The following is a 144179-nucleotide window of genomic DNA, read 5'->3' on the forward strand; positions in this document are numbered from 1 at the left end:
TATTTAAAGTCATTCTCCTATTCTGGGATTTTTCTTTCTGTTTGCTTGATTGTTTGGTTTGGGGAACAAACCAACCACACGGAGTGGTGGAGGTTTGTGGGCTGAGTCACCCCATCCTTCCTTTAAAGAGCAACACAAGCACACAATAGAAAGGGGAAAATACCGGAGGAGGTAAATGTATGACAGTATGTCTATATTAACAGTGTGAAAACATGCTGTTTATGCAAAGTAATATTCTGTACAGGCAATGAAAAAGTCTGCAATACTTAATGTCGAGTTATGCAAATGTGCTACTGAATACAGCATGTAGTTGCCACAGAGGAGAGAAACACAGATAGTTTTACTGGAAATACTGTTCAGAAAGGAAGGTGATCGTCCAAAAATAATGATCACTTTAAGCTGAACTTCCAGTGAAGTCTGACATAGTGAGTTATTAAAATAATAAAGATTACAAATCCTGTCAGTTCTGCTATTTGTCAGCGTAACATCTGAGGCTCCTGATCAAAGAGAAAAACTACACATTTAAAATTTCTACATACATGTTGTCAGCAACACGCTGTGCACTGCAACATGATGTGTATATATATATATATATATGTGTGTGTGTGTGTGTGTGTGTGTGTGTATGTATATATATACATATATATAATAAGTTATAAATATTAATAATATATTATATAATATATAATATTCCTTCTCAATTCAGTATAGCCACAGCCATTTCCACCTCTGACAAGGATTTCGTGTTGTTTTAAACATGATGCTAAGACATTGTTCTTGTGTTTTCTAGTTGTGTGCTTCGTTGGTGCTGAATTCTGAGGATTGTGCGCCCCCTGGTAGCAAAGCTCAGAACTGCTCGTGCTGTTGCTCACTAGAAACCTCAACACATACGAGCACAGCAAATGAAATAAGGGAAGTGTTTCATCTTTGTCTTATGTGTACCTATAAATATAAGAACAATTTGCAATTATTTTAAGACGTTGTGCTTTAATGTTCATGTTCATTGCCATTTCGCCAATCGGCCCCAAGTTTCAGAGCAGACAAAAGTGGTTAATCTCCACAAGATCAGCAGTAATTTCAAAGTCTACAGACCATCAACACCTGTGTTGTAAAACACTGAGCAAGACAAAAACACCCTCATCTTCAAGGACCCAACAGTCTTTATCCAGAAATCTGAAAAGGCATAACATTGTTTTGTTTTCACAACCGCTTGGCCTCCAGTCACCGGAGCAGCCTCAAGTTAACCCCTGAGTGAGCTCCGAGTTTAGACCATTTGCAGTAGGACAAATGAGGAACAAAAAAAAAAAAAACATTGAATCTTAAGATGTTTTTTTTATATATTTATTTATATTTTTTATACTTTTGTCAAAGGACACTTGGAATGTTTGTGTCTTAGTTATCTTTTTCCAAAACTCAAAGTCTCACCTCAGAGACACTATGAGTAGAGAGCCAAGAAGATCCTCATCCGCATTTTACAGGTAAATCTCTCGTCCTTGCTGCTCGTATCCAAATCCAAGTCCAAGAAATGACTCCACACAAAATCGGAACTAAACTTCCTGAAACCCTGGTCGAACCCTGCTTTAACTCTTTTATTTAGCTGTTTTGCTTCTTTTTGTGTCATCTGTTTAAATTTGATATATCATGTGATATTGACTTTGCTTTGCTTTTTGTCATAAGACTTTAGCTTTGAAACTAAATTGGAAATCTCGACCCAGTGCCAGTTGGAATGTGCACGGCTGAAATAAACAGCTGCATACGTCTAGAGAAAATTACATGTTGGTTGAACAATAACAATGAAACAATATATGGCAGCCTTTTATTCAAAGCACATTCATATGAACCCGATTGACAAATTCCCTCACAATGTCTTATCATATTGTATTGTTTTGTAGTATAGTCTTTTGTCTTATGTTTTTCCTTTTGTTTACTGTTGATCATTTGTACCTGTGCCTGTGTACTTGTTGCTTTGTACGTACATGTTTAAGTTTCAAAAAGTAAAATAAAAAAGAAATGTTAATCTATTTCCCTTTTCCTTTTGTGCCTTTGTGTTGTTTGTCACCATAATTATACACCAATTAGCCACAACCTTAATACCAGTGGTCTTAATAATGCTGTGGAGGACAGGGATCAGCATTACCACAGCAGTGTTACAGCAAAATACATGATAAACACTGAGGTAGTTAGAGGTACACAAACGTGTTAGCTTAGTATTAGCTGAAAACAATTCTCCACCCCAAACACTGCTTTGAACCTTTCATTCAAGTAACAGTGCTCCACTAAGAAAACAATATATTTTAAATAATAGAAATTACAGTATTGTAATCATATCGCTGATATCACTTTTAACATCTTTATTTGCTGACAGGTGGTTAAATCCATAATGATACATCAGCGTTTATTGGTTCATATTTTTTTTCTAAAATAGTATTTTTACATTAAAACCACGAGATGTTATGAATGCTGTGGCTGATAACTGTATGTGCATCTATCATGAAGTTGCTTGCATCTCAGTTACTTAACCTGAAAAGAGTCTAGCCTACCGAACAATACCTAAGAGTGTCAAAGTCGTTTCCCTCTAAAATCAGAAATAAAATGAATGCTAATTATTAATGCTAATGGCAACAAAGAATTTAATCGCTAACAGAATAGTTTGGGGAGTTTATAAAAACGAATGACATTAAATTTGCCTCTGCAATTATTCAATTAAAGAGTAACTACACTCTAAATTATTCTTTTGTACTGTAGACATAATAAAATAAAGTGTTGTCAATATATGATATCCATGTAGATTATTTTACCAATAAAATAAAAATTGTTTTTTTGTCAATTTGGAATTTAAACTTCAGTTCAATCAAATCCTCTGCCCTGTCTCTGATGCTGGGGTCTATCAAATATGTGATGACAACAGTCATCAGGGGACATAAAAGCTCACTCTTTCAACCCTTTCTCTCCTATTCTGGCAAAGTGTGTGTAGCTGTGTTTCAATCCAGGGACCGTATCCCATTCAAAGGCTGCATCTGAAGAGCAATTACATCATAGCATTGCAACAATGCATCCCAGTTCAAAAATTGCCTTCAAATGTGGCTTTGCTTTGGAAACAAAAGTACCAATGGGTGAGTCCTTCCCGACCAACACAAATCAAAAGATATTTTGCTCACCAGTGAGAATATGCCAGAAAGAGGGCCCAAAGACTACAATGATAAAATGGTTCAAATAAACCAGACCCTAGACCTTATTATGTTGGTTTGGCATTCCACAGGTATTTAGGACCCCCCTGAATTGAGACACAGCTTGTATCTGGTTGTGACATAATCACCCCTTCCCCTGAGCAAAGCATCGGAGGCAGTTTCAAAATCTCATTGGAACAAATCAGAAAGAAACCTTGTGTGCAGATACCTTTTCAATGATCTCTGCCGTCATATGACGAAGCTTTTCAGATGACAATGTGGGGGAGATCTGGGCTGTAACACCTGTGCTTTATATCACATGAGTGTATTTGAGTTACATATCAGTGTGGAACGAGACTACAACCTTCATAGTTTTAAAAAAACATCATTGGCAGGAGACAAAAATGTTTTCATGTTAGGAAAAAATAGCTACTTTTCCTATATAGGAAGCAAGTTTGAGTCACTTAAGTTGCTCTTTGAATACACTAACGTCTACTGTACCAAATTGGCCTTGTTTCTTCCTGAAGCACTGTTGTATGACTTGAGCGTAGAAGCAAAGCATATAGCAAAATAGCTGACATGTAAATACTAACTAGAAGGATTTGAAACTGCCTTCTAACCTGCAACTTCATAATGTGTAGATGTGATGCTGAAAGTGTCACCAAACTGGACTGAGGACCTTTGTTTGGCTCTGGTGAAAGTTTAACTGGGATCCAGCTCAGTCCGTTCATCAGTGACAGAACTTCCTTCTGTGCATGGCTAAGACAGAAAGGTTTTGTACTCCAATGGACTTTATGTGCATTAATAATGTCAGGAAGTGACTGATTATTTTTGTAATGCCTGAGACAAAATGACTAAAAGCAAAGCAGCAAAAGATGTCAGCATACAACAGTAGCTTAACAGAGATTATGAACTACACCCTTTGATGGAAATAACTTTCCATCTCCATTTTACAGTAAATACATTTTATTTCAGACTTACAAGATCTGTGTAACCTTTAGGCCTAAGTCATTGTGGTGGAATTAACCTAAATGTACTTAAAAGTCACTTCAAATAGCACATTCGGTGCAGTGTGACGCACTGTGTACTTTATGAGTATACTTTACTTACTGTAGCTTTGTTTGACAGTCATAGTCAGAGAAAGTAAAAGCTCTTCAATGTAAATATATTACCATCATTAATTTAGGTCGGTAAAATGACTCAATACAAATATTTGTAACATCCAGTATTGCTGTTCAGTTTAATGATAGAATGGTATGAAGCTTTACTTGTGTGACACATTTTCATCATACCATGCAGCCAATAATACTTTATAACTTCTTATATATATATATATAAAACTTTAGAAATAAATCAAAAAGTGACAAATGATGAACAAAATAAACAACAAGAAAGCTGTGTGGAATAACACAATTAGATGTCAAATATAAAAAAAGGACGAAATTTACAACCGTTGCATACTGGATATTTCTTACAGCATTTCTTCTCTATGTGTGGCCCTTTAAAATTGGGTTGGTTATAACAAAAGGCTGCACCGCCTGTAACACTATTTGTCCAAAAAGCAAAACCAAACACAAAACAAAACAAAAAAAACTGGAAGCCAGCACAGAAGTGTTCAAACATGTTTGTTGGTGAGTGGGTTCTCTGGGCTTGGGCAGGTTTCCTCCCACAATTCAAAAACATGCAGTTAATAGTGAGTCTAAATTGCTCCTAGGTGTTAATGGTTATCTCTAAGTGTGGCCCTGCGAAAGACGTATGTGTCCCCTGCCTCTGGTCCAGTGACAGACCTGCTAAAACACAGTACAGCTGAAAGGTGTTTGTTTCATAAATAACTAGCTAAACCTTCATTCTTGACTGACCCAGATTCTTATATCTTTGTACTCTGAGATGAAAAACAAAAAAAAAAAGATCTATTCTTTTGACCGGAGGGCAAAATAAAAATATCACTGGCTTCGATAGGTTTCCATGTGTTGTCATCTTTATTTTTTAGCTGGATTCCCAATGTTTAAATTGGAATTTATAAAGAAAATGCAAAGACCACCTTAACATTTATTTGTAAAATACATTTAATCCCTTTATACTTGGGCAAACCAAAGTGTACAGAGGGATTGAGATTTAAGAGGCAGTGGGTCCTAATAGGCAGTTATCAAATTCAAAAGTCAGCATTATGGACAGTACTCTCTGAGAAACAAAGTATGTACCTTCAGGTATACTGGGTGGACTTATGTGTGTTTTCCAATACTTTTTTTTTTATTATTTCTTGTGAGAAAGTACCTGATGTTTTGAACATTTGACTTCCTCTCAGTCTGCACTGCCAAAAAAACTTCCACCCCTTCTGTCCAGACTTGTCGGACGATGTACCAGACAAAGACAACAACAATACACAGAGAAGAAGGCAAACATTGTCTTTCTACAGTCTTAAACGTTATCATTAGTACAATACATAAGAAGACACTTTTATTGTTACTGCTCAGTTTAAGTATGAGACGTTAACATGACAATGTTTTTGTTGGTTGACAATTGCTGATAATATGGAAGGTTACACAAGATGATACAGCATTTCTAATACATGAAACTTAAGAGCGATGCATTGCTGTGATGTGTTAGTGAGAACAAATCTCAGGACAAAAATATTTTTAAGCCTGTTTAGTGGAATAAAAAAAAACTCACTGCACTAAATCAGGTGGGAGCTTCAGCAGTGGTTAACACAGAGTTGCCCTCTAGTTCATACATTACTACCACAGGCTATTAGACATAAAGGGAGGACACACAAAATCATGAGCATGTGCGAAGTCTCATCTAATGCAACAGTCCCGAAAACATCAGCATGAAGATGTTGATTGGTTTGATGGGGAATTACAGCCTGGGACTATTTTGTTGCAAGCTATTGAGCGGCAAACACAGGGACGCGACTCCAGATGTACCTTTCCCTTCAAGTCTTTATGCTAAGCTATGCTAATGGCTTGTGGGCGCTATCTTTATATTTAGGCTGAAATCTGATTTAGAATGCTATGCAAATTGCCTTGTTTTCCAAAAATATCCTTAAATTTTTTATTTTTTTGGAACCTTGACAATCTGCTTGGATGCTGTCAATTTCCAAAACAGCTTCATTCAGCCACACAAGTGTTCACGGTACCATGTCCATCTCCTTTCCGTACGTGCACACAAACATAAGCAGGAGAGCAAAACGCCTAAAAGTAAAGGCCCTGCAATGAGAACAGTTACTACATAAATGGTGACAATGAGGAAGGTTAGTTGGATCTGAAGCTGAAGTACAGTACAATGACAAACTGTTACTCAGGCTACAGGCTGGAGTTTCACCATGCACTTCTTCTATGAGCAAGCAAAAGTCAATTCATTCCTATAGAGCTGAGCAAACAGCGACAGTTGTTGGATGTGTGAACTGTTAACGCGTCAGATGGACAAACAAAGCACATGACAGCAGGTCACTTAGATTTTGGTTCCAGCTTCCAAGATTAATTCAGGTGGGCAACAGGGTAAGGCTAACACTAGTGTTTTACTAGTGCTCATATACTCTTATCATATGATTCAGTCTAGAGGAAGACAAACAAGCAGAGTGCAGGAAGAATAAATGAGAATCTCCTGTGATACAATATCCATGCTCCAGCATTCATAAAGCACTGTTAACATATATATTTATATACAGTTTATACATAAAACAGTGAAAAACATCCATAAAACAAAAAAAAATATAAGAGCAGTATACAACGAATAAAAACCCTAAAGAATAAGCGCACCAGGACTGAACAGTGTAATTCCTGTGTGACAGTGTGATAGTATATCTACATATCAGGTTAGGATACCACTGATCAAATATGCATAACAGCATCTTTGATTAACAAAACGTTCTTGACAGTGTAATTTAAATGCTCAATGGAGGATGGTTTACCTTGTCTTCACAAAGAGCTGACTAAGTCCAGCAAGCTAATATATGTGATGTTTCCTGCTTAGGAAAAAAATAACAAATGTAAAGAATGAGACAGCGACTGCAAGCTTTTCCTTTCTTCATTGGTGAGCACGACCGCAACACATCGCTTTAGTACACCGGGCTGTTGCGGATGCCACAGCACAACACCATGCTGAAGATCATCTCGAAGATCTGAGAAGATAAACCAAAAGTGATTGTGTGATTAGCCGGGCTTAGTACAAAGACAATACACCTACAGAGTTTACTAATCTGTTACATTTATACGTCTCTACTAAATTCCGGGGTTTTTTCCCCTCTGATGATCACTGCCCACACAGTGAACAGGGGCATGCATCATGCCAAGTGCCAGAGCCATAAACAACCATAACAGAACAACAACAATATAAATGAATTTACATTTGTCATTTCTATTTAGTTCTGTTTTTAGGACTGAATCTCTTTGGACTGAATTTAGTTTTAATTAATAAATTATGTTATATTTAAAATTTAAATAAAAATCGATGATTTTAATTTAATTTCAATTTCAAGTAACTCTAATATCTTTGGTGCCACTACACACAAAGGCTGCAAACATAGACACCAAGTACCATGACCAGTATGGACAGGTGAGAATCCAATGTTGTCGTGTCTCTGTAGGCACATTTACACAACATCTAGGCTGCAGTTTTATAATGTAATGTGGACATTCTCTGTGATTTTATATATCTTCCTAAAGGGTTATCACCTAAAAGGTTTACCTAAACCTTAAATGAAATAAAATAAAACTAAATTACCTAAAAGGTTGAATATCTGTGATTTACTGAATCCTGTTCTTACCATAATAACTGCAACCACCAAAGCGGCGATGCCAATCAGGTAAATCTTATCCGAGAACAAAATGTTGATCCTCTCGTGGCAATTCTGCAAAGGAAACCACACACACACACACACACTCACCTTGTAATATATGATGAAACTTTGTAAATCTCTCAGTGCAATTAACATTGAAACAATGTCCATAACTAAATTTTTTTCCAAAGTTTCGAAACTCAACACAAGATCCCAGAGGCTGACTAATGTACTGTAGTACTAAATAGAAGTAGAACTCAGCTTATAATGAGTGTGTATTGTAGTAGAAATTGGGAAACATTAGTCTGTGATGACCTGGTATTGTACAACCTTTTGAATAATGATGTTACTGATCTAATGTATCGAAGTTAAAATTAATTTCAGCTAAAAATTGTAGCTCATATTCAGATACAATATGAACACATGTACAACAGTTTGGCCAAGTTGCCATTAGACCAAAGTGGATAGAAAAGTGTTGAGCGGGATGATGGCCACTTACAGTTGTGGTTCCAGAGCTGGGGCAGAGGTCGGTGATGCTGAGTGTATCCATGATAAAGGTGAAAACAGCAGTCCCATGGCCTTTACCACAGCAGTTCAGCTGAAACACAAAAACAGCCCAGTTCCTAATGTGTTCCTCTTACAGGGAGAAGCCTGCTAATTTCAATGTGAAGTTTTATACTTATAGACAGTATAGTATGGTTACTGATAGTCTTCTTATCAGTCACACACCTGGCATATTTATAAATTGTTCTTATTTCAGATTCTTCACATGGATACATGGTGTTATTTGTCTTTAGAGTCTAAGTGGAGAAAGGTAGTTTCACTATTCTGAATGTCCCATTTAAATATGTGTTTTAAAGACAGAACAAACACAAAAACACAGACAAGACAACAGAGACAACATCCATGCAACCTGACTGATGGCGCAAAGTACAACGTCAAAATACTCTGTTATGTGTCGGTTCTGTTGCTATGAAAACCATAGCTGCAGCTGGGAACAAAGTATGAAGTGGGATCCCAAAGTGAACTCTAAGAGCGACACACTTTGAACTAAAGTATGACTTTGATAGCATGGGTGCCTATATATTTTTATACTGATACTGAAACGGCACCAGTAAAATATAGCAATTTGAGATGACAGAACATGGAATTCATCCAAAAAAATTTACATTTTTTTTTAAAGAAATCTTTTTGTCTGCAATAGATTGCAGACAAAAGGATAAAAGATGCTGGCCAGTTGAAGATGTTGGATATGTTGGTTTGCTCTGAATCTAAGCAAAATGTGGCTGCATTTCACTTTGTGTGTCTGCTTCTCATACAAGCTGTTTATGATCAGGAAATCTCTTCTACTTGCAGCCATGTCTCTCATTCACCATGAGAGCTGCCTACTTGCTGTGAGTGTCAACGTATACTATTTTACTGCCTACTACCCTTTGCAGACAGGCAGTGGAAGCAGACCACAAACCAATGTATACATTTATCTACAAGCCTTTTATCTATTCTGTTTCTAAGTCTAAAGTCATGAATATAATTTAGCTGTGAACATGAGTCAGGCAAGTGTTCCTGTTGACGCACCCTGGGAGCTGCATGGTACATGCTTCGTACAACATTTGAGTCAACCCGAGGACCTAAAATGCCTGGGAAAAATATCAGAACTAACAGCTGAAGAACAAAGCATCCCTGTTGTTGTTGTATGCTACAAAATTATTACGGTTTAATAATTTAAAAAAATGCACTTGTTCTCCAGAGTTGGCACAGCTCATCCTTGTGGTGTGTTCATGTATTACAGCTCATGTATCTGGGTCACTGGCCGCTCAATTGAAGGCTCCCCGCTCTCACATGATTCTGTGCTATTATTTTCCACAACAGATTACTGCAACAACAACCTTAGAGTTTACCCTCTAACCCTCTTTCAAAGGCAGAGGGGAGGGTTTTTTTGTATATTAAATAAAGTTTTTGATTTCACGTCACTTACACCAATATTAAGGAAATATATAGTGTGTTCATACCGTCTCATGGAAAACTTTGAGCACGGTGGCAGCAGCTTTTGTCTTTTCCCTGTCAGTTAAGCTTTGTCCGACGGCTTTGTCATACACAGAGTCATAGTACTTGACCATCTCACTTGACACCTAAAACAGGAACACAAAGGTTAAAATGGGCTCAGCCTCAAACTGGTATTTGTACCAGTTTGTTTTAAGGTTATTATAAAATACATTCCTTTTTCCTTGATTTCATGCTGTGTGGATGAAAAAATTTGTGGATCTGAGCTTTCTTTTTGTTAATGCCTAAAACCAACTTTTTAGATTTGTGAAACCTTTAATCTATTTATGACAAGGTCTTTGACCTAAACTCAGTCTTTCATAGACAAACTAAAGGCTTCAAAAATGTAAAAGTGGTTATGAAACAAAGGGGGATTTTAACTATTAAATCTTACAATCTTTCACAACTATACATCACATTTACTTCTCTCTTAACTACTAAACCGGATGGATAATGATCTTTAGCATCATCAAAAAGACAAAAAAAAAACCCTAGTAAAGTTTAGCCCTACAACTCATTAGTGTATAAACACTGACAGCAACAGATACTCTTCAATAACCTGTAAATAATAGAATTTTATCCACAAAAAATAGCGACATTACTCAAACCCCCACAGCTTCTATTCATATAACAAATTATCAAATTGTGCACACACAATGTTCCTTATACAAACCTGCTACAACTGCATGTAAAAAAACATACTGTTGATCAGACTTTAAACATTAGTTGTGAAAATGAAACTCCTACATGGTACAGAGCATTAAATTTTAAAATCTCGCCTAAAATTTCCAGGTTATCGAGGATTCATAAGAAGACTCCTTACAGTGTCTTTGTGCATGAATCCCCATATTCCAGCTGCAACTTCACAGGCGAACAAGATCACCAGGCAGGCAAAGAACTGCAGGACAGAACACAAATGTCACATGACTGCTCCACTTAAAAGATTTTTCTTTACTCAACTGCTCCATAGGGCAAAATAAGTTAAAGATCCCTTGTGATGTTTCCTTGGAAAAAGCAAAAGTTTTTTCAGTTCCCCAAAAACACACTGTGTGTAACCTTAAAATATAACAATAATGTCAAGTGTATTTCACACTTTTTATCTGCAAAGACAATTTTTAAGTATCAAGGACTTAAAGTCCAGATGTGTTAACATCATTGTTTTTATTAAATGTCCTTTCACAATCTTAACAAAATTGATACCGACTCATAAATATATATTTCCATAGTGCTATGACTATAATTCTACGGGGTCCTTTTAAATGTCATTATGACTTACAGTTCCCAATAGACACTGGGACTCCTGGATGGCACCATAGCAACCAAGGAAACCGACCACCATCATCACAGCTCCGACAGCAATGAGGATGTGCACACCTGATGGGCAGGACAGATTGACTGATTAGAAAGACACATACAAGTACTGCAGGGATATGGAGCACATTAGACAGCGTACTTATCTGTCTCTCAAAATCAGCTTGTGAGAGACAAGTCAGCTTGTGTAAATACCTATTACACAAATGTAAACCATTAAAACCACTTAAAAACCACTGTGGTTTTTAAGTACTTCATTCCTGTATCTACGCAGTAGCTTCGGATGGACAGCAGGGGGTGCAATCTTGTGTGTATGCCAGTAGAAGAAAGTGAGTCATGTTACAGTTATGTTCACACAGGAAGTTGTTTTCTCACACAAGCGCCTGCTTCATAACCAAATACATCATTTTTCATTCATGACATGAAGCAGGTTCTGCGCTTGCTTTTTTTTTTAGTCGTCTCACAAACCCATAACATCCATGTGTTTCAGGTTTAAGGTGTGGTCACATGCTTGCAGGTTAAGGTTTGACTTGATGCAAGAAACATTTACATCTTGCTGAAGTCGTGTGGTTGGACTGAAAACAGTCCAAACCACAAAAATTATTTCCTAAAAATAAGTTTTTTATAATACAATTTTTTTCCTGTAGTAATGTATTGGTAAGTCTGTGAGGAAAAATGTTTCTGTTGGGAAAGAATTATCTGTAAATATACAACTTGGCAGTAAACCATTAACTGTGTTGTCTGTAGAGTAGTTTAGTTTCTATTTAAGTGCAAAGAAATCTTTCAACACATTTGTGAGAAGTCATTTGTAAGTAGTCAAACACACTACCAATTATGTGCATACAGAAGGCCATTATATGTGAGATATAAGTATTAGCTTATAATAAGTGTTGATTTTCTAAATAAAATAAGCAACTGTGCAAAAAGCGTGGTTTAAATTACAATTATACTATTAAACACCCAATTTTTGTTACAGTAACAGATGATCCTTGAATAATATCCCAACATACAAAAACAATGGCCAAAAAAAAAAAACACATTGTAAAATTAAAACCAATAGAAAACAGAAATAAACCAACCTTCCATTCACATTTTAGTTTGAAAAATCTCTCTGTCTTAAAAATTAAATTAATATTGAATATTTTGGAGCTGCATAAGCAACAAAACCCCCACATCAATTTTATTAAACTAAACGATTTTGTTGGCATACAAATATTGATGAATACATAAAAATTGAAGTGCACATTTTGGTATAAGCGAGCACTGAGGCGTTGTCCCACTCTCTTAATGTGCTTGTACAAGGCTGGGAATGCAGCTCTGAGGGAAATGATCAGCACCACCATCATTACTCCTCCTTGTCAGCTTAGAAATAATTCAATTCTGGACCACTAACTGGTCCTCTGCCTTACATATCACATCCCCCACCTCTTTTCTACCCATAGAGAAGTGGGTGTGTGTGTGTGTGTGTGCACGCACACAAGCACACACACACTCACAAAGGCTAATTTCTAAATTGATATCTTAGTGGCTGACCAAGTGCTCCCTCCATCTCTTTTATTGTGGCTCTCCAGTCTGACAGTCGTCCAGTGATGCTGTTTAGCGATCTCAGCCTCTCCCTCTCTTGCCACACCCATCTGTCCTCTATGTAATACATTTTCTAACTTAAAATTCTTCTCCTGCCTCTCTGCCAACAGCTGATATTTTTCATTAATTCTCCCACTGTATTCGGGAGGTTGACGTGACTCAACATTGCAGCATTGGCATGAGATTTTAAATTTCTAAGAGAAAAGCAGAGCCACCCCACAGCCAAAACAAAAACAAAATTGTTTTGTTTTTGTTTTTTTCAGTTTTTATCTCTTCATCCGCTTCACATCATTATTTTTGTCTGGTTTCAGTTTTGGAGACTGAGTTTGTTAGTGTCATTTATTCAAACAGGTCTAGTTTTGCTTTTATATAATTATTTTATATTATTTATTATTTGATTAGTTTATGTTTGATTTAGTTTATGTCTTAGTTTTTATTATATCTATTTTTAAATCTGTATGTTCATTCTACCAAGCTTTGTAATAAGATAACACACCAGTGCCACAGTCTAAAACTGTTTTCATTTTCAGTAAACTAGAATAACCTTGCTTTCAACCACCACTCTTGTGACAGGTTCTCTTTTCTTACCAAAGTAGACTCGATTATGAAGTATGGGAAAAAAATGACCCTTTAACAAATTTTTCTACAGAGAACACTTGAAAACAACATGACTTAAGACATCAATTTAAAGATTTTTTTTTTTTCAAACTTAATGCCAAGTGCATTAACTTAAGAACACATGACCACACTTTCAGTTTATTCATTAGTTAAAGCTCGTCCTGTTTGTTTGGGTAAAAAAAAAGTATGTTTAATCCAGTAGAAAGGCTAGAGGCAACTGCCTTTGGGTAATTGCATCTGTGAGTTGGTAGCAACAAGACAAAAAGAAAGGAAGATGTAGGGCTCCATATTGAAAAGTTCCTGGCAGCAGTGGACAGAAACAGAAGGGGAGGGGGAAAAGGCAGACGGATATAGAGGGAGGGAAGGACTAGCGGAAAAATAAGGAGCGCAACACTAAATACAACCAGATGGGGAAGTAATGGTGATCCACAGTGGAAAGAAAGTGAGCAAAGGGGAGGGAGAGGAGAACTTTCATAGAGAGAAAAAAAAGGGGTGGAGCCAAGGAGGAGGATGGGAAGAGGGGCTCAGTGAAGAATATTTTCCTATAACAACTAGCTCTTTTTCCTCCTTGAAGGTCAGAGGGAGGCTTTATGTAGTGGATTGTTAATCACAGTGGCTAGGATGCATCACCATTTTCTTCTCTTTTATACTGCAAAACCAAAGCTGTGACTTATTTATTCCCTTGAGAGCACAGAGGTGTGTTCATTTTAGAATTTGTGCAGCTCTCTCAGGCAGCCAGTAAACAAACTGATTTCACACATGCCAATTTAAAAAGCTGGGCCAGTGACAGCTGCTATTCATTGTGAATGAGACCCAGCTTTGCACCCCCCAGTTAGCAGAACACTTTCAAAATAGCACCCAGATACACACCTCTTTTGCAAATATCCTCTAATGCAGTGTGAGCAGCAGCCTGGCGAGAGCCAAACAGATCATTTTGATTCCAGTAGAAATGAAAACACAGAGTTGTTTACTGCCCCGCTCCACTACTTGAAGCAGTTGAGAACAAAATGGAGGAAAAGTTGACCATCACAGCCTCGAGTTTCACACTTCTTTACACGTCTTTAACGGGACATAAAAGAGAGGAATGACAAACGGAAACAATCTGCTACCATTGTTGATGTGTCTTTCAGTTATTCATTTTGCAAACATACAGATTCTACATAACATTAAAATAATATTTTCCATTTTATTTCTGTGGTCCCTTTTCTTCATCACCCAGCCAAGTGACTCAGCTTCTTGACGCAGACAGGAAAAACTGAGTAATGACTGGCTAATGTAAAGGTTAATGCTGAATGACAGATTGACAAGTAACTAAAAGAATATAAATGCCCATTCTTTAGGTATAAGAGGTTTATAGCTATTTATTAAGTCTTACAAAAGCAATATTTTATATTTCATTTTATAATTAATAACCTAGTAATGAATAGCACATTTATCTAGATCAATAGGGACTCTTAGATTAAGAGATCCACTTTTTCTGCTCATTAATATTTAATGTAGATCAATCATAACATACATCACTGTCACAAAAGTACATCAAAGAAAGATTATTTATACTGAATTTAATACCAATAGAATAAAGTGGTAATGGCTGTACTCTACTTTTATTATAACTTTAAGGTAGCTTTCATTGATTAGGTAGAGGAATATACTGATGGCTAAACCTATTTTAACAAACAAAGAAACAAACACAAATATCCTGTGTTTTTTTTTCTGCTGCAACATATTGTAGTTGCACTTTTACCGTCCAAATCACCACAATAATCAATTCTAATTGATTCTTGAACTGAACAACTGCATGTCTGTGCAGGAGAATGAAAATGGGAAGCATTGAACAAAACTGAAAACCAAGATTGCAGGTTTTCCCAAAGTTTCCCCATGCAGGTAAATATGCAAGCAAATGTATACTCTCTCTCGTTCAATCAAAAAAGCTTTTCTCTGTCCATCATCCAAGGATATAGCTGAGTAAGTGCTTCTCAGATCGAGGACAAGATACATTAAGAAAAAAGGATAAGTCTGCAAAATGACCTGCAAAGCCTAGTGAAGTATTTGTTCGGTGGAGACGCAGCATGTCAGTGGTAATGTTAGCATTCCCAAACAAACTGAGCAATGTAAACACTTAGAGGAATTGTCCTGATGTGGGTGGGACGTACACTGCTGTCCACAATGTTTGGGATCCTTCATTTATCGACCTACCTCTGTACTCTACAGTTTGAGATTAGTAATAACAAAATCCCATGTGGTTAAAATCCAAATTCTAAGGTTTTATTTAATGTTATTATTAATAGATGTTTGGTTCTCTCCCTCTCACTCTCTAGATAGATAGCTAGATGTCCACAAAGCTGCCCACACCTTTCCAGCAACTTTCCTCCAACTGTACTTTTGTGTTGCTGTTTATCAACAAGATCGATGAGATAGCTAGAAATATTGGCCAAACTTTAGGTTTACCAGAATCTACTGTCAAATGGTGACTATACTAATCCCAAAGGGAAATTAATGCCAAGGAAAACCTCTTTAGCTGGTAGCAGAAGAACTCCTTCCATACCAGGAGCCTCTTCAGGAGGTGTTGTTACTGACAACAGTCAACAGAACACTTCGTGAACAGACAATATCTTTAATTAGAAACACAACAAAATAACGTGATCACAGTTTGTAATGAAGAGTTTGGCAAACATTGTTGAAACTGTGTCAGTTCTGACTTCATGTTCACACATGAAATTGAATATGCGAGGTTAAACCCACCCCTGTCAGAGCTGCTACATTGAGGGTATATATAACATCTGAAACCAGATTTTAATTTTTTTATTGTAGCTGAGTGAGAGCAGAGCAAAATGTTCTAAGTAGGAATGTGACGTCACATAAATTAACGTGAAGAAATTGTCGCATTTGTTGCCTGCATTTGAAGAAGCCGTTGACATGAGACAGCCTTGTCGCTGCTTATCCCTCACCACTGCACTGAAGAATGCAGCCCTCGAACAAGAGGTTGGTGGTAAATGTTGAGGCCACAGTTCAGCCAATTTGAGTAACTGGATGATGAATAATGCACATTTTATATGGAAAGCTTCTGAACTGGGTATATGTAAAATATACTTAATGTTTACGGAAAATTAAATCAAAAGGACCATAATACATGCTATTTGAAAAATCAAAAAATGTGACATGCAGCACCAAATTAAGCATCTTTAAGCATGCAAATGAACACACAGGGTCTGCCACAAGGTCTGTCTACAGGTTTGAGCAAGAGATCGTCAGAAAAAAGACAGACACATGCAGCTAATTAGCAATGAAGTTAATGAACTAGAAATAGTTAATGAAGATAGATCAGTTGAGATACATACTTATGTAGAAGGTGCTGGGGGCTTGGGCTCCATCAAATTCCAGCTCCAGCAAGTTGCTTGTCTGGGGATCATGTCTTAGCCACAGGGCGACACCCAGGATTACACACCCTGCAAGCTGCAACATACAAGACAACACATGTAATTCTTTTGTGTCTTTTTTTCCCCCTCTTGTTTAATCTGAGTTCATTCAGTACACTGCACTATATCAAATAGGTCATGTTTTTCATGTTTGCTGTCATTTTTACATTGTCATAGCACATGTTGAGCACAGTGAGTGGTTTTGAAGCAGGTTTTGAAGCAGATCCCCACAGGATGTCAAAGGTCACCTCGCTGCCTGTGGTCAAACTTAAAGCTTTTTCTAACATAACCGCTGCTTCCAGCTTCTAACAGGAATATGTATCATGTTCATTTGTTTTTAACAAGCTGCTTTATTTTTAAATAGTTAAAATATCCATATACTGTATAAGCTAATAAAACAGAGTAATAAGAGGACTCCCCCATTGCGTCATACTTAGGGTTACACAGAAGACCAGAAGAATCTTGTATCTGTGCAATTTAATTTGTTTAAACATAATTCAATAATTGGAAATAAACATGAGAGAACAAGCAGGACGGGAGGGAACGTCAGTGAAATTCTTCCTAAGCCAGAAACACTTAAAGTTTTAGAGCTTTATATACTGTCATCTAAAGGTCTGATGTTAGATTTTTACAAATCCTTTTTGCAAGTCATCATAGTTTGTTGTTTTCAGAGTAAACAAACAACTTATTTTTTAGATATTTTATCAACCACATATATTGATCACGTCTATTTAAAGTTAATCAATGTGTTTCCATGCATGTAAGTAAACAGGTTAAAATTGGTTTTCTCCCATAAGTTTATTTCAAAGCTGTCATGTAAATGGAAAACCTGGTTTCTGTGTTGTGGGCAGGGGATTAGAAAATCCGGATTTCCCTTAAATACCAATCTGACTAAAGCTGTGATTGACAAGTCTGACCAAATCTGAACAGAGGTCCCCTAAAAGTCCAAACTATTCCTTGCTCTTTTGATTGTTTTAAAATCCAGACAGTGTGAACAGTAAAGAGGAGGAACATTGTATCTATCTGCACTTTCGGTGTGCTCTGTTACAGACAAACATCAAATAGAGAACAATATATACACATACAATAAATACATACTATATAAGTACATCTATAGAAAAGTCTTAAAGCACCTTTTTCTTCTACTACTCAGGTAAAACTCTGTAAGCCATAGTTAAAAAATAAGTCAGACATAGAAATCAAGTTACTTACCTACTTGACAAATATAGTGATTTACAGTAACTGGGTTGGTAACTTGCAAGGGCATTAAAACACAGTCAGTCCGATGATGGATCCAGTTGGTTTTTTAGCATAGTGGCTATCTAGCTAGCTTGCCACTAATGTCACATAAATTAAATATGGATGTAATAAAAAAAAGTTAGATATGGCCACAGCAGCTCTCAGCCATTTGTTTTACTGTTTCTGGATGGATTTTTAATTTATGGAGGTTTTATAAAACTTGTGAAACTTTCCCACAGCGCAGAAAAGTAACTTTTATCTAGATTATTGTGAAATGCGACTCCAGACAGTCTGGGACAGATGTCTTCTGACACTGTCCAGAGTTTATACGGTGTGTAAAACAGGCTTCAGTTACAGGGAAGCAATATATGAGTGTGTATTTGTAAAAACACATGTAACAGATTAAGCAGATAGGGTGTGAAAGTCTCTTTGTTCAGCCTGTTTTTTCCTAAGGGAAACCCCACATAGTAATGTGTAACCTTGTGACTCAAGAAAATCTGTGCTTCCTGTTTGGCCCAAGACAAAGAAATCCTAAATATAACTCAAATCTGCGTATATCTCAGCATGAAAACAATGACAAGTAAAGGGGCACCTAAGAAAGGAGAAACGACCCACTGGTGCCCACTGGGCACAAACTTCCAACCCTATGGTCGTTAGGCGGCCCCTCGAAACATGACTGGGGATAGCTCAAACATTATAAATAGATAATTTACTCAAAGAGTGTCTAAATTAAACCAGCTAACTGCGGTATCTGAGAAACACTTTAAACCAAAACAATCTGAGCCACCCCCACTTGCTCACCACACTCCTCACCCTTTAAGTGAGGGTGATTCCAAAGCTGAGGCCAGCTGCTGCCTAGCAACCAGATCAACACCATATCTGGGAAGGGTGCAATTCAACCCACGCACACAGAGTCACTTACTGACTTTAGGCAAACTTCTGATCAGCCACTGAGATGAGTCACTTGGATGATGGTTAGAGGAGACTGAAATAGATTTCTGGCAGACTTTGTGAGTTATAGAATTTGCATCTGTATGTAGAAGAGTGAGACAAAACACAGTTGAAATCTAGGACGTCATGCAGTCAGATACAACCACCAGTCACCACACTAGAGGTCACACGCCAGCTACAGATTCAAATGGTGTAAATGGGTTACTCCATATAAATCCATTTGATGATTTTTATGAGACTGACAACTTGGAGTTGAAGAACAACTAATCTTAAAAGTGAATCATTGACACTTGACAAAATTCGGGGGAAGTAGTTGCAAGAATTACATTAGTAAGCAAGAGGGGGCCAATCATTCAACGATTGGTCATGTCTGTTGAGCTGTCTGGGGGAAATGACACGCAGAAGACTCACTGAAGCATTTTGATAATAAATGTCCTAATTAATCTAACATGCACTGGTAACAACCTTTTAACATGAACACCAGTGATTCTCTATGATGGTAAACTGAATTCCATTAGGTTTTCAAGGTCAGAGGTCAAGGTCAGACTATACAACCGTTACACCTTTATGGTCCTATTAAGTATATTGTTTGGTAGCTTCAGAAAACTAAGACTGAGACTAATCAGCCTGATTTACAGACCATACCTGTGTAACAAACTGCTAAGTAGCTTATTTGAATAGGATTATTTTGTTGTGGTAACGGGACATTGGACATCCTAATTCCCACCACTCAGAATGTGCTCTTCAACCCAAGTAAATTTTTTTATGCACCTGACACCCTGAGTGATGCCTTCTTCACTTCTTCTAATTTATAAACGCCTAACTGACCCACACACACCACACACAGAAGTTTATGTTTAACTCAATTCAACAGACACCATGCTGCCACCATTAGTGCACCACAGCGCTATTGGTGGCACCTAATGTAGCTACATGCGTCTTACAGTGTAGGCAAATCAGGCTTCCCCTAAAATCTAATACTCAAATGTTAAGAAAACTGTCGGGTGTTCTAAGGCACGAAATGTCACACAGTAAATAATGATGAATCACAGGAAACAGGGTAAAACTCTATTGCTTAAAATATTATCTAGTGCGACATAGGCCCGCGTTCTCTTCACAGCTATCTCTTCACTCCTCCTGTGTCTATTTTTGCACACAGAGGGTTGTAGAATGCCGGACATTCTAAAGGAGAGGGAGTGGGGGGTTGTCGGCTCAAAACTCATTTACCACCCCACAGACCCCCACCCAACTTCTGGTGCCTCTAAACCCACCGTTTCCAGTATGATTGATTAAACAGGGGTTCTCCTTTTTGAAGAGCCAGCCTTCACGACTCAAACTCAACTGCTTATTGCAGTCAAAGGGTGTGTTCAGATGGAATTGGCTTGTCTGCTCTAACACATCCTTTCACAAAGCTCTTTAGAGCTAAACTAAAATGGCTGATGTGTTAAAAAGAAAAGAGAAATAAGAGGGATGTTGTAGTTTAATAAACTTGTGATGAACATTTTGAGATTGAGTCACACACCCCATAAGACACTTTTTGAAAATATTTTTATCATTATAATTGAGTACATTTCTACTCCTTGTGAAACTAACATGTTTTTTGTTTATTGTGTTTGAGCCACTGCCGGCTATGCCTCAGTTGGTAGACTGGCTGCCTACCGACTAGGTTTGCAAATGAGTCATCACCAACCCAGCTCATTTCTTACTTAGTCTGGACTAAAATTTTAGGATGTTTTGATCCTAATATGTACAGTAATAAATTGGTTAGTAACAAAAATAAATACTGCTTTACCACACATATTGAACAGCCACACCCACAAAACGACATATGAAATACTTACATAAAAAACACACACACAAAAACAATAAAACTGACCAATTACCATGACTTGTTAATCCAAGGTTTCCATTGAAGAACTGAACTAATAAGTGATGCTACAGAGACAGAAGCTGATTTTTGTCAGGCTGCTGTATAATAGTCTCATGTTCACAGAGTTCTGTAGTAGGGCTGGGTGACTTGGCCTTATGTGTGATCACGATCGGTGACTGTATACATTTACAAAGATGAACAAGGAAGGGAAGACATCCAACGTGTTTGTTAGATCTAAAACATAAAGAATATGTGTTATGTTAAATATCACGAAATCTAATGCTTACAAGGAAACTCCACAAGATGCCTTTCCATTTGAAAAGATTTAGTTTTGGTTTAATTGAAATCCTACATAATGGTGTAGTCATGCAGATGTGTACAGCTGCTCTTCCACTTATCGTTTGCCTTCTGCGTGAATCTAAAAAATGTTTCCACCCTGACCACTTTCATTAGCTTTTAAAACTCAATTTTTCCATTCTAAAATGGCATCATATCTTTAACTATAAAAATTGCACTCCTTGTGTCCCAGCTTTGTTTAAACTTCCTTTACTGAGTAAAGGCCAACTTTGCATCTGTAGTTTGAATCGACGTGACACTGTTGCACCGCTACAGGTTACAGCATGATGGGTCATACAATATGGTGTAATACTGGTGGGAGGCACTTCTTCTTAAAGTAACTAATTTTACATAATGAACATGACAGATACATTTAAAAAAAAAGGTTTTTTAGTTCCTCATAGGGCTGCTGTCAGGGTCATACAATGAGGTGACTTTGGGCAAGATGCTGAAACCAACCAGGGTTTCCTCTATTTTGTGTTTGTGAAATTAGTCTGTTATCGGCTAAGTTGAGAAAGTTTGCCTGGACAATGATCTCTGGAGTGAATAATTGTTGGACCAACAGATACGAGTAAGATCGCCTCTACACCCAAGTAGTAGTGTTTTGAATATAGTAGCTGTAAACAACAATTTATTTTATTGGGGTTAATATATTTGGGGCGACTGTGGTGCAGGAAAGTAGAGCGGTTGTCCAACAATTTTCCAGTTGTTGGTTCATTCCCCGGCTCCTCTTGTCACATGTCGAGTGTCCTTGAGGAAGATACTGAACCGCAACTTAGTTGCTCCTAGTGAGCTTTAGCCAGCTGCATAGCAGCTCCCCCATCAGTGTGTGTGGGTTTATAAGTGTGAATGGGTGAATAAGAAGCAGTGTAAAGTGCTATGAAAGTGATCAATTGGTAAAGTGATTTGCCAATAGGTAGAAAAATGCTATATAAGTGTAGACCATTTACCATGAAGTACAGCAAAGTCAAATCATTTGACAGCTGTGCCTTCCCATAAATGTACATTTCTAGAGATGTTTCATTGACTTCAGCATCACTGGAAACATTCAAATACATTCTCATTGTATTTCCTTTTTGCTGTTATATGTATTACAGTTAAGCCAACAAGACTAAACAGACAGACAAGGTGAATTAAATATTTGATTAAGGAAGTTAATTGGCTGTGGAGCTCAACAAATCTAGATATTTTCCCTACTTGGAAATAGATTCAATGGAAACACATCCCTTGTATGGGGTAAGGTTTACTTTTCCAAGGCTAGAAAATTGTGTCGGTACAGGTCTTGTGTATATTTTACAACAAATATCTATGCTGCTTTTCCATGTTTAGAAATCCAAATCCTTTACAAATCACTGGCGTTTAGTGTTTCCTTGCCTAGTGCAGAATCTACTCCCATTTGCTCTTTTCACCATCATCACCTTCCCAACAATGCCAACTTAATAAGTCTGAATAGAGCCAGTTCTTCGAGCTAACAGCTATGCCAATACAAAGCAAGGTGGGGTCATCTGGAAAAATAGTTTAGCTTTTGCAATTGGCACATAATGCAAAATCCTCCTCTAAGATGCTGTTTTGGTATGTGGAACACTGCGATTCTACCATTTACCTTAGAATTATCAAAGTGACAAGTGTCCCTGTGAAAACTCATTGTAGACTTGTAAACTCGTATGTAAGATCATTACAGATCATTACAGATCATTACAGACTGCTGTGCAGTGGTTGACATCTGTAATATCTTGTTTTCTCCAAACTAACAAAGTTTGTTGCACTTTTATTCACTTGGCTTTAACTGAGCTACATTTCTACTCGGTTTCGAACCAGTCTACAAGCCAGCTCGGTTGTTGATGTGCGTGGTCTAAAGACCACCCTGTTTGCTGTGTATTTGAGTTGTTGAATAATTAAAACATATATCAACTTTACAACTATGATTTTTTTATGAGGAGACAAAAAATTAAATTAGAACAGTAAACAGATCAGAGAGGGAGTTCTTTGTTCTTACACAGCTTACATTGGTAAGTAAAAGCTAGATACCAATAAATGTTTCCGTAATCCGTCACCCAACACAGGGCCTTGGCTACCGAAAGGAAAACGACACACACACACACACACACACACACACACTTGGGCGAAGGGCGTTATCCAAACAAAGCCATTCCCCAAAACTAATTCAGTGTCCTTTACCACCCAGACTTTAACGTTAGACCTGTTCACTTACAGTTCTGCCACATTATCAGGTCAGTGGCCTAATGTGTGATTCTGAACAGTTGAACCACATGATTTACGTCCCAACAAATTGAAACTATTGGTTGGATGTGTCGTTATGGAACTAAAAGGCACCACGTCTGGTTTTCTTCTGATTTCAACCTGAAGCATCCCCAGTTCCGATCGTGGTTTTGATCAGCCACCCTGCGAACTGTAGTTACGTAAATTAATGTTAAGTGTGTTGGTTTTTGCAGCACTTTGTTTTCCCCAATTACGCCACATTCTCCACTAGAAACCGACGCGCTAATGCAGCGGGACTAATGTTAAAAAAATAAAGCTGCGAGATAAAAAATAAAAAATAAAAAATCATCGTTTCTAGAAACCTTCATTCATAACGGTCTGCCAGTCAAAACAACCGCAAAGAAGACAGGCGTCGCTGCAAAACGACGTCAACACAATAAATTAATTTGGAAAAAAGGCTGCTTACCCAGAAGATGAAGTTGAAGAAAAAGAGCATGTACTTGATACATTTGGTGCAGCCTTCGACTCCCATGGTGGTCAGCTGTACGGGTATTTTCGGCGCAGACTTCAGAAGACGTTAGCAGCGACAGGGCCGGATAACACGACGTGTAACGGGTCCGTGGCTCAATTGGGAATCCTTCAGCTCGGAGAATGAGGCAACACCCAACTCCTCCCGCACTGTCTCTCTCCGGGATCGTCCAGTCAGTGTTTCCCCATTTGATTGACACAAAGTAGCCCAATCACAGCGCAGAACCCGCCCAAATCCCCGCCCGTCATAAAATTACCATGGTGACCATTGAGTACCTAAGAAATAGAAACACTAGAACAACAGCAAGGCTGCGGCAAAAGTAAAAACGAAACAAGTACATACATATTATATGTCAGTATATTTTACGTTACATCCTTTTCGCCTTAAAAGGCGAAAAGGATGTAACCTATAAAAAGGTTATTAATAGCAAACCATTTTAGAACCTTGAGGGAACGTTTTTTTCTAGCACAGACCAACAAAACCATATCCCCTCAGTGATGTTGTACAACTGAGTTCATTTTTTACCACTTATATAAGGACATTTTGACAACATGAGGACAGTTCTCACTTACTGTACTTGCAGCCCTTCAAACAGCTGATTCAGGGTTAAGACTTGGTTTTAGGGGTAAAATAGAGTTTAGGTTAGGGGTAGGGTTAGGGTGACCGCAAAGGAATGCATTATGTCAATGAATGTCCTAACACTGATGTTTGTGTGTGTGTGTGTGTGTGTGTGTGTGTGTGCGCGCACTGTTGTGTGGCCAGTAGAGTGAGGACCACTTGAGCAAAATGACACATACAGTATAACGGTTCTCACCCCTTCAAATAGTTGGTTCAGGGTTAAGACGTGCTTTTAGGGTTGGGGTTATGGCAGAATCAGAAAAAGATGACAAGATTTTTATTGAAGGTGTGAAAGTGCTTTTTACAAGCTTGCTAATAGCCTCATTAACCTGCCAACATTGTAAACATTTGAGGGTTTACAAAAAATGTATGATGACACGCAGCAAATGTATTAAGTGTTAAAAACAGACTTAAGGACTAGGAAAAGTGGAGCATAATAAACATTTTATGATGTCCTATGTACATTTTTCTGTTTGCAGCTTTCACATTAAAACAGTTTTAATGCCGTTCTACGTGGTGAACTACATTGACTGTTGTGACATTACAAATAGTGAAACATTATCATCTGAGTCACCCCTGAACTGAATCATTTCATGTATTGCAAGTTTTTATTATGTGTTTGTGGTTTTGACATGACTCACGGGACAAGTATACTAAACAGTATTGTTATTTTTTTTATAATATATTTATGCAAAGCTTACAGCAGAGAGTTGAGATGCAGATGCTGAGAGCAGTATGACAAATGTATAATAACAACAGACTAAATTTGTCCTTTAGGTTCACTTTGGAAAAAAATTGCCCCAATACTTAGAAAAAGAAAACTATGTAAACCATGTCAGACTCCATTTTTTGAAAAAAAAAAAGAAAGTCTTGCTGTTTTAAAGTGTAAAAAAATCACTAGGCAGCAAAGTGATGGAGAGATTAGTGCTGCTGCATCACAGCTAAAAGGTCCCTGGTTTGATTCCACTGGCTGCGTGGAGTTTGCATGTTCTCACCGGATTTCCTCCCACAGTCCAAAGACATGCAAGCGTTTTTTGCCTCTGGAGAAGAGTCTGGAACTTGACTGGAATTCACCTGAAGCAAATCCAATTGATTGGAAATAGTTTAGAATTGTACAGAAGGTCCTAAAATTCACACTGCATGTCTGGACAAAGACCAAGTAGGTCCAAGTAGGTCTCTATAGACCTCAACAATAACATTTTGTAATATATTACAGATAAGAAAAATAAAAGCATTTCTAAAGCATTGAATGTTTACAGTGACCTCAATAATTGTGAGTTGGAAGAAGTCTGACACCACCAGGACTTTTCCTGAGCTGCGTGTAAGACTAAACTAAGACAAGACAAACCTTGGTCAGGGAGGTGACTAGGAAACCATTGGTCATTAACAGAGCTTTAGAGGTTCTCTGCAGAGATGGTGTTATCATGGTAAGGTTTTTCATATTGATCAAAATAATAATTATCTTTATACTTTAAACAATAATTATAAGGAAAGAAACATATCCAGTTTATTTTTTAGAAATAAATGATGCATACCACAGAATGTGTTATGGTAGGTCTCCATTCAATAGGAATCTCCTAATCAAGTTTTTGGGCCCAGATTCAAGTCTTTTATTGTTATTAGCAGTATATAAAAACTCTCATCTAATACTTACTGTAGTTAACTACAACACATGTTCATTAAACATGTGTCTGCTATGTTGAAACAGCTGTACTTAATCGGAAACACTATTCAAAGCTACATGACCCAATTATTGAATGTCCCAGTTAAAGAATATAAAGTGTATAAGCTTAAAAAGTTCATATAAATGAAAACTAACTGTGAGAACATTACTTCTAAACTTGATACGAAGGGATCCCTGAAAGTCCAGGTGTAGAGTGTCAATCTGCTGGATTTTCTGGACATATGTGAGTATTCAGTCTTATTGTAGTTGTACAGCAGAGTTACAGTGGTTGGCTTAGTAATGACAACAGCTACAGAGGCGGTTTACCTAACCAACAACTTTGTCACTTTGGAGTTAATGATCAGTGGTAACATCTGATAAAATCTTCATCCACATTTGTTATCTTAACCAAACCAGGAGTCAGTGCCTGCTAAAAATGAAGCTGGTTGCTGGATGTAGTAAACAGATGTCTGCTAAACAAATAAAATCTAATCAGTGTTTTACTTAGTCTGTGTGGGAGGAGTTGTGTAATATTTTGCCAACAGCAGGGTCTGCACTCGTTGACTTTCACATTCAGAAACTCAAATTTTGTTTCAGCTATGCAGCAGAAAGCTGTAGAGTCTGACTGTAAACAGTGGCAGGTCAAGACAATTATTTACATTTTCCGACAGGCCTGACCTGACTAGGGGCGAGTATTGAGTTTGTGGGACCCCCCTCAGCACTCGGTCACCACAAAAACAGTTGCTGCTCCTTTTCAAGGCCCAAAAAAGATCAACTGTGATTAAAAGGTTCATATTTCAAATCTTAAATTGATTTAATGGCTGTGTAAATACATTACAGTTGAATAAAATGTCAAGTGAAAACTGCAACGAAGAGTGAAGATTTTACTTTAGATTTCTTGTGAATGATGTATTGCAGACATGCTTGGTTACTGTGATGAATCATAATACTGTTAGAGTAGAGAAGGTTAAAAGCATTAAAGAAAAACTAGGGATCTAATATTCATGGTCATTGCTTTTTACAAAAAAAAGACAATATGTGACATCTTGTGGTCGATTTGGTGTGTTACATGTTACCTTTTAGAATAGGTTACCTCCATATTTCATGTATTGTTTAAATTTGATGGAAATGGGAAAAGACGAGGAGTAACAAAAAAAAATTAACGCACACTATGAAGCAATTACAATTGGAGGAATTAAAACAATAACTACACTTTTCCGGTGGCTTTGTAGAAAATCAAAACTCAAATAGAAAAAAAATGTAAGGCAGCACTGACCTATTGTGGTGATACTTTTCAGAATCATGGCAAAAAACAACCTCCTTAATTCCCAAACAGAAAAGGCCCAGGCCCCCTTTCCCCCTGCTTTAACATTATGCCACATTCTGCACAGCCTTTCAGGTATTAGTCATTTTTAAACTGCAATAAATTAGAATGCAACAAAAATTATTGCACTGCACAGCACCGCTCAACAATAAGATACCTTTGCAACATATTTCAATATTTTATACTGTAGCTTTAACAATGTTCATTCGTGCATCACTGTAACAAAATAGTGATGGATGGATGTTTGTGAACGTGTATTTGGTAAAATGGAATCATCATTCCTAATTCTGTATTGTTCTATTTATTTGACATGCTCTTGTATTATATCTATAATGTACTTCTTGACATCCCAACTAAAGACTTTGTTTGACACCAAAGAAAAAAAACCTGCAGCTGGACATAGTCTGCCTTTCACCTTATTGATGTATTAGGGTTATTTGGCTCTGTAGCTCCTTCATCACCATCAGAACAATTTAGATAGAGGCCACTTACTACAGCAGTTAGGACCCATCAACACATTACTCTACACACACACACACTTGCATTAAAGGTAGGATTTTCCAATAAATTATTCAAGACTGGAAAAGTGGGTGATGATACTGAGAGCAGATTTATTGTTCAACTAGCATCACAAGCTGAAGAATTTTGAGTTTGCAATTAATTGCTTTAACACATCTCAGTAACAATGCGGTTTACTTACATTGTCTAGTTCTTGGAAGCAAAAATAAAATCTTTGTGGCAATTAATGAATTTCTTCAAAAAGTTGGCACACTGCACCTGCTGTGTTCTCAGTGTCTGTTTTAATTTTGTTTTGGACAGCAGTAGAAAGTAAAACTACTTTTAGTATATGAAAACAGAAAGGAAACTGCTGCACCCATAAAATTTAGGGAACAATAATCAGAGCGCTGACTTAATTCACTCTGAGTCACTGGCATTGTTTTTTTTTTTTTTTTGCTGTTGTTGTTGTTTTTTACTAATGATATCCAAAAGATATCTCTTGGAAGGAGCATCTATTCACAGGAGTTTTCACAATTAAAAGCTTTTCTTAAGCTTTGTCACAACACAATGTGTAGAATGAGGTATGAAACACAAAAGAAATGAGATATTTACGAACGGAAAAAGTAAATACTATTTACTATTCATTAATAAAGCTGCTTCGTTTCTCAATTTTTTTTCTTTCTTAAAATAATAAGAAAAAATGTTACCAGCTTTTAGGGGTCTGTGATTTTTCTATATTTTTGCCTTTTCCATTAAGGGACCAAAACCAAAAATGATTGGATGTGTGAATCTAAAAGAGCCCAGCTAATTAATCTGTATTTCCAAAAAATATGGCCATTGTATTTTATCTCTCTCTTATACACACACACACACACACACACACACACACACACACACACACACACACACACACACACACACACACACACACACATACAATACAATACGACATTTTGCCTGCCATGACTTAGGCCCAACTATAGTTTGTTTTTTAGGATCACAAAGCTACTTGGCTACTGAGTGAGCCAAATGTCGAACAGTTATTTCTTATTAATAACCTACTTATATTTGAAATAGATAAAATTTTGTGTTAACTTAACTAATGACCATAACTTCCACCATTAATCATTCAACTCCAAGTTATCACTTGCTGCTCACAATATTAATCATATAGATTACTACAAATAGATATGAAATCTATGCATGATTGAACCCTATAAAACTTTATATTTTAAATAATGATCCTATCCATCACAAAAGTTAGGTAATGCAGTGTAGGCCTAATACAGAAAGGTGTTCTCTAATGCAGAATAGAGTCAGTTCAACATAGATTTATTGAGTTAAACAAATGTGCAGTGACCTAAAGCTCTTAAAGAAACTGAAGAAAAGTAGAGCTAAATAAGGAAACAGGAGAAGTAGCAGGATAATAGAACACATTTTTATGTGCAAAGTGTTGCTGACACAAACTTACAGAGTAACAATCTGAATCTACAACCTCAAGTTTTGTGGGCCTATTTACTGTAACTGCTTCCAATAAATTTAATTTAAAAAATCACTCAACAAGGAGGACAAGAATTTTCAGACAGAGTAAGTTAACAAAGTAACTAAATAAAATAAATCCAAATGTAAACTTAAATACCAAAAGGGGAGGACAAATTAGATTGCGACTGTGCCAGGGGAGCAAGGAAAGACTACGTCAGACAAAATAGCAACTAAACAAAAGGGGTTCACACATACTAAACAGACAGGATTCAGACTAGACAGAAATATATGTAGTGTACGTCCAGGGACCAGATAGAAGCGTAACCAACGTTGAAGCATACAAGTAAACAAAGATAAATTAACAAGGACTAATAAACAGAACTCAAAACCAGGCTGGGGAATAAGCAAGAACAACCAAATCAGAGTGCAAGTTAGAAAGTAACAGGTGAGGATAAACTAAGGCAAACACAGTAACAAAAAAGTAACCAAACCACATAACAAAACCAGACAGAGTCCAAAAACAGGGATCAGGCAGAGCAGGGAAACACAAGTCCAAACAGGGGAGACCAAGGAACATGGATCATGACAACACGTGACAAAGCAACAGGGAACAAAGTCAAACTGGCAGAGGACTGAGGGGGAAAGCCGGGTTTAAAAGGATAGAGGAGCAGGTGAAAAGGTAAGTAAAGAAACCAACAGACTATGAACAGGAAGTGGAACAGGAGGGACAACGAAATAAAAGCCAAGGGCAGGAAATAAACGCGGACAAACTAAACACAGGATCATGACAGTGCTCACAAGTATCAGACAAAACTCACTTAAATATTTAATGCTGCCATCTCATTTATTTGAGGTCGAACAGCCCCAAGATCTTTGCTTCTGAGATCCTTTTAACAACTGTTGTAGGTCATTTCAGTTTTATAAAGTGTGCAGAGCACTGTTTTCTTAGGTCTCTAAGATTAGACCAGCTACTGGGGGATTGTTGGATGATGGCTCTACCTCCTGTGTGACAGGTGCCCAGAACAGACCAAAAAAACCAAAGACACATCTAGCAGGTTCTTCCTGTTGCCTGTTCTGCAGGACCTGGAAAAAACAAACAAACAGAGACACTATTGTAAAAGAAAGTTAAAGTAAAAATAAAGAAAGTTAAAGTAAAAATAATCTGCAGGACATATGTGAAACAGATAACTCTATTCTACAACAATCTGTCATCAAATTAATAAAGGTGATCAGTAAATCATGCAGCACAGCAAACATAAAAAAGCTGATTTATCTGGTAAAACAACAACTTTAGCGGTAAAGTTGTAAAGTAGGTTGATGAATTGAAAAATAAAATTGAATGGGGGTTACCTGAAATGCCAACTTTATACACAAAGGCCTCCATTTGAGATAAAACCTCTTTTTAAAAAATGAGTGCAGTACTGGAGTACTGCAGGGAAACACCCTGCAGTACTCCAGTACTGAATAAAGTATAACCACATGAAGTGATAAAACACATGGCCAACAGTACATATTAAGAAACCAAAGCTATGTGTGACAGTGTGTGCCAACATAACAGCTGCCACACTTCACAGCCACAGGCAACATTTGCAACTGAAGCATTTTTATCCACTGAGGACAGAATGGCTAATGTGTGAACTAACTGTGTGGAGGTAACACCAAGCAAGGTTGGACCAAGAGCATAATAACATTATGACACATTATAGCACAGCGCCTTCCCTCCACTGATCAATACTGTGAATTTACAATCACTCGAAAAAGCATGTACAATATACATATTGCATTAGATTAATACATAATACAATGTCCTAAATCATTTAAATAAATTAAGACCCAAACAAACAACAAATCAAACTGTCAGAGGGGATGTCAGGAACCTGTCAAGGATCATGTAAAAACTCCAAAGCTCTTTCTTGATCTGTGCTGCCATAAGGTTTGTCTGATCCTGTTTGTGAACATAGCTTATTGTACAACAGTGACAGTTGTACCAATGATCAAAAAGTTTGAAAAACACATCTAAATCAAGTGGCTTTGCACTCTGACTCTCAACCAAACACATACATCTAACAACTACATACATCTTATTGGTCATCTGCCACGATTGGGCATGGTGGATTTTACAGCCTTCAGAGTTGAAAAGCTGCACTAAAACCCTCCTATGCTCACTGAAAATCAGTATTGCAATCAGTACTGCAACATAGCAAGCAAAATTGTTCAAATCCCTGATAACATAAGCCGGGAAATTGACCAATTCCGACTGAAGGGGAATTTACTTTCTTTTTATTAAGGTGACTTAGCACAAGTCCAACGCACATCCTTCAAATACTGATAAAATTAATTTAACAAAACTATTTCTGATAGTAGCCTGTTAATGTGTGCTTGGTTATTTCTGGTTTGACAGTTGTGGAGATTTTGCAATTGTTATGTTTTTAAGTATTGTATTTGATGTTTTATTGAAACGGCTCCCTTCATGATACTCTTCAGAAGTTTGTTAGAGAGTTTCAGTTTGTCATGCATAGGCAACTGGGGCATTTCAGACAGAAACCTGAGATGAACAGATGACACTGGGATGATGGTTTAAATGTTCTATGATGATGATGATAGATATTCTCACACACAGAGCCTGGTTAAATTACTGGATGATAGCACAGAAGTAAAAACTTAGTGTGATGACAAGACTAACCTTACACTATCCACTGCTGGTCACTTGTATTCAGTCAATCAGAAGCTGAAAAATACCACCGCAGATGAGGGTTGAGTGGGATAAAGACAATGTGAATTGGTATCTTTCAACTTATGATTGACCAAACACACTTGATCCAGGTACTCAGCATTGGGCAGTAGTCATTAACTTACTAAACAATTTATTAATGGGGTCAGATCTGCCCTAATAACTATTCTTATGGCTCATTTTTGTTAAAACAATTTGATTTTGTGTTTGATTTATATGCATTTCTCCAAACCTCGGGACATAATGTAATGTATAGAAATACCAGTAAACTAAACAAGGTATGACCAGTAAGCATGGTCCAACAAACTCTTAACTTTATAGAACATTAGTGATTTTGACACTTTTGACTTGATGTGAGTTATATTATATTTCAATTTATAGTCAATAATTACTCCCGAAAATGTATTTCAAGAAGCCCTTTAATTTCAGTGTTATCAGTGTAATTTATTATCCACCAAGTCCACCAATCCAAGTTAGGGGCCCATGTTTACAAAAATAAATCATAGCATTTTTCTGCAATATCATTTATATAATTTACAAGTGGCTCCTTCCTCAGTTGTAAAAAGGGATTTTACATATTTTTCTTTTTTACAAGATTTCTTGTACATTCCCAATGTAATACCAGTTTTTACTCTTTTATCTTAAATTACTTAGCAGTTTTTATCATATAAAAACTAGTATATTTGAGAGTATATCATAGCCTTGTCTACATCATTCACATAAATATATTCCAGTTTTGTTGCATTAAATCCTGCTTAAGGGCCATAGTTTTCAGTCATTAACCTAAATATTGGTCTTGGTTTGCATCAGGAATGGCATCCGGTGTAAAAACTGTGCCAAATCAACATCTGTGGCGACCCTGAAATTACAGGATAAACTGAAAGGACAATAATAATAATAATAATGATAATAAAAGTATATATATTTTCAATTAATGAGGCAGTATTAATTGCAAACCTACCTGGGTGAGTTACTAATGGGTACAACATAATCCATCCTGACCCTTAAAAAAAATACAAGAGGGAAAACATTTATTACAAATCTTTTTCCTCCAATAATTCTTAGATTTATCCCAGACCCAGCACAACCCTTTACTATAAAATCTAATCTTCAAGCAGCTGCTGCATCAATATATTGTATATATCTGTTCATTACACTTAAAAAGTAAAGACGTGTGTTCGTATTTGTGACCCATTTCAGTAAAACAAAGGAGCAACTGAAGGGGTCAAAGCTTCCCTTTCATCTCAACTGAAACTGGTGGGCAGTTAGTGTAAATGTAGGAAGACATTACAAGTGCTTTCATATCTGTCAATGGCTCAATGGAAAGACTAAAATGGCAGCTTAAACTACCTACTGATGTTGGGCTTGTAAATAGTTTCATAGAGAGGTTCTATTACTGACAGATAGCATTGTTATGTCAAATAAATATATTATGTCCACTCTGCTCTCTCAGTGTGTGTCTGTGTGCAACCCTCCCTTCCTCTCTCCTTTGATGCATACAGATAACAGGAAATAGAGTAGTAGTCAGCTTTAAGCTCCAGACCACCAGAAATGAATCCCACCCTTATCCACCCACCTACCTAGTGGCTTAGCCCAAATGAAGGGTTTTGGAATCCAGCGTCTAGTTTCTCAGTTTATCACATCCAATAAACAGCCTTCAGTTTTCAGTATTGTTTTTACTATACATGATGTACATATTCATATCTCACAGTCCATAATTATTCATACATACATCTATTTTCTGATAAGCCTGTTTGAAACTTCTTGTATCATAATACATTTAAAATATGAGGTGAAGTAACATGTACATGTAGGTAATAAAAACTGAAAATGACTTTATTGGACTACAGCAAGGGCTCTAATCGATATATCACAAACTAACACCATATCTTGTTGCCATATTCAAATTATAATCTGTGGCCCAAAAGTGGCCCATATCTCTTTTGATTCCTCTAGGTGAACTCTTTTTCACCTGGACAAAGAAGGCTGCACTATAAAAATGTGTTTTTTGATTTCTTGAACGACCCAGTCCATACTGTCCCGCTGAGAGAGCAGCTCCAAAAGATGCAGGTAGATAATTTTATCACAATCTGTTGGATCAGTAATCACTTGACAGACAGGCCAAAGTGGATGTGTGTGCACCTGAGACATTTCACACAACTATGACTTTCGTCATCTGCAGAAGCTTTCACATGACTGCGGTTGGGTGGGGTATGTCAGCAGTGGTGAGGAGGCAGAGTGAAGAGGCCTACTGGGTTGTTAAAAACTGTTAGATATTACCAGGTTCTTGACTTTATAGGAAGTCAGGTTTAACACTTTTTTCATTCTTTTAGAGGAGGTGGTGGAAGGCAAATATCTTATCTATTTTTCTATTTATCTAACTATTGTATCTATCTATCTATGGTGTAAACGCTATCTCTGGACCAGTATGCACTACTTCAGTTCATTCGCAAGTAGAACTTAATCTTAAAGAAACATACACAATATAGTCTATATTAAAGGTATCTGAAAGACATAACTGTGGAATTGATCAGTGATTTGACCTAAATTTGCTTTAAAGACGTTTTTCATATTCAGTAATCAACTGACACAGCAAGGACATGATGACAGAAATCACAATCAGACATCCTGCCTACATATATATGTATATTTCTATCCATCCATCCATTATCTGCAACTGTTTTTCCTCTTTAGGGTTGTGGAGGGACTGGTTGGTCCCCAATTGGAGCCGTGTTTACAATGGAATGGTTCCTTCATATGTAGTTTAAATATGTTTTCTTAGGTTGGAATTTTAGAATTACTGTCTTGTCAGTGGTGTTTTCAGTAAATTTTTTTTTAGAGTTTTTTTACATGGAATCCATCAGCCTCTATTCTGATTGCAGTTAGACTGTTTACATTTACATTTACATTTCGTTATTTAGCAGACGCTTTTATCCAAAGCAACTTACAAGTGAGGTACAAGGCAATCAAGACTCTAAGTCAGCTGTCAGACTGTTAGTACTAAAAGTGTTAATAACTATAGCAGAAGATATATAGTTCATATTTAAATGCGTGACTGAGGAAACAGAGAAACGAAGGTCTAATGTGGTCAGATAGTATCATCCACTTGCCACTTCAATGAATAAGTGGGAAAATGAAAATAAATTAATAGATAGCAGAACTTCTAATAACAGTTGTCATTTAGCCAGATATGTGTAATTACTATTCAGTATGAAAAGAAAGACCTTTGTTCACAATGTGTTTTGTTGCATTGATATTAATGTATAGGTTTAATAGTGTTTAATTTGCTAAACCTACAGCTATAGTCGGGTGTTGTACTTAATAAATGTTCACTTTAAAAAATCCAACAGCTGCTAATTTTATACCAACAACTTAACGTCTGAATGTAGTTGGTATGTCCACTTGAAGGAAATGAGGCCCTAGTGTAGTTGGTAACGCGAAATGTATGGAACGCAGCCCTGTTAGCTTGTAGGAGTAGCGCGGTATTGAACGCAGCCAGAGCTTGTCTGGTTCCTGTCTCACTCTCATATCGGGGATCCAGTACGATAGAGCGCAACGTCCTGGCTGCTTAGCTAAACAACTCTCAAACAAAGTTACTCTGTGTAGTTGCGTTACTTTCAACATAGAAGAGAAAAAGTCACAGGCGAGCGAACAAAATGCCTGCGGTCTCTAAAGGAGATGGGATGCGTGGCCTGGCTGTGTTCATCTCTGACATCAGGAACTGTAAGTTTTTTCATAACATTCATAGACAGTTATTGTATTGCAAGTAACACGTTAGCTGGTGTAACGTTAGTCAGCATGAGTGACCTGGCAGGTATAATGTCAGGACACGTCAAATAATCCATCTGCTGCCCTTCCTGACGTTACGGAAATGTTTATTAACTTTAACGTACGCCGTGGGTTTAGAAACCCACCTAGCTAGTTAGTTAGCTGCTAGCTTCCAGCTGCTAACGTCATGTCAAAGGGCGTGGACCGCACCGCTAACTGGAGATAACACCGAACTATTTTAATGTTAGTCTGTAGAGTTTTGAGTTTGTACACTTACTTTACAGTTTCCAAACAGTCTGCAGTCTGAAATGTAGCGAATTGTCACCATTCATAATTTACTCTCAACTGACGGTCTCAACGAGACAAGAGGGGTATTTCAGGTAACGGTGTTCAAAAACAATTCAATGTCATGGCAGATAAAATAAAATTAAGTGGGCTTAACTGACTAGGCAACTACTTAAGTTAAACATTTATTTTAATCGTCCGGCTGGACACTATTATAGGACCTGGTTATGATTTTTAGAGTTATACATACAACCCATTCACAAACATAAATATCACATATTCACTGTGTTTTTGTACGAGTGGGACTGTTTCGTAACTGCGTTACAAATTGTCCGATACTTCCACTTTGTAACTTACTCTAACTTCAGCCGTATCATAGAATGTACATGTAAATGAAATAATAATACTACTTCAAGTGTTGTCAGTCATTTCATCTGAAAGAGAACTTGACAGCAGCCATGTAATTTCACTGAAATGTCTACAATATATAGTCACCTGAAACGATAATTCTCAACTAATGCAGATGTAACATCAAGATAGAGTAGGGTTGTTGCAGGTAGACTTAACTCTACAAAGAGACGGGAACGGAGGGACACATTTCTCAGCACCAAAACATTGTTGTTATCGTTGGAAAAAAGTGACCTTTCCTAAAATACCTTCTACTTTAGTGCCTATGGATTATTGGTGATTATATTTTGCAATTATAAGATGAGTTATGTCTTTTCTTCTAAAAAGTGACATTATTATTGTTATAACATTATTATTATTTTTTTTTTTGGTGAATTAAGTTCTTTGGTGCAAATGAAATATACATTATGGCTCTAAAGTAATTTAATGTGAGACAGAGCCTACATGCAGTTGCTGCTTTATAGGTATTGATGTACACCTGCTTGTTATTGCAAACATACAATGCTGTTTCATTTTCAGCAACTCATCACAGAAGCATGTGGAAGAGTCAAAAGGTTCAGTTGCAATAGTGCATTGTTTAACAACCCTACATTTAACCTTTAAAACAACATTAAGATGTGAGGAATGTTCGACAGATCAGTTCACTTTCCCTCATCCGTGCATCTTGGCAGTAGGTGAAGTTGTACCAGAAATTCCTGCTTAGCTTTAGCAGCACAGAACCAAAGGGGGTTCCAGTTTTTATTGCTAAGAATGGAAGCGTGAGGCTACAGTGGGCATTGGCTTACTTTAACGAATAACAAGTCAATCTAAGAAGAAGTGGGCAGCTGAAAAATGTGCACCATGCACATCTATTTTGTCATCATTGGCCAGATTTGCTAACCAGTGTATTGAGCAACTTAATACAGAAAAACATAGGCTCCACTGGGGAAGTAGGGCATCCCACTCAGCACTAGAAATGTATGCCTAATAAAGGTAGCAAGTTTGTGTCCGTTGGAGATCCGTTGTCTGTCTATAATGGATCTCCAGTGTCCTTTGTAACATCATATATGAGGTATAAGTTTCTGTTGACATATCCTTTCATTCAGATGAACACAGAAAGTGTAGTTTTATTTCTTTGAGCTTTTCCAAAAGAAGCAAAGCAGAGCAAACAAGGAAGGGAAATTGTTTATTCAAAGACTAACACGAGAAATCTCTTGATCTATTTGCAGGTAAAAGTAAAGAGGCAGAAATTAAGAGGATAAACAAAGAACTGGCCAATATCCGTTCTAAATTTAAAGGTAGGTGAAAATTTATTTGAAATCATTGATATTCAGGGATACTGAAAAATATGATACATAAGTTGTGATATGCTATTTCATCCAAAGACTGATTCAGTTTTTACTGAAATTAAAACCTTTATCTTTAATGTAGCAAGTTTTCCTTTCATTGTTAATCCACTACACAATTATACCTGACCAATCACAGCTTGCTATATTTCGTACATAGAAGGTCCCAGTGACTGACTTAATATACAGATGTGACAGAAATGGTTGGTACCCTTTCGCTTAAAAATAGGAACCTTCAGTTTTCTCCGTAATAACTGAACTTTCACAAAATAAAGATAATAGAATATTTTATATAATAGGCCTACAACAAAGGCCAAACCATTTCAATTCAAATATTAATTTGAATTGAAAATCAAAAGCAAATTCAGTTTCCATGATTGTTATTTTTTTCATGGAACTTGGTATCTTTGTGGATACCCATGAATGTGAAATCCAAAATGTTGTTTTTGTCAGTGACACAACCCAATCATTATTGAGTTAAAAAATCAAAACAATGCAATCAGAGAATTAACAAAAACGCATTACTAACTGGCCAAGAAGGCCATGTGGCCTTGAATAGAAACAATGTAGTGGTGAGCTCAGGAACACCAAAACAATGGGAGAGCACAGAAACAACAACAAAAGAATGTGTTTCTCTGATTGGGGGGGAAAAACCTTTACAACCGAAAGTAGGCACATTTTCTGTGCTAAAGACAGTACTTGATAAGGGTAAATGCCGATAAACCACTGGTAAACCTCACATGAAGCCACATTAGAGTTTGGCAAAAAAAATGTGACAGAATCTCATCAACAACATCACTTTGTTCGTTCCATGCACAGACTATTTTTAAACATCATACTAAAAAGGCAATTTCAAATGATTGAAATCCCTGCATTTTTAATTTCACTGAGACATTCAGACATTTTTTGTGTGGTTGTGGATGTTTATATACATTTGCACATGTGTGGATAGGAGACAAGGCTCTGGATGGCTACAGTAAAAAAAAGTATGTCTGCAAGCTGCTGTTCATCTTTCTTCTGGGCCATGATATTGACTTCGGACACATGGAGGCTGTCAACCTCCTCAGCTCCAATAAGTACACAGAGAAACAAATTGTAAGTTTATTTTTGTTTTTCTAAGTCTAAAGTTGCAAGCTTCACATAGATGTTTGTGTGAAATTCTCATCAGAGTATTACTGAGGGATGTGCAAATAACCACATATCTTGTGCCTTTTAGGGTTACCTGTTCATCTCGGTGCTGGTGAACTCTAACAGTGACTTGATCCGTCTAATCAATAACGCCATTAAGAATGACCTAGCCAGCCGCAATCCGACCTTCATGAACCTGGCCCTACACTGCATTGCTAATGTGGGGAGCAGAGAAATGGCTGAGGCATTTGCTTCTGAAATTCCCAGGATCTTGGTGGCAGGGTCTGTACATAGAAATTTTAAATGCCTCTAATGGTCGTGAAACAACAGGCCGATGGTCAGTGGTTGGCTAATGTCTGGCTTTCGGAAATGGGTGTCCATCATTATGCTGCATCATCTGCACTTGTTAGACCCCCCCATTGGCCACTTTTTGGTCAATTCAACACGATAAATCGGAATTAGTCTGTTGGTGAGTGAGACCACTCTTATTAGGTGTTCAGCTTTACAAATCTGTGCGCAAGAAGAGGCAGTGATAAAAACATTACAAAGGTCTTCCACTGGCTCCTCTTGTCACGCAAGTGCAGATTGTGGAGCATTTCAAACTTGTCGGCTCTCACCTTTGCAATGTTTTGTAGTGCCGCCTGTTGACCAAGACAAAGCCGACGTGAGCCAACACACTTGGTTTTTGACTCCAATTGTACTTTAAAATTTGGCTTGTTGTGTCATAGCCCTATGTCACAAACAACTCCTTGCTGATAGTAATTAAAAGGGTTTCCGATAAATGAGAAATTGCCTTAATCAATTTTGTTCTTTAGCAAAAGCCATTACTACATTACATTATTTGGCTTTTGTTTTTTTTGAGAATAATAATACTTTGAAAACAGATCTCAAAGTCAAATCTAAATTAATAAAAAGTAGAAAACCAAAGATAAGTGATTAAATAGGTATTCACCCTTTTAAAATAACTCACCTAAATCATCATTGGTGAAGCCAAATGTTGTCAAAAGTCACACAATTTGTTAATCACCAGAAGGTAGTAAATGTGTATGTCTGCAAGGTCGAGTTACTAAAGAAGTAGTATAATAGCCAAAATCTACAGCATGATAAGTAAATATGACTCAAAACAGACGTCAGGTGATGAATACAAGAACATTTCTTCACTGAATTTCTTCCTTAGAGTCCAGTTAAACCCATTATTAACAAATCAAAAAACAAGAGAATTGTTGAGCATGCATATATTTGCCTACAGTAGGCCTTCCTCAAAATCTAGTGATTGTGCAAGATGGAGAGTAGTGGTAGTGGTGGAGTCCACCAAGACGCCTATCACTCCTTTGAACAGTTGAATCCAACCATTGCTATGAGAGTAACAACAACAACTTTACACTATTAAACCTAACAAAAAAAAAAAAGCTCATTTAGGATACATGCAAAAACCCATGATGCATGTGTCCGATTTGCAAAAGAGAAACAATTCAATAATTTCAATATAATGTTTTTGTCTATGTTTGTAACGTATAATGTTTAAAACGAATTATGTTACTTGGTTTGATTAGATGCAGAACGGGGGCAAATTAATAGATTTTTGAGTGTAAGAATACAAATATGTTCTTGTAACCTTTTAACCTATATAGATAATCATGGTTTTGTACAAACTGTCTAACTGATGCAACTAGTTACCATTGGCATAGCCAAAGTGACCAGGACTAAAATATACTTCCTTAGCTAATGCAGTTGTTAATTGAAGCATTGGTGAAAAAAGAATACCAAAAGTGTGTGTTTATATGCTAACTGACAACTGTGAGCTCCCGCCCCTCAGTGTGACCCTCTCTTGTTGTGTAAGCCTTGCTCAAAAAAACATTGACAGGGAATATCTCTGCTGTGCTGTTAGGCCTTCCAGTGAGTCAGTAGCATTTGATAGCATGTTATTACATTAATAAACATTATGAAGCATGTTTTTCCTAAAACACGAAAAAGGGGCAACCTGCAGATTTATTCAGAATAACTTGAGGTGCAGAATTGAAAGAGACCATTTGAATTGTGTAATGTGTTTCTGATTATGAGGAAGTTGTGCTTGTCTCTTGCAGGGACACCATGGACAGCGTGAAGCAGAGTGCAGCACTTTGTCTCCTACGACTCTACAGGTCATCACCGGAGCTGGTGCCCCTGGGTGAATGGACAGCACGAGTAGTCCATCTGCTTAATGATCAGCACCTGGTAAGACTGTGAAGTACACCTAAAGCAGTCACTATACACACTACAAATGATTTTTGAGTGTTTAGATGCACACTATTCCACAAGTCAATGCAGAACGGAAAAGATACACAAGTATTGAAAGGATAATCAAATTTGCAGTTTGATGCCTAATATTAAAATGTATTGCATATTTTATTGTTTGAATAAATGTTTTTGATTTTTTTGATGTTTTTATCCTGCTACAATAGTACATTCTGCAACTATAAGTTTGTAGTACATATAGCATATAAATAGTATATAGGTTTGTTAGACTGTCTGATTTTTTTTTTTTTTTACTGTACTTGCACTACTGTCCATAGGCCTACAGTGTCTAACCTCAGGGTGATGATATATTGACAATCACTTGTATTTTCCATATAATACATGATCATGTCTTTTCAGGGAGTGGTAACAGCAGCCACCAGCCTTATTACCACTCTAGCCCAGAAGAATCCTGATGACTTCAAAACATCCATCTCACTAGCTGTGGCAAGACTCAGTAGGGTGGGGCTCTTTCTGTCACTTCACACGCACTTCTAATGGGACCGAGTTTAAGATAAACTCCGACTTTCAGAGCAACTAATGTGTTTTTTCATTTTTGTTTTCCAGATTGTGACCTCGGCCTCCATTGACCTACAGGACTACACATACTACTTTGTTGCTGCACCATGGTTGTCTGTCAAATTGCTGCGCCTGCTACAGTGTTACCCTCCACCTGGTACGGTACAGTGCTATCCGGTGTCTCTAGTGGACAAATTATGATCCAGTGTAGAAACATACAGTCCTGTCACCATTCAAGTGATCGAATTTTCTGTGGCATGGTTAATGGAGAAAACTGCTGTCATTTAAAAATTAGCTTTAAGTAGTTTCTACATTTTAATTGCTTTAGTCCTCAGCCACAAGTCAAATCTTCAATGTGTGTTTAACATGCTCTGTAAATTAAATAGTCACTTATGGTAAATAGTCAATTATATAGCACTTTTATCCAAAGCGCTTACAATGTTGCTTCCCATTCACCCATTCACACACACACACACTCACACTCGATAGCGGTGGCTGCCATGCAAGGTGCTCACCTGACCCACCAGAAGCAACTTGGGGTTCAGTGTCTTGCCCAAGGACACTTCGACTTGTAGCCAGGAGCGGGGATTGAACCTCTGACCCTGTAGTCCATGGTCAACTGCCTTACCAACTGAGCTACCGGCTATTAGTAGGACTGAATAAACCAAGAAAGACTAAAAACCATTGTTGGTAATTAGCAGAAATCAGCTGCCCCATCAGTGAAGTACAAACTGAATAACTTGTTCAGCACAACACACCCCTTGAAGAAGAAAAAGAAGAAGACAGTCACTGTTGGAATGTTGCAACTCCTTTGGTCTCTGGTTTTTCCTAGTCTACATGTTCTAGTTTTCCTCTACCTGTCTGTCTTTGGACCTTACCTGCATCTTAGCAATTCCCTGCTTTGTCTTCAAGTCTTCCAGCCAGGGCAAGTCTTAGGGCAAGTCTTTGGGCTTTCCTTCCGGTATTCGACCGCCACTAATTCACACAACTTGATTCACACAACAGGAATCAAAGGCCTTTCTGATCCCTCCAGTTGATGTTGCACATGCAGCATTACCAGCATAGTCCATAGCATCTGCCCCCACAGGCCCTACAATGAGAAGACATTTAGCATGATCACATTTTTTTTTTAAGGACCTGAGGGTGTTTATGTATATATTTCTGTATTCTGACTTTTGTGGCATTACAAGAACATGAGCTTCTAAATGAACAATGGCTGCTGCCACTTTTGACAACAACCTGCTACTCCAGATAGTAAACAAAAACATTGCTGAGATCATCGTGGGCATCGTCTGCACATCATAAGATCCTCAGGGAGACTGTGCTTAGGCGCTCTGGAGGTGTCTCTAGCTCTGAGTCAGCTGGGATTCCTAGGCCTGGGGAAATTGCCCCGACGGTTCTGGTCATCTTGGCCCGGGATCGGCATTCCCCCCGGGGCGGCCTGTGACACTTTGGGAGGTAGGCACGGCCTCTGTGGCCACTCTCCTCAGCCTCTTCTCTCTCGAGCCACATTAATAGTGGGAGACTCCATTGTCAGGAACATTTGATTATTTTATTGCAGCCAATCACAGTTTCCACGGAGCCACAGTCCTGGTCATTCTTGATAATCTCCTTGAACACTATCTCCCATCCTCCATCATTTAGGTGATTGTCCATTTGGGATCATGTGACACATCCCATCAACAATCTGAGCTGACAAAAAGGGATTTTAATGGTCACCTTTTTCAGTACCTGTGGCAAGTCTGTTTTTATTTCGGGCATTTCAGCAGAATCCTCAGCCTCCATACTTGGCTCCAATCTGTTTGCAGGTCTCATGATTTTGGTTTTATCGAGAATTTTAATCTCTTCTGGGGCAAATCCCCCTTTTTCAGGAATGATGGGGTTCACCCCAGCACTCTGGGCAGCCGAACACTTGCTGCCAATATTCAGCATCCTTCTCAACTACATGTCCATCTTACAAAACTTGTCCCCCTACCTTTTACCGATCTCAGACCACTTTGAACTGCTACCACTCATGCTCATTCCAGATTACCACTGGGAAGCAAACCTGTTATGAATCTGGCTCCCCGTGTTAGCAGCTCCTCCTGTTGGTCACCTCCAGTATTAGGCTGCTCACCAGGGAATTTCTTCTTCTCCTTCACCTCTCACCTTCCTGGCCCCACTAGTTCTGTTTCACATAATCTTGACACAAGTTTACATAGCTCAAGTATCCCTGTTAGAATCACTAATAGAATTGTGAAACATATAAGGAAGAATTCACAAAAGTGCTATAATAACCTTACAAAGATTGTGACCAAAGCTCCAGGATCAGCACCTACATTAACATGCCTTTGATTAATGTGAGATCTCTCTCCAAGAGTTTCATTCTAAATGATTTCATCACCTCGATGGACCTAGATTTTTTGTTTATCGTGGAGGCCTGGCTACAACCGGGTGAGCACAGTCAGCTCGCTGACCTATACCCACCAGATCAGGACTGCTTAGTTACCCAGGGCCAGTGGACCTGGTATTGGACTTGTTGCTACTTACAGGAAATTCCTTAAATGTAAACAGTCTTCTAGTCATATAGTGACTTCTCTTCCTTTAAAGTGCTCCTGTTTAAACTTAGTGGCCCCTCCCCATTTTTATTTGCTCTCTTTTATCACCCACCTGGAACTGCTAGTTCCTTCTTTTTGGAAATTTCCGATTTTTTTTATCGGATCTCATTTTAAAGTAGGATAGGGTTGTTCTTTGTGGTGACTTCAATATTCACATTGACAATTTTTATAATAGAATTTTTAAATGTAATGAAGTCTTTTAATTTTCAGCAATATGTAGCTGGAAAAACTAATTCTGGTGGTCAAACTCTTGATTTTGTTTTAAATCTGGGTCTCTGGGTTTTGATTCTCTATCAGAACTGAAATTTGGATTGAATTTGTCTATAGTCGACCATAAGCCTATTGTTTTAAGCTTTGAATTACAGAGGGACAGTCCGCATCACGTGTTCACGTGTGTTTAATGTGCATTGTGCCATTAAGTTTTGTTCTGCACTAATGAAATGGCTGATTCTCTCCCTTTTGCATATCAACCTTAGACCTTATAGCTCCTTTAAAAAACAGACCTGATCTATTGACCAGGAAACAACCACTGATGAATGAGAACATATGAAATTTTAATCAAGTATGTAGAAGGGCTGAGCGTAAATGGAAGAAATCTGGTCTTATGGTAATGAAAGAAAACATATTACTTTTCTATAGGATGGTGAAAGGTTGCAGAGCCTCTTATTTCTCACAACTCATCTATTACAATTATCAAAATCCCAGATTTCTATTTCATACTTTCGATAGACTAGTTAACCCTCTCCCTCCTCATCCCTCTGCCAATTGTATGGCTAATGGCAAGTTTTTGTCACACTTTGTTTCCAAAGTGGAGATAATTAGGGGTGGGTTCACTCAAAATCCTTCATTTCTGGGTGTGGACTGTCCTTATCAGAACTCCCTGAATAATTTTTCTTCCATTACACTATTTATGCTACTTGATACCATATTGCATATGAAAGCATCAACTAGTTTTACTGGAAGTGTTAGACGTCATAGCACCACACTTGCTTATTTAACAAATCACTGAGTACTGGTTGTGTTCCTGATTACTTCAAAGTTGTTTGCGTACAGCCCATTTTAAAGAAACCTGGTCTTGATCCTTCTCTCCTGGACAGCTACCACCCTATTTCCAAATTGCCATTTGTCTCTAAAATTGTAGAAAAATTGGTCATGCAGCAGTTTCTGACAATTTTGGAAACAAATAACTTTTTAGAAAAGTTCTAATCAGGTTTTTTCAAAAACCACAGCAGAGAGACAGCTCTTCTATGTATCACAAATGACCTTTTATTTAATGCTGACTGTGGCTTACGCTCTGTTCTAGTGCTGTTGGACTGCTGCATTTGACAGAGTTGATCATAATACTCTGTAGGAGAGACTGAGGCACTGGGTGGGTATATCAGACACAGCCGTAAACTGGTTTGCTTCGTATTTGTCAAATAGGAAATCTTGTGTTTCCATTGTCATCCCTTTCCCCCTCTTAGTGTGGTTTTCCCCAAGGATCAATACTTGGTCCAATTCTTTTCTCACTGGACCTTTTCTCTAATTGGACCTCAAAATATTTCCAATAAAATACTGCCATCATTAAGGCCTTTTTATTAAAATTTGTTAAGCTAGTTTAGAAATCTCAGTGTTTTATTTGACTGCAACTTGAGGTCTGAGCTTCACATCACTGAACTAGTTTTATCATCTTAGGAACATTGCAAAAATCAGACCTACGTTAAATTTTAATGATGCTGACACTTATTATTCATGTTTTTATCTCCTTAACTCTTCTTTCTCTTTTGCATAACTCCTGATTATTGCAATAACCTGTTTTCCTGACTTTATCCAAATGACTTGAAATGCCTACAAATTGTTTAGAACTCAGCAGCTAGGCTCCTGACTAGAACTGTGAAGTTTAACCACATTACTCTTTGTCTTGCATCTCTACATAGGCTGTTCAGGATACAGTTTAAGATTTTAAGATTAGTTTTGCTTGGTTTTCCATCATGGCTCCAAAACTCTGGAATGACCTGCCTGAGGAAATCAGGCTGTCTGACTCAGTCATTTCTTTAAAACTCGTCTTAAAATGCATTTTTATCGAATTGCCTTTCCTGAGAGTGAGACTCTTATTTTAGTATAAATAGTATTTTCTATCCATGTCATTTGATGTATTTTTACTATTGTATTAGAACTGCAGCTTTACCAGAAACCAGCTACAACTATATACAGCAGAGCCAAATGTGTGAATGCCCAGTTAGGTTTTGTAAATTTATAGCTTGCTGGTATCAATGTAAGGCAGGCATCACCAACCTTTTTGAAACTGAGAGCTACTTCTTTGGTACTGATTAATGTGAATGGCTACCAGTTTAATACGCACTTTTGAAATAACAAATTTGCTCAATTTACAGTTAATTATATGTTATTATTAATATTTAATTAAATTAATGATATTCATCTATGTGAAGACACAGATCATGTTAATGAATTCTCACAATAACTATCAAAACATTTTTTCCAATGCTTATAGTTAAAGGTAGATTCAACATATTGGGGAAATTGTTTTATTTTTTCTTTCTGGCAGTGAGATGAGAAAAATATCTTTAGCATACATATGCACAGAGAAGAAATTTAAAATGTGCTTAAATTAATTTAGTGTTAAACTTGGAGGCAGGGGGTTCTGTTCTGTCCAAAACAAAACACACATCTACAGTATCTACACTTTAAAGGGAAACACACACCAGCAGCAACAACCATTCTTTGATTTACACAACAGTTTTATCCTATTTCCTTACTGAAACTACAGTTTCCAGCTGCTTGCTTCTTTGGATAAAGTATGTGTGTAAGCAGATGTGATATATTTAAATCTGTTGATATGTAGTGATAGTTACAGGTAGTTTGGTTTATTGGTTGGCAGTGGATAAAACACAACACTCTTTTAACTCTTATTTTCTAAAACATATATTTCAGATATTATAGTAACTATACCTCTACTGTTTACCTCACTCTCAATATATTCTCCTTTGTTTTCAGGGCTTTAGATGCTTTTCGCCAAAGTACACAGAGCATTGTTTGACAAAGCTGATCATAGTGTTTCTTACCATATTGAAACTGGAAAAATAGAACACAACTGTTGTTTCCATTTACATATTTGCACCTGTCTTTAAGTTTTTTAGACCAGATGGTGCCAGAATGCAAAAGTAAAATTTGTATGGATTGAAGATACAAATAAAAACAATACTTTTTGAATATTTTGACCATTTAGTCGCCCTCCTTCTTACAGAAGGGGGATAAGTTTCATGGCAGTGAGTGTCGTTTTAATATATCTTTATTTTTGGTATTGAGGTGACAGAGACTTTGCATATAAGACTATAATCAATCAAAAAGAAATTCTACTTCTAAACCCGCTGATGTGAAAGTAAGTTGGAAGATGTTGAGAACCAAGTGTGTTTTTTTTGCAGAAGATGCAGCACTGCGAGGTCGTCTGACTGAGTGCCTGGAGACTATCCTTAATAAAGCCCAGGAGCCACCAAAGTCCAAGAAAGTTCAGCACTCTAATGCAAAGAATGCTGTCCTGTTTGAAGCTATTTCCCTCATTATCCACCACGACAGGTTTGTCATACTCATTATTATGCTGTGGAATTCCTTGAACATCAGTGAGATACAGAGGTTTCTTCTCAAAAAGAAACAAATTAACCACTGAGTCACTGGATAGGCTTTTTGTTTTTATATCTCTTCTTTTAGTGAGCCCACCCTGTTGGTTCGTGCCTGCAACCAACTGGGTCAGTTTCTGCAGCACAGGGAAACCAACCTTCGTTATTTGGCTTTGGAGAGCATGTGCACACTGGCCAGCTCTGAGTTTTCTCATGAGGCAGTAAAGACACATATGGAAACGGTGATCAATGCTCTAAAGGTGAGTCCTTCAAAAAAGTTTTATGCCTTTAATAATATTTTGCATGTGCGCTAAGATAATTTTCTCCTAGTTTGTTTTTTTATTTTCAGTGTTTAAAGGGTAATTATATCCTAATTATTACTTTTTGCCACACACTGGGTTTATTATACTAAAACACGTGAGTTCAGGTTTTCAAGGTTTTCATAAACTTAAAAAAAAATAGCCACAGAACGTGTAATACTAGAACAAGAAACTGTAAGAGCTTTCTAATAAAAACTGCTTGCTTTTTCTGTTCCTCAAAGGGAAATAGATTTGGAGTATCATATTTTAACAACTTCCAAAAAGAGAGGTTATACAGATACATGCATTAAGGGATCAAATAAAGAATTTAAGGGGGATGATTTGTTTAAAAAGAAACAACAGAGTGAGACTGAATCAACTGAAACCAACAGGTAAGGTAATACTTGCAAGGACATACTGGTATATTCTGAATATGTTCTACAAAATCAAGAAAATATAATACACTGATCTGTGATGGAAAGTACAGATGTAGGAACTGTGTCAGTCAACTGTAGGAACTTATTCCTCGCAAAACACTTTTTTTTTTCTTTACTCCAATATCAGAATGATCTTTTCTCTGCTAAGATGAAAAGAACATACCGCTCTTTGTGTTAGTGCATTTCTTTTATTTTGTAGTTTGGATAGACATACTAGAGTGTAGATAGCTGTAATTTCATATCTAATGTTTATGTGTGCTTTCTGTACAGACGGAAAGAGATGTCAGTGTTCGCCAGCGGGCTGTAGATCTGCTCTATGCCATGTGCGACCGCAGCAACGCCAAACAGATTGTAGCTGAGATGCTGAGATATTTGGAGACTGCTGATTACTCAATCAGAGAAGAAATAGTGAGTGATGGTTACAGTCCTGTACACAAATTATTAAATTATTTCCACTGTGTACGGCTCTCACCCACACCCTGTTTCTCTTCCTCAGGTGCTCAAAGTGGCTATCCTGGCGGAAAAATATGCTGTAGACTACACCTGGTACGTGGATACAATCCTCAACCTTATCCGCATTGCCGGTGACTATGTCAGTGAAGAGGTGTGGTATCGTGTCATCCAAATTGTCATAAACCGAGATGATGTCCAAGGGTACGCTGCCAAGACTGTATTTGAGGTGGGCATGGAGAGTTATGATAAATAAGATGATTTCCAGTTCTTTGTTTTCTCTAGATGCCAGTGGTGGTTGTATTCTTGGCTCTTGTCTATGTGAGGTTCAAGTGTACTGTACATGTTAGCTGGGTGATTATCACTCCTTCCATTCCAAATCATACCTACAGTAGATAGTTTATGGTGCTTTCCATGTTTTTCTAACCCCGTCCCAATGTTTTGTGAACACTTGTAGGCACTACAAGCTCCCGCCTGCCATGAGAACCTGGTTAAAGTGGGGGGCTACATCCTGGGAGAGTTTGGTAACCTTATTGCTGGTGATTCACGCTCCAGGTACAAACAATCCATATATTGCAATACACAGTTTTGATTATTGGCTAATGTGTCAGCTCAGTTTTACTTCAAAATCATTTTTAGAGGATTGGTTGGCTTAATTATAATTTTAAAAATCTAATTTTCCTCACGTGGTATCAAGCCTTTCAGATTTTTTTAAAGATATTTGAATGGGTCAGAAATTGGTACAGGTACTTGATTGGTCAGCACCAAAATATCAATATTATCTTTGTAGCAACCAACACTGTTACCAGTGTGTGTCATTCACTTTCACAGTAAGGGGAAGAGATCACAGGGCGTAGTCCAGCTTGTCCAGACCTACTGGCTGATTAGGTCTAGAGTTGTTTATTTATTCATTGACCATTTATTCATGGTCCGGCACTCACATTAGTGTTTCATGGAGAATGATGCTCTTATCAAAGCTGGAAACACTACTCAATAAATTTCAGGGCTTAACATTAGCCTTTTTAACCATTCAATAATCATTATATTCTATTATAGAACATTGAAAGCATAAATTTGAGAACTAAATATAATATATAATCTCTACTTTGTTTCTATTATTTAAAAGTAAGTGTTAAAATTAGAGCAGCTGTGGCCCAGCTGGTAGAAAGAGCCATTTACTAATATCAGTCATAAAAAAGTATTAATTGTTATTTCTATGACTATGGGATTTTAGTTTTGAATCAATTGCTGAAATTGTCTTTTATAAACATTTGCATTAAAAGTTTAAAAATATTCTTAATAATATTATCTGTATTTTTTTATTGAGAAGGCGGAGAAACTATAGAGTTACATTAAGGAATAAATACTATTTATAGGTCATGAATAAAAATAATGAGAAAGTTAAAAAAAAAAAAAACCCATCCCCAGTGCGGGCTAGTTGGCTTATTGCTATTATAAAAAATAATTTTAATATACTACACTGTTTTATTGATGGCGAGAAAAAAAAGGCTTCTTTACTTCTTAGTACATTTAAAAGTGGCACAGTTCTGTTGTGGCAGTATAAAATAACCTTCAATAAAAAGTTCAGGCAGCTTCTTTCACTTGGTCTTTTAAAGAGGACAGGGTTAAAGACCGTGTCTGTGTGTTTCTTGAAGCACCTTTTGAGTTTTGTTTGAACTAAAAATGTTATCATTCAGCATGAAATCATCAGAAAATTATGAACTTTAACAACACAGGTAATTTGTCACATTCACAGAGTATACATTTGACTGGCAGCTGCAGTTAGTGTTTGAGAACATGCTGAAGAATTTTTAGTGTGGATCCATGGTCTTAATGCTTTATGAAGTTATTGTGCAGTTTGTTAAAAGGGATAGGGCACCATCAAATGAAAAATCGAACAGACTGCACACAGCTGCAAATAGTTATGAAAGTAGAAATATTAATAAGTGACAGTTAATGCTGATATTTTGATGGAGTGAAACAAATAAATCGATTGGAGATGAAAATGTGATAACATTTCTATTATTTTTCCGTGAACTTCCTTCACTATGTGGTACTTTTAGTTCAATTGACATTTATCAAACGTTTTAAGATTTTTGATTTAGTTTAGCTAGAAGAGATGGTGGTCATTCTGCTTATCAGTAATCAAACTATTCCAGCCAGTAAAGCAATTACAGGTATTTAAGAGAAATTAGGATCAAAGCCCTAAGAATAACACAAAAAAATTAAACAGGAAAGGCTCTTTCAGAAGTGCCCATAGTTAAATGTCACTGTCAACATCTGGAAGCATTTCATCTATTGAAAGTAAAATTAATGAAAGCAACTCTATCTGCATGGCTAGCTACGGCCAGACATCTTTTTTTATTGCAATACGTGACAAAACTTTTAAATATATTTTAATGTACATTGAAATAATTTTGTCTTGAGATTATTTAAATGACTGTATGTTTCATCTACTGTTTTGTCTTCTCCTTCAGTCCTCTGGTCCAGTTCAACCTTCTCCACTCCAAGTTCCACTTGTGCTCTGTCCCTACTCGGGCTCTGCTTCTGTCGGCCTACATCAAGTTCATTAACTTGTTTCCAGAAGTAAAGGCCACGATCCAAGACGTCCTGCGGTCAGACAGCCAGCTGCGCAATGCTGATGTAGAGCTGCAGCAGAGAGCTGTTGAGTACCTTAGGCTCAGCTGCGTCGCCAGCACTGACATACTGGTTAGTGAGTCATGCAGTCACAACTTTAAGCCTTGTTATTTTGGCTTTCTATGTTTTGCTACATGTACATTTGGCACAACATTTTTCACATTGTATTTGTGAGTAATGTGCTTCACCATTATAATGGCAGTTTTACAAACATCTAAAGGAGCATATATGCTCCAGCTCCAAAGTTTGTGAAATGATCGAACATTGTCTTTTCCCTCTCTGAAAAACATTCTAGTTAATTTTGAACATAAACAAGTGTTAACACTAATAATATTACTATAGGGTCTCAAAAGTCACATCTGTGAGAAAAGCTCTTTGTACTGTAGATACAAGTTCAGTGGTGTCATCACTTAAGATTTAACGCAGTGGTTATAGATGTGTGAAGTGACCAAAAGGCTGCTGTAGCAGTGTGTCTTGCCCAGGCCCATCATTTTACTACGGTCTTGCTCTCTGTCTCTCCAAAGGCCACAGTCTTAGAAGAAATGCCCCCCTTCCCAGAGAGAGAATCTTCAATCTTGGCCAAGCTGAAAAAGAAGAAGGGTCCAGGTAATCTGCCTGACATTAATAATGCCCGACGAAATGTCAATGGCAGCAGTGAGCACACTGAAACCAATGAAGTCACAAACCAGGTAATACCATTTTGGTGCTATAACAGAGCAATGTAATGTAGTTGGGACAGATTGAGTTTTTTCTGTGGACATATCATTGTATATTGTTAATTTGTCTTTATTTCTGATTTCGTTTTGTTTTATTAGTATTTCCTTTGTCATCTTCACTTCTCTTTTTTCTTTCCTTCCCTTTGTGCAACCCTCTGTCTTGTTCTTCTCTTTTTATTTTTTATTTCTCGATCAGTGTTTTCCTTCACTGTTGGCAGACCTTCTCTCTACCAACAGACCTCGCCCTGTCCCCTCTAGCTCCATCATGTTCTCTGCTGGGACTATGGTATATTACTAGAAACAACATATATTGTGTTTTTCTATCACATGGTGCAAGCTCAACTCCACTGAATTTTACTCGTGTGTCATTACCTCTGCATCACCTTTAAGCAAACACAGTCATCTTGCCATCGGTGTTTCCCAAACTTCAAGAACATTATTCCTTACATATGCTCCATTGTCAATATGTGGGTTTGCTGCAGGGTTGCAATGATGACCACTTAGACTGATAAGGTACTTATATCTGCAGTGGAAAACAAATCACTTGGTGCCAAAAGTTGAGTAGAGTCTGTACCATGTGGTGAAAAAATAACTATAGAGAATTGCATTACATAATTATTTAATTATTATTATTAGTTACAGCTACTCTGGTCTTACATATAACATGTGGTTTGTTCTCTTGAAAATGTCTCTGCAAATTTGTTTGAAATATCCTCAGTATACAGTGCATTCAGAAAGTATTCAAAACCTCTTCACATCAATTGTGTTATGTTGCAGCCTGATACTACATTTGTTTAAATAAATTGTTTTCCTATTAAGCTACACTCAACGCAAAGTGAGAACAGAATTTTAGAACGTTTTCAGACCTTGTGCAATAACATTTCCTCCCATTTCTCTTAATCATTGGTGAAATTTTTCAACACCATGACTGAGTGTGACCTTGTGGTAAATGAAATTGATTGGACATCATTTGGAAAGGCACATACAGAAGGCCTCACAGCTGACTCTGCATACTGTATCAGAGTAAGAGCAATAAGGTCAGAGAACTGCCTGCAGTGCTCAGAGACAGGATTATAACAAGGCATAGGTCTGGGGAAGGCCACAAAAAAACTACTTCTACACACACTATAAAGTTGGCACAACCAGGGTACTTCTGATATCTGGTCACCTGGGCAAACTGAGCAGTCGGGGGAGAAAGAAAGGTGACCAAGAACCTGATGGTCACTCTCACTGAGCTCCAGAGATCCTGTGTGTGGATGGGACAAAGTTATAGAAGGACAACCACCATTGCAGTGAATGTCCTAGAATGGCACAGCCAGAGCCCCGACTTGCTTGAAAGGATTTACAAAGTCGAATGGGAAAAAATCAGGTGTGCAAAGCTTGTAGCATCATACCCAAAAAGACTCGAGTGTGTAATTGCTGCCAAAGGTGCTTCAACAAAGTACTGAGCAAAGGGTCTAAATACTTATGCAAATTTGATATTTCAGTTTTTTTTTCTTTTTTAATAAATGAACAGACATTTCTAAAACTCTGTTGTAATTTTGTCATTATGGGGTATTTAGTGTAGAATAAAGTTTAAAAAAATGTAAACGGCTTTAGTATTAGACTGAAATACAATGGAATTAAAAAAAGGGAAGGGGCTCTAAATCCTTTCGGAATGCACTGTAAATAGTAGAAATACATATACTGCTCTATAGGCCTGTATATAGTGGAGGAAGATTAGTTTTGATTGCAGAGAGAGAGTGATAGTTTTTTGATCCCAGGAGAAATGGCATTTGCTATGGTATGTGAGTGTACACATTGACAGTCTGTTGGTTTTAGTGTACCTAAATCTCCAACTTGCATTAAACATTGAAGATCCTAAATTATAAATAACAGTTGAGCTTCATTCATTGACAGAATATTTTAACTGGGTAGCCAAAAATACGTGGGTGGCCCACCAAAATATAATCTATGTGTGGGAAACACTGTATTTAGCACGGCTTCATAATTAGTATTTTTATATACAAAACTGTACACTTTTGTTCAGATTTTGTGTGCTTATATTTTGGTTCTGTATGTTAACAATTATTTACTTATGTTTCTCTCCCAGGGTTCCACTCCCTCGTTCACAGACCTGCTAAATCTAAACTCAAGCCCTTCCACAGGAGCCAGTCTGCTAGTCGATGCCTTCTCCGACAGCGCCACACCAGCATCGATAGATGTGAATGAGGAAAACTTTCCCAGGTGGAACAATACTGTGAGCTTGGTTTTAGCAAACAAATGGAGTTTGAAGCTTGTATCAATAAATGTAGTTTGTATAAACTCAGACACACTGTAGAATCCACGTTCTATTAAATATTAAAGGGGCACTACACCAATTTAGTATTGTACTTTCGCAAAGATGAGTGAGTGATACATGACCTAGATTTATGAAAAGGCCATATCCAAGCTCCGATTTCTCAAACAAATATCTTTAGTCTTTAACCACTTGCAGTATCTTAAGAAGCTTCATGCGTTTGTCACATGAATTTCAAATGTTTATGTGCAAAACACAGAAATAAAATTCCAACTTAAGAGTTTTTGTCCAAGACACTTAGACACTTAATCTTACAGCTGTTACGAAAAAATTCCAAGCATTTTGTCATCAAAGATAAAGGAGTCATATTTTAAAGAATCTAACATTTTATTTGCTTAACATGTAATTTCATATGTGTTATTGCATAGTTAAGATTTCTTCAGTAGACAATAACAAATGTTAGGAGGGCCCTAACATTTATCTGGTACCTTCTGTGCCTAGGTCACTCTTCTTCTGTTGTCACGGTTTGTAAATAAAAGCTTTAGTTTCATAAGCCTTTATTCTAAGTCAGTAAATGTCTTTGTAACTTCCAGGTTTGTTTGTAAGAACAACGGTGTCCTCTATGAGAATCTCCTTTTGCAGGTTGGACTGAGGTCTGAGTACAGACAGAACCTGGGTAAGCAGCTTTTTAATCCTCAGTCCTCAGTAAGAGATCACTGACTTTTGGAAAATCTAATAAGACTTGACAATTTTAAAGGATGTGAAATATGCCTTTTGTATGTATAAATGTGAAGGTGATGTCATTACTAAAAACTTGTGAACACAAAGATGGTTTTACCTCTTTTGTTGACCAGGTCGCATATATGTGTTCTATGGCAACAAGACTTCTGCCCAGTTCCTCAACTTCTCCTCATCAGTGACCAGTCCCGACACACTCAAGACTCATATCCTTTCTAGTGGTTGTTAGCTTCGTGTGACTGACTTCTGGGTACCATTGTAGCCCACAGCAAGTGCTAGAGTTTAGTTATTGCAAGTAACTAAATAATCAGAGTGGGTACTACTAATCCTACTTTGCATTTGCACTACAGTTAATTTGCAAAATGAATAATGTGAATGGGTAGGTAAACAAGTACGTTAGCCTCATAAACTTTGGTTTTTTGTCAAATCCTTGACAACTGTCTCCACAGCTGAATGTCCACAATAAGGCAGTAGACCCTATAGTAGATGGTGGGGCTCAAGTTCAGCAGATCCTCAACATTGAGTGTGTGTCAGATTTTACCGATGCTCCTGTACTCAACATCCAGTTCAGGTTGGTTTTGAAACCACATTTTACGTTCGAGTATTTAGACTACATTTACATTAAGCCAGGTAGATCTGTAACTTTACCTACCTTTATGCATTTTGGCTATCCGTCCAGACTGATTCAGCAATTTCCTATCTCTACACCAAAGCTTTTCCAAACTGACCTCCATAGTGTGTAAATCTGAAAGCATGTTGATGTTGTGGTTTGTACATGGAATACAGAGCTCTGGTTGAAAGCTGTTACATCACTACCATAGAGGTGGTGACACTACCGTTAATGTTTGTCTTAAAAACAGACTGTATGGAGAAAGAAGTCTGCTCGGTATGAAATATGCACAAAGAAGGACAGAAAATATTCATCTTCTGCTTGTTTTCTGCGGCTGGCTTGGTTGTCAGTCCTCCAAGCATTCGCAGTAGAACAAGAATGCTCCATGTCCCCTTTTTAGTGGTATTTTAGTATGGAAAGCTGTAAATGCAGAAACAACGTGAAACACCTGGAGCATTTTAGAGCACACCTGGCCTAATGTAGTTGTGGTCTTAGTTCCTTTCACACAGTCTATGCTAATTTCTGTCAATGCATGTGAACAGATACGGTGGAACTCTTCAGAACATAGCAGTGAAACTCCCGGTGATGCTGAACAAGTTTTTTCAGCCCACAGAAATGACATCCCAAGACTTCTTCCAACGTTGGAAACAGCTGGGAGCGTAAGGCTCATTTTACATTATCATTTAGAAATTTTTGTCATATGCTTTTATTTAAGCAACTTACATGTTGGATCCAAAGCAAGTAATAAGCTTTGTCAGAAAGAAAAACCTGATAGGCAAGCAATTTATTGTTGTTGTTGTTGTTATTAAATAAGAAGTATAATAATTCTGTATTTAGCAGCTTTTTTAAATATTCTGAGTGATGCTGCTGAGTATTCTTAATGCCTAACTTGTCACCCAATTGTCACTTGGTTCCATCGTTCCTATCGACATAACTGACCCCAATTTTTCTTCTCTGTATCTAAGAGGTCACATTGAGTTGGTTTTAAGTCTAGTCTCAAGTCTTCTTTTCTTTTCGGCTGCTCCATTTCAGGGGTCACCACAGCGAATCATGTGCCTCCATCTAACTCTGTCCTCTGCATCCTCTTCTCTCACACCAACTAACTTCATGTCCTCTCTCACTAGATCCATAAATGTCCTCTTTGTTCTTCCTCTAGACCTCCTGCCTGGCAGCTCCAACCTCAGCATCCTTCTACCGATATATTCACAGTTTCTCCTCTGAACATGTCCAAACCACCTCAATGTGGCCTCTCTGACTTTATCTCCAAAACATCTAACATGAGCTGTCCCTCTGATGTCCTCATTCCTGATCCTGTCCATCCTCGTCACTCCCAAAGAGATTCTCAACATCTTAAGCTCTGCTACCTCCAGCTCTGCCCCTGTCTCTTCTTCAGTGCCACTGTCTCTAAGCCGAACAACATCGCTGGTCTCACCACCGTCTTGAACACCTTTCCTTTAATTCTCGCTGATAATCTTTTATCACACAACACACCTGACACTTTTCTCCACCTGGGTCCCTCTCATTGACACACATGTATTCTGTCTTGAATACTATGTTTCATTCCTCTGTTTTCCAGAGCAGACCTCCACCTCTCTAGATTTTCCTCCACCTCTCCCACTCCAGACGTCCTCATACAACACCACAGCTCTTCTCTCCCTGTCGTACGCTTTCTCTAAATCTAGTAAGACACAATGCAACTCCCTATGACCTTCTCTGTACTTCTCCATCAGCATCCTCAAAGCAAATACTGCATCTGTTTTTCTCTTTCTAGGCATGAAACCATATTGCTGCTCACAAATGCTCACCTCTGCCCTTAGCCGAGCTTCCACTACTCTTTCCCACAACTTCATTGTTTGGCTCATCAGCTTTATTCCTCTGTAGTTGCCACAGCTCTGCACATCTCCCTTGTTCTTAAAAATTGGCACCAGTAAACTTCTCCTCCAGTCCTCAGCATCCTCTCACTCTCAGATCTTGTTAAACAAACTAGTCAGAAACTCTACTGCCACCTCTCCTAGACACTTCCATACCTCCATAGGTATGTCATCAGGACCAACTGCCTTTCCACTCTTCATCCTCTTCAACATCCTCTTCACTTCACTCTTACTAATCTTTGCTACTTCCTGCTCCACACCAGTCACCACTTCTACTCTTCGTTCCCTTTTCGTCATTTTCCTCATTCATCAACTCTTCAAAGTTCTCCTTCCATCTTCCCATCACACTCCTGGCACTCGTCAATACATTTCCATCCTTATCTTTAATCACACTAATCTGCTGCACATCCTTCCCATCTCTATCTCGTTGTCTGGCCAACCTGTACAAATCCATGTCTCCCTCCTTATTGTCCAACTTAGCATACAAGTCCTCATATGCTCTGTGTTTGGCCTTTGCCACCTCTACCTTCACCTTACACTGCATCTCCCTCCCTAACCTCTTTCTCTGTATACACTCCTGAACGTCCTCGTTCTACCACCAAGTCTCCTTGTCCACTTTTCTCTTTTCCGATCACACACCAACTACCCTCCTACCTGTCTCCTTGATCATATTAGCTTGGTGGTCCAGTCTTCTGGAAGCATCTCCTGACCACTCAGAGTCTGTCTCAGCTCCTTCCTGAAAACTACACAACATTCCACTTCATCCTCTGCTCTGCCTTTGTCCTCTTCATCTTCCTCACCACCAGAGTCATTTTACACACCACCATCCTGTGTTGTCTGGCTACACTCTCGTCTACCAATGCTTTACAGTCACTGATCTCTTTCAGATTACAACGCCAGCATAAGATGTCGTCCACCTGAGTGCTTCTACCCCCGCTCTTATATGTCACCCTATGTTCCTGCCTCTTCTGGAAGAAAGTGTTATGCGTGAAAGTGAAATGCGTTACTGTCCTGAAGACCAAATCTGCCCATCACAGTCTCATCACCTCTGTTCCCTTCACCTACATGTCCATTGAAATCTGCACCAATCACCACTCTCTCACCTGTGGTGATGCTCTGCATCACTTCATCTAACTCACTTCAGAATTTCTCCTTCTCTTCTAACTCACATCCTACCTGTGGGGCATAACCACTCACAGCATTGAACATCACACCTTCAATTTCCAGCTTCAGACTCATCAACCTGTCTGATACTCTAATCAACTCTAGAACATTCCTCACCAACTGCTCTTTCAGGATAACTCCTACTCCATTTCTCTTCCTATCTGACCCATGGTAGAAAAACTTGAACCCTGCTCCTAAGCTTCTAGCCTTGCTACCTTTCCACCTGGTCTCCTGCACACACAGTATATCCACCTTCCTTCTCTGCATCATGTCGATCAACTGTCTTGCCTTCCCTGTCATAGTACCAACATTCAAAGTCCCTACTGTCAGTCCTACATTCTTAGCTTTCCTCTTCTCTCTCTGCATACGAACACACCTTTCTCCTCTCCTTCTTCAACCAACAGTAGTCCAATTTCCACCAGTACCCTGTAGGTCAACAGCAGACTTCCAGACCGATCCGTTATGGAAAGTTATTTTCGGTGTGAAAGTCATGATTCACAAGTTTAATTTTGCAGGTGTTTTACGTCGAATGCTCTTCCTGACACAACCCTCTGCATTTATCCAGACTTGGGACTGGCACATGAAGACACTGGCTTGTGTCCCCTTACGGTTGCATTTGTCCCCTTGCGGTTCTCAAGTCTAAGTCCTATATAATTAAAAATACATTTGGTATAGAAATTAATTGCCTCCATTTCAAACCATTTGGATTTTGTTAACAGCCTCAATTAAATCTTGAAATATATGTTTCTACAAAAAAAAATCTATTATGTTAACTTGGGATTTTTGCTTTTTATTTAGTTTAAATTGACTATTGTGGACTATTTTGGATGTAATGAAAGCACAATCATAACCTGTAATATAAATGATTCATGGCATTCAGGTTATATATTAATGCAAGAATCAAAACTGATCACACTGAGGTAAAAATAGATAAATGATTATGGCAGGTTTTGTAGTGGATAGCATTCTTCAATGTAACATAAGTTATTGGGATAAGTAATTGTCTTCTCTTGCTTGTCTTTGTCCTTAGTCCTCAGCAGGAGGTTCAGAAAATCTTCAAAGCCAAACACCCGATGGATAAAGAAGTTACCAAAGCCAAGGTAAAAAAGCAGTACATAAAATGAGACTGCTCAGCTTTCAATATTGACTGACTGCTTTGATCAAAACTCATTTTGACACTATATTTTTCTATTTTGGCATTTTTTAACACTTTTTCATTGTGGACACAGACAGAAAGAAGTTGGGATAGTCCAGAAGTTACATCATGCAAAAGTGAGAAACTAGTGGGCAGTAGAGCATAGAGCCTAATGTGTAAAAACGAGCCAGGCTTTACTTATCATAGAAAATTGCACCTACTGTAAATGTGTTTCTGGAGCACTTAAAAGATATATTATGCAACATTTTCTTATAAATTTACAGAAATATGCTCCCTAACCTATCTTCATGTGGACAGGTGCTGTCAAAGCCTCTGGTGACCCAGACACCAGTGACCCAGACTCATTGAACAGTACTGTCAGTGGCGCAAAGATGTTCAGTTCTAAGTTCTTTTTAAGTAAAGTAAATAGTTGTAATCAATCAGAGGAGAGCAATGATTTCTGCTTGATTAGGGGGTTTTGCAGCTTATTACATCGCACATTCAGCTAGAATAGTACAATGTGACTAACTAGAATAATCCAGGTTTTTAGTATATTTTTTATTGCTACATGGCAAAGAAGTTACCAGTAGGTGCAGTAGATTCTCAGAAAACAAGACCCAGCATTCATGATATGCTCGCTCTGAAGGCTGTGCAATTGGGCAATTAGTTGAAAGGGGTGTGTTCAAAAAAATAGCAGTGTGGCATTCAATGGCTGAGGTCATCAATTTTGTGAAAAAAGAGGTGTGAATCAGGTGGCCCCCTATTTAAGGATGAAGCCAGCACTTGTTGAACATGCATTTGAAAGCCTGAGGAAAATGGGTCTTTCAAGACATTGTTCAGAAGAACAGCGTAGTTTGATTAAAAAGTTGATTGAAAGGGGGGAAACCTATAAAGAGGTGCAAAAAATGATAGGCTGTTCAACTAAAATGCTCTCCAATGGCTTAAAGTGGAGAGCAAACCCAGAGAGACGTGGAAGAAAACGGAAGACAACCATCAAAATGGATCGAAGAATAACCAGAATGGCAAAGGCTCAGACAATGATCAGCTCCAGGATGATCAAACACAGTCTGGAGTTACCTGTAAGTGCTGTGACAGTTAGAAGACGTCTGTGTGAAGCTAATCTATTTTCAAGAATCCCCCCCAAAGTCCCTCTGCTAAAAAAAAGAAATGTGCAGAACAGGTTACAATCTGCCAAAGAACACATCAACTGGCCTAAAGAGAAATGGAGGAACATTTTGTGAACTGATGAGAGTAAAATTGTTCTTTTTGGGTCCAAGGGCCACAGAAAGTTTGTGAGACGACCCCCAAGCTCTGAATTCAAGCCACAGTACACAGTGAAGACATGGTGGTGGAAGCATCATGATATGGGCATGTTTCTCCTACTATGGTGTTGGGCCTATTTATCGCATACTAGGGAACATGGATCAGTTTGCATATGTCAAAATACTTGAAGAGGTCATGTTGCCTTATGCTGAAGAGGTCATGCCCTTGAAATGGTCGTTTCAACAAGACAATGACCCCAAACACACTAGTAAACGAGCAAAGTCTAGGTTCCAAAACAACAAAATGAATGTTATGGAGTGGCCAGCACAATCCCCGGACCTTAATCCAATCGAGAACTTGTGAAATGCCAAGAACCCAAGAACCCAAGACCCAATGCCAAGAACCAAGAAATGTAAATGAGTTGTGGAATGTTGTTAAAGAATCCTGGAGTGGAATAACAGCTGAGAGGTGCAACAAGTTGGTCGACTCCATGCCACACAGATGTGAAGCAGTTTAAAGAAAACTGGTCATACCACTAAATATTAGTTTAGTGATTCACAGGATGCTAAATCCTAGAAACAAAAACCTTTGTACAAAATAGTTTTGAGTTTGTACAGTCAACGGCGGACACTGCTATTTTTTCGAACACACCCCTTTCAACTAACTGCACAATTGCACAGTCTTTAGAGCTGCATATCATAAATGCTGGGTCTTGTTTGTTTTCTGAGAATCTACTGCACCTGCTGGGAACTTGTTTGCCATGTAGCAATAAAAAATATTGTACATTGTACTGCTATTATTTTGAACAACTAATAGCTAATGTGATATTATATGGATGAAATATTTTCTCTTTTCAGAATTTCAAAATAACGGGGGTATTAACTTTTGCATATGTACATGACAGCTTTAGGCTGAAGGAACATAAAAACACATTTAAACCACATATCAGAATGAATGTAACAATGCCAAGCCAATCAAGTAGTGGGTCTGTCATTTCCACCCCCCCTCCCACGCCCCCCAACTATCAGACAGCACTATATCCACTAAACACTGTTGTAAGGTGTCGACTATGGGGTGCATTAAGCTATAATGTACGATTCAAATGGGAAATGATGCGGCCCAACTGGAGCTGACATTGTTTAATTGATGTTATCTCATCCATTCACTTGGGGAATCTCTGTTCTCCAACTAGCAGAATTACTGAACAGCTACTGCACTCATCAATCCGACAAGCTGCCTCACTGACATCCCACCTCACACTGTGTTTAGGCTGGTTCAGACAGACTTTGTTTTTTGTTTTTTCTCACATCAATCTGCTTTTTTGTTGTCCATTTTTGTACTTTTCTTTTGTAGATCTTAGGTTTTGGAGTAGCTCTGCTGGAAGGGGTGGATCCAAATTCAGAAAACTTTGTTGGAGCTGGAATCATTCACACTAAAAGCACTCAGGTGGGCTGCCTCCTCAGACTGGAACCCAACACACAAGCCCAGGTAAAGATGCACAGCACATGCAGACTCATCCACGTATTGAACTTTGATACAGCCTATGTAACTATTTGTCTATTTTCTGCTCAGATGTACCGTCTCACCCTCAGGACCAGCAGGGACACTGTTTCACAAAGACTGTGTGAGCTCCTCTCTGAACAGTTTTAGACTATGCTGTCTTTTTTGCACGTTCACTCTCCTTGTCGTGACTTTTGACTGGATTTCATGTATTGTACAATGTACATTCTTTTTGTAAAATGTATTGCTCTACATGTTAATTAAGTGAATTGTATTTTTCACTCAGCTTTACTAATATGTCACTGACTTAAACTCGCACTGTGAGAACCTTAGACGACAGGGCTGGCAGGGCTGGAGGACTGTTCTGAGTTGAAGAGCTTTGAAATGGTGTTTTGCTGCTTGGACACTGCCTTTCTTATTGAAATGTTTTGAAGAGGTTAGCAAGCATGAGTTAGCTAAAAATCTCAAGGATTTTAAAGTTACCAATGAAAACGACTAATTGAGTTGTTCCGAGTTACCTTTAAATATCCATGGGATATTTATTGTAGCTTGTTGTTGAACAGAAGCTTTCTTTCACTTCTCGTCCATTTTGCACTTGTTAAAAACAAATCAGATTTAGATGAGAATCTTTGGACTTTAAAGTCAGTTCTTGCTGGTTTCACCATTTTTACAAGTTTGTCATCTCAGGAGGAAAACCAAAGCTTTGTATTGTGGTGTTTCTTTTAGTGAAAAAGACTGAATGTCATAATTTTGGCCCTTTTTGTGTTACATTGTGCTAAAATCTTACACGTAGAATTTAGACCCACACAAAAAAATGCCAATGCAGAACACTAGCTTGCAAATGCACATCAATTTCTGACAGTGATGAATAGTATTGTCAGATTTTGTTTCCTGAATATTTACTTAACTCTACACGTTTGTATCCGTCACCAGTTGTTACGCTGCCAAGAAGATCAAGAGCCTTAAAAATAAGGAGTAATATTCATAGTCTAAAGCTCTGCCACACACGCTTAATAGCTTTTTTTCATAGAGCCACTACCAAGCTGATAATATTTCTATATCTCAGTAATCTACAATGTATTTTACCTTTTATAAAATAGACTTCTTTCGTAACCCTTGATAGCATATTTGATGCTTAGCATTAACAAATAGCTGTATAGCACAGACATAATAATATAAATCAGGTTAGCTTATGGAAATCATCATCATCTTTATGGGATGTGTTGTCACTAACAAAAGAGAGAAAATCACTGCCTCACCCTTTATTCTGGACTTTGAAAGCATGACTGTAAGTGTAACTTCACTAAGTTAGTACCATGTTTTAACTATGGCAGTGGGCCAGTAACATAACATTTATCCACGTACAGTATGTCTTGTAAGAAATAAGATTTCTTATCAGACTCAATGGGATTTCAGATGTGTTCCATTACCACTACCAATCACCCTAGTGTCACTTTGTGTCTTCTGTTGTTCAGCACAAGTGAGTAAAGTTGAAATGCAACTTGGGAGTGTAACAAATCTGGCATATTTGCAATTAATGAATATAGCAAAGTGTAGCGATGGATGACGCTTGATAAAGTTACTGATGTTCTTTCTATCCTGCTTTGGATACAGTACCATGGGAAAATGAAGTCACTACCATTGTAATGTGCAAGGTATTGCCCTGGGAATTAGCGTCTGACCCTGCAGTTCCTTTTAATTCTATGGGTTTTTTTTTTTAATGTTTATTTTTGTTTTACATCTTTCAATTTACTTTTATAGATCAGACTTATGAGTCTACCCAGCCTAGCACCAAATGACAATGTTATATTGGAACATTTTAGCCACACATTTTCTTCACAAGCTAGTGGCCTGAGCAGAGCGAATATGTCACTGAATATTTGACTTTTATTGTCTGTATAAGCCAAAAAATGCTAATTTTGCACACAGTTGACCAGACTGCTAATTTCTGCTAACAACTTTATCCTAAAGTGAAATGTAAGCTTTATTTTTCTGCCTTCTTTTTCCAGTTTTCAAGTGTCCCCAAACCTCACAGACAGATTTTTGTCATTAATTATTTTTAATTTACTTTTATGGATCATCTTCTCTTCAAGTGCCAAAAGTTGATTTTGATAGTTAAGACTAAAAGCAATACACGCTGAAGCTCACTGTAAAGCTCTGAGTGCACAAGTGCAGTTTGGTTTTTGAACAGTTCTCTTTAACTTGCATCCTGTAATACTAGTTGGGGGAGTGCATGTTTATAAATGATATTAAATATCCTTCTGCCTTCCATGAATGACAACATCCCTCAACTTCTAAATACATTAAACTCCAGATGAAATCACTAGGAGGAGATGTTCAGTTCTGGTAATGTCATCAACAGTACTTGTTAAATTCATTGTAGATGCTCTTACTACAGAAGGTGTAGATTTGGTCAAACTGCTCCTTCACAACTCCTCCAGAGGTTTATCATCTCAACTCAAAAACTCTAGTTTATGAGCTACATGGAGAGAGAGAAAACAGAAGGAATTTTAACATGCTTCATTTGTACTTCTCAAAATACAACCATAATAAGTAAGTGGAAAATCGGGGAATTTACCCTCTAAGACCTAGTTTGTGACCTTGGTACTGTATCCAGTGCTGTTAGTGTGTGTGCAGTGCTGTTACTTTTTGTGCCTTCTAAACAAGGGTTAACTTCACCATGTTGTGTGCTAGTCCACTTGATTATTTGCATTTGAATAAGAAAAAGGCTGTAATGTTATGTTTTTTTCCCAAAATCCACATACAAATCTTGTTTTTATGAATAAAAAAAAAAAATCTGTTGTGAATTAATGCATTTTGTTTTAAAGAAGACAAAAGAATAGAAGATGAAAACACAATTGCACAGCTGCATCTGCAGCAGAAGCTCTGGTGCTGCTGGCCAGCTGTTCAAACCACCCAGTGCTGGATTAAGAACCGCAACTCTAGTGGGTAAAGCTTTTAGAAACCTCTTTGTTTTTGCTTTGAGAGATCAAGTCTGGTTTGGTCACACAACCAGAGCCTTGGTCATTCACTGTTATACCCCTCTCTTACTTCTTTATTCTGAACCCGCTCACTTTCTAAAGGAATTGGTTATATGTTGCACAGGTTGTCTATCACGTCTGGAAGCAACTGAATCTGCAGTGAATCAAGAAAGACAGCAACATCTGTAAAAGCTGCTTGATTTCTCTATGAAATTGCAGTAGGTTTTTATGTAGTAAAGTCGAATGAGGTGAAGGGACTGTTAGTACAGTCTGTGAGCCAATAGGCAGCCTAGAACAACAGGTGAGAATATATGTAGCTACTAGACATACTGCATCTCAAAAAAAAAAAAAAAATGATGGTGTCTCTGTTCCTTGAGAAGGCAAATCTATGGTAGAAACACAGGGATGATGAAAAGACATTCAAATATACACCTCCTATTTCTACTATTGAGAGAAAAAAAACTGACCAAGTTATTAACTTTTTCTGCTTGCTGAGCAGCAGATGAAACCATTTAGAAACTAGCTGAGAGGTTAAGGGTGATAATAGGTTATGTGTGTACAGCTGCACTGTCTTCATGTGGACCCAGCTGCCACTTCCAGCTAAACTGGAATTTTTGTTCTTTTTATTGACCGCAACATTATTTTTTTACACTGTTATCTCTTGCTGTAATTGTCACAGTTAAATGCCACAAAATTTAAATTGGCTTTAAAGTTAGTTACCGTATGGTGCATACTATTACGAGACATCTTATGTCATTTACCGTAGCTTTGTGTGTTTTTAAACTGTGATCATTTAGTGTTAAAATGTTAGCAAAAGTGCTAATGTAGTTGCTTTAACCTTTGTTTTTAATCTTCTTTTTTTAACTTCAGTTCAGTGGTAACATAAAACATTAACTTTGAATTCATTTCATATTCATATGATTGAAAAGCACACAGCACACTCCAGACTAAATCAACATTAAAACTGTGGATCAGCAGATAGAAACATCACCCACCAATCATAGGTTTGTCAGTTCGAACCCCAGCTTCTCCTGTCCACATGTAAAATTGTCCTTAGGCAAGATGCCTCACTCCAAGTTCCTCTTAGCACTCATTGCTGGATTAATGATTCTTTGGGATGATGAAACCAAGATTAACCTGTAGCAGAATGATGGGAAGAAAAGGTTAAGAGAAGCATCATGACATCATCAATCAATTAGCTGCAAGTGGAACCAGGTTACTGAAGTTTTTTGAGGATCTGATTGCTGATAAAAGTAGCAGGATGAACTCTAAAATATATACGGCCATAGTCTCTGCTCAGATTCAGCTAAATTGTGCAAATCTGATAGGATGTTGCTTCATTTTGCAGATGAGTAAGGAACCAAAACATACAGACAAAGCTAGTTCCTGAAGGCAAAGAAACTTATTCAGGCTTCTTTCACTGGCCAAGTCAGTCACAACCCAGTGGAGCAGCTTTTCACTTACTAAAGACAAGACTGAGAGCAGAAAGATCCACAAGGAAGCAGCAGCTGAAGGCAGCTGCAGTAAAGGCCTGTCCAAGCATCTTGAGGGATGAAACTACAGAACCTCTGAAAACGTCCTCTGGTAAGTGGCACCAACATGTCAGCAGAATTTCAGCAGAAGGTCATCGTGCTCCTCCAGAGCTCCTACAAAGATTTATCATCGGAACTCAAAAACTCCTCCAGATGATGTAATTGTGAGGAGTTTATGAACCACACTTGCATTTTAGTACAAGATTCTAATACATGAGCTTCTCAAAATACAACCATAATGAACAAGTTGTAAATGGGTGAAGTTGCCCTTCAAGACCTAGTTTATGTATTTTTTGTGCCTTTTAAACAAGCGTTAACATCTCCATGTTGCTTACGCTGCATTTGAAGGAGGAGAGGCTGGATATGTTGTTGCTGTTTAAATGTAATGTTAATTTTTCCCAAATCCACATCCATGGCAAGTTTTTATGAATTCAAAAGTCCGTTTTAAACAAATGAAAGCATATTGTTTTAAACAAAAGAAAACACCGTATAAGAGTAAAGTACGTACAGTACAGTTGAGTACAGTAGGTAATACAATGCTCAAAGCTGTATGTGCATAGGAGGTGTAGCATCTGCAGCAGAAGCTCCGGTGCTGCTGGCCACCTGTCCAAACCACCCAGTCCTGGACTGAGAACGCCAACTCTAGTAGGTAAAGCTTTTAGAAACGTGTGTTTTTGCTTTTAGAGGTCAAGTCCTTAGCCATAGAAAGCTGCACCCGTTTCACCTCATACTTCATCTTGACACTGCACATAGACTTACACAGAAATGTCACTTTTATTCAATGACTTCACACTTACATGTATCACTACAGTTGTAGTTGCTAAATATTAATATAATACTCATTGTCAACAAGAAGCTATTTTTTTTTATCACTGTGCTTTATTCTGACAGCTTATACAGGTTGTGTTAGGTCTTTTGCTTCTTGTTACAATGTGTATTTCTACTTTTAGATTTTATTTGTTTCCTAAAAATGACCCAGAGGCTGTTTGCAAGATTTCTCTCTCTTATTTGTGTCCCTCTGAGCCAGAAAGCATATCTGTTGTTTTGTACAGTCTATTTGCTTTAGATCACTTGACTACAATCTGTGCACTGTTGGACCTTTTGCGGTCATAGGTGATTCTAGACAAATATAAACCTTTATTGATTCCCCATGTAAAGCTCACAGAGGGGTAAAAACAAACAGCCAACTTGATCGGTGCTTAAAAGTCTGTACACAAACACAAACAGTTGTATAGCATAATGTTTGTTATCAGCAATTGTGTTTTTTGGGTGTGAGTGAGAAATGTGCAAATGTAAAAATCTAACTTTTAACAATTTAACAATAGTTGAACAACTATCATTTGGTTCTACTCTTGGTTCTAGAACAATATATATTTATTCATATTTATTTATATTATATTTATTCCGTTTTTTTTTAACCTTTGGTGACAGTTTCAGCATGATTACAGGACAGCTCAACGCTGAGTCAGTAACTGAGTAGTGAACCTTTGAGTACTGAACAATTGAAATAGTATGAAAGTGGATTTAAAAAAATGGGAATGAAGCTGGGAATGAAGTACATCATTGGTCATTGGGCAAGAGGTGGGGTGCACCATGGACAGGTCTCCAGTCTATCTCAGGGCCAACATAGAGAGACATACACAGACAGACAACCATTCACACTACAAGCACCAATTAACCTAACATGCATATATTTGGACTGTGGGATGAAATCGGAGGAAACACACAGGCACAGGCAGAACATTCAAACTAACCCCTCCACCAACATGCTGTCTGCACAGAGGTTATTTGTAAGAAAATGTATAATGTTCTTTAGCACACACTAGAGGGAAGGAGGTGAAACAGGTTGTGTCCAGATTGAGAGGGGTCTCTTGTTAGTGACTCTGGAGTTCTACACGTCCTGGGTATGTTTGGACTACAGAATCTCAGGTTTAATTGTGTTAAACACACAAAACCTATGCATAGGTCCTTGGTGAGTCCAGGTTCAACAACATGTAGTGCAGGCACATGTAGGCAGACTGCAGGTGGTCTGACAGTCTGCCTGTAATTGTTTTTTTAGGTAACTTTAGGGAAACTGAATTATAGCCATTTGGTCCTGTGATGGTGGATTTCTAAGGAGTTGGAATTATCACCGGCCATTTTAATATGTCCAGGGCGTTATAAAATTCAAGTAAAGATTAGGGTGTGTGCAGTATTATATCAAAATAATATTTTCAATGTCAGGTGAGAAATACATAATTAAATTGGAGCCGGATAAATAATAAGGAAACACAGTCACACAATAGCTTCTATGAATTTAATGAGACCTGTACACATCATTGTCATTTCCAATATCACTTTCTAGTAGAGCTTAAGTCAATTTTCCTTATTTTGAGAGTTTCATTCATCTGAAACCATTTTCTATGAAGAGCATCAGAGCATCAGCTTCTTGGTAAAATCAGGTAGCAGGAGTTTCCACACTCAAAACTTCCAATGCTGTTCTATCATAATTATTCAAGTGACAAGTCAAAGTTCTTTTTAAGTTAAGAATTGTCTAGATCACAGCCAAGTATGAAAATATATTTAAAAAAAGCTTCTGCTGGTATTTGGCAGGATTCTTCATTCTGAAAATCCGTCTTCTAATCATACCTTATTCTTTATAACACACCTCTGCTCGGAGTTCATTTGTTACGTAGTTCAGTAACGCAGCAGTGACCTGCTGCTGGAGGGTGGTATTGCCCATCACAAGTCCAATTAGCTGGGCTGCGTCCATCCAGTCCAGGCTGCCCAAGACAACCATAACATCTTTATAGAGCTTCTGTTGTTCATGAGATGGCAGCTCCATCAGGATCTCAGGCAGAGGCTTGAACTGACCACTGGTCAGCCAGCAGCCCAAAACGCCACCAACTGCTCCACCTGAGAAAGACATAGGCAGCTGGTGGGTAAAGACTGTTCAGAACGGATCACTGATGATCAGCACTTAATGCATGGTGCTTATTTTGCTGTCTGACTTTGTCCAGACAAGCTGTGACATCAGATAAACATGGTCAACAGTAACATCACCACATCAAGTTGACTGCGGTTTTTGGAGCTGAGCACTGGTTGACAGTTCTAGTCTACATTACCTAACTACATTAACTAACATTAACTAATAAAATCCTAAGACTGAGGTGAAGGAGAGGGGGCAGCGGGGGGTTGGGGGGTTGGGGGGCCATTATTGCACACAATGTGTAACTTGCACATCCATGAGGGCACCATTAATCTGACCCTCCAGGATTTCATGACAGCTTTCCTAAAAAAGTGATGCACATTGCGATGCTTTCACAACTGCAAGGTCACATGGAGGTTACACAGCATTAGATAGCTCTGTTGGTTTTGATGTTGTGGAAAAAATGTAATCATGCCTATGATAAACAGGTGACAAAGACAAACAGCTTGGATGGTAGATGGTAAAAAGTGAAAGGTCTTTATTTAATAGGGACTAACACAAAATGTATTATTATTGTGGCTGATGAGTATATGCATGTTTTGAAGCAACAAATGCTGCCAGCCAGACAATAACCTTTCAGGGAAGGTCTTGTATATTTCATTTATATTACAGGTCTGTGTCCCAAAGTTATGGAGACATGTTGCTGGCATCAAATTCAAAATGAGCATATTGTATATTCTTGAACAAAGACTCTATACTACTCTCTTTAATATTTACAATTAAAAATATGTTTCAAATGATTAAAACATAATTATATTCTCTTTTCATTCAGGGCACCATTAATCTGACCCTCCAGGATTTTGGGGACCTTTTTGTAATTGTTGCGGAGTAAAATGTGTGATTTCATGACAGCTTTGCTAAAAAAGTGATGCACATTGCGATGCTTTCTCAATGTTTAAACACAAGGTCACATGGAGGTTACACAAAGACAAAGACAAACAGCTTGGATGGTAGCTGGTAAAAAGTGAAAGGCATTTATTTGATAGGGACTAACACTAAATGTATTAATATTGTGGCTGATGAGTATATGCATGTTTTGAAGCAACAAATGCTGCCAGCCAGACAATAACCTTTCAGGGAAGGTCTTGTATATTTCAGAAATACAACATCAAACCACATCCTGCATATATTACAACAGCAACAACAGGTCTGTGTCCCAAAGTTATGGAGACATGTTGCTGGCATCAAATTCAAAATGAGCATATTGTATATTATTGAACAAAGACTCTATACTACTCTCTTTACTATTTACAATTAAAAATATGTTTCAAATGATTAAAACATAATTATATTCTCTTTTCATCTACATTTCTTTTCAGGAAACCATGTAGACACCCATATTTTGCATATCTGCATGACTTATATGTTTGAGCTAATGACCTTTTTGAACACAGAAAGTGGAAAAACACCAAGCATTAAATATGTGCTTTTGGGTTCGTCTATCTTCTGAAGCTCTCACATGTGAGTGACAGCCTGCTCAAAGTTTGCATCTTCCAAAAAGGGATGGACCTCTACACAGCTACTATCTCAAAGCACTGATTCTGACACACAACAGTCAGAATCAGTTTGTATTTATCTGAATATTGATTCTTACCAACAGCAATCCCAAAAGGTCCACCAAGCAGCCCACCTAGAAAGGCAGATCCTCCTGTCACCATTGCTCCCTTGGCGGAGCTTTTCACTGCAACCTTGATTTGATCATGAGCTGATATTTCACAGCACAGACGCATGACATCATCTATGCGTGGAGCCATCCCTTCGTTGAGCCACTGGCAAGATAAGAAAGTGGATGGTTAAGTGTACTGTTGAGTTTCACTAGCTTAATAAATAATAAAGAGTCTGTTTAAACCTTGGTACAAGCTATGAGAGGACCTGGTGAAAATACAGCATGTACCCAGATACCAAATACATACACTTTGCTTGAAATAAAGCTTTTTTCCATAAATGCAGTTTCATAGATAATTCATGGCTTTAAGTTTCACTACAGAATCCCTTATTATGTCACATTGAGCATGACGATTTCTTTAGACAGTTATGGAAGATTACCAAGGTAAAGTGTTAGTTTATGAGCATATATAAAAGGGCACTTTTAATAAAAAAATGCATTTTGAGGGGCAAGTTCAAACATGCAATTGTTCAAAATTGTCTTAACAATTTTAATTTTTAAATATCAAACATGAAAGATTCTGGTTGTTTTTATAAAGTTTTGAAACCTTGGAGTCAAAGAAACAATTGTGGCCTCAAACCTATTGTTTGTGGTTATATACATACTGAAAGAGAAAGTTAAATCTATTTCCAAGAACTGACGTGCTTTGTTATTGAAATGACTCTCGGTCTTGCTTACTTTTAGATGCTAAACAGAAATGAGTGACACTGAAAACCAAATTAGTCGACTAGTCGAAATATTATTGGTGAAACGGTGTTATGCTTTATACATAGTAACGTGGCCGCTGTCGATTCCTAAAATTTCTGTAATAAATTTGTAGGCATTTATATTTAAACTCAACGTTCTCTTTTTTTAATTACACGTTTTGCATTGAGTTTGGAGAAACGGATTCGTTTGTGAACCTCGCACAGGCGAATCCCAGACCATTCACGGTAAAAAAAACTACAAAGTCCATGCGAAATTATTTGAAATGATAAGTTTGCTTGACAATGAGGAACACGCTGCTTTTATTACAGGGTAAACAAACATAGGTCGCTTTAATATTAACATTGAATATGACTAATGGCGTTGTTACGAAGTTAATATGACGCTTAAATGTCTTACCTTTAGTTTTATCTAGCGCGAAGTGCTACGTTGAGCTTTACATACACAAGCAGTTTTGCTCTATGATCTCTGAATGGAATCGACAATCATTCTACTTCCTGCTTTGCACAAATACCCATTGGTGCTGTGTTCGGTGTACGTCAGACGTCCGATGTATCCAAGTTGAAAACTCCGTGTTCAGCGCGTCACAACCACGCATCCAAGTTCACCACCCACGATGCCAAATGTAAGGCAACACCGCTGCCCTAAAACTCATCTTCCTATTATAGGTGCATGACAGGCAGCAAATAAAAATGTACAACTTCCGGCAGCTGAGCTAATGTACGTGAGTCATATTCTTTCTTTTCCACTCCGACACAGTACATAAAAAATGTTTACACCTAGAGTAGGAGGCTTTTGCAAATATTGCCTAAGTAAACGGTTTTAATACACCCAACAAAAACTGATTATTTCGTTTATTTATGTCTTGAAATCAAATGGTACATGGTCTGCACTTTTCTACCCATTGCGCTTTACATTGCTTCTCATTCACCCATTCGCCCAATTTCATTTTTCCCGTTTTTATTCAAATACTTCCGATCAGAAAAGCAAGAAAGTAAAGTAAGCAAAATAATAACAATAATAATAATTACCAGACAAAGACAACATGTGCTACTCATGCTACATTTGCATAAGTCAAAAGATAAAAATCTGATAAAAAACAGTCTGCTGATTTCAATGTACTGTACATACATTTCTAATTTCCCAGTGTGACGTGAAGACATCTTTTCGCTCATGTCACAACACACCCTCTGCTGGGGCAACGCAGGCAACACACGTAACGGTGGTGAAAAAGTGGCAAAAAAGTCTACAATAATTAACACAAAAATAAGGGCCATAGTTACAAGTCAGTGTGGAAGAAAAATGGCAAAGCTGGTAAAGTTCAAGCTAATTTGACAGGTGATTAATTCACAGTTTATTAGTTAGATTTTGTATTAAGAATCTACATCTGCAAAAACCAACATTTAGTGACCGACATTTAGTGAAGCAAAAGTTTTATACATTCCTTTGAAGTGGACAAAAATAAAAGTAACTAAAGCTGGAAATACTCCATTAAGGTAAAAGTGCAACAAAATTGTGCTCAAGTACAGCATTTAAGTACATGAACTCTGTTACTTATCACGTCTAATTACAACTGAAATATAACTAAATCATCCTAAGATCCTCCTTCAGACTGTCCCACTAAAGTAACGATCGACAGCAATCTCCCCAGTCCCGTTGAAGATTTAAGTTACTAGCACCGAGTGTTAATGAGCTTGAGTTAAAACTATCTCCCTCATATTTATAAAATGTATCCTTTGGTATCAGCCAGAATCTCTCAGAACACAGCATCCGACCTCAGGAGACATGTGAAAGTCCGGTGACTGGACCCACCTCACGGCTTGTTTTGCTTACGTCACATTTACGTCACAATCATCAGTGCGCTGTTTTAGCATATATGCATAATTTCATAATTTCATATTTCAGTTTAATTTAAGATTGGACCAACAACTGTGAGATTGGTGGACAACTGCTCTACCTTCCTGTGCATCAGTCTCCCCTGCCAATTACAGACCAATATCTAATCTCCCCTTTATTTCTAAAATCCTTGAAAAAATAGTTGCAAAACAATTATGTGATCACCTTCATAGGAATAATTTGTATGAAGACTTTCAGTCAGGATTTAGAGTTCAGAACAGAAACAGCACCAACGAAGTGACCAACGATCTTCTCATGGCATCAAATAAAGGACTAGTCTCTATACTTGTTCTGTTAGATCTTAGTGCTGCATTCGATACCATTGATCACAACATTTTATTACAGAGACTGGAACATGAAATTGGGATTAAAGGAACTGCACTAGGTTGGTTTAAGTCTTATCTATCTGATACGTGTAAACGCCTAAATGTCTCCTTTAGGCAACATTATTAGAAAACACACCATACATTTCCATTGCTATGCTGATGATACCCAGCTATATCTATCTATGGAACCAGATGAAAAAAATCAGTTAATGAAGCTTCAATCCTACAAGACGTTTTACTTCTAAACCCAGACAAAACTGAACTCATAGTATTTGGGTCCAAAAATCTCAGAAATATGAAGTCCAACCATATTGTTAATCTAGATAGCCTAAGTCTGGCCTCCAGTACTACTGCAAGGATCCTTGGAGTTATTTTTGACCATGATTTGTTCTTTACCTCACATATAAAACAAATCTCTAGAACAGCCTTGTTCCACCTACGGAACATTGCCAAAATTAGGAGCATCCTGTCTCAAAGTTATGCCGAAAAACTGGTCCATGCATTTGTTACCTCTAGGTTGGACTACTGTAATTCCCTACTTTCAGGATGCCCCAGTAACTCCCTAAAGAGCCTGCAAATAATTCAAAATGCTGCAGCAAGAGTGCTGACTGGAACTAGCATGAGAGATCATATTTCACCTTCACTAGCTTCTCTCCATTGGCTTCCCATTAAATTTAGAATAGAATTTAAAACCCTGCTTCTTACATATAAGGCTCTGAACAGTCAGGCTCCATCTCATATAGAAGACCTCATAGCACCATATCATCCCCAGTAGACCACTTCACTCTCAGAATGCAGGCCTACTTGTGGTTCCCAGAATTTCCAAAGGTAGAATGGGAGGTAGAGCCTTTAGCTATCAAGCTCCTCTCTTGTGGAACCAGCTCCCAGTTCAGATTCGGGAAGCAGACACCCTCTCTACTTTTAAGTCTAGGCTCTAGACTAGGTGTCCCCAGGCTTTGAAGCTGTGTGTTTTCCAGTGTGCAGCTACTGGTCCTACCAACCTGCCCGATGTTTTGTTGTTGCTTCTGTTGCTCTTTTTCTTTTCTCTCTTCATTTCCATTCATCCCAACCGGTCAAGGCAGATGGCCGCCTACCCTGACCCTGGTTCTGCTTGAGGTTTCTTCCGTTAAAGGGAGGGATCTTTATGGTCTTGACTTTATTCTGTAAAGTGCCTTTGTTGTAAATTGGTGCTATATGAATAAAGTTGAATTGAATTTAATTGATATCTTAGTTTGAGACATCCAAAAAGATAATAAAATAAATAAATAAAAAAGATATCTTGTAAATGTGCTTAATTAAAGTTATCTTTAAATGACATTATGACTAGTCAAAATGTCATTTTGGATATCTGTAATTTGAATTTGACTAGTCACAATTTAATTAAAGATATCTGGAATTCACAATACAGATACTCAGAATTGAATTGTATTTTAATTCGTTTTCCCATTCAAGTCAATGGGACAGATCAGTAAACACCGATTATATACAGTTTATAGATCAGTGTTCAGCAGTTTTTCTAAAGGTTTAACAATTATCATTTGGTTCTAGAACAATATATATATGTATTCATTTATTCATATTTCTTTGAATAAATTTATATTACTTAGTATTATAATTTTAATATATAATAATAATACAAATTTTTAATTCTGTTTTTTTAACCTTTGGTGACAGTTTCAGCATGATTACAGGACAGCTCAACGCTGAGTCAGTAACTGAGTAGTGAACCTTTGAGTACTGAACAATTGAAATAGTATGAAAGTGGATTTAAAAAAATGGGAATGAAGCTGGGAATGAAGTACATCATTGGTCATTGGGCAAGAGGTGGGGTGCACCATGGACAGGTCTCCAGTCTATCTCAGGGCCAACATAGAGAGACATACACAGACAGACAACCATTCACACTACAAGCACCAATTAACCTAACATGCATATATTTGGACTGTGGGATGAAATCGGAGGAAACACACAGGCACAGGCAGAACATTCAAACTAACCCCTCCACCAACATGCTGTCTGCACAGAGGTTATTTGTAAGAAAATGTATAATGTTCTTTAGCACACACTAGAGGGAAGGAGGTGAAACAGGTTGTGTCCAGATTGAGAGGGGTCTCTTGTTAGTGACTCTGGAGTTCTACACGTCCTGGGTATGTTTGGACTACAGAATCTCAGGTTTAATTGTGTTAAACACACAAAACCTATGCATAGGTCCTTGGTGAGTCCAGGTTCAACAACATGTAGTGCAGGCACATGTACTGTCAGACCACCTGCAGTCTGCCTGTAATTGTTTTTTTAGGTAACTTTAGGGAAACTGAATTATAGCCATTTGGTCCTGTGATGGTGGATTTCTAAGGAGTTGGAATTATCACCGGCCATTTTAATATGTCCAGGGCGTTATAAAATTCAAGTAAAGATTAGGGTGTGTGCAGTATTATATCAAAATAATATTTTCAATGTCAGGTGAGAAATACATAATTAAATTGGAGCCGGATAAATAATAAGGAAACATAATCACACAATGTCACACAATAGCTTCTATGAATTTAATGAGACCTGTACACATCATTGTCATTTCCAATATCATTTTCTAATAGAGCTTAAGTAAATTTTCCTTATTTTGAGAGTTTCATTAATCTGAAACCATTTTCTAGCAGGAGTTTCCACACTCAAAACTTCCAATGCTGTTCTATCGTAATTTTTCAAGTGACAAGTCAAAGTTCTTTTTAAGTTCAGAATTGTCTAGATCACAGCCAAGTATGAAAATATATTTTAAAAAAGCTTCTGCTGGTATTTGGCAGGATTCTTCATTCTGAAAATCCGTCTTCTAATCATACCTTAGTCTTCATAACACACCTCTGCTCGGAGTTCATTTGTTACGTAGTTCAGTAACGCAGCAGTAACCTGCTGCTGGAGGGTGGCATTGGCCATCACAAGGGCAATTAGCTGGGCTTCGTCAATCCAGTCCAGGTTAACCAAGACAACATTAACAACTTCATAGAGCTTCTGTTGTTCATGAGACGGCAGCTCCATCAGGATCTCAGGCAGAGGCTTGAACTGACCACTGGCCAGCATGGAGCCCAAAACGCCACCAACTGCTCCACCTGAGAAAGACATAGGCAGCTGGTGGGTAAAGACTGTTCAGAACGGATCACTGATGATCAGCACTTAATGCATGGTGCTTATTTTGCTGTCTGACTTTGTCCAGACAAGCTGTGACATCAGATAAACATGGTCAACAGTAACATCACCACATCAAGTTGACTGCGATTTTTGGAGCTGAGCACTGGTTGACAGTTCTAGTCTACATTACCTAACTACATTAACTAACATTAACTAATAAAATCCTAAGACTGAGGTGAAGGAGAGGGGGCAGCGGGGGGTTGGGGGGCCATTATTGCACACAATGTGTAACTTGCACATCCATGAGGGCACCATTAATCTGACCCTCCAGGATTTCATGACAGCTTTCCTAAAAAAGTGATGCACATTGCGATGCTTTCACAACTGCAAGGTCACATGGAGGTTACACAGCATTAGATAGCTCTGTTGGTTTTGATGTTGTGGAAAAAATGTAATCATGCCTATGATAAACAGGTGACAAAGACAAACAGCTTGGATGGTAGATGGTAAAAAGTGAAAGGTCTTTATTTAATAGGGACTAACACAAAATGTATTATTATTGTGGCTGATGAGTATATGCATGTTTTGAAGCAACAAATGCTGCCAGCCAGACAATAACCTTTCAGGGAAGGTCTTGTATATTTCATTTATATTACAGGTCTGTGTCCCAAAGTTATGGAGACATGTTGCTGGCATCAAATTCAAAATGAGCATATTGTATATTCTTGAACAAAGACTCTATACTACTCTCTTTAATATTTACAATTAAAAATATGTTTCAAATGATTAAAACATAATTATATTCTCTTTTCATTTACATTTCTTTTCAGGAAACCATGTAGACACCCATATTTTGCATATCTGCATGACTTATATGTTTGAGCTAATGACCTTTTTGAACACAGAAAGTGGAAAAACACCAAGCCTTAAATATGTGCTTTTGGGTTCGTCTATCTTCTGAAGCTCTCGCATGTGAGTGACAGCCTGCTCAAAGTTTTGCATCTTCCAAAAAGGGATGGACCTCTACACAGCTACTATCTCAAAGCACTGATTCTGACACACAACAGTCAGAATCAGTTTGTATTTATCTGAATATTGATTCTTACCAACAGCAATCCCAAAAGGTCCACCAAGCAGCCCACCTACAAAGGCAGATCCTCCTGTCACCATTGCTCCCTTGGCGCAGCTTTTCACTGCAACCTTGATCTGATCATGAGCTGATATTTCACAGCACAGACGCATGACATCATCTATGCGTGGAGCCATCCCTTCGTTGAGCCACTGGCAAGATAAGAAAGTGGATGGTTAAGTGTACTGTTGAGTTTCACTAGCTTAATAAATAATAAAGAGTCTGTTTAAACCTTGGTACAAGCTATGAGAGGACCTGGTGAAAATACAGCATGTACCCAGATACCAAATACATACACTTTGCTTGAAATAAAGCTTTTTTCCATAAATGCAGTTTCATAGATAATTCATGGCTTTAAGTTTCACTACAGAATCCCTTATTATGTCACATTGAGCATGACGATTTCTTTAGACAGTTATGGAAGATTACCAAGGTAAAGTGTTAGTTTATGAGCATATATAAAAGGGCACTTTTAATACAAACTGCATTTTGAGGGGCAAGTTCAAACATGCAATTGTTCAAAATTGCCTTAACAATTTTAATTTTTACATATCAAACATGTAAGATTCTGGTTGTTTTTATAAAGTTTTGAAACCTTGGAGTCAAAGAAACAATTGTGGCCTCAAACCTATTGTTTGTGGTTATATACATACTGAAAGAGAAAGTTAAATCTATTTCCAAGAACTGACATGCTTTGTTATTGAAATGTCTCTCGGTCTTGCTTACTTTTAGATGCTAAACAGAAATGAGTGACACTGAAAACCAAATTAGTCGACTAGTCGAAATATTATTGGTTAAATGGTGTAATGCTTTATACATAGTAACTACAAAGTCCATGCAAAATTATTTGAAATGATAAGTTTGCCTGACAATGAGGAACACGCGTGCTGCTCACGCTACATTTGCATAAGTCAAAAGATAAAAATGAACAGTCTGCTGATTTTAATGTACTGTACTTAAATTTCTAATTTCCCAGTGTGACGTGAAGACATCTTTTCGCTCATGTCACAACACACCCTCTGCTGGGGCAACGCAGGCAACACACGTAACGGTGGTGAAAAAGTGGCAAAAAAGTCTACAATAATTAACACAAAAATAAGGGCCATAGTTACAAGTCAGTGTGGAAGAAAAATGGCAAAGCTGGTAAAGTTCAAGCTAATTTGACAGGTGATTAATTCACAGTTTATTAGTTAGATTTTGTATTAAGAATCTACATCTGCAAAAACCAACATTTAGTGACCGACATTTAGTGAAGCAAAAGTTTTATACATTCCTTTGAAGTGGACAAAAATAAAAGTAACTAAAGCTGGAAATACTCCATTGAAAGTCCGGTGACTGGTCCCACCTCACGGCTTGTTTTGCTTACGTCACATTTACGTCACAATCATCAGTGCGCTGTTTTACCATATATATGGATATCTGGAATATACGTCAGACTAGTCAAAACTGTAATTAAACATATCTGTAATTACATTTTCTTTTTCTTTTCCTTTCGGCTGCTCCCTTTCAGGTCTCTCCACAGCGAATCATGTGCCTCCATCTAACCCTGTCCTCTGCATCCTCTTCTCTCACACCAACTAACTTCATGTCCTCCCTCACTACATCTATAAATGTCCTCTTTGTTCTTCCTCTAGACCTCCTGCCTGGCAGCTCCAACCTCAGCATCCTTCTACCGATATATTCACAGTTTCTTCTCTGAACATGTCCAAACCACCTCAATCTGGCCTCTCTGACTTTATCTCCAACACATCTAACATGAGCTGTCCCTCTGATGTCCTCATTCCTGATCCTGTCCATCCTCGTCACTCCCAAAGAGAACCTCAACATCTTAAGCTCTGCTACCTCCAGCTCTGCCTCCTGTCTTTTCTTCAGTGCCACTGTCTCTAAGCCGAACAACATCGCTGGTCTCACCATCGTCTTGAACAGTTTTCCTTTCATTCTCGCTCATACTCTTTTATCACACAACACACCTGACACTTTTCTCCACCCGTTCCAACCTGCCTGCACTCACCTCTTCACCTCTTTTTCACACTCTCCATTGCTCTGAACCGTTGACCCTGAGTACTTAAAGTCCTGCACCTTCTTCACCTCTGCTCCCTGTAACCTCACCGTTCTACCTGGGTCCCTCTCATTGACACACATGTATTCTGTCTTACTGTGGCTAAGCTTCATTCCTCTGTTTTCCAGAGCAGACCTCCACCTCTCTAGATTTTCCTCCACCTGTTCCCTGCTCTCACTACAAATCACAATGTCATCTGCAAACATCATAATCCATGGAGATTCCTGTCTAACTTCATCTGTCAGTCTGTCCATCACCAGAGCAAACAACAAGGGGCTCAGAGCCGATCCTTGATGCAGACCCACCTCCACCTTGAACTCCTCTGTCACACCTACAGCACCTCACCACGGTCTTACAGCTCTTATACATGTCCTGCACCACTCTAACATACTTCTCTCCCACTCCAGACGTCCTCATACAATACCACAGCTCCTCTCTCGGCACCCTGTCATACGCTTTCTCTAAATCTACAAAGACACAATGCAACTCCCTCTGACCCTCTCTGTACGTCTCCATCAGCGTCCTCAAAGCAAATACTGCATCTGTTGGACTCTTTCTAGACATGAAACCATATTGCTGCTCACAAATGTTCACCTCTGTCCTTAGCCTAGTTTCCACTAGTCTTTCCCACAACTTCATTGTTTGGCTCATCAGCTTTATTCCTCTGTAGTTGCCACAGCTCTGCACATCTCCCTTGTTCTTAAAAATTGGTACCAGTACACTTTTCCTCCAGTCCTCAGCATCCTCTCACTCTCCAAGATCTTGTTAAACAAACTAGTCAGAAACTCTACTGCCACCTCTCCTAGACACTTCCATACCTCCACAGGTTTGTCATCAGGACCAACTGCCTTTCCACTCTTCATCCTCTTCAATGTCCTCCTCACTTCACTCTCACTAATCGTTGCTACTTCCTGCTCCACACCAGTCACCTCTTCTACTCTTCGTTACTTTTCATTTTCCTCATTCATCAACTCTTCAAAGTACTCCTTCCATCTTCCCATCACACTCCTGACACCTGTCAATACATTTCCATCCTCATTTTTAATCACACTAACCTGCTGCACATCCTTCCCATCTCTATCTCTTTGTCTGGCCAACCTGTACAAATCCACCTCTCCCTCTTTAGTGTCCAACCTAACATACAAGTCCTCATATGCTCTTTGTTTGGCCTTTGCCACCTCTACCTTCACCTTACGCTGCATCTCCCTGTACTCCTGTCTACTCTCTTCAGTCCTCTCAGTGTCCCACTCTGTAATTACATTTTCACTAGTCATAATTTCAGATTTCAGTTTAATTTAAGATTGAACCAACAACTGTGAGATTGGTGGACAACTGCTCTACCTTCCTGTGCATCAGTCTCCCCTGCCAATTACAGACCAATATCTAATCTCCCCTTTATTTCTAAAATCCTTGAAAAAATAGTTGCAAAACAATTATGTGATCACCTTCATAGGAATAATTTGTATGAAAACTTTCAGTCAGGATTTAGAGTTCATCAGCACCAACAAAGTGACCAACGATCTTCTCATGGCATCAAATAATGGACTAGTGTCTATACTTGTTCTGTTAGATCTTAGTGCTGCATTCGATACCATTGATCACAACATTTTATTACAGAGACTGGAACATGAAATTGGGATTAAAGGAACTGCACTAGGTTGGTTTAAGTCTTATCTATCTGATACCTGTAAACGCCTAAATGTCTCCTTTAGGCAACATTATTAGAAAACACACCATACATTTCCATTGCTATGCTGATGATACCCAGCTATATTTATCTATGGAACCAGATGAAAATAATCAGTTAATCAAGCTTCAAGCCTACAAGACATATAGGCCTGGATGTCCCACAGTTTTTTACTTATAAACCCAAACAAAACTGAAGTCATAGTATTTGGGCCCAAAAATCTAAAATATAATGTCCAACCATATTGTTACTCTAGATGGTATAAGTCTGGCCTCCAGTACTACTGCAAGGAACCTTGGAGTTATTTTTGACCAGGATTTGTCCTTTAACTCACATATAAAACAAATCTCTAGAACAGCCTTCTTCCACCTACGGAACATTGCCAAAATTAGGAGCATTTTGTCTCAAAGTGATGCTGAAAAACAAGTCCATGCATTGGTTACTTCTAGGTTGGACTACTGTAATTCCCTACTTTCAGGATGCCCCAGTAACTCCCTAAAGAGCCTGCAATGAATCCAAAATGCTGCAGCCAGAGTGCTGACTGGAACTAGCAAGAGAGATCATATTTCACCTTCACTAGCTTCTCTCCATTGGCTTCCTAATAAATTTAGAATAGAATTTAAAACCCTGCTCCATCATATATAGAAGACCTCATAGCACCATATCATCCTAATAGACCAATTTGATCTCAGAATACAGGCCTACTTGTGGTCCCAGAATTTCCAAAGGTAGAATGGGAGGTAGAGCCTTTAGCTATCAAGCTCCTCTCCTGTGGAACCAGCTCCCAGTTCTGATTCAGGAAGCAGACACCCTCTCTACTTTTAAGTCTAGGCTTAAAACCTTCCTCTTTGATAAAGCTTGGTTAGTTATAGTTATGCTGCTGTAGGCTTAGACCGCTGGGGGACCCACCCCCCAATGCACTGAGCTCCTTTCCTGCTGTTGTCTCTCTCTCCTCTCCTCTCACCCCACATATGTCGTGGTATGACACTAACTCTGTGTGTTTTTCTCCCGTAGTTGCCTTGTCCTTCTCTGTCTCCCTCGCTCTGTCCCTCTATGCAGGTGTAAATAAAAAAGATATCTTGTAAATGCACTAAATTAAAGTTATCTTTAAATGACATTATGACTAGTCAAAATGTCATTTTGGATATCTGTAATTTGAATTTGACTAGTCACAATTTAATTAAAGATATCTGGAATTCACAATACGGATACTCAGAATTGAATTGTGTATATCTTTAATTCGTTTTCCCGTTCAAGTCAATGGGACATTCTGACGTCAAAATGTAATTACAGATATCTTTAATTAAAATTCTAACTAGTTAAAATGTAGTTGCAGATACCTTAAATTACAGTTTTCACCAGTCATAAATAAATTTTAGGTACCTGAAATTTGAATTCTGTCACTTCAATAAATATTTTCAATATCCACGAAGGAATTGTGACCAGTTGAAATGTAATTGTAGATATCTTAAATGTTCTTTCTTACTAGTCAGAATGCAGTTGTAGAAATCTTATATTATAAATTTGACTAGTCACACTGTAATTTTGACTAGTGAAAATGCAGTTCTTGATATCTATCATCTGCAAAAAACACATTCACAGATACCATTTTCTTATTACTCATACCAGTCTGTCGGTGTTCACAGAGCAAAACAGCTGAGTATTTGCTTAGGCATTAATGTTTCATCCAAGTGAACTTCTGCTGTCGCATACATTACAATACCGACGATATTAAACCCGAGTAAATAACAAGACGGAGGTGCTGCAATATATAACACAGCCAAGAGGATTTAAGAAATCAAAAAACACACGCAAATCTATGGCTCATTAAAGGTCAGCTGTGCTCGGTGATGCACTGACTTACCTGACTGTGTAAATGTGTTTTTCTTCAGCTCTAACGGTCGTACACAACGGATCCAGCTGCGCTATCGCAGCTTGTTTTAATCTCAAAGTTGTTTTTCGTGTCCTCCCCGTGTCCTGAAACAACCCCGCCCCTCCTCATATCACATTTAAAGAAATGCAATTTCTCCTTCGCATGATGAAGTCAGAGAAAACATCAAAACAAAGTCCTTTCAGAAAAGTGTTTACATTTCATGAAATGCAAGTGCAAGAAAGATCAGAAAGGAAGTGAATAGGAAGTTAAGTGCATAGGAAGGTGTGGAAGAGCTCTGTTTTCAGCAGTTTTTTAAATATTGGGAGTGAGTTTGGTAGCTCGTTCATCATTGGATCACTGAGCTGAAGAGTTCAAATTCAAATTTCAGATACCTGAAATTTATTGATGACTGGACAAAACTAAAATTTAAGATATCTGCAACTACATTTTAACTAGTCTGAATTTTAATTAAAGATATATGTGATTACATTTTGATTAGTCAGAATGTCCCATTGACTTGAATGGGAAAACAAATTTAAGATATCTACAATTGAAATTTAACAATCCGTAGTGTGAATTCCAGATATTCAAAATTAAAATTTGACTAGTCGTAATTTGACTAGTGAAAATGTAATTACAGATATCTTTAATTAAAATTCTGACTAGTTAAAATGTAGTTGCAGAGATCTTAAATTACAGTTTTCACCAGTCATAAATAAATTTTAGGTACCTGAAATTTGAATTCTGTCACTTCAGTAAATATTTTCAATATCCACGAAGGAATTGTGACTAGTTGAAATGTAATTGTAGATATCTTAAATGTTCTTTCTTACTAGTCAGAATGCAGTTGTAGAAATCTTATATTATAAATTTGACTAGTCACACTGTAATTTTGACTAGTGAAAAAGCAGTTCTTGATATCTGAAATGTAATTATGGATATTCAACTGTTAAATGTTAAAAACGCTTGGCATAATTTTTCGTAGTATGATTTCAATTGCAGATATTCACAATGTTCATTCTTGCAATGAAGTTCTATATCTAAAATTGCAAGACCTATACACATAAACGACAAATGTGATGTCATTTTTCCAAGGAAGAATGACGTTGTGGATATCTGAAATGTTCTGTTTAACCCCTCAACAACTCATATGCAAAAAACACATTCACAGATACCATTTTCTTTTTACTCATACCAGTCTGTCGGTGTTCACAGAGCAAAACAGCTGAGTATTTGCTTAGGCATTAATGTTTCATCCAAGTGAACTTCTGCTGTCGCATACATTACAATACCGACGATATTAAATCCGAGTAAATAACAAGACGGCGGTGCTGCAATATATAACACAGCCAAGAGGATTTAAGAAATCAAAAAACACACGCAAATCTATGGCTCATTAAAGGTCAGCTGTGCTCGGTGATGCACTGACTTACCTGACTGTGTAAATGTGTTTTTCTTCAGCTCTAACGGTCGTACACAACGGATCCAGCTGCGCTATCGCAGCTTGTTTTAATCTCAAAGTTGTTTTTCGAGTCCTCCCCGTGTCCTGAAACAACCCCGCCCCTCCTCATATCACATTTAAAGAAATGCAATTTCTCCTTCGCATGATGAAGTCAGAGAAAACATCAAAACAAAGTCCTTTCAGAAAAGTGTTTACATTTCATGAAATGCAAGTGCAAGAAAGATCAGAAAGGAAGTGAATAGGAAGTTAAGTGCATAGGAAAGTGTGGAAGAGCTCTGTTTTCAGCAGTTTTTTAAATATTGGGAGTGAGTTTGGTAGCTCGTTCATCATTGGATCACTGAGCTGAAGAGTTCAAATTCAAATTTCAGATACCTGAAATTTATTGATGACTGGACAAAACTAAAATTTAAGATATCTGCAACTACATTTTAACTAGTCTGAATTTTAATTAAAGATATATGTGATTACATTTTGATTAGTCAGAATGTCCCATTGACTTGAATGGGAAAACAAATTTAAGATATCTACAATTGAAATTTAACAATCCGTAGTGTGAATTCCAGATATTCAAAATTAAAATTTGACTAGTCGTAATTTGACTAGTGAAAATGTAATTACAGATATCTTTAATTAAAATTCTGACTAGTTAAAATGTAGTTGCAGAGATCTTAAATTACAGTTTTCACCAGTCATAAATAAATTTTAGGTACCTGAAATTTGAATTCTGTCACTTCAGTAAATATTTTCAATATCCACGAAGGAATTGTGACTAGTTGAAATGTAATTGTAGATATCTTAAATGTTCTTTCTTACTAGTCAGAATGCAGTTGTAGAAATCTTATATTATAAATTTGACTAGTCACACTGTAATTTTGACTAGTGAAAAAGCAGTTCTTGATATCTGAAATGTAATTATGGATATTCAACTGTTAAATGTTAAAAACGCTTGGCATAATTTTTCGTAGTATGATTTCAATTGCAGATATTCACAATGTTCATTCTTGCAATGAAGTTCTATATCTAAAATTGCAAGACCTATACACATAAACGACAAATGTGATGTCATTTTTCCAAGGAAGAATGACGTTGTGGATATCTGAAATGTTCTGTTTAACCCCTCAACAACTCATATGCAAAAAACACATTCACAGATACCATTTTCTTTTTACTCATACCAGTCTGTCGGTGTTCACAGAGCAAAACAGCTGAGTATTTGCTTAGGCATTAATGTTTCATCCAAGTGAACTTCTGCTGTCGCATACATTACAATACCGACGATATTAAATCCGAGTAAATAACAAGACGGCGGTGCTGCAATATATAACACAGCCAAGAGGATTTAAGAAATCAAAAAACACACGCAAATCTATGGCTCATTAAAGGTCAGCTGTGCTCGGTGATGCACTGACTTACCTGACTGTGTAAATGTGTTTTTCTTCAGCTCTAACGGTCGTACACAACGGATCCAGCTGCGCTATCGCAGCTTGTTTTAATCTCAAAGTTGTTTTTCGAGTCCTCCCCGTGTCCTGAAACAACCCCGCCCCTCCTCATATCACATTTAAAGAAATGCAATTTCTCCTTCGCATGATGAAGTCAGAGAAAACATCAAAACAAAGTCCTTTCAGAAAAGTGTTTACATTTCATGAAATGCAAGTGCAAGAAAGATCAGAAAGGAAGTGAATAGGAAGTTAAGTGCATAGGAAAGTGTGGAAGAGCTCTGTTTTCAGCAGTTTTTTAAATATTGGGAGTGAGTTTGGTAGCTCGTTCATCATTGGATCACTGAGCTGAAGAGTTCAAATTCAAATTTCAGATACCTGAAATTTATTGATGACTGGACAAAACTAAAATTTAAGATATCTGCAACTACATTTTAACTAGTCTGAATTTTAATTAAAGATATATGTGATTACATTTTGATTAGTCAGAATGTCCCATTGACTTGAATGGGAAAACAAATTTAAGATATCTACAATTGAAATTTAACAATCCGTAGTGTGAATTCCAGATATTCAAAATTAAAATTTGACTAGTCGTAATTTGACTAGTGAAAATGTAATTACAGATACCTTTAATCACAGATTTATATATATATAAAATAATATATTGCAGATTTCTAATATGTGCCAAAATGGCGCACTGATGTCTCTGACATCATTTTGGATATCCAAAATAAGCAAACAAAAAAAAAAAAACCTGAGGTGGGACCAGTCACCGGACTTTCACATTAAAACACTTGAGAGTAATTTGTCTCCTGAGGTCTGATGCTTTGTTCTGATAGATACTGGCTGATACCAAAGGATACATTTAATAAATATGAGCGAGATAGCTCATATAACTAGCTCATATAACGAGATAGCTCAGATAGCATAAGCTCACAACACATTCAGGTAAATGTAAGCAGCCCCACGTTACCAGACTTTAGTCAGCACTGGATTACAATGAATTGAGTTTATTCTACAGTGTTTTTTAGTTATACACGTTTATTCGCTGTGCTCATTTATTCGATTCAATTCAATTCAACTTTATTTATATAGCGCCAATTCCCAACAAAGTCATGTCAGGGCACTTTACAGAATAAAGTCAAGATTATAAAGATGTATAAAGAGAACCCAACAATTCCTCCTTGAGCAAGCCATAGTCAACAGTGGAGAGGAAAAACTCCCTTTAACGGAAGAAACCTCCAGCAGAAACAGGCTCAGGGTGGACGGCCATCTGTCTCGACCGGATGGGGTGAGTGGAAAGTGAAGAGAGAAAAGAACAGAGCAACACAAAGCAACAACAAAACATCAGGCAGATTGGTAGGACCAGTAGCTGCATGCTGGAAGACACACAGCTTCAAAGCAGGGGGACACCTGCAGAAAGGGACAGACAGAGGGGGACAGAGAAGGACAAAGACAACTACGTGAAAGAACACACAGAGTTAATGACATACAGTGGTGACAATTGTGGGGTGAGAGGAGAGGAGAGATGGTCAAGAGGAGGAAAGGAGCTCAGTGGCTTGGGGGGTGGGTCCCCCAGCAGTCTAAGCCTATAGCAGCATAACTATAACTAACTATATGCTTTATTAAAGAGGAAGGTTTTAAGCCTAGACTTAAAAGTAGAGAATGTCTGCTTCCCGAATCTGAACTGCAAGCTGGTTCAACAGGAGAGGAGCTCGATAGCTAAAGGCTCTACCTCCCATTCTACCTTTGGAAATTCTGGGAACCACAAGTAGGCCTGCATTCTGAAAGCGAAGTGGTCTACTGGGATGATATGGTGCTATGAGATCTTCTATATATGATGAAGCCTGAACATTCAGAGCTTTATATGTAAGAAGCAGGGTTTTAAATTCTATTCTAAATTTAATGGGAAGCCAATGGAGAGAAGCTAGTGAAGGTGAAATATGATCTTTCTTGCTAATTCCAGTCAGCACTCTGGCTGCAGCATTTTGGATTCATTGCAGGCTCTTTAGGGAGTTACTGGGGCATCCTGAAAGTAGGGAGTTAAAGTAGTCCAACCTAGGGACCATTTTACATCACTTTGAGACCGGATGCTCCTAATTTTGGCAATGTTCCGTAGTAGGAAGAAGGCTGTTTTAGAGATTTGGTTTATATGTGAGTTAAAGGACAAATCCTGATCAAAAATAACTCCAAGCTTCCTTGCAGTAGTACTGGAGGCCAGACTTATGCCATCTAGAGTTGTTGGATATGATGTCCAACCATATTGTTATATGGTTGGACATCATATGTCTAAGATTTTTGGGCCCAAATACTATGACTTCAGTTTTGTCTGAGTTTAAAAGTAAAAAATTGTGGGACATCCAGGCCTTGATGTCTTGTAGGCTTGAAGCTTTATTAACTGATTATTTTCATCTGGCTCCATAGATAGATATAGCTGGGTATCATCAGCATAACAGTGGAAATTTAAGTGTTTTCTAATAATGTTGCCTAAAAGAGACATATATAAAGTAAAAAGTATTGGTCCTAACACAGAGCCTTGTGGAACTCCATAGCTAACCTTTGTTTGCATGGAGGATTCATCATTAACATGAACAAATTGAAATCTATCAGATAGATAAGATTTAAATTAAGTTCCTTTAATCCCAATTTCATGTTCCAATCTCTGTAATAAAATGTTGTGATTAATGGTATCGAATGCAGCACTAAGATCTAACAGAACAAGTATAGACACTAGTCCATTATTTGATGCCATGAGAAGATTGTTGGTCACTTCGTTGGTGCTGTTTCTGTACTATGATGAACTCTAAATCCTGACTGAAAGTCTTCATACAAATTATTCCTATAAAGGTGATCACATAATTGTTTTGCAACTACTTTCTCAATTATTTTAGAAATAAAGGGGAGATTAGATATTGGTCTGTAATTGGCTAAAACACCTGGGTCAAGACAGGGTTTTTTTAAGTAGGCGTTTAATTACAGCTACGTTATAGGCCTGTGGTACATAGCCTGTTTCTAAAGATAGATTGATGATATCTAATATGAACGTATCTATTAAGGGTAAAGCTTCCTTGAGCAGCTTAGTTGGAATAGGGTCTAGCAGACAGGTTGTTGGTTTAGATGAGGTAATAATTGAAGTTAGCTCAGAGAGATCTATGGGTAAAAAGCAGTCTAACAGGGAGTGGGGCCTTATCGATGACTCTAGCACTGCTGTACATGAAGATCTCTCTGTAATTGTTGGGGGGAGGATCTGGTGAATTCTTTCTCTAATAGCTACAATTTTATTCATAAAGAAAGTCATGAAGTCATTGCTGCTCAAAGTTAAGGGAATAGTAGGCTCAACAGAACTATGGCTCTTAGTCAGCCTGGCTACAGTGCTGAACAGAAACCGGGGGTTGTTCTTGTTTTCTTCTATTAATGATGAATAATATGCTGTTCTGGTATCACTATGAGCTTTTTTGTACATTTTTAAAAAGTTTTTCCAGGCTAAGTGAGATTCTTCTAAATTTCTGGAACAACAATTCCCTCTGATCACCTCTGCTGGTTTACTGCCTTCTTTTTCAGAGGGGCAACACTATCGAGTATTGTACGTAGTGAGGCTGCAGAATTGTCAACAAGATCATCTACTTGTGCAGGAGTAACATTAAGGAGACTACTTTCCATTGTATTAACATATGATGAAGCAAATGATGAAAAAATAATTTCTTTAAATTTGTTGACAGCTTTTTCATTTAAGCATCTGCTATAGTGGAATTTTTCCCTAACTGCTATATAGTCCGTTATTGTAAATTCAAATGATATTAAAAAATGGTCAGACGGAAGAGAGTTGTGAGGAAATATTGTTAAATTATCTGCGTCAATTCCATATGTAAGGACAAGGTCTAATGTGTGACTAAAACAGTGAGTGGGTTTATTTACATTTTGGGAAAAACTAATTAAATCTAATAATGAATTAAACACAGTGTGAGGCAGTTACTGTCAGCATCTACATGAATGTTAAAGTCACCCACTATAAGGACTTTATCTGTACTAAGCACTAAATCAGATAGAAAATCAGAAAATTCAATCAAAAACTCTGAATAAGGGACTGGAGGACGGTACATGATAACAAATAATAGTGGTTTCTGAGTTTTCCAGTTTGGGTGTGAAAGGCTAAGAGTAAGGCTCTCAAATGAGTTATAACTATGTTTAGGTCTAGGGTTTATTGATAAGCTACAATGGAAGATTGCTGCAACTCCTCCACCTCGGCCTGTGCTTCTAGGAACATGATAATTAATATGACTTGGGGGGGTTGACTCATTTAAACTGACATATTCTTCCTGCTGCAACCAAGTTTCAGTGAGACAAAATAAATCGAACTGATGATCATTTATTAAGTCATTTACTAACAGAGATTTAGAAGAGAGAGATCTGATATTTAATAATACACATTTAATAGTTTTGGGGGTTTGTTCTGTAAGAGGAGTAGTCTTAACTTTTATTAGTTTATCGTGATAAACTCCTCTTGTTGTTGTTTTTAGTTTATGTAATTTAGTTGGTCGGGGAACAGACACAGTCTCTATAGGTATGTTGGAGTTGTGGGGGGGTGACGGTTGTAAGGATACTGCAGAGAGGCGTGTAGGACTGGATCTCTGCATCCTAGGCTCAACTCTGGATTGTCATTCTTTTGGTTGTCTAATAAAACCAGCCATATTTCTGGATAAGAAAGCTGCACCATCTAAAGTAGGATGGATGCCATCTCTCCCAATCAGCCTAGGTTTTCCCCCAAAACGTTTCCAATTGTCTATGTAGCCCACATCGTTTGCTGGACACCACCTAGACAGCCAGCGGTTGAATGACGACATGCGGGTGTACATGTCGTCGCTGGTCAGATTTAGCAGGGGTCCAGAAAAAACTACTGAGTCCGACATTGTTTTGGCAAAGTACATTCAACATTCATTTTAGTGACCTCCGATTTGCGTAATCCCTCCAGTTATTGTGGGTTTGTGAGGATTATGTTCAGTTTACCATCAGGTCATTATGTAGTGGTGCTGTTATTCCTCATTATTTAATTAGTTAATATTTGAGAAAACGCTTTGGCTCTAATAATTTAAAGCTGTTTTATCCAGTAGACACCTTAACTAACATAGTCTTTACTCCGCAGCAGACTATCGAAATATCTTTCTAACTTTGTAACTTTGCTCATTATAGATATAGTTTTGTCTCACATGTCTCATATGTTTCTTCTAATATTCTCTAAGATAAGTACTTAAGACAGGCAGATGTGAGAATCACAACTTTGTCTCTTTGTAGTAAAGAAGAAAAAACATTGTTCTATAGATTGTTACAACATACTGTACTGTGATTATGATAAATCTCCATTCTGATTTAGTTTTGTTTACATGTCAGAGAACCAATAAATTCATAAAGTGGCAGATCAAGTCAGTGTTTTTCATGGTTAATGTACATCACCCCTCACCATGAACATAATAGTTAGTTCATGTCAGGATTTTGACTTGGCAATACCATCACACTAACACCGTCATGCCTGAGGGGGTTCAAAAATCTGAATCTCCCATGTATTTGACATATATTTACTGCAAAATATATTGTAGTAATTAGAATCAGCCAAGAAAAAAAACAAAAATGTGTCTTGGTGTTATTGCCCAAAAGTAGCATATACATAATTAATAAATACAAAGGAAAAAACAGGACAGAACAACCAATAGACACAAGCCAGAAAACTAGTTAGAAGTTAGAATCTAATTACATTTAGATGCAAATAGTGTAATGTAATATGTACTGCAGTCTCAATCTGCAGACATGTATAAAAATGGATTATAATGACAATGGGAAATTTACCGGGGAAAGGTTTTACATAAAGCTGGAGTTCATTCCCAAATGTCAGGACAAACTCATCTCAACCACTTTCCTGTTATGTGTTTTATAATAGTCTATAGCTCTTTCTCTCCCTGGCATTGTAAGGCACAATCAGTTACTGTGCACTGGTAAAACAGATAAAACAATGGGAAGATGGTATTGTAATTGTCAATGTGACCTGTTGACAATAATACAGATACAAATAATGTAATTAATTGTTGTATAAATGTTAATTACTTTTTACAATTATTATTAAATTATTATTAATCATTTGTTTATATACTTGCCACATTTTTGATAGATTATCTCTAGTTTTGCTAGTTTTCTACTTTTGGCTGTACATAACACTGATATATAACCAGAGAGAGTGGCTGAAGGCTGAAGTAGCTTTTCAAAGTTATGAACATCACAAGAATGGTTTGGTACCTTAATATTATAAAAGACACCAACTTGATTTGCAAATGTATTATTCATTCTCTCATATGTAAACAAGGCACATTACATAAGTATTCCATATGCTTTTATTCAGAAGGAATATTTATCTCAGCTAACAACTTTGACATGATTCACACTAGCACCAGATGGACACTAAACAAAATCTGAGAACTAAAATTCTGTGTTTTAAGTGAAAGGTGAAGTTGTGTCTTTCTTGAAGCAAACAGTCAACTACAAAGTTTAACTAAATATTTTGGTGTATTGACTCTAAATAACATTGACTTTAAATTTCTTTAAATTAAATTTAAACTTTAATTTAAATTTAAAGTTTTTATTGTCACAAGCAGATGAGTCAGTTCATGTGTAATCTAACTATAAGTCTTGTTTGTGTGTAATTTAGGTATTTCTTGGTTGTAAAGTATTGAAATGCAACATTTCTGTGTCTCAGTGACAAATGTCCCCTCTACATCCATGTCATGAATACTAAGGCTTTGCTTATACTCTGGACAGTGTCATAGATGGTAAATGGTAAATGTTCTGCACTTATATAGCGCTTTTCTACCTATTGACACTCAAAGCGCTTTACACTGCTTCTTATTTACCCATTCACACTCACAATCACACACACACTCATACACCGATGGGGGAGCTGCTATGCAGCTGGCCAACACTCACCGGGAGCAACTAAGTTGGGGTTCAGTGTCTTGCTCAAGGACACTTCAACATGTGACCAGAGGAGCCGGGGATTGAACCAACAACTGTGAGATTGGTGGACAACCACTCTACCTTCCTGCGCCACAGTCGCCCGTCATAGCTGCTTGTCTGAGTGTCTTTAGCCAATCTGTGTTGCTAGTGCTGGACCAGGTGTGCTGACAGGTGATGCATGGGAAACCAGAATGACATTAGCAAGAGATGAAGAAGCATTAATTTAAATAGCAAAATATGTGAAAGAACCATAAAAAAACACCTATTAGAAAGATATATAGACATAATGCAGCCTGCTGTGAGTAAAGACTATTAGTTAAGGTGTCTACTGGATAAAACAGCTTTAAATTATTAGAGCAAAAGCGCTTTCTCAAATATTAACTAATTAAATAATGAGGAATAACAGCACCACTAAACAATGACCTGATGGTAAACTGAACATAATCCTCACAAACCCACAATAACTGGAGAGATAAATGAGCACAGCGAATAAATGTGTATAACTAAAACACACTGTAGAATAAACTCAATTCATTCTAATCCAGTGCTGACTAAAGTCTGGTAACGTGGGGCTGCTTACATTTACCTGAATTAAACAGGATGCTAACAGCTATCAGGCTAACTTACCTTTAGCGTTATCACATGTTCTAGTGATGCTTCAGTAGTAGATTGTCTGTGGACGTCCAGTGATTTGTTATGTTTTAACCGTTGCACATTGAAATTCACTGTGTGTATCGAGGTTAAGCTGCAGGTAATACGGACACAGTAACCAGGTGACCGGAAGTCTTCCCAGTCCCTATGAAGATTTATGTCATCAGCGCCGAGTGTTAATGAGCTAATGTTAAAACTATCTCTCTCATATTTACTAAATGTATCTTTTGGTATCAGTCAGTATCTATCAGAACACAGCATCAGACCTCAGGAGACACCGAGCTTATTAGATGCTGTGCTTCAATAGTCTGGTGTTTTAATGTGAAAGTCCGCTAACTGGTCACGGCCCCTGCTTTTTTTTTTTTGCTGTTGCTTATTTTTTGACATCCAAAATGACGTCATTGTCCTCATTGCGCTGTTGTATTATTGGAGCAAATGAATTAAAATTATGCATACCTCCAATGTATAAAGGACTAGTCAAAACTGTAATTAAAAGATATTTTTTGACTAGTCAGAATTTCCTATTGACTTGAGTCGGAAAATGAAACAAAGATATCTACAAATCTTTTCTGACTATTTGTAATCTGAATTCTTGATATCTTTAATATCATTGTGACTAGTCAATATTCAAATTCCAGATATCCAAAATGACATTGCAGATATCAGCTGTCCTTTTAGCATATATTAGAAATCTGCAACATATTTCTGACTAGTCAAAACTGTGATTAAATATATCTGTAATTACATTTTGACCAATCATAATTTCACTTTCAGATATGTATAACTGAATTTCAACTAGTAATATCTTAGTTTGAGTCATCCAAAAAAGATAATAAAGATATGTTGTAAATGTGCTAAATTTTCAAGTAGTAATATCTTAGTTTGACTCATCCAAAAAAGATAATAAAGATATGTTGTAAATGTGCTAAATTTTCAACTAGTAATATCTTAGTTTGACTCATCCAAAAAAGATAATAAAGATATGTTGTAAATGTGCTACATTTTCAACTAGTAATATCTTAGTTTGAGTCATCAAAAAAAGATAATAAAGATATGTTGTAAATGTGCTAAATTTTCAACTAGTAATATCTTAGTTTGAGTCATCCAAAAAGATAATAAAGATATCTTGTAAATGTATCTTAAAATGAAATTATGACTAGACAAAATGTCATTTTTAATTTTGACTAGTCACAATTTAATTAAAGAAATCTGGAATTCGCATTATGGATAGTCAGAACTAAATTTTAGATATGTAAAATTCATTTTCCCATTCTAGTCAATGGGACATTCTGATTAATCAAAATGTAATTATATATATATATATATATCATTAATTAAAATTCAGACTAGTTAAAATTTAGTTACACATATCTTAAATTACAGTTTTGACCAGTCATAAATACATTTCAGTTATCTGAAATTTGAAATCTTTAGCTCAGTGATCTCAAAGCTACCAAATTCTGCACGCTCAGCAAACTCACCCCAATATTTAAAAACTGCTGAAAACAGAACTCTTCCACACTTTCCTATGCACTGAAATCAATAAAAAAAAAAACTTCCTTTCTGCTCTTTCTTGCACTTGCATCTCATGAACTGTAAATACCTTTCTGACAGGACTTTGTAGATTTTTGCTCCCTTAATCCTCACTTGTAAGTCGCTTCGGATAAATGACTAAATGAAAATGGAAATTCTTTGGCTCCAATAAATGCTAAACGTCGCAATGACGAACGTGGCGTCATTTCCGATAAACACTATGCATTTGTGCCTAGTCGAAATGTAACTGTAGATATTTTAAATGTTCATTCCTACTCGTCAGAATGCAGTTATAGATATTTTGTATTTTAAAAAATGCAGTTCTTGATATCGGAAATGTAGTTATGGATATTCAACTTAAAAATTATAAATGTTAAACAAAGCTTGCCACGATAGGCGACCACATTTATGTCCTCTGCCGAAAAACAGCCCTGATCTTATCGTGCGAAGGAGAAAGTGAATTTGTTTACATGTGACGTGAGCAGGAACGTACAGTCGCCACACCTTTATGGGGCGTGACGTTTCCAGTGACGTTCCCAGTGACGTGTCCGGACACGGGGAGGACTCGAAAAACAACTTTGAGATCAAAACAAGCTGTGGTAGCGCAGCTGGATCCGTTGTGTACGACCGTTGGAGCTGAAGAAAAACACATTGACACAGTCAGGTAAGTCAGTGCATCACCGAGCACAGCTGACCTTTAATGAGCCATAGATTTGCGTGTTTTTTTTTTATTTCTTAAATCCTCTTGGCTGTGTTATATATTGCAGCACCGCCGTCTTGTTATTTACTCGGGTTTAATATCGTCGGTATTGTAATGTATGCGACAGTAGATCTTCCCTTTGGATGAAACACTAATTTCTGAGCAAATACTCAGCTGTTTTGCTCTGTGAAAACCGGGTCATAACAGACTGGTTGGTGTAATTATTTTGCATGCGTGTTGGTGAGGGGACAGTGTCCCGCAGTATGTCTGTGTTTACAGGAAGGTGTCTGGTGACATTATTCAGGGCAGGCAGGCAATAGACATCAGCTTTTGAGGGGGGAGAGTTACCACGATTTGTGGATCTATTTAAGTCCGAAACAATGTAAATAAACTAATACATGAAATATAATTTTAGCATGGTACTGTATATTATGGCCCAAAAACTCGTTGGAATAGACCCAATAACAAAAGGATTAAAAAGTAATTAAAAAAAATTAACGTTATTTTGACATGAAGTCAATAAGTTGCAGTCTGAGGTGCTGAATAAAATATTTTTCCTTTTTTTTTGTGGAAGTAATCTAAAACAGTGTCCAAGATTACATAATGTGTCTTCAGTCAGTGTAATTTTAGCCTCCTGTATCATTGTGTTCTCTCAGCTGTGTCGTCCTAAATACACCCAATGACCCGATGCTACAGCCACATACCAACTGCAGCTGCTTAGGTTTTTGAGCAGGAGTCATGAAAGCAGTGCAGCAGAGGCTTTAGGTGTCCGTGCCAGAACCACATTTTAATTGGGTTTAATGCGGTATTCACTATTACATTGATTTATTGGATATCATCAGCTTACATGAAAGTTTCATTTCTATCCGGTGTGTTCATTCACATGCTTTGTTTTGTTATTTACCGATTGCAATTGAAGCATAAAGATGATCGGAAAGATTCTTTCTCATCTGGTTGGGAGCACTGGTGAGGAGGCAGCAGACGACACTTATGAGGAGCTGATGGAGCTGGAGGAGGAAGGATGGGTGATAGTTAACCTCCCAGGTAAGAGATAACCCATGCTAGATTCACATTAATGTCCCAGTTTGTATAATTTGAATAGTTCTTGGTTCAGAGACAGTGCGTGCTCTTTTCACAGAGAACGAGCTGCTGTCATCCACTGAAGTGGACCCCCTGGAGAACCTCCTGATCGAGCACCCTAGCATGTCTGTCTACCAGATGAGACCCAGGATGAGTGAAGCCGAGGAGGTGGAGCTGGGAGATGAAGAGGACAACGAAGAAGTAGAGGACATTTCCAGGTTACTTTCTCTTTACACGCTTTTGTCTTCAATCTTCAGCCTAAAATGAATAAGCATTGATCAATTTACACCACTCACAGTCCACAATAGACAATAAAGTGAAAATGGGAATATTAAGCTATTGTGAAGCTCTCCCAGCCTCCTGTCCAGTCATGCAACAGATCCTCTTCTTTTTAGTTTCTTTAATTGCAAGGATATTAAGTAGATCTGTACCCAAATCCAGTGTAAAACTGTTCTTGGGTAACGTTGAGATAAGGCTCACTAAAAGCAACACTCTGACTCACCTGGAAAATCAAATGCTTGTGCAGTGGTCAAGTGTGACTTTGTTGTTTGTCGACTAATGATTCAAATCATAAACATTTAGGGACAAGCCCTTATTTCTTATGCTCCATAGTAGTTACTGGCTGGCAAACCTGTAACTATGACCCCCCAGATCTACACTTAATCCTCCATCTGTCGGTCAATCAGTACATTCCTCCTCCAGTGTCTTGAGGGACTCCAATTATCTTTCTTCCCATCACTTAAAATATGATGTTGATGTTCCTTGTGATTTTGGGACTCGATTAGTAAATGTCCTGGGGGCGATAAGGCATCTTCTGAGGTCTGCTCTCAACCCCTAGTCACCACTCCCAGAAAACCACTACCAGCCATTTTCTTGGTGTTTATGGATGAGTGTGGATTGTTGTTTCTTTCTACACTTTCGACTTCCTCATCTCAATGTGAGACTGTTCCGCCCAAGACCTTTGTGTGTCCATCTGTACCATCTCTCTCACTTGTTTTAGTCCCAACAGATGCTGCAATACTTGCCATATTGTAAAGGGAATCATTTGTTTTCCCATGTTTGTCCATCACAGTTGGAATCCACTGTCCTCTTATTTTCAGCTATATGCTGCCATCTCCTTTGTCACACTTTTGCACCAGGCTTCTTGATTTACTGAAATTAAACCTCCTCCTAGCCCATGTAATACGTTCGTCCACGTCTTCTAATATACAAGAGGAGCAGCATTAAGAAAATAATACTCTGGAGTAATAAACTGGAGTAATGTTCATATCTGTGGATTTTTGTACGAATTCTTGGTGCAAAAACGAACCTCTTAAAAATGGAGCAGCATCAAAAATGGAAAGACATTTTGTAAGTGTCATTAGTTGGACCCAGAATATTAACACAGAGGTGGTCCACAGTAATAGTTGATGTTTTATATTGCATTTGCATGAATATTTCTTGAACACATACTCCAGCCCTCCCGTCTTGTCTGTTCAGGCCAGTGGCAGTGAGGCGGCACATATCTTGGCACCTGGCTGCCTGGGGAATCCCTCTGCCCTGCAATGTCCATTTGCTGGCTATCCAGCGGGCCAGGACTCAGGCTGAGCGAAGGAAGCTGAGCCGCAGCTCCCTCCACAGGCAGAACCTGACTAAGCTGCGATTCTCCTCAGTGGAGAAACACTACGGCCACTTTAAGCAGCCCAGCCAGCGCCTCTACAACAACTGAAAAAGGGGGAATGTAACTGCTTTTGAAAGGGTGTGTCTCAAGTTGCCTCCACCATAATCCAGTGCACAGCATGGTGCCACAAAATTGCTCCGTTGCTGTCTCATTTCACACTGTTGATTCACTTGTCTTGCAGTAAAATGATGGAACGTTAGCCAAATGCACCACAGCAACATAAAGTTTTAGTTGAATTCTAATGTAGGTAATGTGCACATGCACAGAACATGAAACCTTGAAATTCAGAAAAGACGCATCTTTATGTTTGTATATTATCAAATGAGAAGAGGTGAGTCGTTTGCATTTTCTAGGGTGTATAGAAAGTTGTGTGTGTGAGTTTATAAGGTGTTGTTGCAGTTACAGTGTGTGACACAGAGAAAATTTTGTTTGGATGCAGATAGATTATGGCACATTTTGACTGGTTAGTTGTTGCTTTTATTATCTATGTTTTATCTTGTGTGCCTTAGCTTTAGAATTAAACCTGTACAGTATTGGACAACAAAAATACAGTCGTGCAAAAGTTAGTGGCCTGATTCCTTGTTTTTTTTGTGTGTGTGAAAACATAGTATAAGTCATCTAAACGTAAAGGGCCTTAGCAAAATAGGCAAATACAATTTCAGGCAAACAAAAACTTTTAACTTTTTTTACTATGACATTTTTTATTTAACAAAAATGTGGTCAATACTAAAGTAACCCGTTACTGCTTCCATAGGGTTTCACAAGGTTAAGTAGCACCCACTTGCGGCAAATCATCAGCCTATTATTAACTAATCAACAGCAAGTCTGCAGACATCTATAAAAGCAGTTTAAGCAATTTGCTGGTCTGAAGCATTCTGAGCATACATTCTTCACTGAGCATGTTAAATGTTAAAGTCCATGACATAACAATTAGAAGGAGACGGAACTAATACGGTTTGTTCAGAACGGTTGTCAGGAGAAAGACTTTTCCGTCTAAAACAATATTATAGCAAAATTGAGGTTTTGCAAAACTGCATCTGAACAAACCACAAGAGTTTTGGAACAATATCCTATAGACATGAGTCCAAAGTTGCGTTGTTTGGCCTTGATGTCCAGCTTCATGTTTAAAGAAAGCCAAACACAGCATTTCAGCAGAAACACCCCATACTGAGTTTCAAACACAGCGGTGGAGGTGTGATGATTTGTGGTTTTTATCTGGAGCCACAGGACCAGGGCACCTTGTATTCATTGAGTCGACCGTGAACTCTAGGGGCAAATGTGAAGCCATCTGTCCAACAGCTAAAACTTGGTCGGTATAGGCTCATGCAACAGAACAACGATCCGAAGCACACAAGTAAATTTACATCCAAATCAAAACAAATGAATTAAGGGTTAGGAATAGCTTAGTCAGCAAAAAAAGTCCAGACCGTTACCCAAATGAAATGCTGTGGTGGGAAATGCCCGAAAACCTCAATGAACTGAAGCAATGTTGTAAAAGAGAATCGGCCAGAATTGCATAGAAAATGATTATTTCAAGGTATTTGGGGTATTGCTCATGTTTTTTTCATTTTAATTTCATTTTTGTTACATTTTATTTTATTCTTATGGCACACGGAATCTGCTTCAGGAATGACAAAACATCTGTTTATGTTTTTTTAAATGTACTGTTATTAATTTTTTTTGCTGGTACGCACCTTTTTATATGTTCCAAGATTGTTCATTTTACATTCACTCAGATTCTGCTTTATTGTTTGTGTATTATTTATAAAATGTACCAAAGAAATGTAATAAATCTTGTTCTCTTAAGGTACTATTTTATTTAGGTTTTTTTATTTTGTCCTTATCCGGTGAGTTCAGGGTCACCACAGCGGATTATGGTCTCCGTGTTTTGGCACAGTTTTTACACCGGATGCCCCTTCATCATGCAACCCTCCCCAATTTGGAATTGGCTGTTGGGGGTTCAGTGTCTTGCCCATAGACACTTTGAACTAGGAACATAGAACTACTGACCCGTTTACGACTGCCTTACCAACTGAGCTACAGCCACCCCCCTTTTTTTAAGGTACTGTATGTGTGCTAAATGGTAGTACAGGAAGTAACAGAAAGTAAAGAGATTCAGAGTTAAAAGACCTTTTACAAATAAAATGTACGACTTCCGACAGTAATACCTTGTAAAGCCTTTATTGAAAGTAAAAGCTTTTGTATTCTCCAAAAAAAAGAATCAATATTTGTAAAGCGATGGGGTGATACAGAAAAGCTTTCCTTTCATTTTCGAAGCTCACGTATTTTTCCCATGAATCTTGTCACTTGCTCTGAATCAACTGTTTTGGCCCAGTGCCCGCCCCTCTTAAAATGTGAGCCGATGATCAGTCCATTCGCATCGAGGTAGCGTTCAACGTTGTCATAGGTGACTCCAGAACCAACCAGCACTGGGATTTTCACAGACTGGGAAACATCTGCAGAGGAAAAAATAAAACAGCACGCCAGCTTTAAAAATAGTTTGATAAATCCATGAGATATAAACAAACTAATAACTAAAGTTCCATGGAATTTTAAGAATGAAAGTTTTAAATAAATAAGTACACTTATTTTCTCCTTAACTCTCACAAATCCATGTCCTCTGTACATGGATGCATTTGAAATTAAAAAAAAAAAAACTTATACAAGAGTGAGTCACCCATGCTAAACTGCATCTTATGGTTCTATCAATGCAGCATGCTCGTGTTCATGAATGCTAATTTTAATGTTATCGATAGAGTGTGTTGTAAAAGTGAGATGGGACTTCCCCACAGTGATCTTTGGACACAGTAGACACTAACCTCACTGGCATGTGAGCTGCAGTGCATCTCACTGCATAACAACAGTATCAGCACTGCCTGCATGTTTGTCTTAATAAGAGAGGAAGTGCACGTGTGTGTGAGGGAAATGGAACATGTGTAAATGTGTGTTTGTTCTGCTCTGCAACAGCCCAGTTAATGAAACCGAGGCTGAATTACCTACACCAGAGTTTTTTACTGTTGATTTGGAGGCAGCTTAAAATAGCAGCCCTGGTGTTGCCATGAGAACGACGTTGTAAACTGACCCTTCCTCACTCCCTCGTTGGCCAAAGTGATGTACAGTATGAAGTATTCTAATTACAGTGGATCACTATGTACAAAAGTGAAACGCTGTACCAGGTAAATATAGCTATGTACAGTTCTAAAGGTTTAGGTGCTTGTGATCTTTAAACATCTGGTCCTCACACTGTTCAAATCAACACCATGATGGTGCGACAAGGAGCTAGTCCAATACCACCACCATTATAGTGTAGCACTTTAATTGATTTTAGTGATTTCACTTTTACCTTATCGCACTGTGTTGTGTTGCACTTAAACCACAATGACAAAATAAAAAACTTTTTTTTTTAGAATAATATTAGGTAAAAGAGAGGTCAGATATTTTAATTTTTTTTTTTTTAATTGGCAAAATTGGGCAACCAAGTTAATTTATACGGTTCTCAAACTGATTTTCTTGATTTTATTTAATTGTTAAATTGAATCAAGCAAATCTAAAATTCTAATCATTCCAAAAAAATCATGCCATATTGCCACATACGGTGTGATTACAACAGCATCATATTGCTTCTGGTTGTATGAAATATTTTTTGGAGGTACCTCTGAGCTCCTGTGGGTCAGCCTGAACACCAGTGGATGCTCCTGTGATGATTACGCCATCTGAGAGGAAGAACTCAGCGGCGCGTGCCGTCTCTTCAACACTCACATCTAATGTAAGTGCATGGGAGCTTCGAAAACACATGGATGCACACAGTGGATAAAATATAATACAATGAACCTTAACCAAACTCTTAGGAGTCTGGAAATCTCTCAAATTGAAGTCCATTTTTAAGAATTAAAAGGCTATTTGAATCTTTCGTTTGAGTCAAAAGTTAAAACATTAAATTAAAACAACAATTTTTCATTTTAGCTTTTTAAATTTTCTGAAACTCTACCCGACCTGTTACTACCCAAGATGGCCATTGGCAAACTTTGTTCGTCCTGCCATTATTTTAGTATAATCAGGAGAAAGAAGCAACTTTTACATTTGCATTAAGAGATGTAAAGCATCAAATTTTCCATGTCAGTGGGTCATGTGGCTCTGCTTTCGACTCAAACTGTGCTGATGGTGAACTCACCTGTGCTTCTTTTTGATATCAGTGAAGATCTGCACATGCTCAGCTCCAATCTGCTTACGATATCTCAGCAAGTCTCCAGCGCATGCATTCAGGAGGCCCTCATCAGCCACATGAGAAAAGACAAAACCCTCAGCCCTGATGAAATCCAGACCTATGAGCATAGAGGTCATCATAATGTCATGACATTATGTTGGACTGGGATTAAACATGGCTGGACACCAACCATTCACCTACCAGTCCCTAAAATTACCACATGGTTAGAGTTTACTCCTCTTGCCATCAAATACATGTAAGTTTTGGCCAAGTCTGACACGCACATGTAGCACATTTTTGTCTGTTTGAGTTCCAGTTCTCACTGAAGATCTTTTTTTAACTGATAAATATTGGCTTTGATAGCAACAACAAACTAGGTGGTTCTGACTTCATATGCAGCACAACAGTGAAGGATTGGATCGAAAAACGGAACCTGAAGCCAGAGCTACAGCCAACGCCTGCTTGTTAGCGGACGACAGTATCTGCACTCCAAGTGGCAGGACTGGACAGACCCCTCTCACAGCAGTACATACTGCAGTCATACAGGCAGAGACCTCAGCCCCCACAGAAAACGAGTAAGGGATGTCATGCATGTTCTCAATAATGAGACCGTCCTAAAAGAGGGGTTTACAAGCAAAGGTTAAAGAATTGCCTTTAAAAGACCTTCCTTTAAAATGCGTAATCAATTCACGCCAAGTGTAATGACTTACAATCCCGGCATCATGGTAGATTGATGCTTCCGTGCATGCTTCTTCAATGATTTGGGACATTTTCATACAACCAAGGGGGGCGCCTGAGATATGACAATAAACAGGGTTATATATAATTAAAGGAATGAGACAATTTACTTCCCACATTTGCAATGCTGCAATGTAACTAAGTACATTTATTCAAGTGCTGTATTGAAGTACAGATTTGAAGTGTCTTTGTTTTATTGAGTATGTGCATTTAATAATACTTTTACTTTCCCACAGTTCAAAGACAAAACATGTATGTGTTCTTCTACCATGATAATCTGATTATTACAATAAATTATTTCACACAAAACATGCTTGTCTACTACAATATGTTAATGTGGAATAAACTACTTAGTAGTACTGTAGTTTAAATTAGCTGCAAGATCAACTGCACTTTCTGCGTTTAGTACTTTTACTTCATTAGCTTTACCTTCATTTTGTGCACTTTTGCCTTAGTAACGTTTTCACTGCGGGACATGTTTTAACAGAGAATTGTTGCTCCAATGTTCAAACGTCATGTTTGAACATCATGTTTGAACATTGGAGAACAGAGGTCAGCCAGTCTCACTTTACCTGGTAAAGCTTTAACATGAATCATTCCAATGACCACAGATTTCAGGCGTCCAAAAAGACCCACAAATTTCATGATCCCGTTTTTGTCGAGTACTGGGCAACTGAGAACAGATCTTTTGTTTCTACACCTAAAGTGTGGAGATCACGTGACTATCCAAAGGTCAATTATGTCTTATAAAACAAATTTTAAACTAATAAACCAATTAAAATCTAGCTAAGTCACAGTCAAACAAAACAATGTTTATTTCAAATTACCTCACCACCTACAGTACACTGTAAACAGGTTTTGAAAAGGACTGCGTTGTTGCAATGGGGGATAAGAACCAGCATGGCAACCCATCTTGGAAACGGGCGCCCCAGCAGAAGCATCCGCAAGTTAGCGTAGTTTATATTTTGGTAAATAATGGACGATGACAGCGAATAACAGCCACGTGTAGAGATGACAGAACGAAGAGGCTCAGTTAGCTCACATTAAATTGGTCGTTTTCACTTGTATTTGGCTTTAATCTGGAGAAGTCAAGCTTTGTTTACATCTGACAGACTAGCCACGCGGTGTCTCTGCACTTCCGCTACGGAAGCGCCGCCCCTGCAGCTGTCACCGCCACAGTCACGCCTTCAGTTTGCCGGCTAAATTTTAAACATAATTTTATTTTTATTTAGCACAATATTGCTCGATTGTATTAAATGCACGAGCCCTGCTTACGCCACATGTTTTAAACTGTGGTCATTGGATCGGGAATTGAACTATAAAGAGGCGGCGAAGTTGGAGATTTAGCGCCAAGTTAAATCTACTCCTCCCTGACGTTGATGCTTGAAGTCATCTGTTCCCTACAAGGCGCCACCTCAGAGGAACTAGCTCAGCTTGAACACACAGCTCCTCTGAGTCCGAACAACACACCGTCAAATTATACAAAATTCGTATTCAATCTTATTTTTAAGGACGTGGATAAGAGTGAACTTCAAGGACGTAATCTTGAGGTGAGTGAGCCAAACTTTATCGCTCCGTAGTGTTTGAGTTCAAGCTACTTTCAGGTTATAGCCACATTGACTTAAGTGCTAACTAAAGTGCAACAAGTTGGAACAGGGACAATATATTCAAAGTTTCCTTGAGTGTTGGAAATGTCGCCTTTGTCATCTGGGATTCTGTGGTGCTGATGTTAATGTTAGTTATGGTGAAATGAGGAGACAGGCGTCTGAGATTTAGCGGGGTCTTTCGGCCATTATGTGACAAGGCAGCTGTCCAAAGTTAGCGAGGGAAAATGACCAAGTCCCCTTCAGAAAAACAAAAGTAGACGCGTCAAGCTGATAATATGACGTCCGCTGTTAGCCATCGACTAATTTCAATAATATATTTGCAGTTTGTGGCGCTTTAATTTTGACTTTACATTGTGTGCCGTTTTCATTTCCCCGCGCCAGGCTCATTTAGGCTTTGTCAGAAGGAGGGAGTTGAGTGAGTGGGGGTTGGGAGTAAACTCATGTGTTTTTACCCCCCAGAATCAAAGTTTAACACTTATCATTCACAGGTTTACTCAGAAAGTGAAACCAGCCCCTCGGTGTATAATGCGAGGAAAACGGTAAGTTAAATGTTGATTGAAATCTTTGCGATATCAAGCGCTTGACGCGCTTGTGTGTGTTTGCGTGCGTGTGTCTGACGACAGAAAGAAAAGTGGATTGAGCTTTAGCCATCCGGCTAACCCCAGTTAGCTTGTTGCTATGAAACTTTATTTTGACCACAGTAGTAGATTTGTCTAAGCCTGGTAAAACGACTTGCTATGGACTCATGAAGACTGTCTACATGTATATGTGCCGTTACAGGGAAGAGACACAAGCCAAGTCTGTTGCTCCCGAGGCGCCTAAAGAAAATGCAGTTCGAGCGAGAAAGAGGAAGGCAGATGTTGCCATTGTAAGTAGTGTGAAAGGCTTACACACTGACGTGAGCCCTTCACTGTCCTAAACTCAATTTGCAGCCTCTACTGCCCTGCACACGCAGGCCTAATTGAATAGCACAAAACCTAAATTTGCTGTCACGTATAGACCTATTCATCAATGCAGTTAAGTGCATGGTGCTTCACATAAGTATCCCTGATGGAGGGAGCTGGTATTGAGTTACATATGACTGTAGGTGAATTTATTAATGCATTTTTGTTGGTGGTGCTTTCAAATTAAAACGCTGTCAGGACAGTATTTAATTTCCCCTCTGATGTGGATCTCATAGAACCAGCACTGTTGTTTGAACTCAGTTTTTATTCTGTAATCATCAGCATTTACAGGATCTGGATGATGAGGAGGTTGCAGAGATGACAAAGAAGAAGCAGCGTGAATGTGAGGTAAGCTTAGTTACTTTTCAACACCTTCCACACTCAGCCCATGCCGCAGTTCTAATCATGTATCCATGGCCCCACATGTCAAGTCTCACCACTTGTTCTGTACTGTGTCCAGTAAAACATGGATGTTCTATCAGCTCAGTTGCTCATTGGTCAATACTTAATTCTGACTTAACTGTTTCGTTAAGTGGTCAGTGCACCCTTTTAATTAGTGTACTTTTTAGTCTCTCAATCCACTTTCCACTTAGTTACACTTACATTTCTTTGTGGTGTGAACTCTCTCCTGTAAAGCTGGGCTGGAGTAGTGATGGTGGTTACACAAGTCCACACAGATGCATCCCCACACCTGATCAAGAAGAGGACCAGCCAGTTTCCCTGATAAATGCTGGCTTTCCCCACTACAGCTTTAACAACATATTTGTAACCCCTGTGCACTGTGCTCCACTCCCTGTACTGTGGTAAGTACCGTGGTTGATTTTCTCCATGTTCGGCAGCCACCTGTGCTCTCTTTTATCGATCTACATACAGCTGAGTGGAAAAAGTAAACCTATCACCCATTTGTACTCTATGTATGATGTGGTAGACATTTTATATGCTCAAAAGTAAAATGAGGAAGTACCTTGTGGAGCACAGTGGTTTATTTCTACAGTGCATTAATGTTTTGTCTCTTTTTTTTTTTTTTTTTTTTTTCCTTATAATTGATCAGTGTCAACTGGATTTCTTTCGTTAGAAGCAACCTGAATTGTTTTTTTTTTTCTTCTAACCAAGAAGTCTAGTTGACATGTTTCAATCTTCTGACCACACCTGGAAGACTCCCTCCCAATTTTCACCTTTTTGTTTTCTTGTTCTTCAGCTGGGCCAGTAAGGATGTTGTGTGGAGCAACATGTTGGAGAAGGATAAAACCTACACCAGGGATGTCCGCATGATGGAGAAGCATCCTCATCTCCTTCCCAAGATGAGGGCAATTCTTCTGGACTGGCTCATGGAGGTCTGTGTCTTAATGACTAGTTTACCACCCCTTTTTCATCAGTTTATAAAATCACTTTCTAGCTGTATTTGTAGATGAGAAAAATACATTTATAACCATCTACTTTATAATGAAATTAGCTTTTGTGGCTTCTTTTAACAGCTGCTGTAGACAGAATATAAAACACCTTAATTATTCAAATTCATTTTTGTGACTGCTAAACATTTAGGGTCCACTGTGTCAGTGGACATTCTTATACTACTTTTGATGTGTATTTTTATTCTTAACATGGAATGATGTAAATAAAGATTTGTCCTGTAGGTTATTATCATTCAACATGTTTCACAAATAGTTAAAATTATTTTTTAATGAGCTGCTCTTACTGGAGTTCTTCAGTGTTCAGAAATGGATCAACCAAATTCAGTGTGATATATCCAAAATCTGTAAATAGTTTTCTTCATATCAAATTATAACTTGCTGTATTGGTGATAAAGGCTACATGGAAGCAGTTTAGCCCTAATGAAACAGATGGGATATCTGAGTTTTTTTTTTCTTTTTCTCAATACAGCACCATGTAAATTTAATCAAGGGAGTATTTACAGATTCACATTAAAATGATGCAAGAGGCAGTTTGAGTTGAATTGTTCCATGTATTGGTGCAATACATACAGAAAGACTTAATTGTTCTTACATTTTTATCAGCTCTTTCCTAAAAAAAAATGCTGAAGTAAAGAGGAGAATACTGCTTTGGTTTTACTAAGTATTCCACCAGGGAAGTGTGCCATTAACTTGTTGCACAGTGTAAAGGAGGAATCTCACAATCATAAAGTGTACGTTTGACTGGGAGGAGCCCTGAATAAACGAACCTGAAATGTTACAGCCTCCCAACCTTAGAACCAGAAAAGAAATAAATGAAATGTTATGTGCTAAACACTAGGGCTGCTAGATTTTTGCAGAAATCATCACAGTTGTTTTCCACTGGGATCACGAATATTTGACAAAATCGTGCAACAAAAAACAAACAGAAGCAGAAGGGAGACTGTGTGAGGTCTATCATGTTGTTGTTGGTTTTTCTGACACACCTGTCACACTTGTTTTTAACACCATAGCAGAGCGTTTATACTGTGTTTTGCTGTAGGGTAAATAAAGATGTATTTGTGTATCCACTCATCTTTGAGCACTTTGTGTTAAGCACCTCATTCTGACACTTGCTGTGCTACGAGTTATGGTTCGAGTTGGATCCCAACACCTAAGTCGATTCTGAGGGAAAGTAAATCTGTTTTTATGCGTACATTTTCCTTCAGCATAATCCGAATTTACCTTTAAAGTAACAGATTAGCTCCTGAGGCTCAGGAGTAGTCCGAGGTAATGTTTACTGTACGGGTGTCGAATACCCTGCTCTCTCACCCGACTAACCCACATATTTCTGGCAAGATGGCCATGGTACACCACCTAAACAATCTTTGTAGTCTGAATACAAGCCTCTTTGGGTCCGAACCCAGACAGTGTCCCACCCTTGGCCACTGACTTAAATTCACCATCGTAATCCTTGTTAGTTGGCTCTATCGTTCTTTGGTGATAGAATTGCCTGAATGCGTGACGGTCACCCTGCTAACAGGTTTAGCTAGCAGGTGAACAATCTTGTTGCGCGCAATCGCTGGTTGGCACCATTACTAAACATGCTGCAGCCTGGCAGAGTATTATTCTGCAACAGAACGGGGCACAATTTATTTTATTTTTTTATTTTTTTTCTCCCCTCCCAGTTAGTTTGTTTTTATGAGAATTAAAAGCCATAATTGTAAATGAAATGAAAATTGGATCAATTGCACAGCCCTACTAAACACTGAATATCAACAATCCAAACATTAAGACAGATTCAAATACCCCAAATTAATAACAAAGCTTTGCCATGAGACCTGATCTATTTTCCATCATTGTCGTTATCTTAACACTGTTTAATGTTATTTAAATGACTTTTGCAAATCAAGTATTACAATCACAGGACGCCGCATCAGCTCATTGATTTTGTGTGTATGACTTTCAGGTGAGTGAAGTGTACAAGCTGCACAGGGAGACGTACCACCTTGCTCAGGATTACTTTGATCGCTTTATGGCCACACAGAGAAATGTTTTCAAATCGACGCTGCAGCTCATAGGGATCACCTGTCTCTTCATTGCTGCCAAAGTAGAGGTAAAAAGAGTCAAACTGTTGAGGATGCGAAATGCAATGATCCCCCTCAGTGCCTCTTAGTTTTGTAGTTTCTACAAATGGATTTTACTGTTAGTTTACAGTACTGTATGTGGGTTGTCATGAGTGGTTGTACTTATACCCCATGTACTTGTTCCTCCAGGAGATGTATCCTCCCAAGGTCCACCAGTTTGCCTATGTTACAGATGAAGCCTGCACTGAGGATGAGATTCTCAGTATGGAAATCATTATTATGAAGGTAAAAGGAGTCGCTTGTCATTCTCTAAGTGGAGAAGTAACTTCTCATCTTAGTGTGGAAACAATCCATCCTACAAGCTAATTTGGATACATTGGTGTAAATTGTGGCAATGTTCCAAATCTCCGTGTGGAAATCACCTTGCAGCTTTTTGTTTAAAGAAGCCCGTTTCTTGTTAAAATGTCAACGTTAGCTCAAATCATGTATCGGTAACATTAATTCCATGACTTGGATTAATGTGAGGTGGAAAAACATCATAAGAAACCTCAGCTGCTCATTTCCCTCTTTGGACTCTTACCAGTTTTCATCTCTAATATTGCTTGTTGTCTGCTCTTTCTCTCTTCTCTATCACAGGAGCTGAAGTGGAGCCTCAGCCCTCAGACTCCCATCTCCTGGCTCAATGTTTATATGCAGGTGGCTTACCTGAAAGAGACAGATGAGCTCCTCATCCCTAGATACCCACAGGCTACTTTTACACAAATTGCAGAGGTACATTTTTTTTATTGTAATTGCTGTATCCATTAAGTATTTTTACAAAATAAAGAGAAATATAATGATTCAATCTCCAGATACCTCAGACTGCTTTTTGTTTTAACAATTTATTTAAGGCTTTTTCCCGTTAATTGATAAATTAGTCTGTGGAGCTGTTGGTAAACTACAGAGGGGTTTTTGTAATCTGGTCGGTCATTGTCGCTCACTAATATGTTTTTAATAGTTTTTAAGCAACAGTGGAACTGTGGCACAGATGAACTAAGTCAGGTTTTGGATTCACAAACCTTAGGGATGGTGGATGGCTTTTAGTCATATTCAAGGATTTGTTGACAATAACAAAAATACAGAAAAGCACCAGGTGTGAGTGGAGACTCAAACGCACTAATTGTCAAGTCCAGTTGGTACCAATAACTGCCATACTGCTCATTACTCAAGCAAAAGTATGTGCCTAAAAAAAACATAGTAACACGTACCACTTCAAATACTTTTACTCAATTTAAGAAGTCCTTCACCTCTTGACTTTGTTAAACTTTTGATAGTGAAAAATATGGCAACATCTGCAAAAGTAACTACTATCTAAAACTGTCAGTGGAGTAAAGAATAAAATGATTTCCTCTAAGGTAACATAAAATGGAAACACTTCAGTAAAGTAAAAGTACCTCTTTTACTTCTTTTGATCTTTTAATTGTCACTTTTTCTCTGCTTCTAGTTGTTGGACCTCTGTATGCTGGATGTTCGTTGCCTGGAGTTTTCTAATGGCGTCCTTGCAGCTTCAGCCTTATTCCATTTCTCCTCTCTGGAGCTAGTGGAAAACGTATCAGGTAAGATGAAGTAACTCTCCCCCCCCCCCTGCTTTTTACCCTAGTTGTGTTGCCCCAACTCATCACGGTGACAATCCCTCTGTCCATTCAGCTCTCAAGAGGGTGGAGGTAGAAGAGTGTGTGAGGTGGATGGTACCATTTGCTATGGCACTACGGGAGTTCGGGGGTTCGCCTATGAAAACATTCACAGGAATCTCTGGAGATGACATGCACAACATCCAGTCCCATGCCCCATACATTACATGGCTGGTAAGCATATTGAGAAGACAATCTTATGGCTCCTTCCTGGTTTTAGAGTTTAAATAGCTGGTATTGTGGAAAACGGAACGTTGCATTTGGATTAAGATGGCGACGGCCCATCTGTGGTAGAAAATTCTGATTCTCTTCTATCTGTTCCCATTTTGAATGTCCTGTCTCAAGAGCATTTGGTTTGAATTGTTGTCCATTTAGTCATGTGCATGTTTCTGCTGCTTTGTGCAGGAAAAGGCCTACTCTTACAAGGACGTGGAGCTGGACAATCACAGTAGCTGTCCGGTCCCTTCAGGGTTTCTGACTCCACCCCTTAGTAGTGAGAAAACCGAAGAGTTGCTCAGAGTGGATGCAGCAATGATGAAAATCAGTGGATGTGAACTCCAACCCCACAGTGACACCTTCCACAGTAGTGAAGTAAACACCGAAACTGACAAGACAACTGCTAATCTTAATTCGATTTGATATGTTCTGGCTATAAGGGAAAGAAATGCAACTCTGTGTTGTCTATGACCTGTACATGTGCTGACTGTACAGAGCATTTTCCATTGGGACACTCTGATGGAAAGAGTATTTTTCTCCTTTCAAAGTCATGCTGATTACTTGGATTTAAATGTCATTATAATGGGTACTCACACTGGCTTTGGATAAACTGTGGAACAGGCACAGAAACGTAACTGTAACTTCTTTAGCCTGTGGCCCCAACAGGAATCATACTTTTTTCTTTCTTTCTTTTTTTTTTTTTTTTTTTTTTTTTTAACCTTTAAGTTTGGAAAAAAAAACAGTAAACAAAGGCCCATTTGGGAAGGGGCAACCCAATGGGGAAATATAGTAGTTTTTAAATCCCATTGCACCCAAATGCTTGCATCAATTACCAGCCACACCTCCATTTAGACTTTTTGCCATTTTTATTTTTCTATGCAGAGGCCAAAATGAATGGACATTTAAAGAGCCTCTCCTTTTTTTTTTTTTTTTTTTTTTTAAAGTGATCTTTTTATCCTAATAATGGCCTCATTAGCCCAACAACTATTGCTAGGGTCATGTTTGGCTCTATGTGCTGCTACAAAGTGGGCTTTGCATGGGTGTCTGTGTGTGTCTGTGTCTGTGTGTGTTTGATTGAATTTGTGTGTCTGTATGTGAGAGAGAAATTGTGTGTTTTTTTGGTTCAGTCTAGCCATTTTATTGGCCAATGCAATGCACAAATTGCTGTGGGACCAGTAGCTTGGCTACTTTAATGGACAAATGAACCAGACAGGCTTCAAAAGCTGAAATATTGATTGTATTTAACTTCTATTTTTATTCCCACCAGCTATGTGTTTACCCACCACCAAAATGTAAGATTTCTATGATTTTTAAAAATAAACTGCTGCTACATATTTTGTTAGTTTCTCAAGTTTTAATTAAACCTTTTATTATGTATATGCTGAGTTATGTTTTTTTAAATGGCATTACAGAAAATCATTTAGTTTGAATTGAACTTAGTGTTGAAGTAATGGGTAAGAAAAACTACATGTACTGTCACAAAGTTTACTAATCTGTGTGGTTATTTTAGCCATTATCTCTAAAGTGCAGTCACCAGATCAAATGACAGAAGACTAAGAAACTGAGGTGAAGTTCTTAGATTAAGTTGTAATTACAGAGAATGTGTTAGACAGGCCTTTACTTGGACTTGCCATAACTGACTTGAGACAGCTGTGCTCTCTGAAGATCTGGGGCTGTGGAGATGAGCGTTGATAGTCCTGAGATAAATGTCAAATTGGGAATGTTGGCGCAAACGCCGATTCAGAGCTTCTAAAATTGTGGACATTGTGACTGCTGCTACATCAAAGTGATGAAACTTGGTCACACTCTCTTTTGCTCCCATGTCTCTCATCAGTACCTAGAGTGAGGACATGAGGTCAGATTGTACTGAATAGCACCGAGCCACATACTTTACTTTAAAGCAATATGCCAAAAATACAGGAACACGTTTTTAGGGCTAATTTACTGCAACATTATATGGGGACTTTTCAAGTGTGTAACTATAGAGGAAATGTAAAGATTTTCATTGGTTGTGTGTGTGTTACTTGTACAGAAGTAAAAGTACGAAAAAAATATTTTAATCAACACTTAATTTTAATCATTAATTACCAATTTTAAGTCTCAAAGATCACCGTTGGTAAAGATGGAAGTGGTTTGTGTACTGAAAGGTGATTAACCCAAAATGATTTGTCAGCATTTATTACTACATAATGTTTTTATATTACAGCCACCAGATGGTATTAATGTTTTGGCTGATTGATGTATAGTTGTTTCGTCTACACAAGACTTTGTATACAACCAACAGTCCAGTTATGACTGATGTATTATACATTGCAGATTTATTAACTTAATTTTGTCTTAGTTTGAATTAAAATCTTGTTGATATTAACTTGATCATCTCTGTGTGTTGTCATGCTGTACAAAATGTAGGATTTTTGCCTCACTATTTGGTGGTTAGAAGACTAGTTTGGGACAATTTGGATGGGACCCAAAGTACCTTCCTGACTTGTCACTGGTGAGGTTGTTCCAGATTCACACTGTGGGTGATTGAGTGGTAGTTATCCCCAGTAGTTTGACTCCCTCTGTGAATTTAAGATGTCCTACAAGGTGTTCAGCATCAATTTATGGTATTGTGCCATAAATTGTGGTTCCTAATTAATTAGTAGGCCTTAGGTAAAATATATACGTGGATGGATTTCTTTACTCACCTTCTGATCTCTTGCTCAGTCAGTTTTCAGCTTTGAAACGAATTGAACATGTGGTAAACATTTGAAAAAAACACATTTAAAAAAAAAACATTTTTAGGAAAAGAATTAATGAAATTGAGAAAATAATTATATATTGTATAACTAATTGATTAGTCTTGTTTCATATTGGAGATTAAAACTGAGTGAGAAGAATCCTGCCACATTTTTCTCCTTTGAGCAGGTAGCAGAGATCACACTAATAATGCTTTAATGTGTTTTACACTTGACACTTAGGATTATGCCAAAGGCCTATGAAGATCTTGTGCCTGCGGCCCATTGGCAGCATTTTCGTTACTGTAATAAAAGTAGTCAGTCCCATGTTTGTAACAAGCTATGAGACCTGGTGAACTAGGAAAGTGTTCACACGATTGTCTACATGTCCCAGTGAAGCAGCAGTTTTAGCGGCTGAGCTCTGAAACACAACTGCTCCATCCTGAAGACCCTCTTTGCTGCTTTGTGTATGTACGGACAGTTTTTTTCTCTAAGTAGCCATAGAGAAAGTAGATCAGCAACCGCATTTGAGGTTCTCTAGACTTGTTTGTCTAACCAGTGGTTAGTTTCTTGTGTGTATGCTGATGCTGCCACTGATGTTGTTTGCTCCAGCTGAGCAGTTAGAATCAGGCCAGACCTCCCTCAGGGGCCTCGCCACCATCACATGTAAACAAGTTGCTCCAGTGTAAATTAGCAGACACTTTGATGTCACCAGCTGACACATTTTCTCTTCTCTTACTCTTAAATTTTGTATTGACTTTGACTGATTCACTGTTGCTGCAGAGTAAAGAAAGCTTCTCTTATGCTTGATGGTAAACAAAAACGTGGCAAATTCTGCATGTGCTCCTGCCAGTTCATCAATTTGTACTTCTCCAGTGATTGTTTAAGTGCCGCCAGAAATCCTGAAGAAACCTTAGACGATGAGAAACGTGTGTTGCAAGTTCTTTCATGCTCTTTTACATGTGTAACTGTCTCCCTCTTGTGGCTGTTTGAAGTCAATACAGAACCACTCGATGAACTACATATTATATCTTGTTAGAGGCTCATTGTCTCTCTTGTGAGAGGACCCACAGAAACCCATTTTCTTTAACTGGTACGTTGTGTCAGAGACAGAAATGCACAACACACAATTAATAAAACACCTCTCCAGCAAAACAAAAAGGGACTAAAATATCATTTAGTAGCATTTTATTTTGCAGAAATGATGCACAGGGTTGTGCCTCCACCAGTTTTCCGTTTCCTAATAACACTTCTTCCTCCTGTAGAAAGTATGTTTCTCAGCTGAGCACGAAATCTGACTTATATTACAAATCATGTGAGTAATGTGAAAATGCTCCACCAATCCACTATTTTAGAATCTCTGCAGTAGAAACACACACATAAATAGCCCGTCGTCATCTTTATTACTATTACTACTATTACTATGACCGTTATTTTAACTCTCTCTAATTCCAAGGCCTAATGGAGTGTTAAGCAGCAAATCCTAAATCATCAGTGAAAAATAAACCAGCTTTTCTATGGCATCAAAAAAAAAAAAAAAAGTTCTAGGTTTAATATACATTACCACATTGAATCTTTGCCTTTAACGATCTCTTACTTTAAGGCAAATTCTACTTACATGTATAAACTTATACTTATTTCATCATATTTGTAATTATTTTTGGCTTTGATTTTTGCAGAATAGTTCTGGTAATTATTTCACTTATAAAAACAAAACATATTTTAGGAAAGTGAAAATAGTTCATAAACAGATATGAGTTTGCAGTAGATGATAAAAGAAACAATAATTCTTGATCTGAATGGCTGCCATATTTAGTTTTATTAATTCATGTTTTGAAATGTGCATTTGCACTTCACACTCGTTCTGACAAGTTATATATCCCACATGCTCATATGCTTTCAGTGGGAAAAAAAAACGAACCTTAAACCCAGCAGCCTATTCCACATGCTCGCCATGCTGGCCTTCCATCTGTCCCACACCACATCTCTATTAAAAAACAGATGCATATTTCTAAATTCCCATAAACATTTGCCTTGTTATGGACATATTCATTCCTTGACACCTCATATTCCTCACGTTATATCTAACATGACACAGGTTTTGATACAAATTATGAAATAGAGTAACTCATGTTTTTGTAATCGGCCATAGCTGTGGTAGAACACACGCACCTATCAGAAATAAGTATATTAATTTGTTAACTTAGATTTTTCTCACCTACTCTCAACTAAGGCAGCCAAACTTAAGTACACTGCTACACTCATACTACCCCCAAGAGCAGTTTAGAACATTTGTTTTGGGTTCCTCTCTGACAATGGCCTTTTCATCCTTTCTGAGGTGATTTCTGAGGGGTTTTTGCTGAGGTGGTTTAGATTTGGATTTCAGTTCAGGGTTCCCTGTAATGCTGGGGATCACCATCCCAGAAGTCCAAGCTATATTTTTGTTCCTTGTGCTACATGTATGCTTATGGCTGAGTCCTGTTCAGTAAGGTATGAGGCTACACAGTAGCATCGTTACACACGCACATGCTGGTGCTAGACGAGTGTGTAATCAGATGCATTATTTGGGTGCATTGAAGCTGGAAGCTCCCAGGGAAGTGCTAAGAAGTGGCTCTGAACGGGTTATGCAGATGCACATTTGTAAAACCAACCAATTAAAGTTGCTAAAAATCTCAGCTATATGCTGCTTGTCAGTGTTTATTTTCAGGTTTGTAATGGGTTCATTGATGTGTTGTGTATAGTATAGGTACCTCAGGGGCCCTATGTTAAGGGGCATATGAGCCTGTTACAGTTTGACACGTCAAAAGCAGCAAACCAACACTCAAGACAAGTTGCATAAAGATGAATTATCAAGCAACATTTCTACTTTTACACAAGAAGCAAATTTAAGATTGAAAACTAACTGCTTTGTTTTGCAAATCTAGATACATGGTACTAGTAAGCACAATAAAACACTTCTTGCAAAATGCTCACCTTGCACCAAAAATGTCTTCTGGTTGGTTTTGTCAAAAATGGCTCATGGTTGTATATGTACAGCTCATTGCACATGTGTATTATTGTTTTCCATAGACTTGATGATACGCTATGCAGTGCTATGAAAAATTTCAAATATAAAACCTGTATAGATTTTTAAAAAAATCTTACTAAAAACAATAATAACTGTAGTGAGCAGTGCTCTTTGATCACTTAGGTCTGTGGGTCTGTGCTTTTTGGAGCTGCAATACTTTGAGTGGCCATTGGGAAACACTGGCAGCAACACTGAGTGGTGGCAGTGGATCACACATCCATGGTCTTAACTATTCTAAGCAGGTTTTCTCCAAATGTTGCAGTTTTGTCATAAATATGTGTATATTTAAGGGAGCGCAGTGGTAGGTGCTGCTGCCTCTCAGGTAGAAGATCCCTAGTTTGAATCCCTTGCCTGCTGTAGCCTTTCTGTGTGGAGTGATGTAAATTGCACGTAGGTGTAAATGTGAGTGTGAATGGTTGTCTCTCTGTGTTGACCCTGAGAAGGACTGGTGACCTGTCCCCAACTCTTGCCCAATAACAGCTGGGATTGGCTCCAACCCCTCAACCCTAAACAGAATAAGTGGTTACAGGTAATGGATGGATGTACATTTATATAACAGTTGGCATTTGTGTCTTTTTCACAACAGGAAATGTTGTATTTGGCCATTTGCACCAATGTCGACACTGAACTTAAGAGTCCAATATACACTGACAAAGTACTATATTTGCCATCACCGGAATATCTCATCTTACAATATCCCCCTGTATTAACTAAAGCATTGTTACACTTTTCAATGCTCATGTTTGGACTCTCACTGCCTATTTGCTTTTCTACAAAAAAATAATAATAATTTGTGAATTGCATGTAGATCTGAAAATGGGTCTGTGGCAGACCCAGAACTTGGCAAAGCACTTTATTCTCATGTCATCCTCAATAAAAGGATAAATAAAGCAGCTCTTATTACCACGTTCCCCAGGGAAACCGGCAGGATCTAATATTTGCCTGTCATTAACATTGTTGTCCTTGCTTAAGCAAACAAATACCTTATGAAATTGTATTTAGGGATTTGTTATTTGTTCAAGACATTTGTTTTTATCTTTGGTGTGTGTCAGGCTTCTAGACATTAGTGAAGTATCTGTATCTTCTCTTATAGTGTAGACTGAGGGGAACATATTTGGCGTAAATCTTTGAGTAGTGTAGTACAATGGAGCATGTGTGGATTAGGCCCAGTTAATAATACGAGCCCAAAGGCACTTTGTTCTTTTAAGTCTTTATGGGATTTCATAATCTGTGTTTGTGTGTGAGTGTATATGTGTGTGTGTCACACACAAGAGGCCGTTCCGTTTCCTGTCGATACTACTCTACACATCCCTGGTTCCTTTTCCATTGTAATTCCTTTAATTAAAGTGATTTTATTCACAGTCACACAGCTGGCACTGGCTACTTTCCATTAGCCATCTGAGTGGACGCCTTGTTCAGTGGGAGGACACGCACTGGGGCTGTTTCCTATGGAGTGCACAATACTATTTTCATCTCCCAGCTGGGTTTGTTGTGTGTTTTGAATTTATTAATCATTGATTTTAATGTGCTGCCTCTTGACAGTGGCAGCTACCCACGCATTAATTAATTCCTGCTTCCCAGCTTTACAAAATGGCATTTAAAAAACAATGAGAGGTCGGCTGGTGTTTCCTCTGACCTATAAATGGAAGGCGTCAAAAAGCAAAATGTCAAAATTTGCTTTTATTTGTTCTTCTCTTGGCAGATTTTATTGCCTCTTTTTATTTGATAGAGCAAGATAGAAATGAGGTTATTTTAGGTCTATTCAAATGATGTGTAAATACAGTTGTGTCACCTTTAATATTCAGCTCGTCTTTTTGGGAGGTTGTGAAATGCAATAATGTCTCTTTTGTCAAGCATGTTTCCCTCAGTGCACCTGTTTTGCATACGGCATCTGCCAGGAGCACTCTCAAAGGGACTGTGGGTCTTAAGTTGAGGATAAAGGTGCATTGCCATCAACAATAGGTAGTCTGTGTTTATCCTTTGAGGTCTTAAACAACTATGTGTACAAAGATTTGCCTTGTGTGAAATGGTGGAAATAGAAAAACGGAGATTAAATCTTAAATTAAGCACATGGTGGTGGAATTTGAATGGAGTTTGGATTTGAATGTATTTATGGGAGTATATTTTTTATTTATTGAGCAGACCTGAATTGTTCATCCATTTAAATGAGTGACTGGTCTGTGTGTTCGAAGAGATAAAAGCTCGCTCTCATAATCCTTATTGACACTCTGGGATGCGTAAAGACAGCTAGTGCTAAGTCCCTGCAGTGCCCTGCCCCATGGAAAGGGCCTCATCCCTATTCACACTGGGTTGTTTAAAGCTAAAGATTTCCTGACAGATTGCTCTCAACAGATTGATTAGCACATGTTGAGAGACAGACAACTTCCCAAACTGGGTTTGTGTGCGCTTTGCACGTGGGCGCGTGTGTTTGTTGGTGCTGCGCTGTGTGTGCACGCAACCCCAGAGCGAGGCAGAGTCGTGCAGTGCTTATCGCACGCTTCAAAAAGCAGTCCTCCTATAATTAAAAAAGCAAACAACCACAGTCGTAACCTGATGGCATTTAGTGGGAGCCCCGTGGAGCCTCGGCACAAAACCGCATACAGTGCTGACAGCTGCAAAAGATAATACACTCGCTCCTCTCAGCTCACCTCTATCATACTCGGAACGGCTGTTATGTAGGAAGAGGTAAATAGATACTGTATGCGCGCACTCACAAAAAAGTGCTTATGCTTCACAAACCTACAGTACAGAGCGGCTGATCTGTTTGGATTGCAACACAAAGGGTGTCTGATGCACCCACATTTATGGGGTTACAGACCAAAAAAGAACAGCTGTAAAATAATCAGCCATATTTGTTTCACACTGAATCCCCGACTTTGGCCCAATCTCAAGTCCTACAACATTTTTGACTGCCGAGTTCCCCCTAAAGACCCAGTAACATGGGGGGAAAGGGCCTCTATGATATTGACACACCCCTTTAAAACCACAACGTATAAACAGAAGTAGGCGAGTGTGATTTTAGTTCTTGTCTTGTTTTGGTTAACAATCTTATGGGTGAATTGAAGCTACGATATGCAACGTTTGGGAATCATGCTTGCTGTACAATGAGACATGACACCACGGTAAAGCAGGGTACTATTTTGGGTTAGGATGTTAAAACAGACTTGAGTTTCTCTGATTGGTTAGGTGGACAAACCAAACCACTTCTGCCATCTGTGTCACAGGAGACGTCCACAACTCTTTACATTAGGATAAATTATGCAGCACACCTACTTTTACACACTGCAGGTTTCTAAAAGACAATATTTACATTTATAGACTTTGTTTTTGTGTTTGTTGCCAGTGGTTGATAAGGGTAAACAATATCTTCTATCCCTCGGGTTTGAGTCTGCCTTTGAAGGACTGTATAGCCCTGCCACTTGTTTCCCACCCTCACTGTCAAAGCAAGTAGTATTAGCAAAGGGGGACTATTAGGATTGTTCTAAAATTCAGGACTTCATCCTTCGCTGTGGCCTGTGCAGTTGCCGAGCTGCTGTTTTGTTGGTAGCAATGCAAGATTCTGGCTTCAGCCGTGCTACAAAGCAAAAATAATCATTCCCATGCAAACGGCCTCCTCGACACGTTCAATTAGACCCTTGTGAAGAAAACGATCGTGCTTTGAAGAGAGACAGTTCCCACTGTTTGAGCACCTACTGTATGAAGCCCTAAAGCTGCTTGGCCTTTCTCCACCCTCCCTGTCCTCCCAGCTCCAGCCTCCCCTTCCTGTGCCTGGCCTCTAAAGAGATAGGCCAGAGAGAGAGAGAGAGAGAGAGAGAGAGAGATCCATCGATTAGTGGCGATTGAGCTCCTGCCCCGCCTCCTGCCTTGCATTGTTTTTACCTCATCTCTCAACCCTGTTGCCATGGCACTGAAGATGGCACTTCAACTCTTGTGCTTAATGATCTCTTGGATGATAGCCTACTTGTCAGGCATTTATGCCCGGTTCTGTTGAAATGAGCTGGCGCTTGGGGGGGTGGGGGGTTATTTGAACATTTTATTCTAAGCTTAACTTGTAGTGAACATGGCGTTATGGGTTATTTACCAAATGAGCTTTCTTAAACAGCTGTTTCGTTTCCTCTTCATGGCCGGCTGAACCGTGTTCTCAGAGATGGACATATAGAAAGACAGAGAAAACCAATTTGCATTCATTTAATGTCTCCTTTGTTGTGCAGCATTACTTTAAAAGCCATCCCTCTTTTGAGGCAGTTCAGTGCTGGGTGAGGGATTACCGATCATATAAATAGCTGCCATTGATTTAACTAAGAGAATACTTTGTATCATTATGAAGGCAGAAAATCCTAATTTGGAAATTGGAACACAGACACACACAAAAAAAGAGCCCATCATTCAATTCATATTCATAATCTGCCACATTGCATGAAATCAAGGGTGTCGCTTTACAATGCTTGATTTTAGTCATCGGCTCACTGTGATGGAGACAAAGGTAGCGCCTGGAGCCATCATGGCGGTGCTACTTAGTAAGGGAATGTGTCATTTTATTATGTTGTATCTGGCAACCTCTCTGTGTGGAAGCGCTGAGGGTTGTGATCTGGTAAGACAGGGTTAAAGACTCTAGCAGTCATTAGTAATCTGTGATATTTAAATATGGATTGAGGCATCTCACTCACTCAGAGACATTAGTGACTGCTTATTGATTCCTGCACAAAAAAAAAAAAAAAACACTATGTGTGTGTTGTATGTTTAGAGAACGGGGTTTAGGATATGACATGAAATTACAACTTTCTCATCGTCAATTTGACGATGGAGGAAAAGAAGTCAAATTTAGCCTTGGAGTTTTGTTAAACGCTTCACCTTGTGTTTTGTCTCCGGAACATACGTGGGCAGCAATAAGAAGTGGCATAATCCTCTTCTTCCTTACAGAACACAATGAAAAACACACTCCTCATTTTATCTGCTTTTATCTCCTTTTGTGCCAAGGAGCTTTCCATAATGTAGTAGGGCGAATGCTTCCTGTGTGTCATAAATAAGGTATTGAAAGGTTCAATTGAATTAAACTAAAAGATCTTGGAAGGAAATGGGAAGGACTCTCACTTTTTCTCGCTCTCACTTTTGACGGCGGGAATTGCAGTAAATTGACACTGAAATGGTCCGTCTCGTCTCAGCCGCCCTCCTTTCAGACCCGCTGCCCCCCCTCCTCCCTCCTGAGTCCATACACCCCTTCAGTGTAGTCGGATAACATGCATATTAACAGCCTCTGGGCAAAGTGTGTTGAAATGGGACAGAAATGCAGTAAATGAGATATCCATTGTCTAGCAGATAGCGTTTCCGTCTCATCAGAGTGGCTAGGTTGATTTCCTCCTCCTATTGACGCCTGATGGGTTTATGACGTAACCACTCCAAATTAACTGACCTTGGCCTTGCTGCTTGAAAAAGCAGTGCTGTCTAGCTGTTTCTTTCACTGTATGTCAAAAGCTACAACTGGATGCTTCACAAAATCTCAAACATGGCTTTTGTTCTGAGCAGAAGCTGCCTTAGGAAGCTCATATCAGTAGGGCTTAAAGGACTATGAGCTTTATTTTTCTGAAATACAACAGAGTTTCAAACACTAGTCTAAACTCGGGGAAAGTTACATAAATGTTTTTTTTTTTATTATAATTTTTTATTTTATTGACCATCAACACACACACACACACAGGGAAAAGTTAATCTGCCTGAGTGATGTTCCAAAAGACATTAATATAAACTATTATTTGAAATACTATTAATATACAGTGGCTCTTGAGAGGAATCAAATTCCATTTAAAACTCAAGGGAACTCAATGGAATTGAGTTCCTTGAAATTGAGAAAGGCAAAGATTACAGTTATTAATTTATTTATTGTGGTAAATGATTTGATCTTGAATATGTCTGTGTATCAAGAAAGCGATTTGTGTGATTACCTTTGGCAGCTTTCACCCATTTATTCCATGTTCTGTTTTTCAGCCCTATACACCAGCTTCCAAGAGTTTTGGCCCATTTCTGGGTCACGCATTGAAGGACTGTACAGCTGATTATGAATGTGGTTTGGCCGTGACAAGTGGCCGGACCTTGTTGGTCCTGGTCAGTGCTGATCTGGCTAAGTCGGTGCCGTGTAAAGATTTTGGTCTTTACTTTTAAGACCCTGTTGCTGCCAGTCATTCTAAGAAATATTGTTTTATTATTGAGTGAGACCTACAATAGCTACAACTTAGAGTAGAATTTTGGATTGATTTCACTTTGTAGGCTCTTTTGTCTACGTTGTCTTAATATTTGCACACAGGATTTCACCGCTTTGTAGCTTTTGTTTTTGTATGTGCAAATTAAGTTAAAAAGTAAACACATAAGAATTTCCTGCCATGGTGGGATTTGGGGTGTGTGTATGTGTATCTTCAGAACATCTGGTTGTTAAGTGTCTTGCCCCCCCGTTTACTCAGTGTGTGCATCTCCTAGACTGTCAGAGCCTAGAAATCTGTGATACTTTATGTAAGAACTGTTCAGTCTCTGAAAGTCTTGGCAAACTTTCCTTGAACAAACTGCCTGACTCAGGATTTTTGTGTTTGCTCTTACATTGTCATTGTCATGGTTCAACTTCTAACTTACTTAAGTTCCTGTTTATTTTCTATCTTGACCTTATCATCTCAGCTCTTCCTGAACCCCCACCCCCCAACTCTGCAATGGTAGAGTCCTGTAATCACCTGGTCATTCACCTGTTTACCTGTTCTCTGCAAGTCTCATTATTGTTATAAAATTACAGACTGTTCTTTGGGTTCTAGATTTTGGATTGTGCACTATGTGGCTTTGAGGATAGGGACCATTGAAAGTTTGTTTGGACAAAGAAGGTTGGATTGAGGATTAAGGAAAATATTCAGATTCAGACTAATAACTTGTGGACTGGTTCAGGACATGCTTCAAGCTTAATTAACCTTGTTGCTCTGGACCAAGTTGTCTGCCGAGCTCAGGCTTGTCTTTACTCACTTTGTGTCTTTGGAGTCTCTGTGCTTCTCTTTGTCTTTTTTTTCCCTCACCTGCTCAGTCCCACCTTCTCCCCTCACCAGCGGCACTGTCTCCTCTCTCCCTGTCTCACCTCCCTGTCTCTCTCGATAGCAGTGCCAAAGCTGTTCAAGCAACCCCTTTTGTTCCTGGCCAGCCAAACCTCTCACTACCACCTTACCTACCCAAAATAGTAATAGTAAATAGTTTTAACCAAACCCAGGGTGCTGTGCATTTATTTGTCTCTACAGTATATTTGATTGAGTGCTTACAGTCGTTTGGTAATATGGCTGATATTCCTGCTCATTTCACGTGTGTCCTGGAGTCTGGCCTTTGCCAAAACTGATGTTCGAGCTTATCACTGTTTCTAATTGTGAAGAGCAGGTGGGAGCTGAGTGGAAGTTAAGAAAGTTGTGAGCACTGATGCTTTTCCCATTGATACCTGTGAAATGTAGGTTAGATGTTTCATGGAACTTGCATCACTGTTTAGTGGTTGTCGTTTCTGCTTTAGCACAGCATTGTGGGGATTCTCTTCATTCAAGTGGCAACTGACAGGGAATATTTTGGTGCGTCTAGAAAAAAAAGATGCCTTGAATACACATGCTACTAATAATTAACTCTGCTTTATTCCCCTTTGAAAGTTATTATGCAAAATTAATATTTCATATGGGTACAGGCTGTACATGACAACTGTGCAAAGACAAAGGATAGTAATGGCAGAAAGTTTGACAAGTCTGTCTGGGCTTGCTCTAAAATCATTGGCCTTCATCTTATATTTAACATTCAAGATACGCCATGAGATGAATCTCCTTTTTTTTTTCACTTTCATATTCATGTCTTCTTTCCTACACTATGAGCAAACTATAAGCAATGTTCCATTTTAAATGAAGATGCACAGTGGTTTGCTTCCCATTTGGAGATGGTGACTGCCATTAGTAGATCAGGCTCAGAAGGCTTCTCTTCTGTTCCCACATCAGAACCTACACTTAAATCCTAAGGCGACTTAAAGATCCCCAGAGACGAGACACATCGGGTCGACAGCAGCCCCCCACCATTCTTCTGTAGCACTTGAGGGATGTCATATCATGGGCTTTCCATGTCTCTTGTGCGGTAATGATGAATGCAAGCTACTTTCACCATATCTGGCAGGAGGGTTTGATTATCCTTTGCTGATCAAAGTGCTGTGGGTCGTTGTTACTTCAGAGCAAATGGGCTTTGCATTAAAAATTATAGCATTTCAGTAAATGATAAGTTATTCAAAAGATATTATTCAATGTTTCCTTTAAGGTCTAACAATGCTCGAAATGAACTAGGTTGTGATGTATTGTAATATGAGGGGGGAGGGGTGTTGGCACAGATACTTGGAACAAAGCAACAGCAGCTGACAGGAGGGAACTAGTTGTAGAGGAGCTTCAGCGGCAAGAAGAGGCTCCTGGATGTGCAACAGCAGTCTCTCAGGCGAAAGGTGAGAGAATAGCTGAGGTGGAGGTTTGTCTTCAAGAACTTCGAACAAGTCCAGTTGTCAATAAAAGCAGCTTTTGGATATTTCACTCTAGCAAAAGAAGATGCAGGCAGATGACCATATGTCATATGGTTTCTTGCTCATTTAAAGGCCACTGAACAAAATCAAAGGTTGATATGGCTGCTGTGCAAAGTCCACAGTGGTTCTTCCAGTTCCCAATGGAAAAAGTTTTAAATGGTTTTAACTGAGTATAAGTTTTTCGCTCCATACTATTGGCTCAACTCTACTTCATTTGCCTTTGGTACATGGTCCTTCGTTTTCCACTGTAAACGTACATCCACACGGTTGTCATACCAACGCCTCATAAAGCAATGGTCATGTTGCCACCAAAGTGACACACAGGAACAGGGAAAATATCATAGTATTGGAAATACAGCTTAGACAATGAGAGTACTGTGGACACAGTGGTTCTGATACTTCTCTGGGACCAATCCGTAGTCTGCAGTGTTTTCACGTCACATTATGGCGTCACCTCACCTCACATTTAATCTCACCAGTGGCAATCACAAAAAAGTACAACTTATTATATTCCAACAACTTTAACACCAGAAGGAACTTGCTTTACCTTTTTTATAGCTCCCATCTGTTTTAACGAAAACCAAGCAACAACACTAATAAAAAGTAAAGAAACTTCCACTTGCATCAATGAGAGCAAAGAGTTTAAATAAGAGGTTTGAACTAACCAGCTGTGGTACGTGTGCAATAATTAGTGATAGGACAAAAATAATGACAGTGCGTTAGATGTGAGGATGATGAAACTGTTAAATATGACAGGAAAAGATTATTGTTCAGTTCTAGTCCCCCTCCCCCTACAGAGGATGGAGAACTTGTACAGTTGAATGGCCAATGGAAGTGAAGACTCACCTGTGGAGCACTTAGTGATCAGTCTCTGGCTGGACCTGCTCCTGACAAGCTAACGCACTGCTGAGGTCTAGTTTGAACAGCATCCTACAACATGTCTGTTGGTGTCGGCCCCAGCTGACCACAGCATAGAAGATGACACTGGCCACCGGTGCCATTTTCTAAATTTTAGTAGAGTTTGATGTCCAAGCGGACTCCCTCTTATTTGTAGTCCATAGCAACCTCCACCTTCTACCCCAGATAATGAGAGGAGTCACCGGAGTCTTGGAGTTCCTGAACTCCACCACTATTTCCTTGCAGATGATTTAGCCTACACCAGTCCACAACTCTCTCTGAAGACTCTGAAGTCTCCTCTTTGAATACATCTTACAACAACCTACAGCATCATCAGTACTTTTGAAGGTGGCAGGACTCTTTATCTAAACACAGAGGAATACAGGGTGAAAAGCAGGGGAGACAGAATGGTCCTTGTTGAGTACTTGTGGTGCAGACAACAGTGTCGGACCCTCAGTTCTGCAAGTGGACACACTGGGAGCGGCCATTGTGATAATACATAATCCAAGAAACCATTGGAGTGTCCACCTGCATGTTTTAACTTCTTACCAAGCAGAGCAGGCCAGATGTTGTTTAAGGCACTGGAGAAATCATATATTCTCATAATCCGCAGTGTCCACAGGCTTGTCCACGTGGTTGTGGATGCGTTGACGTGGGTGGATGATCGTCCAAAGTTGAGGTTGGTAGGCCAACTGGAGGTGGCCCAGTTAAGGTGCTATTCACAATGAAAAGCAAAAACATTAGAGTCACGTCTGAGCAGAGAAAAAGCTCCATTAGATTTACACTTAAGGCAGTGCTGAGATATTTGGGGAAAAATGATTAAAAAGTCTAAGGCACTGAAATCACACCTCTGCCTAAACATTTCTTTCTTCTTCTCTCTCTAATTTGGTTCCCCTCTGTCCTCCCTCCTCTCTTGTCTGACTCTCTTGTCTCATGATATGCCACAGAGAGACACAATTATCCACTTCATTTGAGTCGTAGTGCTAATGGTTCAGACTGGCCTCTTGGGGAGTTGGGGTGAGGGGGAGGTGGGGGGACGATAGGTAGCAGTAATTGTAAATGGTGTAATAAGTGTGGAATGGCCACAATGTAGAGCTTCCCCATTACAGGTGACCCGCTCCTGTCTCCCTCCTCCCTCGACATCACACCGACAACAAGTGAGCCCCCCACCTCCAACCCCCCTCTCCTTCAGGGTTCAGCAGAGACGGAGGAAATATTAGCCTCACAGACCATTACTCCCAAGTGGTTTGGCTGCAGCTCCTTCCTTCCCCCCACTCCACGTTTACATCTCTCCTAACCTGACATTTGTTTTTGTGTCTGACAGATAAAAAAAAAAAAACCTGTTCTCCTCCCACCGGTCTCAGACAAGGGGATGGTGAATATAACACCTTTAAACGAGCTTCCTTCAAACCTGTTCTTCTTACAATTGCCGCACAATCAACAGACACTGTTTGAGAAATGACAAGTAAAGGAGGAGGAGGAAGAGGAGGAAGATGAGTCACTGACGTTCAAGCCCCACCACCTGTGTACAGACAGGCGAGCAAGTGAACTGACGGTCCGCAGTTATCACAAGTGTCATGGTGTCAGTGCATTACACCCCCGCTCACTAACACTTGGAGTACCGGAAAGCAGCGGGAGGCCCAGCACACCTCAGGCAACATTCATCGAAGAGAGCTGCCTGTGGCGGAGCAGCCCGCACACGCATACATGCTCGTCTTTAGGTCTTTGTGGGGACATTCATTGACACGTTTTTCCCAGACCCTTTGTCTAATCTTAACCATCTCAACTGCTTTTCCAACCTTAACTGTAGACTCAAACTAAATTGAAACTAAATTAAAGCCAAATCCTGACCTTCAAACATCATTTAAAGAGGTGAGAAACAGTACAAATGTTCTCAAAATAATTGTTCCACACAACCATACAAAGAAATGCGCACGCACACACGTATACACACACACTTGAAATGCATGTGATGAGCTGTTTGTCATGGATTCCTATTGGGAGTGATATGTGCTCACTTTAGAAGTCTGAATATTTAACTGAGTTATGTGTTGTGATGTCTATTTTCAGCATTACTCAACGAACCACAATTTAAGCATCTATGTGACAACATTTCCAAAGCCAACTTCATAAGCACTTTTAAATCCAGCATTGTTTACTGTACATCCATGTTTAGGAGCTGGCACTTTTCTCCACATTCAGGACCTCGGTACTGTATAGTACAACCTTCCTTTGGGTGTGGTAGTGTAGGATTATATGTACATAGGTGTACGTGCACAGTGGAAAACGAATATTGAGATCCACTCTTAGGAAAATAGCTTTTTAGTACTTCTAAAGGTCAGAAGCTTCGTTTGGTTTTGTTCAATGAGCAAGTTGAGTAGTTTTACTGAGTGATACTCTGGAAGCGGGAGCATCACCTGAAGGGTCCTCCCTTCTCGCTCCAATTTACTTCCTTGATATGTATGACCTAGGACTCTCACTTGTCAACACACTTGTGACTGAATAGGCTTTCATGTGTTGACATTATGTTTCTTTTTGTTTGTCTGATAATTTCCTGATCTCCCACCACTATGGCTATAATTTATATTTTGTAACAGTTTATCAAATAATGTATAAGTGGTCTCCTGAAGTGATGAGCTTACAGTGATCATCCTCTGAACCTGAAGCTCAGCTTGGATTTAAAAGTCAGTGAGTGAGTTTCTGCCCATTGTTTCCTGTTTTGGAGCTTTACTGTTTTTGTGTTCGAGTTAAAAACACGCAGATTTGGTTACATATTGTAATACTAGCTCCTGTGAGTACAGGCATAGTGATATTGACATGTGTTTGTGTAATGTATTTCTCTATCTGTATGTTTTAGTTTTCTGTGGACTGTCTTGTGTGTAGACAGCATAAAATAGAATGTAAGTGTAAAAACAAGCTTCAGGTCACATTTAGGCACATGTAGTGTGAGTGACACTTGAATATAGGAGCATGAGGGTTGCGTGACACATGCTACGTGCAAATCAAAAAATAAGGTTGACATGGTTTCTGTGAAGACAGAGTTTGACTATAGTGGAGCATTCAAAACTAATGAATCAGATAAGACCAAGCTGAGAGAGAATACTGGTTGAAACCATGATTCATTTAAAATGCTGCTCTGAAACTGCTGGAGGAACCTGTAAGGACTAATGTGCAGCCCAAAAATAATTTTTATAATGCTTTGAGACCACTTCGGAAAGTTATTAGTTGCAGTTAAGTATTTTATTAGTGACTATGAAGATGGTGCACGTACCTGCCAGTGCAGCTGTCTTTTTAAACTGAAAGCAGGATCTGGCTTTTTTTTTTTTCATGCATTGCAGTTGACTGTGTATGGTAGGTCGTCAGCATAAGAATCTATACGGTGACAGCTTGTCGAAGCTGTCGATACGAATTGCAACAACACAAAAGGACATGTCAGCCATGAAAGCACTATGAAATCTAAACCTAAATCACAGGATGAAAAGCCACAAAGTTTAAAAGTGGCATCGCAGTCTTTGCCAGGGAGTAGAGATGTGGGAATTTGTTGTTGCAGTGGAAAACCAGGGAGTAGAGAAGGTATGAAACAGATGATCTTTGACTTATGGTGAGAGATGGGCAGAGGACGTAAAAGACGCCATTGACAGTGAGTCATTTGTGTTACACCTGGCCCTCCATCTCACTGTACCCCTACAAAAAATAATCAACTAATAAATTATGTATAAATAACAATCAGCGAGCTGTCAGCACATAAATTGCGTTTGCCATTTATTTCACTGTTTCAAGTTTCTCAAACAGTGTTTGGACCAGACTTGTACATTCATTACCAACAGCATCATATTCAGTACTTAAAATGTTTTTCTTAGTGGAGAACTTTACGTCATAGTTTAACTTAATAAAGATCCACTTCTACTTGTAGTGAGTTATTTCTTGGGCAAATATTTGTACTAGTTTGTGTACTTATACCTCTTTTGGCACTTAGCAGATATTTGGAGGTGACAGGGCACATACAAAATGTACAGAGAGTGAGAAACGGGGTGTCACTCTTGGTACAACAACTTCTTCTTGTCCTGTGGACACCACAGTGGTTTAATCTCGCTGTGGTAGCTTCACTTGCCTTGGTTTTCTGGTATTGTACAAAACAACAGTACCAGTAAAAGCAGATGAGCAATAAACTGAAGTGTTGTTTCTTGTATTGTTTTACAGATGTCATTATGTTAAGTGTTCATGTTATTCTGTCCACTCACTGTACAGTTGTGTGTTTGTTACCTGGGATGGAGCATGAACCAGTAGCCCCTTTCCTCCAGCAGAGGGTGGTATTAGCATTCCACAGCCGGGGCCTTTTGGGATAGACAGCTGAAATGCCAGCACTTCCTTCAGAGTCAGAAGGATGCAGGAAAGGTGGCAGAGAGGTGTGTGTGTGTGTGTGTGTGTGTGTGTGTGTTGGGGGGCTGCAGCAATGTCAAGACATTTAGTCCCAACACAGTCAGATACTGACTGTTATTCAAAGTTGGGATCATTATGTGAGTCAGTGATTTCTACTGCAGCCTGCTGCTCCATTTCACACACAGCTCGTGCCTGTCTCATGTTTCTTAATGTGTTTGAACAGGACGAAAAAATTATAGTTCATTATTGGTGTTTCAAAACACACTCAGTCCTGCTCTTTATGGCTCTATTTGATTCGTTATTTATCTCTATTTTAAGAGACATTTCTCCCGTCATGTTGGCATTAAATCAACCGTCCCTAACATCACCCCATTTAAAGCCAAATCCGGGTCCGGTCAAGTGAGAAAAACCAACCCCCCACTGATCCGCAGTTAAAGAAATAAGCTTTTTCTCTTTTTTTTCTTTTTCTTTTTTTTTAAACTAGTGGGTTTAAAATCAGTCAAAAACATTATCAGGCTGGATCCAACTGAGCAGAAACATTCCATAACCCCAACCTTCCTGCTGACCCCTCCTTTGCTTTTAACAACTGCCGACATAGTTTGGCTCTGTTATGTGATCATGCTTGGATGAAATCTGTCAAACAGCTCCCTGAGTTATTAGGCTGTCTGCGCCTGACCTTTCCGCAATCAAAGATATATGACTTAAGGGCTCGGATTTGCCATGGCAACGGCTCCAATTTGCCGCCATGAGAAAAGGTCTAATTGTTGCAGAAATTTAATGATCTAGCCCCGACATCAGGGGCTGTGAGATTTTATGAACTGTTTACGCTATAATTTTCTTTTGTTAATGCATTCTGCCTTAACCCCTTCCTCGCTAGCTGCCTGCAGGGAGGGCAGGAAGGGGAAACAAGTGAGCGTGTGTGCATAAGTGTGTGTGGTAAAGAGGGGGTGTGTTGGGTGAGGGAAGATGGTGAAGAGGAGGAGGGGGAGACGGCAGCAGCGGCGGAGGAGGAGGGTGATTTCTGCCCCCAACCTGTTAGCTTGTGTGTCTGGCGCCTGTTTAAAAAGGGCAGTTTTGTCTTTAAGAAAAGCAGCTGCCTACTGCATTATCTGCTCTCAGCTATGTAGACATCAGTAATATATTCTACAAGGTCAAAGACAACTGAGATTAAAATGTCTAATCAGTTAATTTGTTTTATTGAGAAAGACTGCCGTGTGATTGGACACACAGAGAGATAGAGGGAGAGGTTGGAGGAGGGGGTGGAAGAATACGAGAGATTGGGAGATGGAGGGGAGGAGGTGCTTTTTTTTTTTTTTTTTTTTTTTTTTTTGCACGTTAGTATTTTGACTGAGCTTGATGCTGGAAAATATGGCCGTGCCACTCAGTTATAGCATGTTGATGAAGCTCTGACACCCTTTGTTTTTCTCCCTCGCTTCTCCTCCCTCCCCGCTTCCCTCTTGTCTCGCCCTCTCTCTCACCATTCATTTTCAATCTATGGCACATTCATACAAGACTGATTTTATTAGTTGCTGAAATAGACTTATATTTTATATCTCATTAAATATTCAAAATAAATTCAGCATATTTGAGCTGTTCATACATATTCAGTTTCTGTAACTAGGATCAGAATATTTTGATTGAGCCTGTACAGCAGAGACACTTTGAATTTCTTTTTGTGTGCAGATAATTCCATTCAGAGGAATGAGTTGAATCACAATTGATCTCATTGTTTTCTTTCCCCCCTACTTACAATTAAATGTGCAGGAATATATTTCGATGGATAAAGTGGCTGCAGAAGGTATTGGTTTGTGCAGGACAACACATTTTAGCAGTTTAGCTTCAACGGAGACTCCTGAAGAAGAATTTCTTGAAAATGGAGATGACAGCAATAAATCATCGACCTTGGTATGCATGCACATTACATTAGATATATAGCCAACTTCATCATATTATAAGGATTAGTGTAATGACCTTTAATGCCTCATAATGACCTATATCAGCATGTAGGTGAAGCTTGTGATGGAGCGCACTCTGATTAATTTCATGAAATAAGATCTTGCAATTGGTAATATGTTACTGTAGCAGACTCCTTTACAAATGTATGGTTCAAGTTGAGCTTTATCGCCATGCAAAATGGTCTGGTTGCTTTTCAATGTGTCTTCTGTACAATGCATTGGCTAGCAGGGATTAAAATGTGGCTTTTGCAGGTGCAATGCAGAGGTGATTTAAAGGCAGCCACATAAAGACGAATGTGAAACACAGAACTAGTGTTCTCAAAATGCATCTGCAATTTATTTACTGACAGGAAATGAATGTGCCAAAAATTGAATCATTTTGATTTCAGTTCCAAAAATGACATCCGTTACTTGGTCCCTGCTTCTGAAGAGCATTTCTGTGTTACATAATTGTACTGAATATCTTAGGGTTTAGGAAACTAAAACAAACTGACCCGTGTATATAATTTACTAAGCAACGCTTTGCAAACCTTATTTTCGGAAATGTTGGGATGTTGTGCATATTGTAAATAAAGAAAATAAAATTATTTTAAAAATGTAAAATCCAAGTCCCAAAATTTAGGACAGGGGCAACCACAGAATGAAAAAGGTGTGTAATTCTAAAAGGGGAAAAAAAAAAACACCTGGTTGAACATTTTACAGCTAATGAGGTTAAGTGGCAACAGGTCAGTATCATAACTGGGTAAAAAGAAAAGCCCAAAGAGTCAGAATCCTTCAGAAGAAAGGATTGGGTGAGGTTCATTACAATGTTAAAATATAATTTTAAAAAAGTGTGTGGGCAAATAGTTACAGTAAACCAAACTTAGAAATAAAATAGAGATTTCATCATGCACAGAGAATTCTTCATACACATACGTACCTCCCGCTGGCAATATTCAAAAATGTTTTATGGCGAAATTTAGGGGCGGCTGCAGCTCAGTTGGTAAAAGCAGTCGTCCATGGACCACAGGGTCAGTGGTTTGATCCCCAGCCCTATATGTCAAAGTGTCTCTGGGCAAGACACTGAACCCCTAACAGCCCATTCCCCTCCCCAGCTGTGCCCGATTGAAATTGGGGAGGCTTGCATCAGGAAGGGCATCCAAACCAACATGCGGACAATGATCCGCTGGTGTGACCCTGAACTCACGGGATGAGCCGAAAAGACTTTTTTTTTTCTATGGTGAAAATGCTAATGGACTCAGGAACGCCTCTTAAAACTATTGTCAATGAACTCAGTTTGACTCTGCATCCACAAAGATAAGTCGCAACTTTACCATGTACATAAACAGCCACACATAAACAAGATCCAGAAATCCGAGCTTGACCTCATCTATAATATATTATAACGCTTTTTAGAAATCATGGATGCCACGTCCTTCCTGTTCCAGAGATGGAGGATGTGAGTTGTTCCCAACATACTCTTCAAAAACCAGCAGGATTGCAAGGTGTTATTTGCATTATACACAGCCTCCCAATTTTATTGGAAATGGTGTTTGCAGCTTGATTGATGGTTAAAGTGCCCTAATGTTCCACATGTCATCACATAGCTCCCTCATTTACTGTGCAGTGTGTGTAATGCAGCACAAACTTTATAACTTTTTGTATTTGCTGATTCACACTTAAAATCTACAGCTATAAAGAAAGTGCATGTCACATTATATAAAGACACATTTTTACATACTGCAAATATATATATAACCTGGAGTGACTAATAAATTACACTTTTATAATTATTCCTGTTAATTAAAGAAGAAATCATGTCACTTTAAGTGCATTGTACCACAAGTGATCATAAAAATGACCTCTACTTTATGCTTGCATGCAGAAGAATTTCCTTGAGTCAGGTGTGTGTGTGTGTGTAAGAGTAAGAATGTGACCTCCATTAGGAGCAGCTGAGGAGATCCACCCGGGTAGGGGAGGGGGCAGTTTGTTTTCCAGAGAAAGGGGGTAGCAATGGTGGACGGCCCTTGATTTATTAGCACCATGAGCCAAGTGACCATGATGAAGTGTATTTCCATTTTAAAGACTATACAGCTTCATCTGGAGAGGGGAGAATAAAGTTAAGAGTGGAGAAACACAAAGGGAACGGGCTGATGACAAGAGCTGAGTAGACTGCTGAGGCAGAAGGGAGCGGAGAGGAGGTGCGAGAAAATAGATACACAAGAGTCAGTTTTTAGTACATGGAATTTGAGAGCTTTAAAATAAATTTAGAGGTACTGAAGAAAAACTGATACACAGATGGAGAAAAATATGTTTTTAGATGGAACATTGATATTAGATATTTAATCCTGTGTGAACTTGTTAGCATGGCGTAATACCTCACAGCACAGGGAAACATACTGCGATGGTTGGTGCCAAATCATGCAAGGGTTGTGGAATGAGAGCAGGGCTTTGGATGATATGTGTCCACTGTGACGTGGACACACACATTGCCTTTAAAGCATCTCCGACGAGAAAGCGTGAATGAAAATAGAACCAAAGACCTGTATGAATGCGTTCTGTGGGGCTGCAGAGCTCATTTTGCATCCCGCAGGCCGCGTATAACAGACAGGCTCCCATCCGGAGAAGTGATGGAGTATTTGTTAAATGAAAACACACCTGTCTTTAGGACAAATATGTGCCACTAATTACCTGTCTAACCTAAATATCTGGGCACCAGATGTTGCTAAAACACAGCGAGACAGAGACAAATTGTGGCACACTGTTATAGCCCTGCACGTAAATATAGTAGAGGCTTAAATCATTTTTTCCTTGACCCTGTTAGAGAAGTTGTTCAATGTGATTTCGGAGCGTGCCGAGCCTGTAGGAAACTAATTGTAAAGATACGGTAAGGTATTTACAGTATCACATAATCTCTCTCCCACTCTCTCTCTCTACTTTACTTGACCAAGCCATAAGCAGGATTACATTTTGATCTGTATCCTTGCTTCCAATTCAGATTTCTATTTCAGTTATGTTGACTCTCCTTATCCTCCTCCCACCTTCTCTTCCTCGTCCTCCTCCTCCTCTTTTGCTGCGGTCTTGACTAGAAGTAAAAAAAAAAAAAAAAACATGCTTGATGACTTGTACAGGCTGCAGCGATGAAGACCTGAGAAGCTAGATTCACGGAGCACCTTGAAAAACTTTCCAGGTCTGAGTTACAGTAACCCAATAAGAAACCTTTCACACAGCTCTCCCACTTTGTCCTCTCAGTGCACACCCTGCTCTTCCTCCTCCTTCTCACGTTCCTCTCCCCATTTTCTCATGTCTCGTCAGTGTTATCATATTTACCATGCAGGGCATGATTTAACAGGTTTCTACCTTTTTAAAGTCTCTACCTTAACATGGGCAAAGAAATTAACTGAAAGACTAAATAATACACAGGAAGTGGATTTGGAATGTTGAAGGAGTTAAGCAGGCACAAACTCGGGAGCCCAAGGAGTCTAAAGAGCCCTTGGTTAGAGCTAATCACAGACTAGGCCTAGGAAGGAGGAAAAATAGTCACAATTGTCACAAGGTCATAGGACAAACGCTGGGTGGGTGGGTGTTGTAGCACTTGAACAAATGTATTCAGGCCTAGTTGTTCTAATAATGTGTGCATTTAGCTGTTCTTGCTCTTTACCAATCATTGTTCGCTCACTTGTGAACTTTTTCTATGTGTGGACTATTTCAAAAGTAATCCACGGGGGGCCAGATGGCGGCCTTATCATCCCTGACTGACAAGAAAATGAAGTTCTCCACATCCACAGAAGTCATGGAAACACCTGAAGATGTTAAGGTTGAGCTCACAGCACACACATACATTGCAGGTTGTGGAAGCTTTCGGTTATAGTATTCAAAGTGGCTGTAGAGATATTCCCCCTCCCCACTGATCACACATGGGGCTGCATCTTGGCATTAGTCTCTCACAACGTGCACAACTGACAGCCAGAGCTCATAGCAGGTTACGCAAGGAGACGCTGATTCAAATGTGAACACCTAGTGAAAAGCAGTGTTGGAGAAGTTACTTGTCAATAGTACTACATCACATTATTCATTGGAAGTAACACGTTAGGTACAATATGACTTGCCACATTCAGGCTGAGTCCAAACAGTCTGAATCACCGCTGATATCATCCACACATCCTCCATCACATACTCCAACAACTCCTGTACCTACACCTGGGACTTTTCTCCGTCTTTTACTGCTGTGCACCCAGGGACATTAGTGTTTCTGCAGAATCTGACTGAGTGGGCTGCAAAACAGACAAGACATTTGAGGAGATTAACTTCATCCAAGAAACATCTATTCAATGTAGTTATGTGAACAATATTTCAATATAGTATGTGAACCTGTTAATGTGCAACCGCACAAAGTAACTAGTAATAATATTACTAAACTGTCACAATGAAAAGTACTATAAACTATGTAACCCCCAACATTGGTTAAAATCTGCTGCATGAATCCCACCAAGACAAACCCCTACACATTTATCCTCTGCACTCTGTAAATAAAGTTCCTCTGTTTCTTTTCTCTCTCTCTCTGTATCCAGTCCAATTTCTTTTCAATTCCCTCCATCCTCTCATCTCCATTTTCCTCTATTTCTTGACTGTCTGTATTTGAGGGGTAATAATAGTAGGGGCACCACAAACAGCCATGTTTGACTTTTCCTTAAAGGACAGGATAATGAGACAGAGTATCTATTTGCACAGTGTAATGTGTGTGTTCCAGGCCCTCTTTAAAAGACACGTGGACCTTCTCTTTTTCCAGCCGCGGTGAGAGCTGTGTCTTATTTTTACCCCCGTCCTTCATGTATTTTCACAAAAAAAAGCTGATGCACGTGGAGGTTTCTCTCGTTAGAGAAGCGCCAGGGTTAGGTAGCGCCCACTCATTGGTGCTTCAATCTGCCAATCTTAATCACAGATAACCAATATGCAGCAAAGGTAAATACGTCCATTAAAGGCCCCTGGGGATGGGATTAGAAGTGGCCAGCGGCCTATGAAATGCAGAATCCCCCATTCAGAATGCTACACACACCATTCTCCTGTGTGATATCAGCCATGAGCGCTCATTCTAATTATTTGGGCAAATGTACTAATTAGCTATCAGGTATCCACCCCCACCCCCACCCTCATCCGCACTTATCACCCTCCCCCGACATCTTTTGTATTCAAAATAGGTTCCCAGCATGGTTGGAATTTTTCAGGCCATCAGCAAATATTTACCAGTTCCATCTCATTATGTTCCAGGCTAAAATGCTGGCTATGAATATCTTAAGGCCCCTGGTACACGGCATCTAAACTTTGCCTTGACCTTTTACTGCTGGCCGCCTGCACTGGCAATTGAGCTGCAGTTTCAATATGTAGGCTCATAAGCACACACACACACACACACACACACACACACACACCCAGCATCTGTGTCATCATGTCTCTGCGCTGTTTCGCTGTAGACTTAAGACTAAAGCAAACTGATGATTATGCATATGCACCTTCCTCTGCATGGTTCGCTCGCCATCTCTGCCTCCTGCTCTGATCAATCCATTAACTTACATCTTGTTGTATATATCTGGTTTTGCACGATCAACGGAAATGCTGACAGCCCTTATTTCTTTGGCTTTGGCGATTAGCAACTTGGTCCTTGTCAATACAATAGTAATGAATGGGCCAGACGAATGCGATTTGGAGGCATAATCATTTTTTGTGATAGTTTGATATTGCTGGTCTGCATTTTTGCTTAAAAAGCAAAGTGATTAATCAATAATTAATTTTGAAGCAGGGGCACTGATAGAGGCGAAACGATGAAAACATTTGCCATAAATCTCCACTTTATTGCTGGTACTATTGAGGGATTTGTGGCAACACCTCGTCATTCTTGGTAAGTATGTTGTGAGCATTTTCTGTATGGTTTGCAAAATGGCTGCAAGAGAATATTCATGTGTCTTATTTACTGCCAAATGTCTTTTTATGCAGGGGATATTTGTGTACTTATCAATTTTATTTAAGCTGAAAGCTCATCTCTGCAAAGTCTGATGGTGGTAAGTCAGCTGGAGGATCACAGAAGTGAGGCTGCTGTGCATGTTAGAATATAATCCTCTTTTCATTAAGGCTTTGGGGACCATGTCCTGTATTCTTGGTGACTACTGACTGTATGAACTAGATGTGATGTTGCAGACACGCACCTGCATGTGTGTGTGGAGCCTTTTCTCCCAGTGTTAGGCCTGACATTTCTCCCCTCACATGTTGTAAACTTTAGAGTGTGATTCCTTTAGAGGAAAAGTTTGAAAACATGCTTATCCACTTCCCATTTTGATATCTCATGGATATAGACACATCGGCCAGCAAAACAGCTCTGCCCCATTGTGACATGGGCTCCACAGAGGAAGGTGTCATCTGGTGTCCTGGCGGCAGATCGTTTAAGTCCTTTAAGTTGAAAGGCTGGGTCTTCATGGACTCCCATAATGGACCCTGGTAGTATCTACTCCCCAGGTAAAGCCTGGCTGTCTCAGTGAAATTAAAAAATTAAGGATTTATTAGACCAGGCCGCCTTTCTCCAGTGCTCAGTGGTCCAGTTCTGACATTCACATGGGCATTGTAGGTGCTTTCAGTGGTGGACAGGGCTCAGTATGTGCACTCTGCAATGCACTTACTCTATGTTCTCCGATGCCATGTTGATCATAGCCAGCATTCCATCATTCTGACACTTGCACTAGAGTAGCTCTTCTGTGGGACCAGACTCATGAGCATCAATGACCCTCAGACACCAGTTCACTGGTTGTCCCTCCATGGTCCACTTTTGGTAGTTACTGATCGCTAAATACCATAAACAATCCCCAAGGCCGGCTGTCTACCCAGTAGCCATCGCAGTTTGGCACTTGTCACAGGGCCTCAGATGCTTACACCTGCCCATTTGTTCAGTTTTCAACACATGCTGCTACTAAAGAAATAATCAGTGTTGTTCACTTCACTTGTCAGGGGGGTTTAATGTTGTGGCTGGTTTGGTTTGATTCTCACTCTCATACACTCAGTTAGAAAGTGAATGCATGCAGCAACTCTTCGTTTCTCAATTTTAAAGTTTTTCTGATAATTTACACGCACTCCTTCCTTCCGTTACTCCTCAGTAGTGTCGCCTCTATCTGTATAGTCTATCACTGCCCCTGACTCAGAATCCACATTCACACAACAAAAGGAGTTTTAGCCCTATAAATATCCATTCAAATCATGATTTTTAGATGTATAGGGGTGTGTGTGTGTTTAAAGCAGACAATGGTATGAATTTAAAGACAATGCTGAGCTTCGCCAGGCTTTGATGCTGAGCCAAGCTCCATCGTTCCCAGAGGTATTTACCCCCGTCTCTTCCTACCACATTGTTAAACACTACCTCTGTACATTTTTATAACACCATTGTTAAGCTCAGTGGATTTTTATTTGGCTGCTTTACCCCTCTGTCACTCTTCCATACTCTAGCAGTGTTTGTGTGTTTGCACTGCCCCATCCTTTCACCTGGAAGTGACTAGGTGTGTATTTATAGTTCCTTAGACAGCAGACACGAGGCCCCAGACCAAACATCCTCTTCCTCTCTGGAAATTGCAGAGACTACAACAGCAAAAATGTTGACTCTACGATGTCTTGTGCCTCTACTTAACACAGCTTTGGTTTGTATGCGTTTGTGGGGGAGACGCTCTTATTTGTTTTTAATCAAACCACCATTAAGCTGTGGGCTAAACACATTTGTGTTAGCTTTTGTATTATTTAACCAATTTAATCAAATTTTCATTTATAAAGAAATCTGACTCACTTTCTGACTGACCTTCCCAGAATTTATTATTTCCATGTGGTCCCAAAAAAAAACATAAAAGAGAACATTTCTCTTTTATAAAAGTCTAATATGTGTTATTTTCACATGTCAAATAATTTTAACAGATCAACAAATCTGTTTTAAGCAATAATGTGGGCGATGTAAACTTACTGGCCACTTACACCTATAGAACACAGCAGCTCTGCCATGATTTCTACTTTTACAATGTTATAAATTCTTAGTTTTTAAGTTGAAACTGTCAGAAAGTTGATAATTCTACTAATTCTACTTATTATCGAGAAAATCAATATACAGAAATCCATTGTCTTAGAACATGGCTCTAAAGATTTGGCCACTCTGTTCAACATGATTGAGGGGGTCAAAATAATAAAACCACCCACTGATATAATTTATACCTGAGCTGTCTTATTGAACTGCATTAGATGTACAGTTGTACCTAATAATAAAGTGGCCTGTCAGTGTAGAAAAAAACTATATTATAATATAACTATAATATTACTATATAAATATTGGCTATTTGAAATATGTTTTGTTTTAAGCTAAGTTAATTTTAATCAACCTAAAGTATTACACACAAGTTGATTAGTTTGGTAAAAACAAAAGACAATTCATGAATTGTACCCAAAACATTTAAAACATTTTTTCCTTAAAATTCAAACAAACCCAATGTTCCTTAATACAGTAAATAAATCACTGATGATTTTAGGAATGAAAGGACATAAATGCCAATCACAGTAATGTTTTCTACCGTAAAAGTGATTTTCCCGTGGTGAAGACTAGATTTTGAATGTTTTTCAAACATGGCAGGTATCACCTGCTGCGTTACAGATTACATTATTATTGCAGAGGTTTACGTCAGAATTTAACTTTAAATAAATTAAATAATGAGGTCACACTGGGGGGCAACACTCCTACTATTCCAGCAGATACAGGCCCATGGGCCTGTTCAATAAACCTTTTATGAAGATTCAAGATTCAAGATTCAAACTAATTTATTGATCCCTTGGAGAACTTGTGTTGCCTTGTTACAGCTGCTCTCCACGTTATAGTAGAAAGAAAAAACTTCCCCCAAACCAAGAGAATAAACAAGTA

General features: G+C 38.4%; 7 protein-coding genes and 1 long non-coding RNA gene across 11 annotated transcripts in view; 4 read left to right on the plus strand and 4 right to left on the minus strand.

The window, feature by feature from the left end:
• The window catches only part of LOC137109758 (uncharacterized), a 5019-nt gene extending 3076 nt beyond the window's left edge, over positions 1-1943 (plus strand). Inside the window, exon 3 of the long non-coding RNA XR_010912297.1 lies at positions 791-1943. This is a non-coding gene — a long non-coding RNA (uncharacterized lncRNA). The remainder of the gene's footprint in view (positions 1-790) is intronic.
• Positions 1944-5123: 3180 nt separating this feature from the next.
• cd81a (CD81 molecule a) lies at positions 5124-24204 on the minus strand. Its single transcript, XM_067494945.1, has 8 exons — positions 23996-24204; positions 16836-16950; positions 11261-11358; positions 10808-10882; positions 9954-10073; positions 8444-8542; positions 7933-8016; positions 5124-7287 (listed from the first exon to the last, which is right to left on the minus strand). The coding sequence occupies exons 1-8, from the start codon at positions 24059-24061 to the stop codon at positions 7225-7227; spliced, it is 720 nt and encodes a 239-aa protein (XP_067351046.1). The 5' UTR covers positions 24062-24204; the 3' UTR covers positions 5124-7224.
• An 11658-nt stretch (positions 24205-35862) lies between these two features.
• Positions 35863-66197, plus strand: LOC137109575 (AP-2 complex subunit alpha-2). Of its 2 annotated transcripts, XM_067494937.1 has the most exons (23): positions 35863-36097; positions 38044-38112; positions 39113-39255; positions 39377-39570; positions 41373-41502; positions 41923-42024; positions 42130-42238; positions 48101-48251; positions 48384-48552; positions 49299-49436; positions 49525-49707; positions 49936-50033; positions 51956-52187; positions 52640-52804; positions 53028-53117; positions 54924-55057; positions 55703-55785; positions 55964-56052; positions 56294-56418; positions 57000-57116; positions 60523-60592; positions 63244-63378; positions 63463-66197. In XM_067494937.1, the coding sequence occupies exons 1-23, from the start codon at positions 36031-36033 to the stop codon at positions 63538-63540; spliced, it is 2871 nt and encodes a 956-aa protein (XP_067351038.1). In that variant the 5' UTR covers positions 35863-36030; the 3' UTR covers positions 63541-66197. The 2 variants fall into 2 exon arrangements, with proteins under 2 accessions (XP_067351038.1, XP_067351039.1); XM_067494938.1 differs by lacking the exon at positions 53028-53117 and having other exon boundaries at positions 35864-36097.
• A 3988-nt stretch (positions 66198-70185) lies between these two features.
• On the minus strand, positions 70186-73830 carry LOC137109742 (protein C19orf12 homolog). The gene is made up of 3 exons (XM_067494949.1): positions 73642-73830; positions 72466-72640; positions 70186-70798 (listed from the first exon to the last, which is right to left on the minus strand). Exons 2-3 carry the CDS (start codon positions 72623-72625, stop codon positions 70533-70535), a joined length of 426 nt encoding a protein of 141 aa, XP_067351050.1. The 5' UTR covers positions 72626-72640; positions 73642-73830; the 3' UTR covers positions 70186-70532.
• Positions 73831-77985: 4155 nt separating this feature from the next.
• On the minus strand, positions 77986-85469 carry LOC137109726 (protein C19orf12 homolog). The gene is made up of 3 exons (XM_067494948.1): positions 85324-85469; positions 79691-79865; positions 77986-78565 (listed from the first exon to the last, which is right to left on the minus strand). Exons 2-3 carry the CDS (start codon positions 79848-79850, stop codon positions 78300-78302), a joined length of 426 nt encoding a protein of 141 aa, XP_067351049.1. The 5' UTR covers positions 79851-79865; positions 85324-85469; the 3' UTR covers positions 77986-78299.
• A 12463-nt stretch (positions 85470-97932) lies between these two features.
• On the plus strand, positions 97933-102663 carry si:ch211-260e23.9 (uncharacterized protein LOC555795 homolog). Of its 2 annotated transcripts, none has more exons than XM_067494947.1 (4): positions 97933-98077; positions 99033-99157; positions 99252-99411; positions 100673-102663. In XM_067494947.1, the coding sequence occupies exons 2-4, from the start codon at positions 99040-99042 to the stop codon at positions 100899-100901; spliced, it is 507 nt and encodes a 168-aa protein (XP_067351048.1). In that variant the 5' UTR covers positions 97933-98077; positions 99033-99039; the 3' UTR covers positions 100902-102663. The 2 variants fall into 2 exon arrangements, with proteins under 2 accessions (XP_067351048.1, XP_067351047.1); XM_067494946.1 differs by lacking the exon at positions 97933-98077 and adding an exon at positions 98717-98918.
• Positions 102664-103018: 355 nt separating this feature from the next.
• On the minus strand, positions 103019-106569 carry zgc:162297 (uncharacterized protein LOC555865 homolog). The gene is made up of 6 exons (XM_067494944.1): positions 106368-106569; positions 105768-105850; positions 105491-105671; positions 105025-105175; positions 104507-104634; positions 103019-103309 (listed from the first exon to the last, which is right to left on the minus strand). The coding sequence occupies exons 1-6, from the start codon at positions 106438-106440 to the stop codon at positions 103119-103121; spliced, it is 807 nt and encodes a 268-aa protein (XP_067351045.1). The 5' UTR covers positions 106441-106569; the 3' UTR covers positions 103019-103118.
• Positions 106570-107111: 542 nt separating this feature from the next.
• ccne1 (cyclin E1) lies at positions 107112-114662 on the plus strand. 2 transcript variants are annotated; one of them, XM_067494942.1, is made up of 12 exons: positions 107208-107345; positions 107891-107941; positions 108183-108270; positions 108629-108694; positions 108983-109149; positions 109545-109680; positions 111704-111850; positions 112011-112106; positions 112458-112592; positions 113305-113416; positions 113508-113665; positions 113897-114662. In XM_067494942.1, exons 2-12 carry the CDS (start codon positions 107928-107930, stop codon positions 114128-114130), a joined length of 1353 nt encoding a protein of 450 aa, XP_067351043.1. In that variant the 5' UTR covers positions 107208-107345; positions 107891-107927; the 3' UTR covers positions 114131-114662. The 2 variants fall into 2 exon arrangements, with proteins under 2 accessions (XP_067351042.1, XP_067351043.1); XM_067494941.1 differs by lacking the exon at positions 108183-108270 and having other exon boundaries at positions 107112-107345.
• The last annotated feature ends 29517 nt before the right edge of the window (positions 114663-144179 follow it).

Source organism: Channa argus, chromosome 2 (assembly GCF_033026475.1).
Source record: "Channa argus isolate prfri chromosome 2, Channa argus male v1.0, whole genome shotgun sequence".
Classification (NCBI taxonomy): domain Eukaryota; kingdom Metazoa; phylum Chordata; class Actinopteri; order Anabantiformes; family Channidae; genus Channa; species Channa argus.

Bases quoted from the DNA above. Each gene is read 5' to 3' on its own strand.
- si:ch211-260e23.9 (XM_067494946.1), top strand. The intron at 99,158-99,251 runs GTAAGAGATAAC...CTCTTTTCACAG, and splicing joins GGTGATAGTTAACCTCCCAG to AGAACGAGCTGCTGTCATCC. The intron at 99,412-100,672 runs GTTACTTTCTCT...TTGTCTGTTCAG, and splicing joins GAAGTAGAGGACATTTCCAG to GCCAGTGGCAGTGAGGCGGC.
- LOC137109742 (XM_067494949.1), bottom strand. From the start codon at position 72,625: ATGGCTCCACGCATAGATGATGTCATGCGTCTGTGCTGTGAAATATCA. The intron at 70,799-72,465 runs GTAAGAATCAAT...TGTCTTTCTCAG, and splicing joins ACCTTTTGGGATTGCTGTTG to GTGGAGCAGTTGGTGGCGTT.
- zgc:162297 (XM_067494944.1), bottom strand. From the start codon at position 106,440: ATGAAATTTGTGGGTCTTTTTGGACGCCTGAAATCTGTGGTCATTGGA. The intron at 104,635-105,024 runs GTGAGTTCACCA...GTGTTTTCGAAG, and splicing joins GATATCAAAAAGAAGCACAG to CTCCCATGCACTTACATTAG. The intron at 103,310-104,506 runs GTACCTCCAAAA...TTTCCTCTGCAG, and splicing joins TGACCCACAGGAGCTCAGAG to ATGTTTCCCAGTCTGTGAAA.
- ccne1 (XM_067494941.1), top strand. From the start codon at position 107,175: ATGCTTGAAGTCATCTGTTCCCTACAAGGCGCCACCTCAGAGGAACTA. The intron at 111,851-112,010 runs GTAAAAAGAGTC...TTGTTCCTCCAG, and splicing joins TCATTGCTGCCAAAGTAGAG to GAGATGTATCCTCCCAAGGT. The intron at 113,417-113,507 runs GTAAGATGAAGT...CTGTCCATTCAG, and splicing joins GCTAGTGGAAAACGTATCAG to CTCTCAAGAGGGTGGAGGTA.
- LOC137109726 (XM_067494948.1), bottom strand. From the start codon at position 79,850: ATGGCTCCACGCATAGATGATGTCATGCGTCTGTGCTGTGAAATATCA. The intron at 78,566-79,690 runs GTAAGAATCAAT...TGTCTTTCTCAG, and splicing joins ACCTTTTGGGATTGCTGTTG to GTGGAGCAGTTGGTGGCGTT.
- cd81a (XM_067494945.1), bottom strand. From the start codon at position 24,061: ATGGGAGTCGAAGGCTGCACCAAATGTATCAAGTACATGCTCTTTTTC. The intron at 16,951-23,995 runs GTAAGCAGCCTT...TGTATGTTGCAG, and splicing joins TCTTCAACTTCATCTTCTGG to CTTGCAGGGTGTGTAATCCT. The intron at 10,883-11,260 runs GTAAGTCATAAT...TCTGTCCTGCAG, and splicing joins CCCAGTGTCTATTGGGAACT to TTCTTTGCCTGCCTGGTGAT.
- LOC137109575 (XM_067494937.1), top strand. From the start codon at position 36,031: ATGCCTGCGGTCTCTAAAGGAGATGGGATGCGTGGCCTGGCTGTGTTC. The intron at 52,188-52,639 runs GTTAGTGAGTCA...GTCTCTCCAAAG, and splicing joins TCGCCAGCACTGACATACTG to GCCACAGTCTTAGAAGAAAT. The intron at 55,786-55,963 runs GTAAGCAGCTTT...TTTGTTGACCAG, and splicing joins TGAGTACAGACAGAACCTGG to GTCGCATATATGTGTTCTAT.